A 109,058-nucleotide genomic window follows, 5' to 3' on the forward strand; every position below is an offset into this window, starting at 1 on the left:
GGTACCACAAAATCCATGAAGAAACAGATGTAGAGATCCCAGTATTGAGAATCACAATTTTGAATGTTCAAAATGATGTAGATATCTGCTTAGGTTTTTGTGGAAAGCAGAAGTTAAAAGGAACGATTGGGAATACACCATTAGAAATTTGCTTTGAGATGGAATTATTGCAACAAGAATTACAAAACAGACAAATTCTTTACAATTAGTTGTACATGGAACAGAGCTGTTGAGCAAGGAAGAAAGTTTGATTCATGGAAGAAACAAATTGGTTGCACAGTGAAAATCTCGTAAAGAATTGTGGCAGACTTTTACATGTTGAAATAAGTAACAAACAGAAAATATACAGTGGTTGATGCTCTGGCAGGTTATGAGAAAAGGTGTTGTTTAAATTTGGACTTACCATACTGAACAGACATTTTCTAAATTTAAGGACAACTTCTTGAAGTATTGGTCTGTACAAAAAAAAGATAATTTGTGGAATGGATTTGTAATCATATGAATGTCAGCAATTCACGGGAGAAACTCCATGAAAGTGTGTTGTGAGAATTGATTTAGGAAGTTAGAATATCAAAGAGGAAGATTATCTGAGTCAGAAATAGTGCAGGAATTATGGAGAAAACTGCATGATGATTTTCACTCCACATGACCCACCCTCCTGTTGCTCAAAAACTCAATTCATTTCATATGCGAACATTGTATGGATGTCTTGCTGCTTGTCTCTTCAAAGTTTTGCCTTCTGTTGCCAATTTCTAGAATTATTTTCAAAGAAACATTAGCGAATGTAACAGCTGCTGTCACAAATGGCTGAGCCAATGTGTGATTGTGTCGACACAATTTCATGTTTCACAGTTTACTGTAAGTCTTCTACAGATATGTCGTGTTAGTTGAGTGAGCAAAAAATTTCAGAAGCTCAATTGGTATAAATTGATTAGTACCTCACCTTGAACTTCTTTTTTTAGAAATACATTTATAATTGCTGTCATCATGATTTTGGAAGCTATAACCTATTGAAGAACTAAAGTAAGTATGAAAAATAAATCTTGAAGCTTGGTCTTTTTTAGTATGTATTACTCTTTAAGATATATCAATTACATATGTACCAGGACCACTTTAAATAATGCCATAAATGGCTCATTTTCTAGGCCCAAAATTCCTCTAAGTGACTGGTCTTCAAATTGTTTAGTGAAAAGAGGGAATTTTATTGAGTGCTAAAAGAGAATGAGGAAGTGTTCTCAGATAAACCAAGGAGGGTTATTGAATATCAACATTGCTTACATTTAATTGAAAATGAATCATTTTTCATGCCATCTTGTTTGATTCCTATATGCAAGAAAGTTGAAGTACAAAAATAAATTTATAAAAATAGTTCCAGAAATAATTTTGCTGTCAAAAGCTAGGGTTACTGTAATTTATATGTCATTAAGACGAAGAATATTTTATTAAACATAATCTCTTGTTTTTTATTCTTGAAATCGTGTAGTGCCCCAGGAGGGTCTGTGTAATGGAATCCTAAGAGGATTTAAAAGTTGACTGTTGGTCCCACTGAGTATCTCAAGAAATTTATGGCTTTTGATAAAGAATGCTTTTGTGGTCATGGTGTGCTGTAATGCAATTCAGATGTGGTGGATTCTCTGAAAATGTTTATTTTACAGTCATTTGTGTTTTTTGTAACTGTCAGATGCAATACTATTTGATTACACAAATATTCCAGGCTGGTCTGTAAATACAAGCAGAGATTTGCGGCTCTATGTGCTGCCAGAGAATTTGACAGAAATTATTCCTCAAGCAGATATTTGTAGCAAAAAGCTGTTTCTCCTCATTGTTGTATGCTCAGCTGTTGGTAACTTTGAAGCTCGAGCAGCAATCAGGCAGACATGGGCATCTGCACCTATTGTTACTGAAAAAGCTAGTGCTATAAGAGTGGCTTTTCTACTTGGTGTATTAAAACACAATACTCTGCAGGTACGGTACCTACTCAAAACTATAGTTTATAGTTCTATAAATTGATCAGTATGGTAACCCAGTCTATTCAGCACTGGAATGATTTTGTTCTTCAAGTGGCCTAATGAATTTAGTAAAAAATTCTCCATTATGCTGTTATCTGATTGAGGACTGACAGAATGCGCATTTAGAGTATTAGGTGGAATTGGTGTCTGGTATACTTTATCATGACAATTAGTTTCTGTTTTAATAATTTCCCATGCGGCTTTGCATTTATTTACTGATTTCAGTTTTTATCTATCATTTGCTTTGCACTTAGCTGCCTTGATTTCAGACCTGTAAATCTTTTTCACGCTCATGTACATTTCCTTGTCAGCATTATTGTGCTTGGACCTATCATGATAGAGTAGCATTATGATTCTTATTCTACTTAGATGTGGGGTGTAACAATTTTGCTTTGATATTTTCTTGCAGTGTTTAGGACAACAGGCTTCAAAATTTTGAGTTAACAGTTCTAGAAATTTGTTGGTAGATTCATTTGCACCTGCAGTGGTTCTTATTTGATCGCATTTTATTAAATTCAGTTTATTTATCAACTTGTTTAGCTTTGATTAATTAATTGGTCTTATAATTTTTCTACAGTCTGTGGAAGTTTTAGTTGCCTTACTGTAAAGAGTTTGTCTGAGCCATAGTCCTTCATGATCCAAAATGCCTAGCTCAATTGTGTTGAATTCTGTTTTGTTTAGATGAAATACAAATCATGTCATCTAGACATACTTCCTGTCTTGTAGGTTTGTCATTTATACAACTGAAGGTAAGGGGTCTTAATGTATTTAGCAAGTGATCAACCTTTCTATTCATAAAGCTATTGTCTATATTGATATCACCAAATATTAGTATTCTGTAATTTTTGTATTTGAGCAGCAAGAGTATCTGTTTCTTCAGAAGCTCCAAAAACAGGTCTTCGTTGTGTTTTGGGAGGTGGTATACTGAAGCTATTACAATTTCCTCGTTTGGCTACATTATGGCTGCAGTTTCAAATTTTGCTTCTATGCACAGTCCACTTACATCTATAACTTCATAGATTAGGTTCTCACTATTTTTAACACATACAAATACACCACCATGTTTAATACTTGTTCTACAGTAGCTGGTTGCCAATTCATATCCAAATGGTACACTTAATTTTAGTTCCTCATTCCTAAGCCAGTGTTCATTTATTGAAATCATCGTGCAGTTTTAAGTTTTCCAGCCAATACTGAAGTTCATTAAGTTTGTTCTTAGGAGACCACACATTCATATTTAAGAATATTACACTTGTACTTATCTTACTGTGGGTTTCCTGTAGCCTTTCAGCAAAAAATCATTGAGATGGGATGGAACTGCTGCTTTCTTCTTCCTCAGTAAACGACCATTTGGTGAGTTTTCCAATGTTGCCTGCTCCTTTAGTTGGCATGATGGTGAACCTCTTGTTGTGTTAGGAGGATGAGTGGTTTCTATTACTTCTGCTATAGTCCGTGAGACGAGTGATTGGTACTGACAGTTCCGGCGGGCAGACAGCGCTGTTGCCGAACATGGCTCACAGCACGCGGCGCCCTGTCTGCTACACGCATTCTCTAGCAGCAGAAATAAAAGTGAGACAAAATACAAGTCGTATTGGTACGCGTGAATTTATTTGAAGTTGATGCTTGAAATAAAGGGCGATTCAAAAAGAATACCGCAACTTTAAAAATGTGTATTTAATGAAAGAAACATAATATAACCTTCTGTTATACATCATTACAAAGAGTATTTAAAAAGGATTTTTTTCACTCAAAAACAAGTTCAGAGATGTTCAATATGGCCCCCTCCAGACACACGAGCAATATCAACCCGATACTCCAACTCGTTCCACACTCTCTGTAGCATATCAGGCGTAACAGTTTAGATAGCTGCTGTTATTTCTCGTTTCAAATCATCAGTGGTGGCTGGAAGAGGTGGCCGAAACACCATATCCTTAACATACCCCCATAATAAAAAATCGCAGGGGGTAAGATCAGGGCTTCTTGGAGGTCAGTGATGACGCGCTCTGTCACGGGCTGCCTGGCGGCCGATCCATCGCCTCGGGTAGTTGACGTTCAGGTAGTTACGGACAGATAAGTGCCAATGTGGTGGCGCTCCATCCTGCTGAAATATGAATTGTTGTGCTTCTTGTTCGAGCTGAGGGAACAGCCAATTCTCTAAAATCTCCAGATACTGTAGTCCAGTTATAGTAGCGCCTTCGAAGAAACAGGGACCAAAAACTTTATTGGCTGAAATGGCGAACAAATGTACAACTAAATGAAACTTTATAGCTCCCTTAATTCGCTGACAGATAGTGCTTAGCTCTGCCTTTTGTCGTTGCAGAGTTTTAAATTCCTAAAGTTGTGGTATTCTTTTTGAATCACCCTGTGTATTAACTCGAAAACTGATAAGAGCTATTTAGTACAAGTATCTAAGATGCTGAAACATAATAAAGTTATTTGTTAAACTTCACAACTGAAATGAAAACTATTTTTGCAAGTTGTTGAACATTAGCAGTTTTGGTTTCCATTGTTAAGTATTAGCATTATTAATTTGTTCTACTACAAGCTACAGAATAATTGGTCAGTGTATTAAGAGTTATAATCTGAAGAAAGTACTCACAATATGATGATCTGGTTGTAGATCGATAGCAAACTCCCTCCTTACATTCCTGAATACGTTGTAATTACTTTGATGGAAAAACACCACTCACATCACCGTCAGAATCTGATTTGACATTGTCTTCCTCAGCACTACTTGAACTATCACTGCTCTCTCCCAGATGTATAATTAAATTTTCGATGCATTCTTCCACAACCCCTTCGGTTTTGGCCACCTCTCTGATGGCACTTGCAGTGCTGTTTACAATTTTAGCCCACGTCTCGCTTGTCACTTTATTGACAGCTGCTGGAAGGAGAGTTTCCACTTCAGAGATCGTGAATTTTTTATTGTTTGCAGCAATGTAATTTTTTATCTGCACCCACACTCCTTCAGTTGCATTGAAGTGACAGTGGTATGGAGGAAGCCGAACGATTTCATGCCCGTGCCTTTTAGCAATCTCGTCAATTACATATGTTGGAAATTGGGGTTTCTTTTGTGCCACAATTTTGAGCAGTTCCGCCTTCCTTAAATCTTCTCTGAAATCTACTTTTCGCCGTTTCAACCACTGAATGATATCGTCTTTTTTTGTTGCCAAGGTTGGTGCCTTATCGTGAACAACGGAATGATAAGGCGCATTGTCCATAACAATCGCTGATGAACTTGTCAGATTCGTCATAAGCGATGTCTCGAACCATTCTTGAAATACTACACTGTTCATTTCTTCATGGTAATCTCCTGTCTTTTTTGACCGAAACATTTACAAGCAGTTTGGCACAAAACCTTTCGATGTTCCTGCATGTAAGACAATAATACGCCCTCCTTTGCTAACAGGCACTGCCATTGTCCCCTCGGGCGTTCCATCATTCCAGCCTCTACGTAAAGAATGGCTGGCATTGACCCAAGTTTCATCTAACCACACCATACTTTCGAATTCCACACCCATGATCCTCCACAAAAATCTGCACCGCCATGCAACTATATCTGTCCTTTCCATTAATATTTTGCGTCCGTTAAACAGTGAATAGCTGAAGCCTATGTCTTTCAACACTGTACGCAATGGAAATTTGCTCCCTTTAAAAAGATCGTCTTTCTGAAGCGACACCTGTAATTTAGATAGAGTGGGATGTTCCCTTCTCTTATAATAGCTGTATATATGACAACGAATAGCGTCTTTCTGAAAATCGCCCAAAGCTGTCACCTGCTTATTTCTCGGTCGCTTCATTCCTGGTGTGTGCAGCTTTGTTGTGCCACTCTCGTCACAATCTACACTATACTGTTCTTTCCCTATCTTTACAACAGTGTTCTTACTTATTTTCATTGCTGCTGCAGTTCTCTTCACAACCTGAACAACAGGAATTAAGGGCCCACCTTTGTCCTTTTCTTTCTCAAAGTAATCTCTCACAGAGCACACGAATTCACGGGCCTGGGTGTGTAGCACACTTTTCTTCCTCCGTTTCACTTCTTGTGTTGGGCTGGTACTACCCGCCGCACTAGACATTGTTTACAACGAAACATAAACAAAGAAACACTAAAAACAACAAAAACGAAATAAACTGCGAATTCAACTTCAGACAAACGACGAACGACCGCACCACCTGCACGCGAGACACTGGTAAGTTTCATAAGCGCGCGCGACCGGGTTTCAGAGCGGCAACGTGGCCCTTGCTACCCGCTCAAAGTCAGGCCGTCATTGGCTGCCTGCCTGCAGTCGCTAGGCAACGGAAAGACACTACCGAGCTGTCAATACCAAAGACTCGTCTCCCAGACTATAGTGTTGATGTTGCATTTTCTGTTATTGATGTTGATTCTTTTCTTGTTGCCTGTGTTTCTGATGATAATGATTCTAGGGATGCTGCTGCCACTGGTGACTGTGGTTGTGCTGCTGTTGCCAATGGTGGTTGTGGTTCTGCTGTTGACTGGGATGACGATGATGTTGCTTGTTCCAGTACTGCTGTTAATGCTGCGTTTGCATCTATTTTTCTTGGTTCAGTGTGGTCAATCTCACTGTTGGAATTTGGAATGTGATGGTCCAGTTTTTCCATCTTCCTGGTTTTTTGATTCTATACAAGATTTTTCTACTTCTGGCATCATGGTTACTGCTATGTTGTTTCCCATGACTATGGTCTGCTTTTTGGTTGTAACTGCATACTTTAATTCTCTGCATAGTTTCTTTTTTCCTCTTTTGTTTGTATGCAATCCTTGCCATGTGAAATCTTGTCTTCTTAGGAATCTGTTTATGTTAAGTACTGTGACATGATTGTATTGTTCACAGGTTTTTATAGTGTACTTGTTCAGCTGATATATGACATAATTTTTCTGTACCCTTCCTTACTGGTACAGAATTGTACACAGTATCACCTTTGGGTGTAACATATTCCTGATTAACTCTTCTACAGCATTTTTGAAATTACAGGTCATCTTCCAGTTTCTGCTGTCATTTGATCCAGCACAGACTATTAGAGTGTCTTCTTTTCCTATGTGTTTGATTCTGCTATGAATGTCTCTAGTAATTTCATTAAATAACACACCTGGTTTAACAAAGGATGTTACAGAGAGTATTTCTTGTGATAATTCATTTAACAGGCTTGGATAGTTTCTGCCATTTTTGTCAGTCAACATAAGAACTTTAGTTTCTGGCATAGCTGTATTACATTGATTCCTGGTCCCATTCCCTGCTAATTGCATTTCTGTTTGTTCAGTACTTACTTTTACTGGGATGTGTGATGTAACACAATTATCAGAACATTCAGCAATGTTGCTGTTTTGTTTTTCCTTTTGTAAATTTGGTACACATTTTCAGTCATCTGAAAAAATTGATGCACTGTTTGTGGCACTCATACAGTTTAATTGTTCTTTTAGAGTCTTCAAACTATCAGTAAGATGTGCAATTAGAGCATCCTTTCATAAAATTTCATCGTTCATTCATTGTCGGGAAATTTCATACTGAGTATTTCCTTGTACCATTTTATGGTCTATTTGTTTATTTTCAAGCCTTGCGCTGACCAATTTACATACTGTGCATCGTGACGATAGTTGTTTACTTTTCTGTCCCATGCTTGGCAAAAAAAATTCGTATTAGAGTAAACATACCTGGAGTACTGGTACTGTTGTGTCTTCATTTCCATTTCATTTGTGCGCTTTAAACATATAGTTCAGAATTGTACTACACACTTATTTGAAAGTTTTTCACTAGTACATGCACTGATTTGTATTTAACCTGTGTCCACAGTTTATACAAATTTCACTAGCCTGATATCGTAACAAACTCTCTTGTAACAGCAAAAATTACATCCGTAGACTTGATTCTTTTCTCGTTTATTTTCACAAATTTGAGTGTATTCACAGTATTATTTCACTAAGCACTTGCTATCTTGGTTTGTTTCACTATGTTTAACTGTTTATTATGTTTAACTGTTTCTACTTCCTCTTTTCCTCTATTTTTGAAGATAATATGACTCACAATACACTTACGAGCACTTTTAATGTAATAAAAAGTGTTTTGTGTGCATTGTAAGTACCAATAATGTTAACAAGCTGTGTGTGTTTCTCTCACAGAAGAGCTGTTTAATTTTTATTATTACTGTCGTTATCATTACTTCGTTTTTGCTTGACCTACTAAGGACCACAGGAAACATCTTATATCTTCTTTCTTCTCTCTGTATGTCTTCTTTCTTTCCACCAGTTCTTCATTCTTTCCCTTTGCTTTTAGCTTCAGTCTCCTGTCTATATTACACCTGTCAATTTGTATATTTTCTCCAGGAAGCCCTTGAAACTTTTTAGTTTAGCTCTGATATTCTCTCTTTCTACTATTTCTTCCTCCATTATTTCCATTTTCCTCAGGTACTTCTTACTTTTCTGATACAAATAATTAATGTTTTTCTGTTTTTGACAAAAAAAGGTAAAAATCTTTACATTGTCATTTTTAACCAGCCTTTTCAGTGTCCATAGAATACAACTCTTCTCTTTCTCATTATGTCTAATATTCATTCTTTTTTTTTTTCATAAATTTCTGTATTACTTCTTAATTTCTACTTTCAACTATGATATTTTGGTCTCAAGTTTTTCCTGCTTATTTTCTTTTCCATCTTTTCTCTTTCATCTAATTGTTTGTATATCAATTAAAGTAATCATTTTTTGGAAATATAGTTATATTCCCCCCCCCCCCCCCCCCCCCCCCCATGAACCATGGACCTTGCTGTTGGTGGGGAGGCTTGCATGCCTCAATGATACAGATAGTCGTACCGCTTAGGTGCAACCACAATGGAGGGGTATATGTTGAGAGGACAGACAAACATGTGGTTCCTGAAGAGGGGCAGCAGCCTTTTCAGTAGTTGCAGGGGCAACAGTCTGGATGATTGACTGATCTAGCCCTGTAACACTAACCAAAACGACCTTGCTGTTTTGGTACTGCGAACGGCTGAAAGCAATGGGAAACTACAGCCGTAATTTTTCCTGAGGGCATGCAGCTTTACTGTATGATTAAATGATGATGGCGTCCTTTTGGGTAAATTATTCCGGCGGTAAAATAGTCCCCCATTCGAATCTCCGGGTGGGGACTACTCAAGAGGACATCGTTATCAGGAGAAAGAAAAAAGGCGTTCTACGGATCGGAGCATGGAATGTCAGATCCCTTAATCAGGCAGGTAGGTTAGAAAATTTACAAAGGGAAATGGATAGGTTAAAGTTAGATATAGTGGGAATTAATGAAGTTCAGTGGCAGGAGGCACAAGACTTTTGGTCAGGTGAATACAGGGTTATAAATACAAAATCAAATAGGGGTGATGCAGGAGTAAGTTTAATAATGAATAAAAAAAATAGGAGTGTGGGTAAGCTACTACAAACAGCATAGTGAACACATTATTGTGGCCAAGATAGACACGAAGCTCATGCCTACTACAGTAGTACAAGTTTATATGCCAAATAGCTCTGCAGATGATGAAGAAATTGATGAAATGTATGATGCGATAAAAGAAATTATTCAGGTGGTGAAGGGGGACGAAAATTTAATAGTCATGGGTGACTGGAATTCGAGAGTAGGAAAAGGGAGAGAAGGAAACATAGTAGGTGAATATGGATTGGGGCTAAGAAATGAAAGAGGAAGCCGCCTGGTAGAGATTTGCACAGAGCATAACTTAATCATAGATAACACTTGATTCAAGAATCATGAAAGAAGGTTGTATACATGGAAGAATCCTGGAGATAGTAGAAGGTATCAGATAGATTATATAATGGTAAGACAGAGATTTAGGAACCAGGTTTTAAATTGTAAGACATTTCCAGGGGGCAGATGTGGACTCTGACCACAATCTATTGGTTATGAACTGTAGATTAAAACTGAAGAAACTGCAAAAAGATGGGAATTTAAGGAGATGGGACCTGGATAAACTGAAAGAATCAGAGGTTGTACAGAGTTTCAGGTGGAGCATAAGGGAACAATTGACAGGAATGGGGGAAAGAAATACAGTAGAAGAAGAATGGGTAACTTTGAAAGATGGAACAGTAAAGGCAGCAGAGGATCAAGTAGGTAAAAAGACGAGGGCTCATAGAAATCCTTGGGTAACAGAAGAGATACTGGATTTAATTGACGAAAGGAGAAAATACAAAAATGCAGTAAGTGAAGGAGGCAAAAAGGAATACAAACGTCTCAAAAATGAGATCAACAGGAAATGCAAAATGGCTAAGGACGGATGGCTGGAGGACAAATGTAAGGATGTAGAGGCTTATCTCATGAGGGGTAAGATAGATACTGCCTACAGGAAAATTAAAGAGACTTCTGGAGAAAAGAGAACCACTTGCATGAAAATCAAGAGCTCAGATGGAAAACCAGTTCTAAGCAAAGAAGGGAAAGCAGAATGGTGGAAGGAGTATATAGAGGGTCTATACAGGGGCGATGTACTTGAGGACAATATTATGGAAATGGAAGAGGAGGTAGATGAAGATGAAATGGGAGATATGATAATGCGTGAAGAGTTTGACAGAGCACTGAAAGACTTAAGTCGGAACAAGGCCCCGGGAGTAGACAACATTCCATTAGAACTACTCACAGCCTTGGGAGAGCCAGTCCTGACAAAACTCTACCATCTGGTGAGCAAGATGTATGAGACAGGCGAAATTCCCTCAGACTTCAAGAAGAATATAATAATTTCAATCCCAAAGAAAGCTGGTGTTGACAGATGTGAAAATTGCGAAACTATCAGTTTAATAAGTCACAGCTGCAAAATACTAACTCGAATTCTGTACAGACGAATGGAAAAACTGGTAGAAGCTGATCTTGGGGAAGATCAGTTTGGATTCCGTAGAAATGTTGGAACACGTGAGATAATACTGACCCTACGACTTATCTTAGAGGAAAGATTAAGGAAAGGCAAACCTACGTTTCTAGCATTTGTAGACTTAGAGAAAGCTTTTGACAATGTTGACTGGAATACTTTCTTTCAAATTCTAAAGGTGGCAGGGGCAAAATACAGGGAGCGAAAGGCTATTTACAATTTCTACAGAAACCAGATGGCAGTTATAAGAGTCGAGGGACATGAAAGGGAAGCAGTGGTTGGGAAGGGAGTGAGACAGGATTGTAGCCTCTCCCCATTGCTATTCAATCTGTATATTGAGCAAGCAGTAAAGGAAATGAAAGGAAAGTTCGGAATAGGTATTAAAATCCATGGAGAAGAAAAAAAAACTTTGAGGTTCGCCAATGACATTGTAATTCTGTCAGAGACAGCAATGGACTTGGAAGAGCAGTTGAACGGAATGGACAGTGTCTTGAAAGGAGGGTATAAGATGAACATCAACAAAAGCAAAACGAAAATAATGGAATGTAGTCGAAAGAAAGGTTCGGAGTAGGTACTAAAATCCATGGAGAAGAAAAAAAAACTTTGAGGTTCGCCGATGACATTGTAATTCTGTCAGAGACAGCAATGGACTTGGAAGAGCAGTTGAACAGAATGGACAGTGTCTTGAAAGGAGGGTATAAGATGAACATCAACAAAAGCAAAACAAGGATAATGGAATGTAGTCGAATTAAGCCGGGTGATGCTGCGGGAATTAGATTAGGAAATGAGACACTTAAAGTAGTAAAGGAGTTTTGCTATTTGGGGAGCAAAATAACTGATGATGGTCGAAGTAGAGAGGATATAAAATGTAGACTGGCAATGACGAGGAGAGCATTTCTGAAGAAGAGAAATTTGTTAACATTAGGTATAGATTAGAGTGTCGGGAAGTAGTTTTTGAAAGTGTTTGTATGGAGTGTAGCCATGTATGGAAGTGAAACGTGGATGATAAATAGTTTAGACAAGAAGAGAATAGAAGCTTTCGAAATGTGGTGCTACAGAAAAATGCTGAAGATTAGATGGGTAGATCACAGAACTAATGAGGAGGTATTGAATAGAATTGGGGAGAAGAGGAGTTTGTGGCACAACTTGACTAGAAGAAGGGATCGGTTGGTAGGACATGTTCTGAGGCATCAAGGGATCACCAATTTAGTATTGGAGGGCAGTGTGGAGGGTAAAAACCGTAGAGGGAGACCAAGAGATGAATACACAAAGCAGATTCAGAAGGATGTAGGCTGCAATAGGTACTGGGAGATGAAGAGGCTTGCACAGGATAGAGTAGCATGGAGAGCTGCATCAAACCAGTCTCCGGACTGAAGACCACAACAACAACAACAACAACATAATTATATTGGATGGGTCAAAAATCTATTCACCAAGTAGCAAGAGCAGAAAACATATATAAAAGTTAAGTAAATGTGCAAGCTTTTAGAGCTAGTGGCTCCTTCTTCTGGCAGAAGTGTTGAAGGGCTAGGAAGAAGGATGAGGGAAAGGGATCGGCAAGTTTAATGAAATGGGAAGAGTTATGGAAAAGTCACCCAGAGCTCCAGGTTGAAGGAGATTTACCAGACAGGATGAGAAGGAAAGGCTGACTGTTGAAGACTGCAGCAGATGAGATTTGTAAACCTGAAAGCTTAAAAAATGGAAGATAGTATAAAAAGCAAGACAGAGATTACCTGCAAACCATTATGCAAGAGATAATAAGGGCTGAAAGCTTAGTGCAATATACGTGGTAGACAGGTGGAGGTGGTGGTGAGAAAAAATAGACCAGTGAGAAAATAAAAGGTGTAGAAACCTAAAAGGGAGGGAAGAAAGGTATAGTTACTGAAAAGAAAAACACTAAGACTGAAGAAGTTTACATAAATTAGGGCCAGGTGGGTGGCAAGGATCAAGATCATGTTGTAATGACAGTTACCACTTGCAGAGTTCTGAGAAACTGGTGCCACGGGGGAAGATCCAGAGTGCACATATGCCCATTTATCATAATTGATAACTTTGTGGTAGTCATACCAATACAGAAGGCTGCCGGTTGTAGGGATGGTATAGCTAGTGGTAGGAGGGTGGATAGGGCAAGTCTTACAATGGTAGTGGTCACAGGGGTATGAGCCATAATGCAAGGAAATGGGTGCAGAAGGAGCACAGGCTCTCATCAGGATACTGCCGAGATTGGGAAATGATGGGGGGAGCATAAAATCAGACAGAATGGACGTCTTTTCAGGGCATGATTTTTAGGAAGCCATTGCCTTGTCCAAGTAGTTCACTAATTCCTTCAAGACCAGGACAGTATTGAGTGACAAGAGATGTACTCTTAAGCTGTTTTTTGGAAGGATCAGTAGTACCAGTATCTGGTGGGATGGCCCAGGAATTCTGCTTTTGAACTAGCCTGATGGACTAATTATGACCAGTGAAGGCTGTGGTGAGAATGGTGGCAGACTGCTGTAAAGAGTCTGCATGTGAACAAACAAATTTGCCTTGAATGCCAAGCCTATATGGGAGGGCGTTTATCATGGAAAGGATGGAAAATGTCAGAGTGTAAGTACTGTTGTTTCTTCACAGGTTTAATGTGAGTAGAATTGTGTAGCAGTGAGGATGAGATAAAAAACAAGGAAGGTGACATGGGATTTGGAAAAACACTATACAAAATTTAATTGGGAGGATGTAGTATAGAGATTCCAAAAATTTTAATTGGTCAGCCTTACCATAAGTCCACATGGCAGGGACATCATCATTGTTTCTAAACCGAACCAAGGATCCCAGGAAAATCACTTCCTAACAACCTATGAAATAGTTGGCGTAGGAAGGAGACATCCGTGATCCCATTGCCCTGCCTGTGATCTGTTTGTATGTCTGCCTCTCAAAGGTAAATTAGTTGTTAGTAAGTACGTCATGGGTTTGGAATCAGGTGGGTGTTGGTTGAGGTATTGTTCAGTAGCAGACAGACACTATCCATGTGGAATAGTGGTGTAAGGGGAGGTGGCATCAATGATGACAAGAAAGGTGTATGGGGGGAGTGGTACGGACACAGATTTCAGATAATCTCAGAAATGGTTGGTGTCTTTAATATAGGAGGGGAGTCTTTGTAGACCAGAGAATCCTCTACAACATAACAGTTGTGACCTCAATGCCTGTAGCATTTGGACTTTTCCCACAGACACCAGTTTCTCAGAACTGCACAGTTGGTAACTGGCATTACTACATGTCTTGGGTTCTCACAACCCAATATGTGTTAGTTTGCATTAATTTTTGTTTTGTTTTTAGCATTCCTTTTCCATAACTATCAATTTCTTAATTCCATTTTAATTATCTGTATCATTTATTTTCTGATCTGTCAAATTTTTTCCCACCACCACCTCCACCTGTCTACTATGTATAATGCGCTTATCTGTCTGCTCTAATTAACTTTTGCACAATGGCCTGTCGGTAACCTTTGTTATAACCCTATCTACCACTTTTAAACTCTCAGGTTTTCAAATCTTGTCCACCACTCTATAATCTCCCTCTTACTTCCTTCTTCCATCTATTGTCCACATTAAACAATGTCCAGTCCAAGTAATTAATAAGCAAAGTCTTTTATGAAGATTTGAGAGGAGTGAAGATTACAATAAACTTTCAAGTTTACTTATCTTGAGATGGTTCCAGTTCTTCTTGTTTACGGTTCTGAGTCTTGAAGCTGAAAATCAAACATCAGGTCCTCATGGTCTGTTTGAACTAAATAAATTGGAAGATTGTTGTTGCAGAATTTTTTACGTAAATATATTTTTCTCTGATTTTCTCACATTTTAGTATATCACACAGTATTTATTTTTCAAATTAATAAAGCTGAAATTACATTGTTCACATCTATTATACAAAAATATGTCCAATCACATCAGAGGCAAACATATGACTCCCACACTCTTTGGAAATAACAGTATTCCTAAGGGTTAACAATTTTTCGTAACAAATGAATTCCTGCTAGTTTTTGTTACATTGTTAATTTCTGTTATTATTTCATAAATGAATCCAAAAATAAACATAGTGAACAGTACAGGATTGAGTTATTAATAATAGAAATTTTAAGTATGCAAATAATTCTTAATTTCAAATGTTTCTAAGAAAAATAATTTTAACTGTACATTCAGAATTAGTTCTTATAGATTATAACATCAAAACTAAAATATTTTATAAAGTAATTCCTTTCCGTAAATTTTAACTTGAAATATAATGTACTGTGTATAAAATTACATGAAAATTTTCAGAAAAGCAACTGAGATTATACTGACCTCTCTAAAATTTGAAAAATAATACTAGCATCGACACCTACTGTTGAGGAAAAGTAATGCTAGAGGAGGATGTCCCATTACAACTATCAACAACAATCAGTCATTCCTTATCAGCCTGTCCAGTTAAGTCTATACTGTGCTGGGGTTCTGGGTGACTTTGCATAACTCTTCCCATTTCCTATACCATGCCAGTGCATTTTCTTCAACCTCCTTTCAACCCTTTCAGTACCTCTGCTGGAAGTAGGTGCCACTGGCTTCAAAATCTCACAAATTTCCTTAACTTTCCCCAGTTTTTTCTCCTCTTGCTGCTTGTTGAGCATACTTTTTATCTAGACAGTTATATTATACTCATCTTGGGGTTGATGTTATTATTTATATTATACTTTCACCAAATTGTTTGGCTGTATTTAATAAAAGGTGGTCTGAAGCACAGTGGCATTCTGGTTTAGAGACAGAGCCACTTCCACTTTTCTTGCTCTTAGTAAGTTAGCTTCTTTGTACAAAGCATTAGGTTTCATTGTTTCACCTAGATATTTAAATTTATAGCATTTACATTCATCTATAATCAGTTTCCATGTATTTTAGTACCTCCTTCACATCTGTCATATACTCTGGTTTTTGAAAAGATACATAGGCCTACTTCTTAAAGCTACCTCTTGTAGGAAATTTATCTGCGTTATTGCATCTTCTATAGATTCAGCTAAGATGGCAAGATTATCTACCAAAGCCAAGCAATCATGACTCAGTTTATCCCCTTTTCTCCCAATTATGATATTTTAAATTTCTTCTTGTTCTATTTTTTTCTTCCATTCCCTGATAACTCTTTCTAGCACACAACTAAATACCAGTACAGACAGTCCATCTCCTTGTCTTACACTGTTTTTGATCTCAAATGCCTTGGAAGTTGCACCTAAAATTTTAATTTTACAGTTCATATTGATTGTGTGTCTTTTATGATTGCCACTGATTTTTTGTCAGCTCCAAACACACTTAAGATGATGAATAATGTTTCTCTATCGATCAAGTCATATGGTTTTTTTATGTCTACAGATGATTTGTAAATACTTTTGGTTCTCATTCTTTTATACCTAATTATAAGCTTCAGATTTAAAATTTGTTCCACAATGGATCATCCTGTTTTGAACCCCCCTTGGTACTCTCCTAATATTGTATTGTATTGTATTGTATTGTATTGTACTGTATTTATTGGTCCAGTAAATCTTACATGTACAGTACAGCACATCAGATATTGGACAGGTCAAAGTATATCTTATAATTAAAACACTTTAGAAACTAGAAAATTATATTCACAAAATTTTACAGCACTTCATATATTGGGCAAGTCAATGTGTAAGTTATAATTAAATCACATTAGAAACTTAACGTTTACAACTGAATACATGTATAAGACAATATTAACGATTACAATATTTGCATGATCCTCACTTAAGCTCTAAGGATTTTTGAGGAACTCTTCTACACTATGGATTGACATGTACACTAAAGAATTACATTCACAGAATTTTACTTCATATACTGTGCAAGTCAGTATACAACTTATACTTGAACCCCATTAGAAACTCGAGAATTACATCTGAATGTATTTGTAGGCCAGTGTTAATGGTTACAGTATTTGCATAATCATCACTTAGACTCTCGAGGATTTTGGAGGAACTCTTCCATGCTATAAAAGCAATGTGTCAACAGATATTCTTTTAATGCTGCTTTAAAATTTTTTACATCAGTCTTTACTTTAATTTCTCTTGGCAATTTATTGTAGATAATTTTTCCATGGTGTAATGTTCCTTTTTGGCACAAACTGGTTTTTGTATGGACTACATGAAAGTCAGTTTTTTGTCTTGTATTATGATGATGAACATTTTCATTTTTGGGGAGGATACTAGGATTTGTTATTGTATATTTCTTTATAAACATTGCACTTTCAAATAGGAAATACATGGAAGGGGAAGCTGATCCAGCTGGCTTTCCAGCCTTTTTTGTAATGCTTTGAAAGAATTATGTAAATTGCTGGAAGGAGGGAAATTCCTCTATAGGTTTTGGGGTTAGTTTTATCTCCTTTTCTGTGGATTGGGTGAATTAATGCTGTTTTCTAATCTTCTGGTAAAGCTCCTGTTTCCAAGACTTTTTGAAGGACTCCATATATCTTCTTGACTGTTCCACCACCTGCAGTTTTCCACATATCAGCAGTAATAGTAATAATAATTATTATTACTACTACTACTACTACTACTAGTAGTAGTAGTAGTAGTAGTAGTAGTAGTAGTAGTAGTCATATGCCAGTTACACATCACTTTAGATGTATGAAAAAAATGTATACTTAATTTAAACATTTAAAGAGATATTGTTTATATAACTGTAAATGGATAGATAAAAAATCTACTCACCAAGCAGTGGCAGGGGAACACACACACACACAAGGGTACAACTTTTACAAGCTTTCGAAGCCAGTGGCTCCTTCTTTGGGCAGAAGAGTTGAAGGGGGAGGAAGAGGGATGAAGGAAAATCACTACAGAGTTTTAGAGAAAGGGGTACAGTTCATAAAAGTCACCTAGAACGGTGGGTCAGGGGAGACATACTGGACGGGATGAAAAGGAAAGACTGATTGTTGGGGACTGACCCAGATAAGATTTGAAAACCTGAGAGCTTAAGGGTGGACTCTAATGTTCTAATGACTTAAAATGTGAGTGTGGATCTGGGTTGTATTGATTTATTCCCCCAAACCACCTTCCATTTCTTTACGAAGTGACTTACTTGAAACTTGCAGCTACTCTTCCTTACTGGCTAGCTGGCTGCTGGAAACCCTCTTCACTTCTTCTCCATAGAATAATGCTAGGTACTGGAATTTTTAGACTCTTTCTACTTATGAAATAAGTAGACATAACAACTTTACTTTTCGTCAATTAATGATGTATTTAACCTCCATACACAATAAAACTCTCACTTTCCATATATATTTAATTTCCTGTAAGTCTCTTGTACACCCGAATGTCAGAACCAAATTCAGTTACAGTTAAAAGAAAATTATCTTAGATACCATAACTTCTCTTAACGTGAATCAGAAAATAAGTCTTGCCTATAGCAAGGTTATGTCAAGAGGTTTCAAGAGTACGTTTTCAACTGTCCTAGTTTTAGTAACAATAGTCAATGATGCAATAAGCACAGAGACCATGTGAAATTTAATTGGGAGAAGGTATTTAGAGATTCCAGGAATTTTACCAGGTCAACCTGCTAAACCAAATCAGGGGCTGAAGGCTTATGGATCTCAGGAAAGCATCCTCCAAGCACCCTCTTACCACCACCTATTCCAGCCCTGTGACTGGCTAGACATATACTATCAAACAGGGAGCCACCTGTGGAACAACAGATGTCATATGCCAGCTGTTATGTAAACACTGTTCGACCTTTTACATCGGTGTTACTACAACCCAGTTATCAGTCAGGATGGGCATAAGCAGAGGATGTATACAGGCAACACACAATATCCTGTTGCAGAGCATGCTGTACAACATGGAAGTCATAACCTTGGTGCCTGTTTCACAAAATGCGCCATCTGGATTCTTCACCCAGACCTCAATTTCTCAGAACTCCGCAAGTGGGAACTAGCACTACAACATGTGTTGGGTTCTCACCACCCACCTGGCCTTAATTTATCTTAATTCCTTCTGTCTCAGCGTATCTTCACGGTAACTACTCCTTTCTTCTCTTTATTTTAGTTTTTACATCCTTTATTTTCTGGCCTGTCTATTTTTCACCATCCCCCCTCCCACCTCTGTTACATACAATGCACTTAGCTTTGCACTCTTCTTAACTCATGCATGGTGTTTTAGTAGTAATCTTTGTCTTGCATGTTTCCTGACTTCCACCTATAAACTCTCAGGTTTTCAAATCTTGTCTAGTGCAGTCCTCGACAATCAGTCTTTCCTTCTCATCCCATCCGGTAAGTCTCGCCTGACTCGGGGTTCAGGTTTACTTTTAGGAACTATACCCCTTTCGCTAAGCCTCTGCAGTCATATTCCTTCACCCCTCTTCCTTCCCCTTCAACTCTTATGCCAGAAGAAGGAGCCACTGGCTGTGAAAGCTTGTGAAAGTTGAACCCTTTTGTGTGTGTGCTTCCATGCCACTGCTTAGTGAGTAGATTTTTGCACTATCCATTTAAATTATATTGTCAATGATTGGCTATTTTAGTTGTTATGTTTACATAATTGATCACTTTTGCTGTAATACCCAAGAAGTCTGAGAGGTTTCCAAGACATAAATTTTTAGGGCACCTTTATGCATTACTTAGGACAGTCTTTCTTGTAAAGCTGCAAGTTATCTGTACAGTGGTAGCTTTTCCTCATCTCTATAATAGGTCAGCACATCTACAATCGTTGGTCTGGATCCTGTTGAGTGTACTCTATGTCCTACATGGTTATATCAAGTTCCCATGGTTTGCTTCTGATTTGTAGACTGCTGTGGAGATGTCGTGCAGTGTTCTTATAGCATTCTTGCATCCAAACTTCATGGAAATTGACGTTATGGTCCGGTAGGTTGTTAGCTGATCTAAGTAATGGATTTAAGGAGTGGATCCGTTGATTGAGATGGCAGGTATGCGCTCATAAATTGACAGCTGTTAACTGTTGCGTAATTTCTTGTATTCCCTTAGATAGAATTGATTTCTTCTCATGTTAGATGGTGGAAAGCAGCTCAAGGCTGGTACCCAGAATACTGGAGTGGACTTTATTGCACAAGTAACAGTCCACATCGTTTTCTTTAACTGCAAATCTGTCAGCTGTGTGTGGCTGTTGTTTCCAGGCAGGGCTGAAGTATTATGCCGCTGAGAAGACAAGCCCAATGGCAGATGATTCTATGGTCAAATCTGCAGAACCCCATGTCATACCACATAATTTTTGCAGAATATTGTTCCTTGAGCTAATTTTAGCTGCAGTCTGTTAAATTCTATTTAAATGTCAACTTTCTGTTAACTACAACTGCAGGGTACCCTGGGTATTTCTAATGGGCTGGCTAGGATATTACTCAGATGAAAGCATGTGGTTTCAGATTTTTTGGGTTTGGCAGAACTCCTCATAAACTAAAATGTCCAGTTATACTTACATATTTAATTAATACATCTTCAGTGACCTGGATTTGTTTGTACTGTGTCACTATCACTAAGTCATCAGCATGTGTCTGCAATACATAAGCTAAGTAGTATGGAGCTAGGACTGTGCATTGAGAGAGGCCATTATTAAGGATCTCCTAGTCAGTAATGGCATTATCTATAACTATTTAAAATGGTATGTCAGTCAGCATAGTGTTGAGAAGTTGTGCTGTTCTTCTTCAGGGTATTACTCAGAGCACCTGACAAACAACACAGAGTCTCCACATGGTATCATAAGTTGCAGACAGATCAATAAATACTGCAGAGGTCTTTTGTTGTGTCTGGAGGCCAGCTTCTATACAAGTTGTCAATAGAAGTACTTGATCTACATAGCTATGATTTGGTCAAAATCTGTCCTGTTCAACTGTAATCTTTCCAAATATCTCAACACACAGTCTGTTATACAGCAGTCTCTCAAAGAATTTGTACATCAAATTCAGAAGTGCAATAGGATAGTAACTTCGAGGTTTGTTGCTGGGTTTGCCTGGTTTTAAGATACCAGTGATCTTTGTCTGGTTGATAAGTCGTGGAATGGATACAGCTGTATTAAGTAAAAGTTTCTTAGTTTAAATTTTCATCTGCACTCTTTGTAAGCACAGTGAAGGCTTTTACTTTGTCCAGGTATTGTGACATTTATGTAGTTTTTTCACTTTCAGATCTTTGGCTTCTTTTGTGGAAGAACGCTCTTTGGGAAAATAATGAGCTTCTTATGGAATGTTCACAGAATGTCTCAAAAACAAAGCAAACAATAAAATAAACTTGAACAACACACAAAGCACAACATCCAATGCAGTTAGTGAGAACAGGTTTAATTCTAATGTTACCAGATAATTCAGTTCTCACACCACCAACAGTAACATTATAACTTCCTTCCTGAGAATTCTTGACACTGACATATCATTATATCCCAGTTCATTGCCAATCTGTGTGATTTTCAATATCTGAATTTCACAATGAAATGTTTTAATGTTTTGTTCCTTGAAATCAAACTTTGGGTAGTATAACTAATATTAAAAATTTCTGGATGCAAAAATGGATAAAACAGGGGAAAGGCAACCACTTACATATAGAGGACTTCTGTGTGGCATACAGAAACATGTAATGAAAACAGTTAGCACTAGCTTTCAAGCTCTTGCTGATTTTCTAGTAAGAGTACACACAACCACACATGCACCCAAATGGACAGGCTCACAGTGGCATTGAGACTTGTTGTATGTTTGGGTATCTGTGTGGTTGTGTCTGTGAATGTGAGTTCTTACTAGTAAAAGAGCAATATCTTGAAAGCTAGTGTTAACTGTTTTCTGTTACTCGTTTCTGTGTCGTGCACCAATCTTCTATAAGTATGTGGCTGCCTTTCTGTTATTTTATATATTTGATCAATAAAAGTCCTTCACCCACAGATTATTGTTCCCTGGAACAGTTCATTTCATTACTTTCAGTGGATGCCATATGTATGAATAATTCATTGTTCCAAATGACAGTCAAGTAAAATGGCACAGTGGTTCAGATTTTTTACTTTTTTTGTGAGGAGTGGAGTTCAAATCCCCATCCAGCTAGATTTTATGTTAGTCCCCTACATTGCTACAGACAAATTCTGGACAGATTCTTTCAACAGCCATAGCCTGTTGCCTTCATCTTTGGTTATCCAAACAATGCCCCATCTGTAATGAGCTTAAGTTGATGAGATGTTAGGCACTTTCATTCTTTTAAATGGTGAACATAAATATTTTTTAAGTTTAAAGGATTTATGTACCCTGAGTAATATTTTTCAGTGATCTGTGCAACTTGTTGACAAGTAATGGTGTACAAGCTTCTTTCAAAACAAATTGTTTTATTGTAAAATACAGTATTTCACAGAGAAAGTCTGATACATAATTATTTAATTCCAGGAGCAGGTTGAAAAAGAGAGTGTTCTGCACAAAGATATAATCCAAGAAGACTTTTTGGACACATATTATAACTTGACTTTAAAAACTGTCATGTTACTGAAATGGACTGTTAAAAACTGCCCATTTGTTCATTACATCATGAAAGCAGATGATAACACATTTATCAATATTGAAAGCCTTGTGCATTTGCTCCATTCTAAAGGTACAACTGGTTTATTGATGGGTGATCTTATTTGTGGTGCACACCCAGTTTCAGACTCGCACAGAAAAATGTATGTACATACTTTTTGTTTTTATTAATTTATCTTTGTGAAATGGTTTTATTTTAAGCTCAGCTTTCAACTAAATATTACTTATATGCATAAAAAAGTCTTATTGACATATATATCGTGTTGCCTTTCATATAAAATTAAATTGTGGGAGCCAAATTAAAAAAATAACACAGTAAACACCACACACAAAAATTCAAATGATCAGAGTCCATTAAAAAATAAATAATAGACATATAACAATATTTTGTCAGTCTTCAATGTTGTCACTGATACCATTTCCTTGAACTGAATCCATACAGAAAATGTCTGCCAACTTGATATCAAAAACACATATCATCTTCATTGTGCAGTTGTTTGAGCATCAGTATCTGTTTTATCTATTTTTTTCTAAAAATTTCGCCATAAATGATCTACTGGAAGTGTTTTTGAGGTGACAAATGGATGTCTTATCAGTCATAAATTGACACATTAGACTTGATGGCTTTTTTAATAGATATAAACTTTTGTAAAGAGTCCATGAAACTAAATAAATTACTTCTTTATGTACATCAGTCACTGCTTATTTGTATTGGACGAATCACCACCTACAACTAGAATACTATTTGTATGTAGTCAGCTATGAAGTAAATTATTCCACTTAAGTCAGGATTAAATTTACTGAAGAAATTCACTATGTCTATTTTGAAGTTTAGTTGCAGGCTATATTAAAGGAACTAACCAAATCACAAAATATATATACTGAGCTAAATGGAATAATCATGTTCTTTCATTTTAAGTTCATTGTTCCCTGGTTGAAACATCAGTTTGACAAAAACTTACGGTTATTTACATTTAGGTCACTGATCTGCCAGATACATGAAAATACTCTACTCAGATTTTATGGAGGACACAAATCACACGTTGCATATAAATGTAGATTTGAATGCAGACTTTGTCAGTATTGTAATAGTGTTAAATTCTGAATTTTTAACATGCACTGAAAAAATCATTACAATAATTTATCTTAGAAAAATATATAGGAAGTTAGAAGTCAATGTACAACTCACATTAAAATCTTTTAAGATAAATCACTTAATCACTAGGAAAATATCAGAAAGGTAACTGACATGGCACTGTTGTAGGACCCGCCCACCCATTCATACAAATATAGTTAGAGAAAGTGTAGGGAACCTACATAAAGTGGGAAGAATGAAGAATTAATATGTCAACATTATACATATAGGCCTATATATTAATACTGATTAACAACATGAAGGGTGTGACTCCCTTTCTCTTAATTTTACATGTATTCAACTTCAACAATTCTTTGTGTAGCAGCGTTTATCTTGAAATGTGCCAATATATGATCATTAGGATAAGTATGCCATGAAGTGTTGACCTCAGATGTCAGGCACATCTACAGGCTTACACAAATTTTACAACAACCATATTTCAATTATCTGATCACTTAGAATTCAATTTATTATACTAATTCATATTCTATCAATAATTTCATTCCACATTTATCAAGCTTACATATATATCTGTGTTGGTTCTGCTGTTACTAATCAATATTTGAACATAAAACATAAACAATTTTCATTTTGTAATTGTAACAGAGTTTTTGTAAGGACTGAAAGTAGCATTCATTTGTATTTGTTTACTAAACTCACAGATATTTAGGAACATTTTTCAACTTATAATCTTCATTATGTAAGCAGATTTATGTTAGACATTGTTAGCAAACATATTTTATGAATTTCAGTACTTAAAGCTTTAAGCATTGTAAAACTTTATGTTGTAATGTGAGATAAATGAATTAATGTGTAACTGAATGGCAACAGTCTGTGTACAGTAGGAAGATTTTGATTGTAATCCATAAATGTTCTATTTCTAATAATGGATGACTTAGGCAGTAATTGTTAGAAGTGTATATATACGGAGTGGCGAATCAGCCATGAGTCTGTCAGTTTTCTGACAGTTTTTGTGAACCAGTTTGGTTACAGTATTGCGCAATAAACATGTAAATTTGAAAGAGGACATTTGTCAACATGAATTTCTTGAAATTTCTTTTAGCATTACCAAATAAATAGCTACACTGTCAAGAACTCAGCAAGTTGCAGCAAATTTTGGTGGAGCAGATAATTCATGAATTCTTTTACAGTTACTGCAGTATCGGAGACTGCTTAGGAATGAAGAAGAGTATTTGCTAATTAATTGTTATGCCCTGAAATATTTCAGTTGAGATGAAGTATCCTGCCATTACAGCTACACTCCTAATGAGGCTTTGCTAACAAAATTGTGAGTTTTAGGTTGACTTATGAAATAATAGACTCTGATACAATGGACAATTTAAAAGAAAGCACTGGCATGGAGATTTGAGAGGCATCATACACTGAAGTGCCAAAGAAATTATAGGCATGCATATTCATATACAGAGATATGTAAACATGCAGAATATAGTGCTGCAGTCAGCAACACCTATATAAGACGACAAGTGTCTGGTGCAGTTGTTACATCAGTTACTGCTGCTAAAATGGCAGCTTATCATTGTTTAAATGAGTTTGAACAAAGTGTTGTAGTCAGCTCACAAACAATGGGACACAGCATCTCCAAGGTAGTAATGAAGTGGGAATTTTCCCATATGACCATTTCACAAGTGTATTGTGATTATCAGGAATCCAGTGAAACATCAAATCTCCAACATCACTGTGGCTGGAAAAAGATCCTGCAAGAAAAGGACCAACAAAGACTGGAGAGAATAATTCAGCATGACAGAAGTGCAAGCCTTCCACAAATGGCTGCAGATTTCATTGCTGGGTCATCAATAAGTGTCAGCGAGCATACATTCAGCGAAACATCATCTGTATGAGGTTTCAGCACTGAATACCCACTCGTGTACTCTTGATGATTGTGTGACACAAAACTTTATGCCTTGCCTCGGCTCATCAACACTGACACTGGACTGTTGATGACTGGTAACATGGTGCCTGGTCGGACAAGTCTCATTTCAAATTGTATCAAATGGATGTCAGTAGGAGACTTTTCAAGCTGGTGGAGGCTCTGTAATGGTGTGGGGCATGTGCAGTTTTAGTGATATGGGACCCCTGATATGTCTACATATGACCCTTACAGGTGACAGATACATAAGCTTAATGTCTGATTTGTGTAAGCATTCATGTACATTGTGCATTCCAATGGATTGGGCAATTCCAGCAGGACAATGTGACACCCCACATGTCCAGATTTGCTACAGAATGGCTCCAGGAACATGGCCACCAAACTCCCCATACATGAACATTATTGAATATATCTGGGATGTCTTGCAGCGAGCTGTTCAGATGAGATCTCCACCCATTCATACTCTTATGGATTTATGGACAGCCCTGTAGAATTCATGGTGCCAGTTCTCTCTAGCACTACTTCAAACATTAGTCGAGTCCATGCCATGTCATGTTGCGGCTCTTCTGCGTGATTCCGGGGGCCCTACATATACTAGGCAGGCAATTTCTTTGGCTCTTCAGAGTATACGTTAAGAAAAAAAATTAGATTAAAGAGACAATAACTAAAAACTGGACATAGGAAAAGAAATGATGTCTGTGATGTGAAACTAAATTGACATGGACAATTGAGATAACAACTTTGATTGTTTATTCTCTTTTGTGTGTGCTAGAAATTCTGTGTGAAGTCATACAATTTTATCGTGAGGACTGACATTTTCATTCAAAGTGTGAAGAAGGTGAGTAATAGTAAGCAAGCCAGTGTGCCATTAGAAACTCGGGACCAGGTAGCAGACAATTTTGTGAGTTTAAACATCACTGATAATGATAGTGAAATAGGAGTAAAGTGAGGTTGTACAGAACCAGATTCATGACAATGAGGCTGTAGGAAGTGTTAATTTGTGTAGTGATTCAAGAATTTCTGTGTAAATTCTAGAACCACTCAGCCTTCTACTGTCTCGAACACACAATATTCTAGATACAAGTGTGGGATGGTAAAATTCTACCTACTGTGCATCACATGTTTGTGTGTGCAGGTTTAAAGTCAGTCATGAGAAGAAGGTAGATGCGGCAGTTGTACAACACCAACAACTACTTGTTTGGCAATCCATAGATGTTTTAGAGGAAGAACGATGGAGTTTTTATGCAGCCCTGTGCCTACTGTGTCATTGACAATTGTTATGATGAATTCTACGGACCCCCTTGAAGATATCTCCCGCAGTTGGAGACGAAACGTTGGGAATCGACACAGAATTCATCAACTGACCGCGGCATAACAGCTCGGATAATTATAATGGACATGATATTTCAGGCCGTGGAAGTCTACATTTTAGTATCAGACACCTCTACGGGGAGGAGATGTCAAGAGAAGTGCGACGCCTGGAAGGACTCCAGAAGAAGAGAGTGCAGCTTTTGTGTTCCCTCACATTCCTGTCTCATTGCAGAGCCGTCGGCGTTATACCGAAGTTTCTGAAGATAAAGCGACTGTTCTATTCGGGAAAGGCACTATGCATTTTCAAACGGACTGAGGAGGCCTTACTACGAGAGCACATTCAGCAGACCTGACGAGACTTGGCAAGCACAAACTGTAAGTTAATGTCTCTCCATATTACGATCAGTAATAAACTGTGCAGTGGTGACTGGGATAAAATTGATAGATACTGCATGATACCATGGGGAAGCGTATGTTGACAACGTCTAGTAGCCAGAAGAAGAAGTTTGATAATTTGTTACCTAATCAGACTGTTCGGCATTTAGACGTTTCCCGGACCATTATCAATTTGTCCAAACATTCGTTATCTGACGATGAGACATCTGTACTTGCCAAGGGAGGAAATTTTGCTGTTAGTCCACGTTTTGTGCCCACAGAAGAAATTATAGCCAGTGTAGAAGCAGGAATTCGCAGTGTGGATTCTGTAACAGCTGAAGAAATCCGTATAGAAACAGTAAGAATATTAGCCAATGCAAAACCGCCGAAAAGTAATATAACTGTGGGTGAGAGAAGAGCTTTAAAACTCCTGAACGACGACGATAGTATTTTGGTTCTCCCAGCTGAAAAAGGAAGCGCAACGGTGGTTATGGATGTGGCCGACTATCGGAGTAAAATTACTGATCTACTGGATCCGCAAGCATATAGGAAGCTGAATAAGGACCCACTAACGGCGTTCTCAGAACTGTGTCGTAGTTAATAAAAAAGTCCTCCATTGAAGAGAGTGTACAGAAAGTTCTCTGCAATTCGGTTGCGCTACCACCGAGGCTTTATGGATTGCCCAAAATTCATAAAGAAAATGTGCCGTTAAGACCGATATTAAGGGCCATTGGTTCGCCCACCTACTCGTTAGCCAAGTTTTTGACTATGCTGCTAAAACCACATGTGGGCCGTTCGGACTCTTATGTAAAGAATTCGACACATTTCATCAGCAGATTGAATGGCATAGTGGTCCAGCCGGAGGACATACTGGTCAGCTTCAATGTGGTATCGCTGTTTACCATGGTTAGTCCACTTAATGATGTATTGGAACAGCTGGATCGAATTTTTCCTGCCGATATTTCCGAACTGTTTAAGTGTTGTTTGACAACCACATGCTTCAAGTGGAATGAACAGTTTTATGAGCAAATGGATGGCGTGGCTATGGGAAGCCCCCTAAGTCCTGTAATTGCAAACTTCTTTATGGAGAAATTCGAAGAACGGGCCTTAGGTACTGCCAGCAAAAAACCAAATGTATGGTTCCGATACGTGGATGACATGTTTGTGCTGTGGAGACATGGTAGGGAGGAACTAAGCCAGTTCTACGAACATCCGAACAGTATAAACCCGAGAATTCAGTTTACAATGGAGGAGGAGGTAGACGGCAAGTTACATTTCCTTGATGTGCTTGTTTTTAGAAACGAAAATGGTAGTTTGGGCCACTCAGTATACCGCAAACCCACGCACACGGACCGTTATTTGCACCAGGATTCAAACCACCACCCACAACAGAAGCGGGGTGTTATAAAGACATTAGCGGACAGAGCTAGAAATATTTGTGAACCTGAGTTGCTCAACGCTGAGATGGAACATCTCCACAATGCACTAATGAAGAATGGATATTCGTCTGCCGAAATAAAACGTGCGTTGAGGCAGCCATGCAGAAATCATACTGACGTACAGGCTACTGCAAAATCTAAGGATTTCGTGCCATTTGTTAAAAATGTAACAGAAAGAATAGGGAGGATCTTGACGAATCGGAATATTACCATAATTTACAAGCCCACCAGCAAGATACAGGAATACCTTAAGCCTGCCAAGGACGCTCGCAAACCACTGGAAAAAGCTGGAGTGTATAGGATCCCATGCAGCTGTGGTGATGTTTATGTGGGTACCACTAAAAGAACTGTTTCTGAACGTTTGGAGAGCATAAGGGAAATTGTAGAAGAGAAGAAACGGAACGATCAGAGCCAGGGAACCACAATATTCGTTTCGAGGAGATGCGAGTACTAGCGGCCACAAGCGGGTATTACGAAAGGCTCTACAGGGAGGCAATCGAAATCGCTAAACACCCAAATTATTTCAACCTGAAGGAGGAGAGTGTGAAATTAAACGGCATATGGATGCCGGTGTTAAAGAAGATGTGTACCTCCTGTCCACTACTGGGTGATGGCCACAGCGACCACCGGCGACGGACAGTGGCCAATTGCACTGACATTTTCAAAACACGTGACGTCACACCGCGGCGTGGGAGCGCGCGGACACGGAATTTAGCGGCAGTCAGTAGCGAGCCAGTGGGTGTGTTGGACCTTCCATTGAGCTACGGGCCCCCTTGAAGATGCCTCCCGCAGTCAGAGATGAAACGTTGGGAATCAACACAGAATTCATCAACTGACCACGGCATAACAGCCCGGTTAATTATAATGGACATCATTTCTTTTGTCAGCAGGTAAGATGACAAAGTCTTGGTCTTCTCTCAATTCTCGTACAGCATTTCTTTCAGCTGAGGTGATGTTAAAGTTGGACCTCTGAGATGAAGCTTGAGTCAAGATGCGGCTTGTGTCATGCCTAATCTCTTCAGCAGCATCCTTAGGAAGTTATAAGATCAATAATTGGTCACTGTTAATCAATTTCATTCTGTTGTTGGCAGCTCCAATAATGTGCTGTTTGCCCAAAAGCAATTGTTGAATTTATTTAGTTCTAGAGGATTCTTATTTCTTGTTAATTTTCTTCCTGAAACTTACATATCATTTCAGACATGTTGTTGTTGTTGTTGTCTTCAGTCCTGAGACTGGTTTGATGCAGCTCTCCATGCTACTCTATCCTGTGCAAGCTGCTTCATCTCCCAGTACTTACTGCAACCTACATCCTTCCGAATCTGCTTAATGTATTCATCTCTTGGTCTTCCTCTATGATTTTTACCCTCCACGCTGCCCTCCAATGCCAAATTTGTGATCCCTTGATGTCTCAGAACATGTCCTACCAACCGGTCCCTTCTTCTAGTCAAGTTGTGCCACAAACTCCTCTTCTCCCCAATTCTATTCAGTACCTCCTCATTAGTTATGTGATCTACCCATCTAATCTTCAGCATTCTTCTGTAGCACCACATTTCAAAAGCTTCTATTCTCTTCTTGTCCAAACTATTTATCGTCCATGTTTCACTTCCATACATGGCTACACTCCATACAAATACTTTCAGAAACAACTTCCTGACACTTAAATCTATACTCGATGTTAACAAATTTCTCTTCTTCAGAAACACTTTCCTTGCCATTGCCAGTCTACATTTTATATCCTCTCTACATCAACCATCATCAGTTATTTTGCTCCCCAAATATCAAAACTCCTTTACTACTTTAAGTTTCTCATTTCCTAATCTAATTCCCTCAGCATCAGCCAACTTAATTCGACTTCATTCCATTATCCTTGTTTTGCTTTTGTTGATGTTCATCTTATACCCTCCTTTCAAGACACTGTCCATTCAGTTCAACTGCTCTTCCAAGTCCTTTGCTGTCTCTGGCAGAATTACAATGTCACTGCCGAACCTCAATGTTTTTATTTCTTTTCCATGGACTTTAATACCTACTCTGAATTTTTCTTTTGTTTCCTTTATTGCTTGCTCAATATACAGATTGAATAACATCGGGGAGAGACTACAACCCTGTCTCACTCCCTTCCCAACCACTGCTTCCCTTTCATGCCCCTCGACTCTCATAACTGCCATCTGGTTTCTGTACAAATTGTAAATAGCCTTTCGCTCCCTGTATTTTACCCCTGCCACATTTAGAATTTGAAAGAGAGTATTCCAGTCAACATTGTCAAAAGCTTTCTCTAAGTCTACAAATGCTAGAAATGTAGGTTTGCCTTTCCTTAATCTATTTTCTAAGATAAGTCGTAGGGTCAGTATTGCCTCACGTGTTCCAACATTTCTGCGGAATCCAAACTGATTTTCGCCGAGGTCGGCTTCTACCAATTTTTCCATTCGTCTGTAAAGAATTTGCGTTAGTATTTTGCAGCTGTGACTTATTAAACTGATAGTTTGGTAATTTTCACATCTGTCAACACCTGCTTTCTTTGGGATTGGAATTATTATATTCTACTTGAAGTCTGAGGGTATTCATACATCTTGCTCACCAGATGGCAGAGTTTTGTCAGGACTGGCTCTCCCAACGCCGTCAGTAGTTCTATTGGAATGTTGTCTACTCCCGGGGCCTTGTTTCGACTCAGGTCTTTCAGTGCCCTGTCAAACTCTTCATGCAGTATCGTATCTCCCATTTCATCTTCATCTACATCCTCTTCCATTTCCATAATATTGTCCTCAAGTACATCGCCCATTTCAGACATATCTATACTTATTTCTGTCATGGCTGCAGATGTCAAGTTCTAATCTCACCTTGAAAACTACAGTTCATCTAAAAATTCATTATTATTGCAAATATTGTAGATTATATCTCTACTTGTATTTGTGTAATTAACTGCTTCACCTATAATTGGTTTCAAAGACAGGTTGAATATAAAATTTATTTAATAACACACTTATTGCAGCTGAATAGCCATACAAGTTCAAAACCCAATTATAATAATACATGAAATTATTAATTTTACATATTGTGATTTGCATAGTCACTCATTGATTGTGCCCACTTGATATAGGGTTCTACATGATAAGATTTACATATTTGATGACACAGTTTACTCTCTTATATTGTGTCTGGTTCAAGATGTAATGTTTTGTTGCAAATAAGGTAGTGGAAATCACGGACTGCGATTCTGATGATCAAGTGTCTCATCACAAAGTTTTCCTTCATCCGTGTTTGATCAGTGATGGTGCTTGTACTGTAAAATTCTTGAGGCATATCATCCCTTTGTTCCTTAAATATTTTTAATATACATTCTAAAGTGGTGGTGTTGTGCTGCATCAGATTTGTTCGTAGGTCTTCAGCAGTTATACAAGTCTGGATCATTTTGTTTTGGGCACTCCAATCATTTTCTTTATATAGATCAGCTTTACTCTTTCTAGTGTCACTGGATTTTTCTCTGTGAGATGTGGTTTGATGATTTCTAGGTATACGTCACTGTTGATGAGATATTGGCTCAGAATAGTGCCATTGCTGTCTCTAGGCTGGGGATCTAGTGTGTTCTATTTCATGGATAGTCATTATTGCTTGCACTGCTTTCTCTGTTACATTTTGTGAAACAATTTGCTCTTGTTTGTATAGTGACCTCTAGGTACTTGAAGTCTGGTACAATTTTCAGATTTTTTTTTCCTATATGAAGATCTCAGCCAATGAAGGTGCTCTTTTCCATTTCTGAGCACAAAATGTCATTCCCTAGAATTCAGTAAGACATACAACTGAGCTGTCCAGTGTCTGAAAATTTACTTCTAGTTGTTGAACATTGTTTCTTGTGGATTGTATATTCTGGTGGAAGACTGTAAAATATATAGTTGTGCTTATCGTGGCAGGCTACCTCCTGTTGTGCTTGAGATTAAAAAATCCTGCTGATAGGATGGAGTCACTGTTTTTCATCTGCTTGCTAGACTGAACACTTCACTTGCTGCTACCCTAAGTAGGAAAAAGCGTACACTCTTGAATTTTTATTAGGTTGTGCTCCATCAGGTTGTATAACTAAAGTCAGCTAAGCATTTAGTGGAAGAGCATCAGACTAAATTCATTACAGTAAGTTCAAATCTGAACAAATTATATGAATTCAATGATGCTCCAATGGTTGAAGATGAGCGTATGATAATTGGTGATGTGATTCAGTTTGTGTGTGCTTTGAAAAATCTTGGTGCCCTAATATTAGCTGCTGACAAGTTTCCACAGTAATCCTTTGTAATGCCATACTGAAAGAAATAAAGAAACAAGAGTATATGAATTGCTTGATTAATTATAGAGATTCTGTTGTTAGCTATGGTAGGACTTTACATGACAAAGTATATCCAAGTATTTCTCACAGAAAGAATCATTTCTTTGTACAGTACCCATATGAAGCCATGTTTGGCACACTGAACTTCCATATTATTTATTGTTTCTTGTTGCTTTGAAATGTGTTTTGAGCGTATTACAATATCGCCTGCATACACATATGAGATAACACACTCCCCCTGGGGTATTCTTACAATTTCTTCCCCTGAAAGGGTAACTAACAGAGAACTCAATAGGTCTCCCTGGAATACTACATTCTATTGGAGTATTGGCTCTGACAGGGAGAGGTTATCTGAGATCGTTATGTCCTTCCTTTGCAGTGTTGCACTTATGATCCGAGTCCATATGTTGTTTTCACTTAGGGTTTCCTTTAGTTTTTTGTCACTAGCTTCCTGTTTATAAAGTCAGAGGCTTTTGTGTAATCTATAAACACTACATAAAACTTTTCTCTCTCTTCAAGGGCTTCCCATAAACTCTTTAGCAGTACTTCTACTGTGTCAGAATTGATCTTCCATCCTGAATCCCATTTAGCTTTTGTTTAGGTGTTCATTGATTGTTTACCTTATTCTTTCTGTTATTATTTTTGTCAATATTTTGAAAGGTAAGTTTTCTATTGCCATATTCAGTATCTTCTAGAATCGTTGTGGTTTCCTGTCCCTTTATATAGCACTTTTGTTACTAATTGCCTTCACTTTTCTGGAATGGAGGCTGTTTCCATGCACTTATTGTAAAGTTTTGTCCACTTTGGTGGTAGTGGCTTCTTCCTTTGGTTTCTTTCCTGGAATGTTCTTTTCTTTTAGAATTTTTTTGTTGGAATAAATGTATTTTGTGATTAGAACATAATTTATTCTAATTAATTAACTTATGAATTTTGATTTCTTCTTTGTTGTTGGTTAGGGTCTATTAAGTTGATTCAATAAATGATGGAGGAAAGGGTCTCATCCTTAAGATATGCACTATGAAATGGCCGATACAGGTTTTCAGTCTTTGAGAAATACAAGCTTTAATCTTCCAACTTTTCAAAAGTAAATAATCTCAAATAAAACATGTCACACCATTAATATCACCGTATTTCTTCTCTCAGCAGCCCCAACTATTTCCATCATAACTCTACTCCTCACTGATACACCATAACTATAGTCAATTTAAAATTAATTGATGGTTGACATAGGTCACTCACCACTACTCTGTTGCCACATCAGCCACCAGCTACTGCTCACGTATAGGTGACACAAAAACATGGCACATCATTTCAGAAATATTATTAATGTGCAATGCAGAGCAATGTTGTAAGGTGCCACTGCGAGGTATGTTGGAAATGTGAGGTGCTCTGTCAGCTGTTGATTTTAAGTGACCAATGACTGAACTGCAGCAGATGATGCATGTTACAGTCCTGAGCATAAACACATGTCATGAGCTGCCCACAACCTCATGATTCGTAATGTATGTGAGAACACTGTGGTGAATGTTCTGCGTTAGAACTAAAATCACGATATTTTTTTTCATGTCTATTAAGGCTAACATCTATTAGCAAACTCAAGACAGAAAAGATTCAGTTTCAGTGCTAAAAGCAAACTGCAATTTCTTTTTATCATTGGTCACCTGAAGCCATCCATCCTCTCACTGGCTACACAAACTTCCACAATACAAACCAATGAGCAGTCCTCAATGTCAATTCATTGCAGATTATAGATGACACAGGAGATACCAATGGAAAAAGGAATGATATATGGAAAAATAAGAGCAAAGAAAAAAGTGAATAAGATGGTGAAAATTATGTGTCGAAGAATTAGAAATAAAAAATTACATTTAAACCAGTTAACTGAATAAAAATGATAATCTTTTTTTATTAGATTTGGCAATAAAAAAACTTTTATGGTACTTGACGAGAGTTGAACCCAAGACCTTCAGCATGGCAAGTTAATGCACTAACCATTGCACTAAAGAAAAATGCTGAATGACTTAGTTATATTTTTGACTATTATCACTCAGTTACAATGATGAATAGCAGCCCTCAAAACCTCAGTTTCATTCAATGTCATATGAAGCTTATCTAATGTAAGCCAATCTCTGTGATTATGACTACTGCATATGTGACTCTGAATTGCATCTTGTGTGCAAGTATCAAGTAGTGTTTAGTTGACCCTTTGTGTGAAACGTGTGTATTTCATTAGTGTCTTTAAGTGTGTGTGTGTGTGTGTGTGTGTGTGTGTGTGTGTGTGTGTGTGTTTTGCTTGGGATGTATTTATCATGTGTGCTGTGAAGTAAAAGTGCCAGACCCATGCCACAGGATCTAAGCACATCAAGAAAGAATGTGGAAAAGGAATTGAAAGTGAACTGACCAATTATTTTGGAACTTTAGCAATAGTAAATAGTTCAGGTGTGACACTGAGCACTCTGATTGGTGGAAACCAGCTCCAAAGCATGAACTGTCAACTATCAAGTAATTTTAATGAGACTATGACTAACTGATTTGTCATTCAAACAGATGACGCTAGTGCTCAGGTGGCTGTCATGCGAAACATGAACTCTGGAGCCAGTATGGTTAAGGAAGGCTGATGTTTCTTGTATTCCATGTGATGTCCATTTAAGTCTTAGTAATTTCTTAGTTAAAAAGCATAATTTAAGGAGTGTAATGGCACTCTTCCTCAAGCTGAAGCACATATTGCATGCTCAGTAGTGTTTCCTTCATCCTTTGCAACTAGGAAGACTTGCTGTGAATATATTATGAACAAGTTGCCATGGAGATTATTACCACACTTTGCTGATGTGGTCCTGTTTGAGTGTGCTTTATAGAATCTTGATGCCCTAATATTAGCTGCTGACAAGTTTCTTTATGACCTGAACTGAAAGAAATAAAGAAACAGGACTATATGATTTGCTTTTTTTATTGAGATTTTGTTGTAAGCTATGGCAGGGATAAAAAGGATGTGACAAAGTCTATTGAGATTTTTCTCGCAGAAACAATCATTTCTTAGTACAGCCTCTATATGAATAGATCAGGCTTAGGTTCAAGATCATTTTAGCGTCAAGTGGACCAGGACAATAAATTGTGAAATCAGAAGCTGGTAGGTTCAGTAAAATCACACCTAGCCTAACTTGTTCATAATGCCTATATTTTTGTTTTAACTTTTCATCCTTATCAATGTAAGGTAAACAATTGCAAATACCTGAATCATTTATTTTCCTGCACACTACAGGCGTTCTTGTTACTTACAACATTATCTTTAGATATGACAGTATCAGCACTGAAACCCAGCCATGGAAATTGTGGCTTGATTACAATATCTAATTGCACTGATTCAGCTCAAGACTGTTTTTTATCTTCTTCTCAAATATATTTTCTCAAAGCTTGAGGCTCAGAAAACTTGCCTGGAAATTAGTGCTATTTTGGAAGTCTGTATTATAAACAGCCATCAAGCTGTTCACCCAGTCATTGTTCTTATTAATGTAATAGGTGTAAGTTAATTATATACACTACCATTTCCCCTTCCAAACTGACGCCCATCCCAAATATCCATATCTTACCCTTTGCTGTCCAAGAATAAGTGGGCCACACTCACACACACCATGCTGTTTTTGCAAAAATACTCTCTCTTGGCAGGAGTGCCCTTACCCAGGACCTCCTGGCGTAGCTGGTGACTTTTAGTAATGAGATGATGATCATTATAAAATCTAATATTTCTATGACTTAGCCTGGTATGTAACACTTCAACAAACAGTCTTTGGCTCTGTCATACCAGTCGAAAATATTGCTGTCTCTCACTGTGACTGATCCTGGTGGGAAAGTATCTTAAATCTTTGAGCCATTTTGTTACTAACATCATTGATGTACATCCAGTAAACAGCAGTGGTTCTTGGGAAGTGGCAAAATTCAATTAGCCCCATGTTAGAATCCTTCATGTTATCCTACACTTTAGTGTCAGCACATGTGAGCATTTTTATCTCCGACTGATCCTTCCTGCAACACAATTAAAGACACATCACTTACACTTATCGTGAATCCACATTGAGGGGACAAATTTTAATTCATTTACTCAGTTTCCATCATTGTCATAGATGAAGATGAAACCCAAATGTCTCAAGGAAAATTAATTGTAAGGACTATAATTATGGTCATCAGTGAGGAGTAGAGTGATAATGGAATTAGTTGGAAGAGGGTGTTGAGAGAAGAAATATGGTGATGTCAAAGGTGTGACATGGTTTATTTGAGGTTATTCACTTTTGAAAAATTGTAAGAATAAAAGTTTATATTTTTCTAAGACTGACTACCTGTACTGGTCCCTTCATAGAGCATATCTTAAGAATGAAACCCTTACCTCCAGCGTTTATTGAATCAAACTTAATACACTGAGCAACAACAAAGAAGAAATCAAAATTCATAAGTTCAGTATTTAGAATAAATTTACATTCTAATCACAAAATACATTTACACCAACAAAAAAATTCTAAAAGAAAAGAACATTCTAGCAAAGAGAGGGAAAGAAATTAGTGGAAGAAGCCACAAGAGACCCATATGCTGCACTACACCCTAGAAAATGAGCCAAAACACATTAAATAAGTATGAAAGGTTGGGAGACTCACTTCAAAAATTTACTGAACAAGAAGGGACTGCAAGGCAGACAAAGAGAGCAAACGTAAGGTATTGTCACAAACAACCACAGAAGGGATCCCATTGGCCACAGAAGAGGTCAAAGATGCCATTAACAGCACCAGAACATAAAAAAATCTACAGGCTCTGACAAACTGTATAGTGAATTTTTAAAAGATGCAGCCAAATATTAACACAAAAGTGGACAAAACCTTACAATATGTGTATAGAAACAGCCTTCATTCCAGAAAAGTGGAAACGGTCAATAACAAAAGTGCCATATAAGAATAGGAAACCACAAGGAACTTAGAAGATACTAAGGCATGCCAATTCAAAATACTCACAAAAATGGAAACAGATAGAATAAAGTAAACAATCAATGAACACCTCCCCAAAAGCCAAATGGGATTCAGGAAAGGAAGATCAATTCTGACACAAATAGAAGTACTGCTAAAGAGTTTATGGGAATCCCTTGAAGAGAGAGAAAAGTTTTATGTAATATTTATAGAGCCTTTGACTTTATAAACAGGAAGCTAGTGACAAAAAAATGAAGGAAACCCCAAGTGAAAACAACGTATGGACTCGAATAATAAGTGCAACACTGCAAAGGAAGGACATATTTTATGCTTAATTTTATGTTTTATGTACAGTGCTACAATGCAGCTATACCAGTAATTAGTCTGTTTGAAGCAACTTATGTAAAGTCTTAGTCTGCTGTTGTATTCTGCACTCAATAACAAATTTGTGAAAATGCTAGGAATATTGTGCTTTCAATAATTACCAAGTAATTGATTTAAACTTACTACACAGATGGGTACAAAGTGTATTTTGCAACTTAAAAATTTAGTCTTTGCAAATTGGCTAGCTATTTCTGATAAACATATTATTTGGAATTGATATACATGGTAGGAATACCTTTCAGTCGTTCTTTTGACAGTATGTATTGTTATATTCTGAAAACTTGTAACTTACTTTGGAATTCTTAATGAAATAATGTCTGCATCCACACAATATTTTAAAGCATTAACTTCATTATTTTTCTATGTCTCTGAATTAATTTAGTTTAACAATGGAAAATCCAGGATGGAATGTAATAATATTATGAAAAGGAAAGTTGCTAACCACCATGTAGCTGAGATGCTGAGTCGCAGATAGGCACAACAAAAAGACTCTCACAGTTAAAGCTAACGGTGATTAAAGCCTTCGTCAACAATAGACACACATACACACGCACACCAACACACACACACACACACACACACACACACACACACACACACACACACACACACACACACACACAAAAACAACTCACACACACAACTGCAGTCTCAGGCAACTGAACTTTGTTACACATTTTTAATGGTCGTTTCTTAAAATTTGTAAATTCTGATTGTCAATGATTATTGTAAATCACATGTACATACCAGCAGTTTTCGTACAGCAAGAAAGGTAGTGTGTTAGAAACCATCAACAGCACGGCTTGTAGAACTTCGTTTATATATTTTTTTCGGCTGGACATCTTGGCTGCAAATACAGCAACTTTGTGGAAAATCTGTACCTGGAATTTATTTCGTACATTACACAATGAATTCTTACAGCAACTCAGCAGAAGAGACCAGAAGTATTTGCAATGAAGCTACATCTAAGGAATGAATATCTTCAGGGTTATGTAATTTCACAAACATTTTTGGTAACAACATTTCATCTGTAAATTAATTAACAGTTCTGCATTTTTCAGTTCAATCAATTTGTTGAAATAGTTGCATCTTAGCATGTGGTGGCCCATTTTTAAAAATTCTTGCAGTTCACATAGTTTTTGTGGCTGCAAAACTTTTGGCACAAACTTTTAACTTTTGTAAGTCTGTAAATATTTTAATTACCAGCAATCCATATTATACACATCCCACACCACACTGACTTCTTTGCCATCAGCAGTTTCATTTTATTCTATAGTAGACTCTCCATGAAAGGTAGGGATTCATGTATTTATTTGGAAAGAGGTAGTTCACTTAAAGTAAGAAATGACCTTATTGCATTAAATGCTGATAAATATTTCAGTCTTTCAGCTGTGGAAGCAAGAGAACATAGAATGTTGAAAATTAATTGTATTCTCTGTATACCAGTCCCCCAGTTGTGATATGGACACTTTTTTCTCAAAACTAAATCAGATACTATCTAAAGTACCTTATTCAAAAACCAACATAATCATCTGTGTGGATCCAAGTATCAATACAATGAAGTCAGTATTCCATACTTCAGTATTCTGTACAGTTACGTCATGTCTTCACTTGTAAATTGTCCCACTAGTGTAACCAAACGATCTTCTACATTATTAGACCATGCAGCAGCAGTATAGATAGGAAAGAATGCCATACACATGTTCAAAACCTAGGCATATCAGATCATTTGTATCAAATATTAAAAATATGGATATAATAGAGGGAAACATTCCACTTGGGAAAAATATATCTAAAAACAAAGATTCTGTAACTTACCAAACGAAAGCGATGGTACATTGATAGAGACAATAACAAACACAAACACACACACAAATTTGAAGCTTTCGCAACCCACGGTTGCTTCATCAGGAAAGAGGGAAGGAGAGGGAAAGACGAAAGGATGTGGGTTTTAAGGGAGAGGATAAGGAGTCATTCCAATCCCGGGAGTGGAAAGACATACCTTGGGGGGAAAAAGGGACAGGTATACACTTGCACACACACACACACACACACACACATATCCATCCGCACCTATACAGACACAAGCAGACATATGTAAAGGCAAAGAGTTTGGGCAGAGATGTCAGTCGAGGCAGAAGTGCAGAGGCAAACATGTTATTGAATGACAGGTGAGGTATGAGCGGCGGCAACTTGAAATTAGTGGAGATTGAGGCCTGGTGGGCAACGGGAAGAGAGGATATATTGAAGGGCAAGTTCCCATCTCCGGAGTTCTGATAGGTTGGTGTCAGTGGGAAGTATCCAGATAACCCGGACGGTGTAACACTGTGGCAAGATGTGTTGCATTTCTTGAAGAAATATGACACAGCCTAACAATTCAGAATATTTTAACTTTGTTAAAGTTTACTCCACCAACATAGTTAAGAAATTACAGCAGAAAATTCCAGGCCCATATGTCTTGCCTGCCTAGGTCTAATCACCAAACTCAAAGGTGCTCCATCCAGCAACAAAGAGAGGGGTGGCACAAGCTATACCCCATATAAGAAATGTCAACTGGTCTAGACAAAATCCCAGCTTGTGTTCTTAAAGAATGTGCAAATATCTTAAAAGCTACATTAGCAAAAATAATCACTGAATCATTAAGAGCTGGCTGTTTTCCAGAGTATCTAAACCAAACAAAATTAATATCTGTACTTAAAAATGATGATGTGGATAATGTAGAAAACTACAACCAATCTCCTTACTGTCTATCATTTTCCAAATTATGAAAAACTAATGAAAAATGGGTTAATGAAGTAGTACCTAAATAAATTTAACTTTCTCTGCAATGAACAACATGATTTCAGGCCCAGAAGGGGTACAGAATATGTTATTGCACAATTTACAAAAGTCTTTGTTGAGTCACTGGACAATGGTCATCATGTGAATGGAATTTTCTTGAACTTCTCAAAGTTTTTCAACACAGCTGACTAGAGAATATTATAACATAAATTAGTGTTACTAGGGTGAAGATTTGTGGCCAAGAAGTGGTTTAAGTTGAGGTGGATGCTCGGGTCAGTTACACCAAACAACACCTTATAATCAGGAGTTCATTTATTCACCTCTTTACACAAGTAAGGCTTACAAAGAACTGGATGGCAGAACTGAACAAAGATAATGTTTAGCTTAGTTCAAACATGATACTCAGATCATCAAAACTGGTGTCGACCTCACTGGTGACAAAAGCTTGAGCAACAGAAAGGGATCGAAAAGGCGGGGAGGGGGGGGGAAGTGTGCTTGGATACTTAGCAGCGTTGGCACGCGACGCAGGAGTGTGCCCATTTCTGGCAGTCCTTGTTGACATTTCTCCACACAAAGTGCTCCGCTATGAGGCGGTTGGCCGCACGAACACCAAGGTGGGCTAAATTATGCAGTGCGTTGAAGACAGCTCGACGGAGTGTGGTTGGGTTGAGGGGGCGTAACGTGCCCATACTGTCGTCGCTACAGATCTCACCAGAAATGCCAGGGAAGGTGGTGCAGATGAAGTGTAGTGAGGAGGTAGAGTCTGAAATCAGGTTTTGCGTGTCCTCATCGGTGGGTTGGAGGTTAGGCAGTTCAGAGAGGTCTAACAGCAAGTGAACGGTGTCGACTAGTGAAAGGAAATCAGCAACTATATTGTCAGCACCCTTTATGTGTCTGGCCTCGGTGGTGAACTGAGATATGAAGTCCATGTATCTGAAGCGGCGAGGAGGCGGGTCAGCTGGCAGGTTTGAAATGGCCGCAACCAGGGGTTTGTGGTCTGTTAAAACATAGAAAGGGCATCCCTCAACGCCAGTCTTAAAATGCTTGATCACTTCGTAGACCGCGAGCAACTCCCTGTCAAACGCGAAATATTTCCGTTGTGCATTGGTGAGCTTGCGCGAGACGAACTGCAGAGGCGAAGTTTGGCCGCCAACTGTCTGGCTAAGGACAGTGCCGATGGCAGTATCGCTCACGTCTGTAGTGATGAAAAGCCGGGATGAGGATGGGCGATGGTGCAGGCCTTGGCAAGAAGATTTTTGAGGGCAGTGAAAGAGGCAGTCATAGCAGGGGTCCATGGTACGGGCCGAGATCCAGAAGTCTTGGTGCCTGCCAAGGCATCCGTCAGTGGAGCCTGAATCCCCGCAGCCCGGGTAGATGACAGCCATTATAATTAACTGTCCCCAGAAAGCGCTGGAGCTCTTTGAATTACGAAAGTCTGGGTAGGTTTAGTATTGTTTGTACTTTGTCAGGGGGTGGTGAAATGCTGTCGGCAGAGATCCAAAAGCCAAGAAAAGTGAGAGCGGGTTGATGTAGCTGCAATTTGCCCTGGTTGGTCTCGATGCCTGCTGCCGTAAGAGTGTTCATAACAGTTTGCACATGTAGAATATTGTCCTCAACGGAGGAGCTGAACACAAGAATGTCATCAAGATATGCAAAGCAGAATTTTAGGTGGAATAGCACTTTGTTGATTATGCGTTGCCAGCTCTGGGTTGCATTTTTCAGACTGAAGGGCGTGAATCGAAACTGAAATAACCTGATTGGGGTGGTGATTGCTTTCTTCTTGATGTCTTCAGGAGCCATGGGGATCTGGTGGTAGGCCCGTTTGCAATCAATTGACAGAGAACATGGTCGCACCTGTGAGGGAACTGGTAAAGTTGGCAATGTTGGGTATGGGGTAGGTGTCCATAATTGTTCGTGTATTTAGTCAACGGTAGTCTCCGCACATGCGCCAGGACCCGTCTTTCTTGGGTGTCATATGAATGGGTGTAGACCAGCTGCTGGCAGAGGGTTCAATGACGCCTTAGCTTAGAAGTTCAGAAATCTGCTTTTTAAGGTTGGAAAAGCGCTCGGGACAAAGTTGATGTGGTTTACTGGAGATCAGGGGCCTGGCATGAGGCGAAGCTTGTGAACCGTGCCGTTGGTGACGACGGAAATGTTGCTGGCGGCACGGGAGGTGGTTTGTTTACAATGTGAGATAGGCGAGGCGAGGTCGTGGTGTTCGGAGCCACTCGGCGAATCCAACGGGAGCCGAGGTGGCGAAGTGTCCCAGGAGTCAATGTGACAAGATGGTCACCGGCCCGAAGCAGTGGCACCGTGGTCGGGTGAGCTCGGTAGAGCTCGTGAAGCATTTGTAAGCCAATTGTTCGAGGGCGCAGCCTGTGGCAGCACAGTCACGGGCGAAGTGCTAGGCATGAGTGCACTGTTTGTATTGTCAGTGGCAGTCGCACAGTGGCGTGCAGGAACCAAAGTTGCATAGTTTGAGGTGTTGTCCAGGAGGGGAGGGGTAGGAGCTGTCTGTTCGGGAACATGTGATACTCGTCGCGCATGCACACTCGTGTCCAGCTGAGTGTCAAATGCTGTGGGGGGGGCGTGGTCCTGTGGAACTGTCAGTACACGTTATGGTAGACTTGATGGCACTGTTGCGAAGGGTAGCGGGAGGTAAGCACACGGAGGCTCCATTGCTGGGACTACAAGCAGATTCGGCACACTTACTGACCTTGCATTGTCCTTGCTGCAGTATCTGTAATTCCTTTGCTGCATTGGAGAGCTGGAGCTGAGTTTCGTGGAGCCGAAGGGAGAGCTTGAAGTTTTCCTTGCGTAGGCGTAGGCGTAGGCGAGCGATGTTTTCAAGCTCAACAAGGCACCTGTGTGTTGTTTCTTGTAACGTCATTGACAGAGACGAGCATGTACAGATGAAATGAGCCCGGACCGACGTGTCACGGGGGGGTTTGCTCAACGGAGCACAGGGGAAGTGAGTTTTGGATGGGTGATGATACACGGTGTTTTGCACTGGGTCCAGTGAAAGTTTGTGGTGTCGCAAGAAGTCAATGTCAAGTACAGGTTCCTCAATATTGCACACTAAAAAAGTCCACTTGAGTTTGCAGCTTGCAGAAAGTGAGACGACGTGGGAGGTTGAACCCGAGCATTGTAGTGTAGTTGAATTCACAGCTTGCAGTGAAGTATGATGAGGGCAAATGTTCAACGACACTAAGGACGTATGCAGCAGTGAAACATTGGCACCTGTGTCCACTAGAAAAAGTATCCTGATGAAATGTCTTTAATATAAAGTCATCTGTAATTATCCGATTGTTCCCGGACAGACTGGAGCACTGGGAGGTGCCTTTCATGTTGTGCGCAGGAGGCGGCACCCGGACCTACCTGCAATTGGCGTTTGGGAAGCAGCAGGGTGGTCTGCAGTTCCCTGCCTCCTCACCAAACCGTGTGTGGAAGTAACAGTATGGATAGTGCGGTTGCATTTCCTGCGGAAATTTTGTTGCCAGGGGTGGTGGTTGAGGTTCGGTGGCCACAGCCAGTTCAGTTGCAGGAGGGGGCGTGACAGAGGGCGGAGTCGTTGACGTCCCAGCTGCTTGTTTACTGTGTCCTGGAGCGAGCGGAACAGGTAGTACGGTGCAGCCACAGCTGTGTCCGGCCAAGGGACAAGGAGCCTGAATCTGAGACTTGCCAGGTAGGCAGTAGCTGGCAAAATAGAGCGGTGATTCATCATATAGTTTGTCAGCAATTGTCATTCATTGCTCGACAGGTTGGGGAGACCTCTGAGCCAGAGCAAAGCGGATATGAGGAGGTAGTTTATCTGACCAGATGGCGAGGAGAGCTGTGTCAGAGAGTAGATTGTCGCTGAGCAAGGCCCATAGCCGTCTCAAGAATTGTGAAGGTTTGTCATTGCCTAGTTGCTCAACATGGAGCACTTGCCGTATTGCTGTCTCAGTTGAGTGCGCAATCCACCGTAAAACTGTCTTTTTGGCTAGAGTGTACCGGGTAGCTGAGTCCGGGGCATCGACCAGGTCAGCCATCAAGTCGTCCTGGTCATGGAGGTGGGTGATAAGGCACAGAAATCTGGTTGATTCGTCGAGTTTGAAATGGTCGAACACTTTGTCCACAATTTTGAACCAGATTGTTGCCCTGCCGGGATTGAATGGCGGCAGTGTCGGTAAGCGTTGTAGAACGTTCGGAAGAACAGGTTGAGTTGAATTCGTTGGGGCACTGCCTGAGACGAGCTGCTGTTGCTGCAGAATTCCAGGAGAGTGTGTCTCCAGGGTGTGTGGCAATGACAGCTGGTCGGGTGGCAGCGTGAAGGTCACGCATTGTGGTAGAGAGTGATCCGTAACGGCGCAGAAGGCTGACGTGGGTGAGACACCGTAATGTGTCGATTGCGGTTGCAGAAGTTTGACATGTTGCAGGTGTGTTCGGACTGACATGTCGCGAAAGACCGGCACAGATGAAGCACCGAGATGTGCTGAGAACGGTAGCGGAAGCTCGACTGGAGCCGGTGCGGGGGCGACAGGTTAGAAAAAGTTCAAAGTTTGAAAACGCGTGTCATTTCATGGAAAACTCGATGTACAATCAGTGTCAGAGCCACCTGTGTTGCAGGGAGGCTGCGGAGGTGCCGGCTGTGCAGAAGCACAGTGAGGAAAATGATGTCGAACGTCAGGCAGAATGTGTGAATGTTCACTCAAAACAGTGTGCAGATAAGGTGAATGTTGTGGCACAAAACACTGAGGCATAGCAGTAGGACAGAGCTGGAGGTCAGGCACATATAACAAGCTATTGTTCCTGTTGCAGGCCGAGGTATTGAAGCAGGAAGGCATGTGCTGATGCTGAACCGAGGCAGGTGCGGGCATAGTCGGATGCTGAGGAGGTAGACCTGTGAACAAATCAGTTCCGGTTACATGGCAGGAATCCACATGGTACTGCACAGATTGTGGCGTGGCAAACCATTATCCTGGCAGTGGTAGGTTATCCAATTAAGTAGTTTCTTTCTCTGATTTAGATTTGTGCTTACCCTTCTTTATAATGCTACATTTGGTCACTGTGTTCACCTTAGGAGTCTTGACTGTGGTCCCATTGAACTTATCGGGTCTCCATAATTTAACAGAGTACATAGGTGGGCTTCAGTTCTTGTAATTATCGTACTATTTGAAATAACAACTCACACGACCTTTCTGTTAATAAAACAATACTGCACTTTTCTAAATGGTGCACATATGAAATACATACTCCTCACTTATTCATAGCGACCCGAAAATGGTGATCTACAATCACTTGCATAAAAAATGGTGTGCTTATCACTCGTTCACTAGCTGAGTGCGAATCCTTCCTTCCTACTCTGATGCAAGAAAAACTCCTCTGTTATTTAACAACTGAAAATCAAAACTACATAATGGTAGGCATAGGCTCTATCCTTGGCTACCGCTTCATCTTTTCTCTTTGCCTTTAAAGAAGACGAAAACATAAAAGAAATGCAAAAGGTTTATCACACCCTTTCTTCACACTTATCCACCCACAGACATGCAACCCACATTTATCCACCACCATAGGTCCTTGCTCCTTCCATGTGCATTAATACAGAAAAGTTACCTTATCCTTAGCCAGAACCCAGTCCCATGTACTGTTCCTGTGGCTTTTCTTGGCTCGTGGAATGTCCCCAAATGTCCTTACCATCCAATTACCCATGTCTGTCTGCCACCCTTCCTTCCACAATGACATCTGTCTGTTCAGACTGCGCCAATCCTTAACCCTCGCCAACATAGTCTTGCAAAAGCATATCAATCAGGCTCCTTGTAGCACTTTCTCTCCATCTATAAAGTTCTCCTGCTACACAATCCCAAATTCCTGAATGTGAGCTGCATTTACATGAGTGTGTATGTGTGTTTTGTCTATTTTCGGCAAAGCTCGCTTTCTGTAACTCCGTTTGTTGTGCTTTCTGTGACTTAGCATCTCCACTCTATGGTGAGCAAAAACTGATCTATACTCCACCTGAACAGACCGGGAAGGCCCACTGGTACTGACTGGCCACCATGTCATCCTCAGCCCATAGGCATCGCTGGATCTGGATATGGAGGGGCATGTGGTCAGCACATCGCTCTCCTGGCCGTATATCGGTTTATGAGACCTGAGTCACTGCCTCTCAGTCAAGTAACTCCTCAATTTGCCTCACCAGGGCTGGGTGCACCTTGCTTGCCAATAGCATTTGGCAGACAGGATGGTCACCCATTCAAGTACTACCCAGCCCACCAGCACTTAACTTCAGTGATCTTGGTGTTACCACTATGGCAAGGCCACTGGCTATATGGTGGGTAGCAACAATCCTTTTCATAATACTGTTATATTCCATCTTGGATTTTCCATTGTATAATTCAGAAGAATGTAGGTTGCAGTAGGTACTGGGAGATGAAGCAGCTTGCACAGGATAGAGTAGCATGGAGAGCTGCATCAAACCAGTCTCAGGACTGAAGACCACAACAACAACAATTCTAGTTTCTTTTATACCACTGTCCAATAGTCATGTCACCAGTGTACACAAATAGATCACTGTTATGCTTCATTAACCTCGAAAGTCCTAATTCCGCTAGGCTGGAACAATTCCCCACCCTTAGCACCTAGCATTGCCCTATGGTAATCTATTACAGAAGGATTACATTTCAACATTTCGCTTAATCCAGACCATAATGAGGGTCATCATGTCCAACAATCATTATTTCTGATCACAATAACACTCCACATTCTTGTTAATCACAGCACAGTTCTGTTCATATGTGCCTTAATTTAGGTTACAAAAATCATTCAAAAGTTCTCGAGTTTTGTGGTTTTCAGTGCTCATGTTTTTGTTTATCGTAGGTGCATAGTAGTGGTATAGTGTGATGGGATGGTCATAAGACTAAAATGTTATTTTATAAATTACATTATGCTTGGAAAATGGACTAGGATGAACCAAAAGAACTATTGTGATTTTGGGTTATAGAAAATGTTGCTGGTCAGAGATCTAGAAAAACGCATGGATAACATTCTCCTTATGCAGTATGAATCCTCCTTGTTTTCATGTGTGAGTGACATACTGCAAATCAAGATATATTTCATGAAATTATTGATAAGCAAATTAATTAATCAGTCTCATTTTTCACAGAAAAAATAATGTAGCAGAAGTATGTAGTAAAAGGTCAGAATCTAACAATGATTACAAAATAATCTGTGATAGAAACCAGCTGGTGGCTCTGAACTTCAAGTTTAATTATTTCAGAAGTTAATTGGTTCTGGGTAGTTTAAAGCGCTTTACAGAAAAGTTGGAATGCTTAACTCTCTGTTCACATTGGTTATTATATCGAATTATGCTGATCAGCTCACAAAGTTTTACATATATTAAACTATGATGCTGATTTTAATTATTAATTAACATACTCCAAAGCCACACTAATAGTACAAAGGAATGAGGAGAATTAAAATATGAATCTGAATAATAAATTCAAGTGAAATTTGGTGTAAATAAAAACTTGAGAATTTTATGTAAGTGTTACATGCAAGTAGGTAAATGCAGGGAAAATAAGATAAAAATTAGTAAAACAAAAAAAAAAAAAACTTAATAATGGGCATAGAAAAATGTAACAAATGGGAAGAATCCACCTTGCTGTGGTTTGAGGTACATGATAGTGAACTCATGTTGATGGCCAGTTTCAGCATTATTGTTCATAGATTGTAGTGCTGTTGTCTCCTTTCCAAATTCTGGTGCTATTTCTAAAACCATATCTTCTGTTATTCTTTTATATTTTTGTTTATATTTATTAGACACTAAAGATCACTATTTACATTGCTTAACAGAGAAAAGTTAAACCTGTTAACCTAAATAATAAAAGAAAGTTATAGGAATTCAAGGCTAATAGCTCTTCAACCAAACAAGGACTGCAGCAGCTACACCTGTAAGAGTTAATTTAAGATCAAGGCGGAATATACCCAAGAAGGATTTTTTCTATCCCCCTCTGAGAAAAGAAAAAACTTAGCATCACCAAACAAGTTAAAGATAGCGTCATCAAACAAGTTAAAGATACACAATAAAACTTGCAAAGGACTCCATCAGCAAACTGTAGTAAATAAGGTAAAGTCTGAACCTCCGCACCAATGTGTAAAAAAATTAAAAAAAAAATTTCTTGATTTCAAAGTATACATCCATAATGTACAAGGGCTCAAAACCAAACTTAATGAATTACAAATTTTGTTATCAAGTGCAAGTGAACTGTCAGATACACAGATATTGTGTATTAATGAATATTTCATGAGGTCTTTTGAAATAGAAAGTGTTGTGATACCAAATTTTAAACTCGTAGGTCACTTCTCAAGAACATCTTACAAAGGTGGAGGTAGGTGCATATTTGTAAAAGACAACATTACTGCTACACCTCTTGATATTTACAATTCGTATAGTATTGAAAAAGATATAGAACTGTCAGGTGTAGAGCTTACAGATCTAAATGTTTATATAATAGCACTTTACAGGTCACCCTCTGGTAACATAGGGACTTTCTACAAAAATCTAGCACCAGTAATAGAAAATCTAAGTAAAAGAAAATCATATAGTGTTCTAATATGTGGTGATTATAATATAGATTTCCTCTCAGAAAACTCTAGCCATCTAAGCATAAAAAATTTTATGAACAGCTACAACCTAGACCTAATAGTTAACACTCCAACCAGGATAACAAATCACAGTACAACTTGTCTGGATCAAGTACCAAGCAATATAAATTGTACTGTATCCTCCATCAGACTAGGATTTTCAGACGACAATGCATTAATTATGCAGGTCTGGTTGCAAAATAACAGTCACGAACACAATAAAATCACTCTACAGAGGAGAAACTTCAATAAAACCCACATGCATACTTTCCTCTTTGATATACAAAATGAAAACTGGCAAAATGTATATGAGGCTCAAACAGTAGACAGCAAATATGAAGCATTCTTGGATATTTTCTGTTATTATTTTAATTGCCACATTCCCTTACAAACAAAATGTATCAACAAAGATAGAAAACTCTCCAGCCGGATCACCCCAGGAATCATTAGATCATCACAAAGAAAAAGAGAACTTTTTTATATTAGCAAATCCAAACTATGCAGTAGTGAAGCATTTAAGTCATACTTTACTCTATATAAAAAGATATTAAGGAATGTAGTAAATGCTGCCAAAAAGCTACAGAATGATAACTACCTCAAATTGTCATCAAATAAGAGCAAAAGCATGTGGCAACTTATTAATATGAATACTAATAGAGGAAAACAACTACAAAGTGATATTAGCTTAAAAATAAATGGAAAATTAGTCTCCAGTGGGAAAGAAACAGCAGAGGAATTCAATAACTACTTTACAGAAACAGTAGAAAACCTGGCTCACCATCTTAAAAATAGCTGTCCCTTACAACTAGAACCAAACTTATGCTATGAGACTCTATTTTTAAGGCCTACATCTGAAACTAAAATAGAAAAGACACTTCATAGCAAAATTTTAAAAAAATCATCTGCTGGACAAGATCAAATTCCATGCTTCCTCTTTCATAATTGCAGTAACTTTATCAGTAAACCCCTAGCCCACATAATAAACTTCTCATTCCTGAATGGTGCATTTCCTGGTATGCTCAAAATTGCAAAAATTATACCTGTCTACAAAAAAGGAAGCAAAGAGGATCCCAGTAATTATTGACCCATTGCACTGCTTTCAACTTTTAGTAAAGTATTTTAATATATAATGGCCACCAGAATCATGTCCTTTCTAGACAAAGAAAATATCCTGTCACCTGCTCAGTTTGGCTTCCAAAGTAAGAAAGCTACAACTGATGCAATACAAGAATTTCTAGATCATGCACTGGAGCTTGTGGACAAAAACCTCCCAGCCATAGGTATCTTCCTAGATCTAACGAAGGCCTTCGACATGGTTAATCATAGTATACTTTTGCAAAAGATGCATTCCTATGGAATAAGAGGAAATGCCTATGACTGGTTTAAAAGCTATCTGGAAGATCGACATCAGTATGTTGAATTAAATAAAACTAAGCTCTCAGGTACTGCTAGCACTGTACATTCCTCCATACATACCATAAAGCAAGGCGTTCCCCAAGGCTCTGTCCTGGGCCCCTTGCTGTTCTTATTTTACATAAATGACCTTCCTCACAGCCTACCGGACACAAAAACCCTTTTGTTTGCTGATGACACCTCTGTACTCATATCTGCGCCCGAACAAATTCTCCAATCTAATATAGGTAGGACCACAGATCAAATAAGTTGATGACTTAAAGTAACAGGCTGCTTCTTAATGCAAAAAAGACAATTGGAATAACCTTCCACACTGCCCAAAACAGAAATCCATTACTACCAACTATATCACTGGAAAAAAATAATGTTAAACTTGAAAATGAAATAAAATTTTTGTGGGTCACTACTACTGATACGCTCACATGGAAAAGGCACATTGACGTTACCAGCACAAAAGATAGCAAAGAATGCTTCATGATTAGATCAATAAGGAACATCACTAACACAAGTACCCTAATCACAATGTACCATGCACTCTTTCACTCTGTACTTAACTATGGAATCATCTTCTGGGGCCAGAATTCTGAATCAATTAAGATATTCAAACTGCAAAAGAAGATAGTCAGAACAATTATGTTCAAAAAACAAAGAGACACTTTTAAACCATTATTTAAGAAACTAAATATTTTGCCCCTCCCATGCCAATACATACTAGAATTATTATTCTTTACTAAAAAAAGTATCAACAAAATTAGCAAAAATATGGATTACCACGATTATGACACAAGATCAAAAACCTCTCTAAGAATACATCCCCACTCAACAAAACTGTACAGTGATGGTGTCAAGTACCTGGGAATAAAATTATATAACCATCTTCCAACTTTTATACAAGAAACCCAAGAAATAAATAAATTCAAACAGACAGTGAAATAATAAAAGACTGCTTTTATACCATCCAGGAATATTTGGAATCAAAATTGTCTTAGTGCATGATAATGTATCAAAGCTGAATGTCGTTAAGTCAATTTTGTCACATCATGTAACAATTCTCTGTAAAGCTGTAACTTTAAGTAACATAATTTGTAGGTAATGTAGAATAATCATTCTTCTGTGTTCTTGTTTACTGTTTTAGACTCCTGTAAACTGTATATTTGTATTGACTTATCCCATATCAGTTGTACAAGCCATTGTACTGATTTGATCTACGGGACAAATAATAAATAAGTAAATAAATAAATGGCTGAAAGTCATTCCATGTCATCACTTCAGTGATTGTGCTGCCAGCCCATCAGCACTATACTATAGTCAGAAAACAGCCACTCACTGCATATCTGAACATGAAAGCCAAACCAGTTTCAGTGACATGAAAGCAAATGGTTGTTTTATTTATGTGGGCTGCAGACTTTTGATGCTAAAATAAGCTTATTGGATGAGAAGTTGAATTTCCAGTAAAGACATCAGAACCCTTCAGAAGTTGCCTGCATTACAGGTACACATCCTTGGATCATATTCTTTGACCTATGACCCTAAGAGCTGTCAGTGTAGTCTTAAAGTTAACACATTGTGTCTAATATTTCCTTTGACTGTGCCTGAAGACTTCTCTCCACAACTTCAAGTAGCTAAATAAAGCTAACTTCTTTTTTCAGCAGAAATTTTTGATGCATTTGGATACAAAAACCACCAGAAATTATTGTATTTGAGTGTGATTGTGAGAGGTTAGAAACACAGAAAAGAAGTAATGTACTGCTACATTTTGCATGCAAGGAAATAAAATGTTTAAATCATATTAAAGAATTATGCATCAAACCAACTTTATATTATAGTTTATTAGTAGATTTCACTTTCTGAGATAATAAAAGTGGAAGTGCAGGAAAAAGTTTGAAGATTGTGATTGATTTAAAAGTAAACGAATAAAGCTAGTTTGGAATGATTTAAAAGTATAGTAATATAGCTATTTGAACTTTCAGTGACTCATAAATAATGGTCATTTCCATGCAGGAAAAACATTATAATTTTCTGCTTCTTCACTTTTTTCTTTTTTAAAGTATTATTATTGCTGCCAGATATGTAATCTTCATTTATATTGAAAGAAGTAAAACTGTCCACATCCTGAAAGCTGACTTAAGCAATCCAGTGCTTTAACTAGGCATGGTCCTGTTGCCTTGGGTACTTACTTGGTTGCTTTTGACATCAAGCTGACTTACCTACTTTAATGTGCACTCCATGCCACAGTGCAACTATGCAGTTTCCACATTAACAAATCATTGTCACTAAAATAGAAAGAGTGGTTATAACAGTTTACAGTTTAGCCAACTGTACGGAACTGCCAATTAGTTCATTTAAACATCATCACTTTCTGTATAATGAAGTTGAAATATACTTATCTTCAGTTGAACAATACTGTGAAAACGAAAGTTGCTACCCACCATAGAGCGAAGATGCTGAGTCGCAGATAGGCACAACAAAGTTTGAGTTTGTTTGTGTATGTATGTGTGTGTTTGCCATCTAATTCTGATGAAGGCCTTACTGGCCAAAAGCTAATTTGTGACGGTCTTTTTGGCATGCCTATCTGTGACTCATCATCTCTGCTATATGATGAGTAGAAACTTTTCCTTTCACAGTATTATTACATTCCATCCTGGATTTTCCATTGTTTGATTATCTTCAGTTAAATCCACACAATTAATAACTTCCTGGTCAGTTAAATACTTCTTCCTTTCTTTCACTTCATATAAAATTATTATTTCCACATGAATGATCATTTCTAAACCAAGTAGTCAGTTGAGAACCGAAGCTTGGTACAGATATGAATACAGGTTATGGAAGCTGAAATCCAACAACCAAACCTGTATTTGCAGAATCAGTGTTGGAGTTTATACATATACAACTGGAAAATCAGTTAACAGAAAACTGGATCTGTATGTCTGTATAAATATAGTAAATCTGCTTGTGTCTGTGTATGTGCGGATGGATATGTGTATGTGTGCGAGTGTATACCTGTCCTTTTTTCCCCCTAAGGTAAGTCTTTCCGCTCCCGGGATTGGAATGACTCCTTACCCTCTCCCTTAAAACCCACATCCTTTAGTCTTTCCCTCTCCTTCCCTCTTTCCTGACGAAGCAACCATTGGTTGCGAAAGCTAGAATTTTGTGTGCATGTATGTGTCTGTTTGTGTTTCTATCGACCTGCCAGCGCTTTCGTATGGTAAGTCACATCATCTTTGTTTTTAAATATAAATATAGTAAATAGTACATTTAATAGGAATTTGCTGTTAATTTCTAAGTGACTGTGAGAACTGACAAGAAACGTCTCTCTGTAAGTGATTGGTTCTATCATATTTGGGTTGCGTAAATTATTCTTTACTTTTAGTATTTTGTTGATTCCAAAATCATCTTGTTGAACCAGGTCCTATAGCATTTGGTATCCCTATTCTAAAGTTGCTTTACCTGATCCAGTGGATCTTTTGTTCTTTTGTCTCCTTTGTCAATTATTGTGCTTACCATTCATTTTTTAGTTTTAAAAAAAATTTCACTTTTCTTTTGCCCAGTCACTGACTCTCTCTTGTCATTTCCTTGTTCTTCCTCTTTTCTGACTCTAGCAATTTTCTGTTTGTAAGCATAATTATTCCTGGTGTTGATGCACTCACCTTCCTGCTTCTGCTCTTTACCTTCTTCCTTCTGCTCCTCACCTCTCCTCATGTTTTTTATAATCTTGCTCCAGCCTTTATATCATTTCAGCCTACTCCTATTTCTTTTGATGTTCCTGTTGCCTTAAAGTCTCCGTAGCAACCCTAAACTCCTAGTAGCAAGTGAGATTATCTCACTGGACTCCCCTTTGGGAGGGCAACAGTTCAAATTTCTGTCCAGCCATCCAGATTCAGTTTTTCCATGATTTCCCTACATTGTAAAAGAAAATGTCAGTATGATTCCTTTGACAAGGGCATGGCCCCTTTCCTCTCCCATCCTTTTGTAATACAATTTTTTGCTCCATCTCTAATGGCCTCACTTCCTTCCCTCTTCGTTCCTGCATAGATTCCCTTCAGACTCCTTTTTATTGTCAAATGTGTGTTGGTATGTGCAGTTGAAGGCATTATTTCCCCATGTATCTTCTACGAATTCATATTCCTGGGACTTTTAATCTCTCTTACCTATTTTTACCACTGTCTGTATGCTCGGTTCATGGAATGCGGATTCTAGTTGCTGTTTGCCAGTGGCAACCATATTTTGGGTTTTGATACCTCATAAAATTATTGACTGAATTTAAAAATTTAAAATTCTGTAATAATCTACTTATTAACAAGTAAAATCTTATGTCAAAGGTGTGGTACAGTAGGAAAAGTATTACAATTGAAACTGTGTATATGTCTTGAGGCAGTGCAACTCATCACATGTAAATACTCCGTCTAAATTTAATCCATTATTTGGGAATGAGAGCATTTAGATACTTGCAACAAACATTACACATAATTTCAAACCTTTACAACACTTTTTGTTTCTGACACCCCCCACAAAATGATGTAAGAAAAAAAATTTATTGCTTACTAACTTTAGCTGTTCATGCAGTAAAACTGTTGCATCAGGCAGGGAGTTTTGATATATTTTTCTTTATTACTAACTCTATTTACAGGACGTTTTGCAGATAGTATCCTTATATACCTCTCAATTTGCCTGCAAAATTATACCATTGTCTGACACATAGTGCATGAGATACGATGTAATAAACATTGAAATGCATAAAAAACTAGTTTTTCTTAAATTATGGAGCCAATTCCAGAAACTATACTCAACCACTGTATGGTAATGAGAACACTAGCAACTTCCAACAGACTTTAAACACAATTTCATACTTTTCATAAACTTTTCCTGGCTTAAATACTTAATGCAAAATGTATAAAATGTTAACACATTTGTAAAGCAAACAAAAGTCTGAAGCTGGTAAACACAAGTGAGTTTGATTGATTAAGGAATTTAAGGTTGACTAAGCCAAAGGTTGTGGCTTTTCAATTGTCAACACTACTATAATTTTACCATGTTCAGGGTAAAGGTTTGACATGGAATGACATGAAGCTGATCAAATGAGGACAGTGGGATTACTCAGTTGTTTCCTTTACTTTTTTATTTTGTCCTTTTTGCTGTTCAAGTAATTTCACTTGCTTTGTTGACTTAGAACCCTTCAACAGCATTAACAAAATTCTATCAGTGGATGTGCCAAAACCGTCTTTTATTTCATGATCAGACATTAACGCTAGAGATGTACAGAAGCCATCTCAGGTAAACAATATGAACTTCTTGAGTCGTAAAGAGCAATAAGTTTCTAGAATTTTCTGTGAATACACATTTTTCATATTTTTTTAAAATATGATAACAATATAATGGAAGGAAACATTCCACGTGGGAAAAATTATATATAAAAAACAAAGATGAGGTGACTTACCGAACAAAAGCGCTGGCAGGTCGATAAACACACAAACAAACACAAACATACACACAAAATTCAAGCTTTCGCAACAAACTGTTGCCTCGTCAGGAAAGAGGGAAGGAGAGGGGAAGACGAAAGGAAGTGGGTTTTAAGGGAGAGGGTAAGGAGTCATTCCAATCCCGGGAGCGGAAAGACTTACCTTAGGGGGAATCTCCTTCCCTCTTTCCTGACGAGGCAACAGTTTGTTGCGAAAGCTTGAATTTTGTGTGTATGTTTGTGTTTGTTTGTGTGTCTATCGACCTGCCAGCGCTTTTGTTCGGTAAGTCACCTCATCTTTGTTTTTTATGTATAATTTTAAAATATGATAAACTATTTTCCCCCTGGAAATCAATCAGGTAGTATAATTATAAAATGCTCAGTCATTTTATATATATATAAATTGTGTGAGGATAGAGAAAGAGTTGAGCACATAAATTAGTATGCACATAAATTTGTATTCATCAAAAAATGTCAGTGCAGGAAACACACACACTATCTGTGGCTTGCGATGATCACAGCAAAACATTTGTTAAATTCATCACTTGTGCCATCAATCACAGAATGAATAACGAAGTCAGATAGGAGAAGGAAATTGGCTATTTTCTGTCCAAAGGAACAAGTTCAGAGTTTGCTTTATGTGATTTAGGGAACAAAGAAAAAACTTCCACCTCTGTTTTGCTGTATTTACTTCAACACTAGTCATAGTTTGAGACATCATAAATGACTTTTTACAGCAAAGTACATGTTATACTTCCATTAGACATATTTAATATTAATTTTAGTTTTTGTTGATTGGTTTTTGTACAAAACATCTGTCTGGGCCTACTCATTGTAATATATTCTGTCCAGCTGGATTTCTTAAACTGTGTGATTCATTATTTAAGATCACACTCAAGTAACATATAACTGACAGTTATTATATGCACACTGTCATTAAATAACGTTCATTAGTAATCTTTCAACATTTATTTCTTCAGATTGTTCACATGAGTAAAAAACACAAATGCCAAGTATGATTTCTTTTGTTCCTATTCTTTTTAGCCCAGTTTCATTGGTTTCACTGATCATTCTGATTTTGCTGAAAATATTATCAAGGTATGAATAACTGTATTATGCATTTCCAGTTTCAGTATCAAATGAGATGGTTCATTGGTTAGACACTGTAGTTTTCTCTAGAAAGACAGCAGCTCAATTCCCAGTTTGACCATACATACACTCCTGGAAATTGAAATAAGAACACCGTGAATTCATTGTCCCAGGAAGGGGAAACTTTATTGACACATTCCTGGGGTCAGATACATCACATGATCACACTGACAGAACCACAGGCACATAGACACAGGCAACAGAGCATGCACAATGTCAGCACTAGTACAGTGTATATCCACCTTTCGCGGCAATGCAGGCTGCTATTCTCCCATGGAGACGATCGTAGAGATGCTGGATGTAGTCCTGTGGAACGGCTTGCCATGCCATTTCCACCTGGCGCCTCAGTTGGACCAGCGTTCGTGCTGGACGTGCAGACCGTGTGAGACGACGCTTCATCCAGTCCCAAACATGCTCAATGGGGGACAGATCCGGAGATCTTGCTGGCCAGGGTAGTTGACTTACACCTTCTAGAGCACGTTGGGTGGCACGGGATACATGCGGACGTGCATTGTCCTGTTGGAACAGCAAGTTCCCTTGCCGGTCTAGGAATGGTAGAACGATGGGTTTGATGACGGTTTGGATGTACCGTGCACTATTCTGTGTCCCCTCGATGATCACCAGTGGTGTACGGCCAGTGTAGGAGATCGCTCCCCACACCATGATGCCGGGTGTTGGCCCTGTGTGCCTCGGTCGTATGCAGTCCGGATTGTGGCGCTCACCTGCACGGCGCCAAACACGCATACGACCATCATTGGCACCAAGGCAGAAGCGACTCTCATCGCTGAAGACGACACGTCTCCATTCGTCCCTCCATTCACACCTGTCGCGACACCACTGGAGGCGGGCTGCACGATGTTGGGGCGTGAGCGGAAGATGGCCTAACGGTGTGCGGGACCGTAGCCCAGCTTGATGGAGACGGTTGCAAATGGTCCTCGCTGATACCCCAGGAGCAACAGTGTCCCTAATTTGCTGGGAACTGGCGGTGCAGTCCCCTACGGCACTGCGTAGGATCCTACGGTCTTGGCGTGCATCCGTGCGTCGCTGCGGTCCGGTCCCAGGTCGACGGGCACGTGCACCTTCCGCTGACCACTGGCGACAACATCGATGTACTATGGAGACCTCACGCCCCACGTGTTGAGCAATTCGGCGGTACGTCCACCCGGCCTCCCGCATGCCCACTATACGCCCTCGCTCAAAGTCCGTCAACTGCAAATACGGTTCACGTCCACGCTGTCGCGGCATGCTACCAGTGTTAAAGACTGCGATGGAGCTCCGTATGCCACGGCAAACTGGCTGACACTGACTGCGGCGGTGCACAAATGCTGCGCAGCTAGCGCCATTCGACGGCCAACACCGCGGTTCCTGGTGTGTCCGCTGTGCCGTGCGTGTGATCATTGCTTGTACAGCCCTCTCGCAGTGTCCGGAGCAAGTATGGTGGGTCTGACACACCGGTGTCAATGTGTTCTTTTTTCCATTTCCAGGAGTGTATATAGATTTTCCCTCATTCTTTTAAAACATTTAAGACAAATGCCGAGGTGGTTCCTTTCAACAGAACGTGACCATTTTCCTTTCTCATCCACCCAAATCTGAGTTTGTCTAATTACCTGTTCATCATTAAGCTCTAATCTACTATTCTTCCTTTTTAGATACAGTAACATTCAACTTTCCTTTTTACTCTAATAGCCACCAGAACACTCTCTTTACACTTGAAAACATTCTACAGTTTCAGTATGTCAAGGAAACCTCTCCTTATTTGTTGAATAAACATGGATAACTTATGATAAGCAGTTTATAACAGTACAGAATAATTTCACTGCTACTTAATTCTAGGGGTAATTAGAGTATGTGTATAGTATGTATTCATACCAAAATAAATTTACATACCTTCTTTCTGCATAGGTATGCTCCAAGTTATATGTATCCTAGAAGAGTCTACCCAAATTACCTATCTGGTGCAGGATATGTAATGTCAAATGATGTTGTGAAACAATTGTACACAGCAGCTCTACAGACTCAGCTCTTCCATCTGGAGGATGTATATGTGACAGGACTGTGTTCCAAAGCAGCTGGTATTCATCCACGTGATCATCCTGCTTTCACATATAGACGTCGTAAAATTATTCCTTGTTTGTTGCGTGATCATTCAGTTGTCACCAGCCACCACATGGAAAGTGCTCACCTTCTGGAGATTTGGCCTCGCATTCAGGACCCAAATCTTGATTGCTCAAATTTCAATGCATCACAGTATGTGAAGTACAAGAACAAGAAGTGCAACGTTCAACTTTGAAAAATATGTTCAGATTGGGTTTGTTATTATCTTAAATTTTGCATCTGTAATTGAATATTCTGTATAGACTGTGGAGGGGCTGCTCAGATGACTCTGTCGCCCCTGCAGATGTACCTGTAATGGAAACTTAGAAATTTCTTGTAATATGCCATACTTCTTCTTCTGATAAATATTTATATTGTATTCCAACATATAACAACAACAGTTAATAACAGGAAACATTGCTTGATCATTCAGTCTGACATCAAACAAAAGACTTTGATGTTACATGAATGAATGAAAGATTTGACAATTTTCTGCACTTTTTTTCTGTGATGTCATCAGCATAGTTACCATGCACAACACAACTCATCACTCTAAGCTGAGACACCAGATCATGGAACAAAATCAAAGCCCTTCAGATACCATAACTCTTGATAAGAATGTGAATGCTGTCTGATCTTGTAGATGTGTGACATCCTTACATATCATGTCATATGCAAAAACAAATTACAAAAACCTCCAGACAGTTTTCTGCTCTTAACTATTTAAATAACAAATAGTTCCAATCACTGTGGTCAACATTCATTCACTAGGTATAGGTAGGGTAACACGTCACTCCATTGCAATGATAAGTTACATCGCATTTCCTCCACTTAGATGAATGATGTGATAACATATGTAAAAAAAAGTGAATTATTATGCACTAATACCAATATTTTTAAACTCATCACTCTTGGATTACTAAATTCACTTTATATCTTTCATCTTTTATAGATTATTGCACTGTTTGTTTATTCCAAAATGGAATCAAGAAAACATCAGTTCTTTTTACAATATTAATGTTAGACAACCTGATCCTGAAACTAACTGAGTATTTCTACACCTCAGGCAATGCTACAAAAACTGGCTGATTTATATGGACAAGAGAAAGATATTCACAATGAAACTAATGATTTTGGAAAGAGGGGGATAGAATGGTGCCCCTAGTAGAGAAGTAAGAAAAGAAAATAAGACTTGTAATGCTAGAACCGAAGAAAGAAAGAAGACAGCCGTCAAATACGGGTACCTCTCCAACCACCATCAAAGAACCCCTCCCTAGGGGGGAGGGAGGGGTTTGTAATGAACATACTTGCAGACTGTAACCTCACATTAATTTAATGTATCATCAGAACACATTATCAAATTGCTTTTTTCTCTTTATTATATCATTTCCTTTATTTGCATCATAGTACATGCAAATGAATATGTACAGAACAGTATTGTATGAATTTGTAATATCAGTCTTTACTTTTATGTATCTTTGGAAGCTTTGGCCCAGTAGGAAATGTTAGCTATGCTAAAACATTGTTTGTGCAAAAGTGAAAGTTGATGAGATGTTTGGATGGTTGGGCACATGTGTGGTGTAAATTTGTGGAAAATTAATTAGTTTATGGAAAGAAGAACAATTTTAATAGCAGAGGAAGGGGTAGAAAATTGAAAATGCCACAGACAGCGTATTGAGACAGAGAACATAGTAATTTACAAAGTGAATGAGTAGAACTCAGAACCTTGCTCCACCATTTTGCAATAATTTACTAATATTTCAAGAAGAAGACTTTAGTTTGTAGATTGACACAGAAAGCGAGAGTGCAAGTGAGAAAACCCTAAGAATAAAACAAGAATTTCATGCAAAAATATTTATTTCAGAACCATCACAGAAGGCACCAGGAAGAAGAAGCCAAAGGTAAATCAAACAGTCTAGAACAATAAGCAGAAAATTCAATTTTTTTATATTATTTAAGACAGAAAAGAAACTGTTAATTTTCTTGTTCTGTGGTCTGTAACGTTACTGGAGACTGACAGACTTTTTCCTGTGCATTGAAATAACAGTTACTTTCAAAGGTCAAACTAAACAGTGTGAGACCCTAAATTTCTTATCATTTTGTGTGAGTGAAGTTAATAAAAGAACAGATTGGCATTTCAAATGTCCTCATATAGTTGTCACTGTCAAAAGAGCAAAATCCATATGTGCTAAATTGAGCAATCTATTTGGAAATGGTTTAAAGTTTTTACATGCTGGAACAGCCTCTGTAAGTTTATTTGAAATTTTGTAATTAATTTTGAAATTGACAAGATGGCCTCTGCTGTTTTGCTGTGGTCCATGGCTCAAAGAACAGAAGCATCATGACAGCAGCAAAAAGTTTACCTCACTGTCACAAGGCAAGCCATATGATTGATTCAGAGTTTATCACCCAGCTGCCAACTTTGTTGTTATATTTATGCAAACAGAAGTTTGATAAACTATTAAATCAAATACATGAAATGTATTTGCAGTTGCAAATGTGGGCATCCATCAGCTGTATAATGGAATGGGGATAGTGAAAATTTGTGTGAGATCAGGACTCAAGCCCATATTTCCCACTTAGCGTGAGTGGACACCTTACCATTAGGCTATCTAGCATGCCTCTGAGTCAAACCCAAACTTCCACATGTCATCACTATGTGTCTAGAACCAACACAAATACATCCATTTCATTTTAAATGAAAGATGCTCACCTGGTGTCAGCGGATAAATATGATATCATTCTGTGTTGTTCAGAAGTACAATGCAGTGTTCCTTCAGACATACACAAGCAGTCTCCTTACCATTAAGCAATCTGAGCACATCTTTTGGCCAGACTCAAACTTCCATACGTGATCAACCATGTGTCTACAACTTGCACTTATATATCCATTATGTACACTACCATACAGGTGAGACATTTTAATTGACTGTCACTTACCCTGTGTTGATGGATAAATATGATATTGCAGTGCCTGTTTCCTTCAGAATTATGATGCAGTGTTTCTTCAGATACGCATCCATGCATGCATTTATCTCGATCAGGCACAAATTTTCAGTGTCATTATTCCATTGTGCAGCTGATACTTGTCCATATTCCAAATGCAAATATGTTTCATACACCTCATAATGGCTGTAGTTGCCACAGTGCCACTTCCTTTGGACATACATATATGTCTGAAGGAACACTGTATCGCAATTCTGAACAACACAGGCACTGCACTATAGTATCCACCAACATTGAGCAAGCAACTTTCAATTAAAATGTCTCCCATGTATGGGAATATACATAATTGATGTACAAGTACAAGGTGTAGACACATGATGGACAACATATTGAAGTTTGTTTCTGGCCAAAAGGTTTGCCTAGATAGCCTTATGACGAGGTGACTGCTAGATATAAGTGGGCAATTGAAGTTTGAATCCCATTGTTGTGCTTCCATTATACAGCTCATTGTTGAACCTATTCACATCTCCAAACACATTTAACATATTTCATAATGGCTGTAGTTGGGAGGAACATTGCCACATACTTCTGAACAATACAGGCACTACAAAATTGTATTAAATTGAAGTGAGCAAAGACTGAGTAGCATTTCCTTAAAAACTAGTTAACAGTATTCCACAGAATATCCATCACATTAATAACAATAGAATCCTCTCCTGCAGTTAGAATCTGGTGTCCAGATGATGAGATATTCCGCTGGAGACCTGATATGAGTACAACGAATTATTACACCAGGAAAGTTTATGGAGTCACTTAATTGGGCTGTATAAACATTACAGCCTGTATATGATTTGACATAGCATAGTCCTAATCTTGGACTGTATTCACAAGTCTTTGTCATTAAATGTATTAATGGCTATTTTATACAACTATATTAAACTCTTGTTAAGCTTCGCGCATCCATATCCAATCAGTATTTATTATGGTCAACATTTTTGTATTATGTTTGATTTCAATATCTTACACAACACCAAACAACTAATACAAGTCAGTAGAGTATTTCTTTTAACTGCCCCCTCCCCCCTTGCATAACAATTGCATCAAACATAATTCAGGTACCTATCCACATATCCATTTGCCACAGAAACAGTTAACTCCTCATTAATCATCATTAGAAAGACCTTCTGGTACATGTATATTTATATCTAAATATGTATATATTTGTATCTCTTGTTTCTGTGAGTGAGTGCAAGTGAGTGAGTGTGTTGCCTTGCTCATCTCAGTCAAGTGTAAAAGGAAAGCTAGCCATAAGACAGTTTCAAGGATTTATTTATTAGAATTACAATATGAAGCATTCTGGCATAAACTGATACAGTTAAACACATGTGGTACTTTTAATGGAACTAATCAATGACTTATCTTTCACTATGTATTGTAGTTGTCAGTACCTGTAAAGGAATAGATCATTCTCCATAAATTACTGTATGACAAAGACAAGTTCAAAAATTGTTATCTTGCTTTTCATATAGTTTTCATGACAACAATAAAATAGTTTTGTTTGTTTATATACATAATAGGTTTTTGAACATGAATCTAACAGAAATAACATTAATTTTATTGTTTTTCAAAAAAATTTATGATTTTTTTCATTTACTGGATTTATTTCAAAATTTGATTATTCATCTTGTAATTTCGTTTGAAGTCATTGACTTTCTCTGCACAAGCTGTACAGACTGTCTCATCACTATCAGAATCTGCATATACTTAAAATGATGTGACCAGACTACATAGAAACTGCCCCTCTAGTGTGTAGTGTGAAATGTTTGATGATATGGTGTTTACACATGTGACATGTGCAACATAACACTACATAACTGTCCAATTTCATCACATCAGCCCTCAAGGTGGAAGCAGAGTGTAATTACAAATAGCATGCTGGAAGTGGATGCAGCAACTGAATGTTGAGGAATGTTGGCAGGGCCATTGATACTGTAATCTGTGCCAGTGGCTGTGAATGCAGTGGTGAGGAAGTTGTTGGGTGAGGCCATAGTCTTGGAAACTCTGGCATTGTTACTTCTTGGAAGATGTAAGCTGGTTTATTTCCGTCTATGGAAACAGTGCCCACCTTTTTGTAAGTTGAAATGTCAGTTTGTCTTGTCTCCTGAGTGTAGTGGCTACAATGACAGTTTGATGCATCCTTGCATAACATGAGTTGTGAACAGGTTTTCAAGTCTTGATGCCTAGAGGTGGTAGCTGTACTGTGTTTGTGAGGCTGGTCTGGGCAGATTCAGGCCATGTGCTCTTGCAGTCAGTGTAGTAACCATGGTTGATTCTCTCTTGGTTGTGACAAAGCATTTGTTTCCAAGAATTCTGATGAAAGCTTCAACGTCTGACCATACACTAGTTTCACTGAAGAAGCATCTTGATCTGGTTTGAAATTGTTTCTAAGACTGAGTAGTATGATGCAAAGAGCCTTGGTGTGCTCAGTGTCATGACACAATAGTGCTGTCTTAAGTGAGCAGTGTGATCCCTCAATCATCCCGTTACTGACTAGGTGACAGTTCGATGTTTTGTGATGAGTTGTGTCACAAAACTTCATAAGTTGGCTGAACAAGTTGGATTAAAATTGTTTTCCTGTGTCTGTCACGACACTTAATGTACAGCCATAGCACAGCACCCAATACGATACAAAAGCAAAAGCCGGAGTTTCTACATTAATGTTGTCCACTGGTGCAGCTTCCGGCCAGCAATCTATCATTGTTAAGTTTGTAATGTTGACTGTCAGATGGTGGCAACAGGTCAACAATGTCAGTGTGAACATGACTGAAACAGACTGTCATGATCGTAGAGTTCCCTTTCCGTGCTTGCACTTGGCTGAGTATTTGCTACCCTGTCATTTAAGACATCATCTCACCCATTCATGACAGTTTTTCTGTATTCGTGGCCATGTGTAATGATTTGTCACTAGGCAAGCTATCAATCAATTATTGCAGTGACACAAGTCATGTAGCATATTGAAGATATCCCTTCTGAAGGCAGCAGGAAGGAATAGCTGCTGTTTTGACTACAGCTTGACATCATTCCTTGAAATGTGGATAAGATGGAAATACAATGCTGATGTTCCTATTGATAAAGTCCTTGTAGGTCTTGATATGATTGTTGAACAGCAGCAAGATTGGTGTAATTGATTGTACTTATTATGCTTCTGACCCAAGGGGCAAACAATTGGCTGCCACAGTGTCGATGCCAGAGATTGCTGAACGTCTGTGCTGAATTTCGAGTTGAACACTAGCTGATTGTGTTGCATAAGTGAATACTGGTCTGACAAACTGCCTGTTGGCTTCTGTCTTGGGTTCTTCAGCTGTCTTCGGCTGAAGTTGTTCTGATGATCTTACAGATATTTCGCCAGCATGAGTGGCTGGCTTTGTCAAAGCTTCCCCCTCCATTTCTGGCAGTGAACTAGAGCTGAGCTTGCGGCCACAGGCTATATGTACCTGGTACACCAATGTCCAAGGGCTTAACTGCAGTCATTTCCGATGTGGTTCTCCTCTTGCCACCTGTGACGGTCATTTGCTGCAGCATTGGAGGGCCAGGATCCGTTTACCGTAAGGCTTTCTTCTTTCTTGTTGAAGCTTCTCTGAACAAGCGGGTGAGATAGTGCTTCTCTACAGCCGGAACTTCTGTGTTGGCAGATTATACTACGTGGTCTGTCTCACACAGTGTGTTCACTGCCACGGCCAATTTCTCCACCTGCCCCAACCTGCAATGTTGCTTATGTTCTTTGATCCTGGTGTTGATTGATCATCCAGTCATTCTGACACAAACTTTTCCAATTGTGCATGGTAGGCGGTATATACCCGACATTGAAAGTGGGTCCCTTTTCTCCTTTGCTGATCTAAGACACTCTTTGATCTACTTTGTCAGTTTGAAAATCGTCTTTACATCATGTATGCCCAATACACGGCCAATTCTGTCCATCACTCTGAGAATGTATGACAGAAAGGCCATACCCAACATTTCTTTTTCTGATTTGTCACTTTGCCAAGTGTTTGGCTCTGTTACACTCCTAATATAACTTGTGGAGTACCCATTGTTCCTCAGAACACTTTCCAGGTGTCTGAGGTGATGCAGCTCACATATTCATTCCGCTCGCATTACGAGCATATTAATCATGCCTCTTTTCTGGCTCAGATGATGGTTTGATAGTTTGTGCAGGTATTGGTCCATGTGTGCTGGTTTTCCATTCATGCTGTGTCCCAGGTTTTTGCCATCCCTTGTAAGCAGCACATCTAGGAATAGTAGTTTTTTGTCTTTTTCTACTTTCATGGTAAATTTTATGTTGGCATAGAGGCTATTCAAGTGTCTTAGGAAATCACAAAGCCGTTCTTCACCATGGCTCCACACAACAAAAGTATCATTGATGTATCTGTGCCACACCTTAGGTTTACAAGTCACCAAGTTCAATTTCCTGTGCATCAAAATGCTCCATGAAGAAGTTTGCCACCACTGGACTAAGAGGACTACCCATGACGATGCCTTCCAGCTGTTCGTAGAAATTGCCATTCCACATAAAACAGCTGATGGTGGGACATGCATGAAAGAGCAGTGTGATTTCTTGTAGGAAAACAGAACTGATGTGCTCCAGAGAGTCACTGAGTGAGTGGCACTTTTGTAAACAAAGAAACAATATCAGAGCTAACCAGGATATCGTTTGGTGTAATTTTTAGTTTCTCCAGCTTCTCAATAAAATATCCTGAGTCCTTTATGTCAGTCTTCCCCATGTGCAACTGGAGCAGAGAGGCCAAATGTTTTGCCAGTTTATATGTTGGTGAGCCAGGAGCGTTAACAATTGGTCTTAGTGAAATGTTATTCTTATGGATCTTAGGTAATCCATACAGCCAGTCTGCTTCTGGCATCTTTCAAACTTTTTCTTCTGTCACTCAGTGAAGCTATTGAGTTCATTCTGCCTGCTCCTGTGAGTGATGCTGTTGATCTTGTCCCTGTCATCTCAATGCATTTTACTACTTAGTTGATAGAAAATGGCCAAAAGTTCCTAATCCGTTCTTGCCAAGTCCCTCTATGTTTTATAAATTCACTCACCAAGAAAAGCTCGTTCCATTCTGTTGTAGATATTATGTGCTTGAGCGATGGGAGCAGTGGGTACTCCACAAGTTATATTAGAAGTGTAACAGAGCTAAACAATTGGTGAAATGACAAATCAGAAAAAGAAAATAAATGTCAGGTATGGCCTTTCTGCCATACATTCCCAGAGTGATGGACAGAATCAGCCACATATTGTGCAAACATGGTGTAAAGATAGTTTTCAAACAGACAAAGAAGATCAAAGAGTGTCTTAGATTGGCAAAGGAGAAAAGGGACCCACTTGCAATGTCGCATGTATACCACATACCATGCACAGACCTTCTTGGGTTAATTTACATCTATCTTCAAGAGTCTTCCAGTTCTTCAGTATCCCACACACTTGACCAATATTCTAAAACCAATTGCACAAGTGATTTGTAAGCAGTCTCCTATGCATACTGATTGCACTTCCTCATTATTCTACCAATAAACTGAAGGCTAGTGTTACACTCAGGTATTTGTATGAGTTGGCCGATTCCAGCAGTGACTCATTGATATTATAGTTATAGGACAGTACATTTTTTGCATTTTGTGAAGTGCACAATGTTACTTTTCTCAATGTTTAGAACAAATTTCTAATCTCTGCACCATGTTGAAATCTTATCAAGATCTGACTGAATGTTAATGCATCTTCTTTCAGGTAATATTTCATTGTAAATAACTGCATCATCTGCAAAAAGCTTGATTTTACTATTAATATTGTCAGCAAAGGTAATTAATATACAGTATGAACAGCAAGGGTCCCAACCACTTCCTTGGGACACACATGAAGTTATTTGTACATCTGACAATGAATCTCCATCAAAGATAACACTCTGTGTCTCCCTTACCAAAAAGTCCTCAATCCAGTCACAAATTTCACTTGATATTCCGCATGACCGTACTTTTGATGATAAGTATTGGTGCAGTACTGAGTCAAATACTTTTCAGAAATCAAAAAATCCTGTGTCTACCTGAATTCCTTGATCAAAAGCTTTATGTATATCATGTGAGAAAAGTGCAAGTTGGATTTAACATGATTGATTTTTTCAGAATCCACACTGTGTGACTTTGAGGAGATCATTCTGTTCAAGATACCTCGTTATGTTTGAGCTCAGAACATGGTCTAAGATTCTACAAAAAATTGATGTCAAGGATACTGGATGGCTGTTTTTTCCATCACTTTTACTACCCCTCTTGTAGATGGTGTGGTCTGTGCTTTCTTCCAACTACTGGGCATGGTTTTTTGTTTGAGGGATGCACAATAGTTTATAGTCAGAAGAAAGGCTAACTCAGCCCCAAACCCAGTACAGAAGCTGATAGGGATTCCATCAACCCCTTGAGCTTCAATCAGTTATAATGATTTCAACACCACTGACACTATTACTTTCATTCATATTTTCAGTGGTACGAGAATTAAACTGGGGAAATTCCCCTGGGTTTTCATTTGTAAAGAAACATTTGAAAACAGAGTTAAGTATTTCAGTTTCTGCTTTGCTACACTCAGTTTAAGATCCTGTCTCATTCACTTTGGTGCCGCTAACAGCCCTTACATATGACCAGACTTTCTTTGGGTTCTGTGAAAGATCACTTGACTGTATTCTGCTACAGTAGTCACTAAAGGCATCATGCATTGCTCTCTTGGCAGCAAAATAGTATTTCATTCTCTCTATCTATAGACTTATGCTTTATTTTACACCTATTACACGGTAATCTCTGTTTCTTTAGAAGTTTCTTTACTGTGAATGTGTACCATGGAAATTCCTTCCCATTATGAACTGTTCTACTGGGTACATATCTATCCAATGCATGGTCAACTACGTGTTCCTGCTCTCTGGTGAAAGTTTCAAGCTCCTATTAAGCTATGATGCCACCAATTATTTATCTAGTTTACTGAACAAATATATCTTTCTCGTTGTTTTAGTTGTCTTTTGTATTTTGGTAATCATTGTTGCTGCATCATAGTCACTGATTTCAGGTTTGATGTGGACATCCTCAAAGAGGCCAGTTCTGTTTGTTGACATTAGATCCAATATATTTTCATTTTGAGTAGGATTTCTAACTATCTGTTCTAGGTAGTTTTCAAAGAAGGCATTTAGTAAAGTTACACAGGATGTCTTACCATGCCCACCACTAACAAAACTGTAATTATTCCAATTAATTGTTGGGTCATTAAAGTTCCACTGGTGGTTACTGTATGTTTGGGGAACTTTCATACAAACTTTCAATTACATCAGGACATGAGTCTGATGGGCAATAGAAGGATTTTTTTTTTTTTTTTTACTCCCGAGTGTGTTGGCTATCCTTGGAATGCAATGGTCGGTATTCTTTTGTGTCTGCTGTTTTTAAACAACATGAAACACACAGTTAGTTTTGTTCAAGTGTGATTGTGAGTTGTTGTTATACTTACATTTGCAGTGCTTGTTACGTGTGTTTTGTTGTGTTTATTGAAGATGACGAAGCGTAAATGCATTTTCAAGAAACGACAATTTAGAGGAGACAAGTTTAGAAAGCTTTCTGTACAAGAGGTTATGTCACCTGGCAATGATGTTTCTAATTGTAATTCTTCAACAAGTGTGTCATCAAAGAAGCTCTCACCATTTCAAGAGAGTTATAATGAATTTACTGTAAGTGACAAGTGGTGCAGTAACATTATTATAAATTTGAGAATATTATCAGATGTAATTTCTAAATTTGTACAATGTAGAAAGTGTGGTGAGTCACAGAGTATGAAAATTTGTGAGAGTGCCAGTGGGAGAAAAGGTCTAGCAATTTCTTTGCATTTAATTTGCACTAAATGCTCAGCTGTGATTTCATTTATGAGTTCACCAGATGCAAGTGGCCCTTATGAAATCGATACTAGATTAGTTTATGCCTTACAATCCATTGGCAGGGGCATGGCTGCTGGGAGAACATTTTGTTCAGTGATGAACTTACGTCAACTACCAAATAAATTTGAAAAACTGACTGTAATATTAGAGAAAGCTGTATGTGAGGTCAGTGAAGAAAGCATGAAACTGTCTGCTAGGGAAGCAGTGGAAGAAAATGATGGATGTTCGGATATTGCAGTTGCACTTGATGGAAGTTGGCAGAAAAGAGGACATACCTCTCTGAATTTAGTAGTGACTGCAACGGGTGTAGACACCGGTAAAGTGTTAGATGTGGAAATAATGCCTAAATATTGCAAATATTGTAAAGTCAGTGAACATAAAGAACACAACTGTGTGACTTATTTTAGAGGAAAAAGTAGTGGTATGGAACTTCATGGAGTACAACAAATATTTCATCGCTCTGTAGAAACAAGAGGTGTACAGTACACCAAATATTTGGGCGATGGCGACAGTAAGTCATACAACAATGTGGTGAACTCTAAGCCATATGGAGATGCCATTAATAGCAAAATAGAATGTGTAGGCCACGTTCAAAAACGTTTGGGAACAAGGCTGAGAAAACTAACTGTTGATATGAGAGGAAAAAAATTAGACGATGGAAAATTGTTGACCAGACAGGGTCGGTTAAGTAAAACTGAAATAGAAAACTTGCAGGTATACTATGGGCAGGCAATTAGGAGAAATAAAGAAAATCTGGAGGCATTGAGGAGATACATTTGAGCCATATTCTTCCATAAGTCCTCTACTGATGATAAGCCATGTCATGGATTGTGTCCATCAGGGGAAAATTCGTGGTGCAAATACAACAGGACTCAGGCAACTGGAGAATCTTATTCTCACCAGCATTCTCTTTCTGCTGCTGTTATTACAGCAATTAAACCTATTTTCAGGGACTTGGCTCATCCTGACCTTCTATGGAAATATCTGCATGGGCAGACACACAATTCAAATGAATGTTTCAACAGCATAATTTGGAACTACCTTCCTAAAACTGTATTTGTAGGCATGCATACAAAGAAACTAGGAGTTCATGATCCTCTTATTACATTCAATTGTGGTAATATTGGAAAGTATTGGGTACTGAAAAAGCTGGGAATTAATCGTGGAGAAAACATAATCACTGGGCTGCAACATTGTGATAAAATGAGGATAGCCGATGCAAACAGGTCTGCATCTAATATGGCCAAGAAAGCAAGACAAACATCCAGGAAGCTAAAAAAGAAGCTGGAAGACCTGCTAGAGGCCAAAGAAGGGCCACCACATGCAACGGGACAGTTTTAATTAACTGTAAGTCACAAACTTCAAAAGTTTTTTCTTTAAAGTCAATTTCCGGCAAACTAAAATTTTCAGTACATATGCCCCATTGTATCAGAAACTATCATAGATAAATGAATGAAATTTTCAGAGACTCTGCATACCATAAAAAGCCACCTCTGGTACTACATTCATTAATATTCCCCCATTAGGAAGTTCACAAAAAATATTTTCTGCAGAAAAAACTTAATATTTTTTGTTAATAAATTTAAAAAAGTATTTCTTAAACGCTATACAATGCATAAAGTAGATTTTAGTACAGTTGACTGTATTAGCCTCATGTAACATACAGTAAAAATGTTAAGGTCCTACATCAAATAGTTTTTTTCAGAAATGGGTCAAATAATTAACATGGGTTAGATAGGCAGGGTGTGGTCCCCTTAAAGTAAGCGCAAATAGTTGACATGTATATCAGACAATGCTAAGTGGGAGTGATACTGTTGCTGTGATGCAGTAACCGTCGTTTGGGATGATTAACATGGGGAGCAGGGGTTTACAGAAATATAAAACCCAGTGGCAGGGGTCGCTGAAGCTCCATGTAAAACTTTATTTGCTTTGCTTTGTCTGGATCAAATGACTGTTCAAAATATACAGGGAACATTTCATGTTACTAACTTGCACTGCAGAGGACAACAAGCAGTTGTAGCACTGTCTCTGTCTGTTTTCTGTTACATCTTTTTCTTTCTATAAATCTATGTTATTTCTTTTTATCCACGCTACCCCTTTAATACTTGAAAAATAGTATTAATATTTCATTATTTTTTGTGCAAATCATTTTGTTGTTTCTAGTTGTACCAATAATTGTAATATGTTATCAGCGTGTTGCCCTTTGAACCAACCTTCAGTGTCATCACATTTCTCTATATCTTTTTCTGTGTATGCATACTGATTTAGACATTGAAAATTTAACTGCTGGCATTCCAATTTTTTGGTGATATGGTTCTGCAAAGGGATGGTCGCAGGTGTGTGTTTTGACAGTCTGTGTTGTAAATCTGTGTTTGTGGGTGGATTTTACATGCCACTTCACTATACGTTTTTGAGTTCCTTCATATATGAGGGTGGTTTGAAATGTTCTCAGAACAGAATAGAAAAAAGGTATTTACATCATTGAAACTTTTTTTTATTTTTCAATGTAGGCTCTTTGTAGATTCTTACACTTGGTCCAACGATGTTCCAGTGCCTTGATGCCATCTCAAAAATGAGTTTCCTCCAGAACTGCAAAATAGTTGTCAACTCCAGCAAATAATTCTTCATTTGAAGTTAATCTTCGTCCATTAAGAAAAATTTTCAGTTTAGGGAAGAGATGGAAGTCTGACAGAGCCATATCAGGTGAATAAGGCGAGTGTGGCAACAATTCGTATCTTAGCTCGTGTACTTTTTCCATAGCGATGGCATGCGTTTTTGACCCAGCTCCGAGAGCCGCGGCACTCATCTTGCAGATAATTTTTTCATTTCTAAATTTTCAGTTAAAATATGATATACCCTTTCAGATGAAATCTGGCAAGCGTGAACAATTTCATGTACTTTCAATCGGCAATCCTCCATGATTATTTTGTGCACTTTTGCAATGATTTCTGGAGTAGTGAGAGATCTTGGCCGACCACTGCGTGGATCATCTAAGCTCTCCCAACCAAATTTAAATTCATTTGTCCTCTTGGCAACAATTGAATATAAAGGAGCAGAGTCCTCCAGTGTATTCTGGAAATCAGCATGAATGTCCTTTGCCTTTATACCTTGCTTTACGAAGAACTTGATCACTGCTCGAATTTCGATTTTTTCCATCTTCGCAAATCACTAAGCGAGAACAACAGAGCCACTTCACCGCCACAACTTTCTTCCACGAGCACTGATGTGGCATGTGTTTACAGGAACAGTCCAATGAATATCACGTGAACAACTCGTTGCGCTAGTGCTGATCTCTCGTGGTGATTCCAAGAACTTTTCAAACCACCCTCGTATATTACTACCCTCTTGCCAAATCATTGAGGCTATTTTTTCTTTCTTTTTCTTTCGAATTGGGGTAGTTTTGGCTCAACTCCTCCAACAATATCAAAGCTTCTATCTACCTTTGCTTCCAAAAATTTTGAAGCATTGGTCTTCCTTTATTGAAGAGCGTAGTCAGTGTGCTTTTTTTTAGTGGTTGTCCTTTGTTATCATGTCCATATTTTTTAAATAATTTGATGAAAAGTCTAAAATATGATGTCACATACCTAACTGAGTGACATTTATATTGATAATGGCAATTTACAAATTTTTATATGTGATCAAATTATTTTAACTTTGTTGCCTTCATAAACTGAATAATTATTTCAGATATATGGGTGATGAATACCATCACTGATGTAAGGTGAAGAAACAAGAAGTAATATTTTTATAGCTTTACGCTACTTTCCAAAACTCACACTGCCTAATTTCCAGTTTCTTATTTACATACTATGATGATTTTCTAAAATGCCCACTCTGAAATTTTGTAGTACGTTTTTGTATGTGTCTAGATAATAGTAATTATTTGCATTTTTAATTATATTTGGCCTCTTCAGTGTTCTTGAATATATGTCTGTGAACTACTCATTTAACTTGAAAGAGGTTTGTTCAGAAACCTTCAGAGGTCCTAGATACTGCTTCTTCGTACTGGCAGGATAACACAAGGTCCATAAACCTTTCCTATCTACTTTTGTATAACAATTGATATTGGCACAAGACACTCATTTACTGACATTTTTTTAGCTTGTTTAATGGGAGACATTGTAAAATTAACAGAAGCAACATTGAAAGTACCAAGTAAAATGAGAGAAAAACAAATATACTGCAAGAAATATCATTACCTACCAAGTGAAAAGTATGAACTTACTACGAATGATATTGAAATAACTAAGTTAAAATAAGATGACAATATCAGAGCATGCAAAACAGACACTTATACAAGAAACAGTGACTTTGAATTACAATGTGGAAGTATGCATCTTTTTGCAAAAGGGTGGCCTACAGTTATCATTTGGTGGTAGATCAAATAGGAAAAATCAACAGTGAAATACAACAGCATTATGTATGTGCAGAGAGACATTTTTGATTTTACTATGGTGTATTCTATGAATGATATGCCACTGAAATTAAAACAGTTAATAATGATTTAGTATTTCAACTTATTCCATACAACAAGTAATATTCTGTTACATTTCTGCCATTGTTATGCTTAATATTATTGACTTGACTAATGTAACTGTTTTGTATACTACTCAGATTTTTATCTCTAACTAATAATCATTTTGCCATCGAGTATGAATTATATTGGCCTGAAGCAGCTGATAATTTGTGATGTTTTAAGATGAATTAATCAGAAACAAATTTTCATTTAGCTACCTTTTGTTATCATTGTATTGTTATTGTTTGTTAATGAATTTAATTACTCGATTATTGATAATACTTTCGAAAATGTGATTATTTACAATTTTACTTCAATTTTCTAATAATGAAAATCTTGTTATTTTCTTACAGAAATTTGCTAATTATGTTATTTTCGTCTTTTAACAACATGCTAACTATGTTTCTTTTGCAACAACAAAAGATCAGTGTCTTGTTTCAGTTTAGTTTAGGTAACCTTTTTTAACTAAATACTATTGTAGTCATAACACTCAGATGCTGATAATACTTCACTTTGAGCTAATTATTTCCCAGAAATTCATTTTTTATTTTTGTCGAGATAAAAAGTTCAGCAGTCATATTATAGTGGTATTAGACAAGTTCAAAAATTCTAAACTTGCATTTTGTATAGATTTCATGAATTTAATGAAAAAGTTCTGCCCACTTTTATACAGAATATATTTTCAAACATGAACCTAACATAAATGATAATAAATTTGTAATTTTCGAAAAACCTGATTACTTTTTGAGATATTGGATTTACATGTATGTAAAAAAGTTACTATTTATCTACTAACTTTATTTGAAGTCATCAACTTTAAAACTGTTAAATACAAACTTTCGAAATAACATCAGAAAAATTATCAGTAAATAACTCATATGTTACATAAAACAATTTTTTGCAAATGTATTTAATATTGTCGTCTACATCTTGGCTAGAAGCTGGAAATCATGTTGTCGGGACGTGAATTGTGAAAGTTGGCTTTGTACTATGCACATGTTTTATTGTGTCTGTAGTTATTATCCTCCACATAAATAACTTGCAAAAATTGAGTTAAATGTGTCAAATGTGCATGAATATGAATACCTGTGGCATTTATTATTATTGATATTAATAGTCAACTGTATTTCCCTGCATCAGTCAGGGAGCTTACGTACCTTAATAGTGCCATGGCAATGTACCTTAATAGTGCCATGCCATTTAGGAAGAGTCGAATCCTCCAATCTAAAAGTGTATAGCTGCTGAGGAACTTATTTTTATTTATTTATTTATATCCCATAAATCCAATACTGTGAGGCACTTCAATGGATGTAGGACGTGTCAGAATTATTACAAATAATACAAAAGGAATACATAAAAGTACTTCTTGCAAGAGGATATCTGGTATAAGACAAAATACACATTAATAGGTGTAGAAAAAATTACATTAAAAATATGGTAGATCTTAATAGCTAAATGAAAGACACAGTAATGTTAACAGTGATTGTGAGTATCTTAATGCACAATAGCATATCAAATTAGTAAATAAAAAATCAATTACAGTTAACTCTACTGAAATATTCTTCTACCGAATAGAAGGAATTATCTAATAAATACTGTTTGAGCTGTTGTTTAAATTTGGGAAGCTCATGGATAACTACTTTCAGTGATGGTGGGAGAGCACTGAACACCTTGCAGCTCATGTAATGGACTCCTTTTTGTACAATAGTAAGGTTTCTTGATTCATAATGGTGGTCCATCTTCCTCCTGGTATTGTGGGTATGGTATGAATCATTGGTTTTGCACGATTGTCCATTTTTACCAATGAAACGTAACAGGGAGTAGATATATTGGAATGCAGTTGTCAGTATCCCTAATTTTCTGAAGAAGTTCCTACAAGAATGTCATGGCTGGACTCTGCTCATTATCCTAATAACTATCTTTTGGGCAATGAATATTTTTTTGGATAGTGGCTGATTACCCCAGAAAACTATGCCATACAGCAATAATGCATGGAAATACCTAAAATAATCAGTTTTTGTGGTGTCTCGGTCACATACAGTGGAAATGATACGAACAGCAAATGTTGCTGAGTTGAGTTTTTTGTGGAGGTGCAAAATATGTTCAGGCCATTTTAGACTGTTGTCAATGTGTACACCCAGAAACTTGGTTGACTCCACTTGTAGTAACTCACTACCATTCAATGTAATACTTAATTGATCCTCAACTTTTTTCCTTGCTTGGAAATGCACAAACTGGGTGTTATCAACATTTAGTGATAACCCATTATTTACAACCAATTACATACTTCACTAAATACAATATTGGCCGATTCCTCAAGATTGACATTGGAAGTTTTGTTGATGAGGATAGAGGTGTCATCAGCAAAAAGAGTAAAGTGAGTTTTAAAGTTAGTATGCAAGGGAAGGTCAGGGGGCCAAGTACAGAGCCCTGAGGAACACCACAGCCAATAGAGCCCCAGCTAGATGACACAGAGTACCCCTCAGAGTCGTTCAACATGACCTTCTGCTTTCTTACAGCTAGGTAGGATTTAATCCATGAGCCAACTGAGCCACTTATACCATAATATTCACCCTTTGCTAAGAGGATTTCATGATTAACACTATCAAAGGCCTTAGAAAGGTCACAGAAGATACCAACAGCAGATAATTTATTATTAAAATACTGTAAGATTTGATGGGTGAAGCAAAAAATAGCTCGTTCTGTTGATACACCCTGTTGAAATCCGAACTGGTTTCTGTTTAATACCTTATAATGGTTGAGGTGTTCAATAAGTCTGTTCGGAACCAGTTTCTTAAGAATTTAAGAAAAGGTTGTTAAAAAGGAGATAGGCCGATAGTTGGTAATGTCGGATTTATCGCCTTTTTAAAGAGAGGTTTGACAATATCATACGTTAGTCTCTCAGAAACAACCCCGTGCTGGATGGATTCATTGAATATGTGGCACAGTATTTTGTGTATTGGCTTACAGCACTCCTTTAGTAATCTTGAAAAGATACCATCAATGCCAACAGAATTCTTGCTTTTCATGTGCCCACTGGCTCCACACATTAGTTTACTTTCAAAAACTACTTACAAACACTCTGTTGCTCAGTAAAGTCAATCATTTCGATTTTCTGTTCCTATATGGGTGTCAGTAATACTCAGTATGAGGCCATCATGCAGAAAAAAATTATGTGTGATAAGGATAAAAACGTCCACAGCTCGTGGTCTCGCGGTAGCATTCTCACTTCCCGAGCACGGGGTCCCTGGTTCGATTCCCGGTGGGGTCAGGGATTTTTCCTGCCTCGAGATGACTGGGTGCTGTTGTGTCGTCTTCATCATCATCATTCATCCCCATTACAGTCGGAGGAAGGCAATGGCAAACCACCTCCACTAGGACCTTGCCTAGTAAGGCGGCGCGGGTCTACCGCGTCGCCCCCCCACGCTCTGAAAAGAAGTATGGGGCTAATCATCATCATTAAGGATAAAAACAGTCAAAAGTAATCCTTGGTTGTACTCCACATTATTATCCTACGGGATAATAATCTGTATGCTTATCCTTTAATATTTATTAATTTTATGTGTAATTCACCGCTACGTCTATGCTACATTAAGGTCCCTCACAATAGATCCATGCTTCTGCAAGGATTTAAGGCAACAGTGCATGACTGAAACTCGTTTTCAAATGAACCATATCAAGTCTAAGATCGTCTATTTGCGCTCTAAAGGTTAGGAAAAGATTAACTGATCCCGACTGCCGATTACTTTTTCATCATAAATTGTTACCAACCCCCAGTAGTTTTGCAAAATTTACCCGCCAGCGTAGCCAAGAGCACTAACGCGCTGCTTCCTGGACACGGGTAGGCGCGCCGGCCACGGATCGAATCCGCCCAGCGGATTAATGACGAAGGCTGGTGTGCCGGCCAGCCTGGATGTGGTTTTTAGGCGGTTTTCCACATCCCACTAGGTGTCCGCCTCAGATCCACATGTCGCAGACATTTGAAACACGTTTGCACTATTTCACAATTTACACTATTGCAGACAGCTGGGGTACACTGACTCCATCCCTGGGGGTTCGGGGTGGCGGTAGGAGGGCATCCGGCCATCCCTAAAACTAACCTTACCAAATCTGTTCTAACTACGCCGACCCTGCAATCGCTGCGGGACTATGGTGTAAGCGAAAGAAAGAAAGAAGTAGTTTTGCAAAATTTGTCCTCCATTCCTTTGTTCTTTCGCCAAGTTCCTTATTATTTTTAAGAACTTCTATGAATGAAGCCTTGATATTTTTTTCCTAAGTCACAATTAAATCTCTTAATTCGTTTCACTTTGGATCAACTGCGATGACAATTTTCAAATTTATGGTTCAATTCGCAGGTTCTGTCTTTAATAGTCCACAGAACTTGCTCTATTATCTATTGTTGCTTCACGATGACTCATGGGTGTCGAGGTTTGCATTGTCGACTGCTCACTCCTACTTGATCACTTCCAAAATTCAGAATTTATTAAAATGTTTTCAGTTACTTGTGGTTCCCCATTGTCTTCCATCATGCTAACCATTGCATCTTCACAGATTTGACTTCATCATGCCTTTACACTGTCTTTATTATTCACAGACATACTGTCCTAGAACACTCCTACTGAACACAATCCTACTTCCTATAACAGGCACAGATATGATACCATTCGTTGATTTTGCAAATCAGTCGTATCCAAACATTGCTTGTTGTGAGGACCCAGGCTTATATCGCCACATGTTTCCAAATAAGTTAACCACTTTCGGAGGATGCCACAGCAAGATTATTTCTAGCATGTAACACTTGATTTTTGAGGACTCGTCGGTTGATTAATACCTCACTACAGAAAGCGATTCAGAAGTCAAAACAAGGGCATCCGAGGCCAAAACAACAGTCGGCGAAAACTCACACAAGGCAACTCGAATCACAGTAGCTCTGGCGCCCAGCATCATCGGAGTCGTGGACTTTCCGACCGTGGATTTTACAACCCGCGACGTCAAAATGGTGTTTCCGACCACATTTAAACATGGCTATTCCAATGATCAAAGGAAGCCGCAGCAGTGAAGTTTGCTGTTTGGAAATATCAGAGTGCAAACCTTCTTAGTGTTAGTCGTGCCTTCTCCGACCGGTTTGGAACAGGAACATCACCTCACATTATATACAGGTTTAGGACTGGATATGAACGTAGTACGTAAGTATGTTCAAACGATATTTCTATTTTTTGTTCTTTGTCTGGTTATAAAATGAAAGATTAAGCTGCAGCGAGTGATATGAGAAACACTGGCGGTACACCTCTCTGTTGCACATCAAAGAAACCTGCAACAGAGGGGAAGGCTCTGGCGGCAACTACCACAGTGGAACACTGGCTTGTCGGAAGTGCCCCTGCAGCACCTACAAAAGGGTCCGGAAACGCCACAGTCGGTCGAAGGGTCCGTGAAGCCTTGTCAGCAACCAACTTTATACAGTAGCATAGCGAACATTGTTGGCGCCCGCGGCACGGCACTTTATTGTCGGCCCCTCCCCCGCGCCCGGGGTGCGACACTATGCTTTATTGGCGGCCCCCAACTAAAAACGTGTACCCAGACACTACGCTTTCCTACACACAGCGGAATCCACAGTTGTGATACATATTATGCAAATCAGTTATAGGAATGTGTGTTGTATCTTCTTTCGAACATGTCTGAAAGAACAGACACGTATTCATACAATTGATTCGCCACGATGGGCAATTAATCCGTCACCTTCAGCAAGAATACACACTTACGTTTGAGCTGCTATGGGAATCTCAAAGAAGAAAGCATGAAGGACGTGGACGAGGACTACAGACAGGTGGCGCTACGTGGGAGAGTGGGTCAGTTGTGAGCCGTGTGAAGATAGTCGGCGCAAGTGCGATAATCACAGTGTCCGGGTAGTGCAGTGGTTATCGTAACTGCCTAGTAAGCAGAAGATCCTGGGCTAGAATCCTGGTACAGCGCACACTTTCTTTCATAGCCGCTGATTATGCATAAAGTCCCGATGCAGCTGACATCAACAATTCCTTCACTTTGCTTTCATTTCTCCCCCATCCACCTTCATTTACATAATTAAATTTTGCAATTGTTAGCGAGTTCAGACCGTAGCAGCCTAAACTTTTTACTTAAATTACCGTGACCTAATGGAGTTTGACTGCTAAAGGACTCATTTCAATCGGGTTTTTGCTGCTCAGTAGTGCTACTTGCAAGAAATAGAGGTTTTTGCATTAACCAAGGCCACAAAAATTTTCCCTAAAATAAAGCTATACATTCACTTTAAATAGAACTGGAGACATTCACTACCATTGTTTGTCGTTGTTGTGGTCTTCAGTCCTGAGACTGGTTTGATGCAGCTCTCCATGCTACCCTATCCTGTGCAAGCTTCTTCATCTCCCAGTACTTACTGCAACCTACATCCTTCTGAATCTGCTTAGTGTATCCATCTCTTGGTCTCCCTCTACGATTTTTACCATCCACGCCGCCCTCCAATACTAAATTGGTGATCCCTTGATGCCTCAGAATATGCCCTACCAACTGATCCCCTCTTCTAGTCAATTTGTGCCACAAATTTCCCTTCTCTCCAATCCTGTTCAATACCTCCTCATTAGTTATGTGATCTACCCATCTAATCTTCAGCATTCTTCTGTAGCACCACATTTCGAAAGCTTCTATTCTCTTCTTGTCCAAACTATTTATCGTCCATGTTTCACTTCCATACAAATGCTTTCAGAAACGACTTCCTGACACTTAAGTCTATACTCAATGTTAACAAATTTCTCTTCTTCAGAAACTCTTTCCTTGCCATCGCCAGTCTACATTTTATATCTTCTCTACTTCGACCATCATCAGTTATTTTGATCCCCAAATAGCAAAACTCATTTACTACTTTAAGTGTCTCATTTCCTAATCTAATTCCCTCAGCATCACCCGACTTAATTCGACTACATTCCATTATCCTCGTTTTGCTTTTGTTGGTGTTCATCTTATATCCTCCTTTCAAGACACTGTCCATTCCATTCAACTGCTCTTCCAAGTCCTTTGCTGTCTCTGACAGAATTACAATGTCATCGGCGAACCTCAAAGTTTTTATTTCTTCTCCATGGATTTTAATACCTACTCCGAATTTTTCTTTTGTTTCCTTTATACTTGCTCAATATACAGATTGAACAACATCGGGGAGAGGCTACAACCCTGTCTCACTCCCTTCCCAACCACTGCTTCCCTTTCATGCTCCCCGACTCTTATAACTGCCATCTGCTTTCTGTACAAATTGTAAATAGCCTTTCACTCCCTGTATTTTACCCCTGCTACCTTTAGAATTTGAAAGAGAGTATTCCAGTCAACATTGTCAAAAGCTTTCTCTAAGTCTACAAATGCTAGAAACGTAGGTTTGCCTTTCCTTAATCTTTCTTCTACGATAAGTCGTAAGGTCAGTATTGCCTCAAGTGTTCCAGTATTTCTACGGAATCCAAACTGATCTTCCCCGATGTCGGCTTCCACCAATTTTTCCATTCGCCTGTAAAGAATTCGTGTTAGTATTTTGCAGCTGTGACTGTGACTGTGTACTACCATTGTAGTTCATTTATATTCACGTTTAAGATCGACACTGGTCAAATATTAGGTTGGTGCATAAAATTGATAAACACAATAGATGCACATAAAAGACACTTTAGTCATCGATAATATATTCTCCTTCACTATTTACAACAATCTGTCATCGCTGGGCTAACTTTTCGATTCTGCGTCTGTAGAAATAACGTGTTTTTGCACATTTCCACCCAGAAAGGAAGTTCCTTGAAGGTTGTTCAATAGAGAGTGGAACAGGTGAAAATCTGGGTGCGCACTAGTAGGTGAATAAGGTCGATGCAGAATGACTTCCCACCCCAACTGCTGTGTAGTGTGTTTGTCAGTCTAGCAGAATGTAGGCGGGCAGTCTTCCGGGTAGATACTGTTGGCCTGCGTCTGCAAGACGTCTTTGTTAGTTGCTGATAAAAAATCGCAGCACTGATCCGTTACACACGCCACAATGTCGCTGTTGCATCACATGCATAACATAATCTTTTGTGGATGCACCTATAACGTCACAAACTTTTACACAAAATTTATCCAAAGTAATGTAACTATGCCAAACACCTCTGGATAACACATCGGTAAACATAGGAAGATCACAATGTGTAATTAGTATAAAAAGTAGTGAGACAAGGGCACCGCTCTTTTTTGCTCTACTCGTTTGATCTTTTCTTTCTGTTCTTTACTCTCTTTGCCAGTGTGCTCGTCTCTCTTGGTTACCTTGATTCATGTTACGCAATAAATTCTGCGGATTTGATGAAATGGTCATAGGAGATCTTTCTTGGACTGTTACTCAGTTGTTTACAACTGGAATTGTTGTTAAAAATCAGGATATCAAGTGCATGCCTTTGAATATCGCGCGTTTCATGGAGAGGATCTTTTAAATATTAGGCATCAAATGTTTGTTGTGTGGAATGGTGTAAGGGGGCTATTATTTCTTTAAAATATACTGTTAAAGAGTAATTATATTTGATTTACAAACCTGGCCTTCCTTTACAGATTCATAGTCTTGTGCGTTTTCTTAAATACGGAAGCATTTCTTTTGGTTATTATAGTTTGCGTGTGCCATTTCATTCGCCGTAGTCTTTTGTTTGTGTAATACGATCGAACCTGCAATCATTTTAATATTACGAAGTCCGATAATCAATTTAATAATAATTTCTTCAACGAAACATTTACCAGAAGATTTGCTCACCGAGGCAAAACTGTGAGCCGTTGCTACTTTCAGAAGAAATTGCATTAACTTTCGTAGACGTTTAGAATTAAGTCAGTCATTTAGTGAAAGAGGCCCCATCTTATTTTAACGTTGCTGCTTTTCATTTTAATATCAAAATAGTTCACAACCGAAACTGTCATCCATGTGAGGCACAGTTTTAATCTGCCAGAAAGTTTCATATCAGCGCACACTCCGGTGCAGAGTGAAAATCTCGTTCTGGAAACAGGTGGTGATGTTAAATTGGCAACCACGACAGGACAGCCAAGAAATGAATAATAAATGAAATTTTATTGTGTGTAAAATTTGTTTCAATTACATGTTTGTAATTATATGTATTTTCTGTCCCATGTATGAAACACATAACTAATGTCTGCAATTGAGAAATCTCAAGGGAGTGAACCAAGAAAAGGAATAAACAAACAATAACGCGATAAGAAATCGCAGTGTAGATTTATAAAATCGTTTCGTGTGACTTTTACACATTTAAGTATGAAAGTTACGCGCCACAAAATGGCGGAATTCATTAGTAGATTCGCGTAATGACTACGCGTGGTTAGGTTGTTTAGCTTTGTTGGTAATTATTACATCTGAATGTGATCTCGGGTGTAGGATAATCGGCAAATTACGGACGCTAAACCAGGGGCTACTCTAACACATTGCGCGAGAGAATACTGTACAAATTTATACACATATTCGGTGCAAAGTGAACGAAAATTTTAAGCAATTTGCAAATCTACAGAAGGAACAGATTAGTGGCGAAATTCAACACCGGATGAATGTTAATTTCTAACGCTTCGCTAACGAGCAGGCTATGCGAATTAGCGAACGGTTAGAGGAAAAGCTAAGTGAAGATTTTCGGTGGCTAGCTGAAAGCAGTCTGCTGAAATAAAATTAAATTCTAAGATAGAAACTGTTACTAATAACTTTGTTGAATTACAACTTGTATGTAAAGACCTACCCGAGTCGGTAAGGTAGATAAACTCTGAAGTGAACGATCTAAACGAAACGCAATCTGAACAGCAATGTTCTGCACAACAGATCGCGTTCCAAACTGAGCAGCGGAATGAATTCCTAATTCTAGTGCTGAAGTGTTATCTCAACTCAACAAGGAGAATATTGACGCAAAACCAGAATTAGAACAAACTAAAACGAAGCTAAAAGGTGATCTTCATAAACGGAAGCTTGACGGGGAAATACACGCAGGCAAATTGCACCATGAGTTGTCAGCTGCGCGCAATAATGCAGGGAAACCCCAGCTGGCAGCGGCAACAAACAATTCGCATACGCATTTACCGCCTCCACAGTCGCACGTGTTGTACAGAGAAACACCATACAACACGTACACGAATGAGGGGGTATTCATTGTGTGATACGGGGGCGGCAAATGCTTTGACGAAAATCTTGTTGCAAGAGAGTTGGCTCAAGCTTCGTCAATTTCAGACGTACGTCCTACACAAGAAAGGGGTTCAGTACCCCGTTGTTTTCATAAAAAGTTTCAAAGGGATCCTTCCCACATCCTGGACAGACACCCAAGGAATACAATTTGCCGCCTCACATGTACAAGACGAAGGCACGCTGTGAGCATTAGAAATTTTACAGAAATGCGAAACATATGCACAATTCGAAAGAGCATTTTCATCAGAGTACTGGTCTACAGGCCAGCAAGGAGGTGTACTGACCTGAGGTTGACAACAGTAAACAAGGTACTCTACGCAAGTTCTTTGAGAAATATATCAATAAGACAAGATACTAGGATGATCCCACATCAGTAAAAGATGTTATACGCATTTTAAAGTCAAAATTGCCTTTAAATTTAACCCTTAACTCACGAGGTGTGGTCTCTCAGACCGCGCGAAAATTTTCGAACTCGCTCTCCGAGGCCACTTGAGGTGAAATGCTTCTATGCTCCCCCCACCCTCCTTAAATTACCAAGCCTACGATTTTTTGTTGTCGGTTGCGTTATCGTCTTCTGTGTTTATTGTTGACATGTGTTACTGATAGGTGCTGAAGTCTTCTAGACCGCGCCTCGTGAACTACGTACCTGTTTTCTTCAGTACGGTACCGTATAGTTCAAAATGTGTTCACACGAATTTGTCCGTTTTAACTTTCCCTTGTTTGGTGAAATTGTTGGTCGGTCTAGGGAGGAAGGTGTCAGTGATACAGATCAAGAAATAAACGAAAAAGACGAAGATTTTACATTATCCAGTGATCACAGTTCTGCTATAGAACAAGAGTATCATTCAGAGAAAGAACTTAAGGAAAATTGTGATAGGAATCATTCTGTTTTTCAATGAAATACTTAAAATGACTGTTAAAATCAAATGTGTTCTGCTTTGTGTTAATAAAAATGAAGTTCCCAGCAATCCATGTGAATTTGACAATTTCTTTTTGTAGCTTTCGCGTGATTCGCAAATTTAAACCCTGGAATTTAGTTCTACATGGAAATTTATTTGCTACATAGGTTGTATAATTTTTCAGAATGCAAAATTCAGTATTCTAACAGTCTATTTATGTGTACTATTTCAGATAACCACACAAAATTATGTGCTTTTTTGTGATAAATAGTAAAGTGCTGCAGGCTTTGTTTAGTACAATAAAATAAACTAGAAGCATTTAAGGAACACTTACATAATTGTGAAAACAAATGTTATATAGCATACATTAAAAATTTCATATGATTTTTGTCTTAAATCTCGGTTTAAACTTAGGGGTCCCAGAGACTCCACCTCGTTGTACACGTTACAAAAAAGTCACCTCGCGAGTTAAGGGTTAAGAGAAAAGCTATTTCATGCTCCTGAAAATGGCACTGAGCAGTTCATGTCTGCTGTTGACTCGATAGACTTGTTACATGAGAACGCAAAGCCGTGGACTCAAGACAATGGGCATGCTAAGAGTAAGGACAATGCGTAACAGTGGTAATGGGAAACAGAACCAAAACAGTTACGGTAACGGCAATGGGAATGGAAATAACCGAAATGCACCCCAGCAAGGTTATATAAATAACCATGCACAGGAAGGTAACAACCGACAGCACTTCGGAAAGAAAAGAAGGTATGAGAATCGGTGTAATTCCGGTTATCGGAATGACAATCACACTAATAATCTGGGTAACAACATAATGCCACAAACATGACCAAACAACGGATAAGCTTATTGGCTCGAATACTGCACCACAAAACAGTGGGCAACAGCATTCGATACATAATAACAACCCAAACCAAAGTAATCAGAATGACAGTAATAATACTGTGAACTGGCGGATACAAAACCTAACTGAAGTGACTGAAAGTAATCAACCTTCCAATAGACTGTCAACCAATTTCGATTAAATCGAGCCATGGAATTGTGTTCGGGAATAGTGTGGGGACTACATGCAAAAACAGATCAATCTGATCCGTTATAATAACGTGCTGATATACGTGACGTCTGTCCTCTGCGGAAAATTACTCCACAGAGGGAAACAATACAGTGGAACAGGCTTCTTTTAAATCTGAAGTAAGTAAAGTACCTACAGCAGTAATAATCAACATTAGCGCATCGGCGAACGTTATTTTTTATAATGTGTTCAAACAAATGTGAGAGAAAGGTACATCTCCCATATTACCAGTCCAGACTTTTAGAATTATTGGTGCGATAGGCACCAGGTCGAAGAACATTAGCTGGCAGACTCAGTTGGCAATCGAGCATTTTTTTGCATGTTCCTAGTGGTTGAGAATTTGTCAGCCAACTGTATTATTGGTGTAGGATTTCTGCAAGAGAAGGACGCGAAAATCGACTTGTAGGTAGGCAAACGCTATATGACAGTTGATGGAAAAAATATTATTCTGGATTCTCTCAAAACAGAAGCTCGCCATGGCAAACTCTGCCAGCGAGTGAATATCGAGTTTATAGATACTGAGCCTCCACTGACAGGTAGTAGTTCCATTGCCGATGTAACCAGGTGTGCTAATGTTTCCAGGTCCACAGTTCGACTCTCGGTGCAGCACACCGTTTCAATCTGCCAGGAAGTTTGTGCTAATGTTGGTAACAACAGGCAATATCACCAGGCCGGATTTTAGAATCAGAATACTTAAGTGAGAAGAAGAGAAATCGAAACTTACTGTCACACAACCTACTCGATTCCCTGGACAAAGAAAGAGGCCGTAAACAAAGAAGTTAAGAATGTAGTCCACTATTACCTGCAGCCAATCAGGAGGTAGTTTCCGCTTAGTGTTGGAAAGAAATTTATTTCATAAATATGGCATTTGTATATATCTGTGTAAATATTTCATTTTTGTTTTCAGGTATGTAGTAGGGTTTGTTGTCAAAAGAAAAGTCTCAAAGCAATTAAACGCATACTGTAAAGAGAAGCTGAAATACATTTACAGGACACTAAAAATGACCTTTCTGAAACTCCATTTTACCTGTAAAGCCAAAACCTGTCTTACAAAGACATCCCACGTGATAAATTTTAAACATTAGTATCGTTTTCTAAACAAAGTTGTAGATAGTCTGTTAGTTTTAAGATTATTTATTTATATTGTAGCTCCAAAATGTGTGATTAGCTGTAAATAACTGTGCACTGTTCGTGTCAGGAGACCATCTCCCACAAGCTCAAGATAAAAGTTTTGAATAATATTATATGTACTCATGTACATAAATACTAAAGGACGTATTTTCTATGAGATTATGTGTATCCTGCATTGGCCAGCAAGCAAGAGGCTCAGGTCCTCATCTTGCAATTAAACTATCTGCTTATTTTAGCACTTACCGATGTCCTTGGACGTTAGTTCTGAATTTTGAGTTATTTTTTTGCGCGATTTGTTACCGGTATGATACAAGATTGGGAATGGCCCATGAACTGGCTTTCCTTTGGTGTAAACAAATAAACATCTACATCTACATTTATACTCCGCAAGCAACCCAACGGTGTGTGGCGGAGGGCACGTTTCGTGCGACTGTAAACCGGGGGCCATACACGAACGAAACACATACATGGTAAGCACGGCCGCACAACACACAAAATGATGCCCAAACACAGTTCGCATCACGCATTTTCAAAGATATTGCAAAAACTGTTCTAATTAATGTTCGTGTACAGCCATGTCTCAATGTAAATACTACACTAGTAGTATAAAGTGGTGTCGTAACGAACGGTTCTCCACACAGCGAACAAACAAGCTATTTTGGACGTTAGATGAAACGCATAGCTTCACTACGAGCATAATTTGATTCAAAGGATGGTTGAAATGCTCTGAGCACTATGGGACTTAACATATGAGGTCATCAGTCCCCTAGACTTAGAAATACTTAAACCTAACTGACCTAAGGACATCACACACATTCATGCCCGAGGCAGGATTCGAACCTGCAACCGCAGCAGCAGCGCGGCTCCGTACTGAAGCGCCTAGAACCGTTCGGCTACGGAGGTCAGCTGATTCAAAGGACTCTACGTAATTGCACTCAGTAACAAAGCGAATTTTGAAGTCAGTACTATTTAAGAGTTTCAGTGAAAGTCGTAGTACGTGCACTTTGTGTGCAAATAAACAAAACTGTGGAGTGGAACTAGTCTGTGAGAACAGTCAACATAGTGTTGCAAAGTGCACAATAATGCTGGCGCTTACCTTCAGTGAAGTGTTTAATCACGCGTACAGGTGCAGCATCCTGTGTAGAAACTCTCTGGTAAAGCACAAGTAGCAGTTCTATGTAACTCCCGCTGCTACAAACAGAGTGTACACAGTGTGCAACGTAAACCGCACCTCGCCAACGTTTCGCGCGAAGCTCAGGATTGTCGCGTTGGAATGTGAGCCACGCGATCACCCAGTACTCGCAGTATTTCAAAACTTAAGACTTCTCACTGTTAAGCTATGGACGCTCTTTTAGAGAAAATAGTGATTGCGTAATATGCCACTAAATAAACTGCAATGCTCATTGCAAACAAATAACAATCATGTGCATTAGGAAAGAAACGCTAACGAGGACAACAGTACAGGAGGTAAACTTCACTGCGGGAAAAAAAAAAAAAAAAAATTAAAAAAAAAATGGACATAACGAACTGTAAACTATCGCCACGAACAAAATATACAATCATTATATGCATCCGTAGGACAATATATAGACTAATACACCCACCTTCTTTCAGCCAAACCGCTTAATTGTATGGTTGTATATTAATGCTTAATACCAGAGATGTCTGCCCTACGGAAGAGCAAGATTGAAAACACTATATGAGAAACGACTTTTACACGAAAGAACTATTTGAAAAATAAGCACTTTATGAAACAATTCTGTTTGATATTTGTTAACATGAATATTTTATGGACTTCAAAATTTAATGTTTTCAAAATCACACGTCAAAATGCGCTCGAATTTCTGCAATATATGTACTGTCTTGTAACACGTAAAATATCATTGTGCTTTGCCATCCAAACATTCAAATAATTTTTATATAGAAGTAGAGTGAGGATTGTACGTGAATCCCTTGGTTTTTTTACCCCGTTTACCTTGGGACCACGCCTGAATACACTGACGAGTAATTACAGTCGGGGTAAAAGTCAGAACACAGTCCTCAGACAAAAAACGGAACCAACAGTAAAATGTAAATGTACTCAAATAATCACCTTTTTTCTGAAATGAAAGAGAAACTATTCATGTAACATGCAAAATTATGAACTTATGCCCATGAACTATGTAAACAACAAATAAAGTGACCTTAGTTAAATTTTGATCTGTAGCAGTCAAAACAGTGTGATCTCAACATGTGGGGGGGGGGGGGGCATTTTATAACGTCACAAACTTTTGCACTTATTTACCCCAAGTAATGTAACTATGCCAGACATCTCTGTATAATATATCGATAATCATACAAAGATAATAATGTTTAATTAGTATGAACAGCAGCGAAACAAGGGAATCCAGGTGTTTCTACCCGGAGTTGATGCTCTGTTTGAGCTCAACCATTCGTATCTTTCTTTGAGTTAGCATAAAGACAATTTCGCTTTACCCGTAACGATACAGTATACGAACGGTCGATTTTGATTACGAGCCAACTGATAGGAAAGTAGACATACAAGTATTGCCCCGGGTCTACGATATTTTCGAACAAGGGCAAAAACTTGATAGAGGCGCCCCCGCTCCTCATGCGTTTGAAACAGGACTTCAACAATTTAAAAAAAAATCAATTTTTCAAAATGTATTTATTTTGTACCGTACATCTTTCTGAAGACTTGGATATACAAAACATGTATGTTCAAGGAAATGTAAGAAATTATTTGGTCTTAAGTGTGAAAAAGTGCAGTGCCACACCTGCTCAAACAGCATTCTTCTATCACACGTCACCGTGTTTCGCTCTGTTGAATTCAAAAAAATTGGTTCAAATGGCTCTGAGCACTATGCGACTTAACTTCTGAGGTCATCAGTCGCCTAGAACTTAGAACTAATTAAACCTAACTAACCTAAGGACGTCACACACATCCATGCCCGAGGCAGGATTCGAACCTGCGACCGTAGCGGTCACTCGGTTCCAGACTGTAGCGCCTAGAACCGCAAGGCCACTCCGGCCGGCTGTTGAATTCAAACGCGTATATTTTGTAATGGAAACCATCAAATCTATATTCAGGACAGTGGAAATTAAAATGTGCTGTGCTGCCTCTCCCGCTCCCAGTTCGATATCCTACCCTCTAATAAAAAGCTCACAATTAATTTTGGGTGGAATTATTTGTGACCGGAAGAACAACAGCTCTTCAGAAAATTTGCACTCTTTATTGCCTATCAGCTAATAACTTTTTCTTTTGTGTGACATAAAATTAAATACAGGTAATTTAAAAGCAGTAAAGACAAGAATCAAACAAGACAGTACACATTTCTTCAACAGTTAGGTCCCAGCATTTTTTTTTTCTCTCTCTCTTATCTTGCTACAGTTTTACACGGCGTGCTTTCCTTTCTGCGAACGAATCTATTACTTCATCAAAGTTTGTCTCAAAGGCAGGTCAATGGCTAGACTCTCGAAGTCAGAAGTTCCTCACTCATTGTTGAACACTTATAGCTTTTAATTATTTCCATTACGCTGAATCTTCGCGCACTGCTTGCAAATGTCGTCGGTAATGTGCATCATATCGTTAAAGCTGTACTAACAGAGAAAGCTTCTTGCAAGTCATGCTTATACAGATGTTGCAACTGGTTGAACGCACTCGATTTTTCATTAATTTCGGTTACTAACTATATGAGTACGGCGAGTTCCAGGAAAAAAATCAACTGCATTCAGGTCTTTAAAAATTTCGTTCTAGATTGGCTCAACTTTTTTTTGCAGGTCCTCAGTCGAAATATTTAAAAATACATATTCACCGAGGAAGGAGAAATTGTTTTTGTAGACTCTTGCGCTCTCTGCCGTTGTTTCAATCTGTGTTAAGAATTCGTCAAATACTACTTTTATATCTTTAGCAAACAGCTTAGTCGGGATCTAGTGGTACTGATTCATCTTCACAGGTTTCGTCCTCTTGCCTTCTCTTTCTGGAAGTTTGTTTGCCTTTAGGGACAGGCTCGATTTCCAACTTTTCTGGAACAGGTATTCCTTCTTCAATTCGCTGTTCCATTGGTTTCTCTCTCATTTCTTGTAATATCTTAACAAGGCCTTGCACCTTGTATTAACAACATAGCGGACAAAATGATAAAGGCCTCTTTCTGTGTTTCGACTTTTACTCTGTTACTCTCTCGAAGAATACCAGTCCAATTCGGTGAGAAGAAATTTAAAATCCATCACCGCACGTAGTGGATGGCTAGCTTCATACTTGGATTCTGCGGCAAGAGAGAATTCTTCAATTTCTTCCAGAACTTTGACAACTTCTCGTCGCTGTAACAGCTAGGTGTTTAGCCGACCATCTTGTTTGGCTGCTTCCTTTTAAGTTGGTTTTTATATACTTTTGCATTATTTCCCATCGCGTGGTGGATCCAACAAAAAAGCAATAAAGTTTCTGTACAACCCTAAACAGGCTTACTGCTTCTGGACACCACGACACAGAATGCATACCAACAAGATTTAAAGAGTGTGCTAGACATGGTACAAACACTTCTAGCTCGTTCATTTCCATAATTCTAGATTGAACTCCTTTATACATGCCGGCCGTAATAGACCCGTTATCGTAAGATCGTCCAAGACATTTTTGCTCATCCAAACCATCAGCTTCTAGTTTTTCTACTATTCACTGTATGCTATATTCTCCAGTCTTTCCGTCTACTTCTATAAAATCAATAAAGTTTTCTTTCTTTCACATCCAGTTTCTGTTATTTTTATACAACGATTCACTTGACTCACTTTTTCTGTGTGAGATACATCTGGAGTGCAGTCAAACATGATGGTGAAGTAGTTGGTCTCCTTGATTTCACTGATAATGGTATTTCGAACTATGTTTGCCATTACAGCGACGATTTGATTTTGTATTTTCTTCGACAAATGAATACCTGTTCCTTTTTTAGGTGATCTAACTGGTACTTGAGAATAGAATTATACTTGACGAACAGAATTATCAGACTAAGAAAATTTCTTTGACCAGGTTGAGGAAAATTTCAGTGAGATCACTCGGTGTTTCTTCAGAACCTCTGAAAGCAAGATAGCGTGTGGAAAGATATATGACAGTGTTCATCACTACATGCAGAATATGTCTCCATTTTTCTTTCTCAGAGTGACTTAATCTCTCAATCTCGCGATCGATGTCCTGATACGGTTTCATTTGCTGCAGATGCGTTTTTAATTTGATAAAACATTAGGTACATGTTTGTGATACTTCATGCTCAGATAATATTTCTGAAGCATTTTTTTCCAATTAATGAGACCCTCCCTATATCTGCATCTACACAGATACCCCTCACGCCACCGTAAGGTGCATGGCGGAGGGTACCCTGAACCACTCCTTGTCATTTCCTCTCCTGTGCCACTTGCTAATAGAGCGAGGGAAAAACGACTGTCTGTACGCCTGTGTATGAGACCTAATTTATCGTATCTTATCTTCGTGTTCCTTACGCGCGATGTATGTTGGTGTGTACAGATCGTTCGGCAGAAGCATCTCCGTAACACTTAAGTTTTCTTCCAACCCACCGGTAACAAATCTAGCAGCCCTCCTCTGAATTGCTTCGATGTCTTCCTTCAGTCCGACATGGTACAGATATCCCAAACACTTGCAGTATTCACGAATAGGTCGCACCAGTGTCCTACATGCGTTCTCCTTTATAGGTGAACCACTCTTTCCTAAAATTCTCCCAATAAACCATAGTTGACCGTTTGCCTTCCCTATCACAGTTTTCACATGCTCGTTCCCCCTCACATCGCTTTGCAACATTACGCTCAGATATTTACATGGCTTTACTGTGTCAAGTTGGACACAAATAATACACAAGTCTGATACAGAAGAGCTGATTATAGCTTGCAGACAGTATAGTAAATTACATTTTATGCTTTCGAATACATAAGCCAGAATCTTTTAATATTTTCTTGATTTGCCATGGTTCAGAACCACATTTGATACGTCAAATGCCTACCGTTGCGTTCAGTGGACCTAAACTCTATGTTATCTGGATGTTTATCATTTAGTAATATAGCTTGTTTGTGGAAGAAAAATCTTTGTTGATCTGTTATTTTTCCGTAGTCCGCCCATGTGCCTGGTTCCATTAGACCTATAATTTTGCCTTTCCCTCCCGTCTGCAATAAGTCAGCAAATGCTAGCTCAACGTCATCTTCCTAATGAGAGGATACTGACGATGAAGACTGTTTTCCATCGTCTGAGACTGTTCAGTTGAATTATCTTGAAGATCCAAATTACAAGAATTGTTCAAAATACCTGAAATCATAGTACGAGAGGTATCAGTGGAGCTTAATGACGCGCCTGATTCGTGAAGCCGTCTTCTCATCTTATTGTTAGAATCCGATTTATTTATTTCTTCAATTTTATCCTTCGTTATTTTTCTGTTATGAACCCCAGAAAGCTTACTTCTCGGTCAGCTCATCATTTGCTCTTTACTACCTCAAATGTAAATGTATATCATTTAACACCGATATACCGTTGTTATATACAAAATCATGATCATATTTGTGAGTTTGTATAGATAATATATGTCTTTCATATTGATATGAAAGACACACTCTTTATTTTGCCCTATTTAGAGCAGTTACAAAATCTTCTGATAAAACCAGGGATAGCAATCGTTGCAATAGACTAACCACGGTGTAACTTGGGATGCACATTGTAAGACATAATTTTATTCTCCGGGTATTTATACGTGGAATAGCATACCCGCCCAGTTAACAACAACAACAACAACAGTAGAGCACACTGCTTTATTTCGCGTACGTCATTCGTATTTAAAGTCCCTATCTCACGGAACATCTATGGAACACAAATCTGCAGCAACGCACCTAGCGTACATGTCTGGAACTGCAGACTGGTTCACGTCTACCGATTACACGATACACGCGGGATATTCAAGGCGTGAATCCGCGCATGGGCACTAGATGGAATAACGTGCGAAACCAGAAATGGAATGAATGATTTCTTATAAAGCCATAATAACGGCCACAGAAATAACACGGCTGTGGTTACACGAATGCTTTCCGCAGTAAGAACCTGCTGGGATGAGTGCATTTTCTTGTATGGTAAGGTGCCTCAAGGAAAGCAAGAGGGTTACTCCACATCCTCATCTTCCTGACCTTACACCCGGCAGCATCCACAGGTTAGCCAGCACGGTCATGGACGCCTGTTGGTTTTACAACACGGATGTCCAATGAAAGGACACAGATATCCTGTTGGAAACTGCACTTTGCGTAATGTGTTCGCTTTCGAAACCCTGAAACATGGGGAGAGAAAACAAAGAAAGAAAAAAGCTCCTTGTGCCTACGAACAGGGCTCTGCACACAAAACCTACAGCGATCGTATAGCAGATCTACTGTGCAGTGCTGTGACCTGACTTGTGTGACATTCGTGTGATTATTTCTTTCTGTTTACGTAGTTTCAATGTCAGAAGGAAGAAGTGGGGAGGGTGTCTGTGGACGCGTGCTGTGCGAGAGAAGTCTTATCTGCGGTCTGGGCATTGCAATGACGGGGCAGGCTCGTGGATGTTGCAATAATGTCAGGAAATACTTCCAACAAGAGAAAGACAATGGTGGACTCTTGCTATCTCTCACTAAGGTAATTGGCAGAACCGCGGAGGCACTCAAAATTCACAGAAACACTGTCGTGAGAATAGGAAAGGAAAAGTACGCAGGAGTAGAAAGTAAAGTCGGACCATTACACCTTAGCACTCCAAGAAAAAAAGAGGCACTTTGTGAAGCGTGTGTCGAATACCGACGACTTTCAGCACGATACAATTCGTCGCCATATTTACAGTTACTATTCAAGAAAGGAACATCCGACCCTCGATAAACCAAAGGCTTCCTTAGAAGAAGCGGAACTTTTCAGAGGCAGCAAATCGTCACTGCGAAATGTAGTGCGTGGCTTGGGCTTCAAATCTAAAAAAAAAAGACTAAAGATAGGTCACAATGAAGAGAGATGAGATTGTCGGATGACGATGTCAATTGCTGAGAGCATTATCAAAGGAAAATTTTGATGACGTTGTTTGGCTAGATGAAACATGGGAGAATGCAAGCCAGTCAATGAGTACAGGCTGGACACGTGATTCAGTGTGTGGCACCATGCCACAACACATTGAAAAAGGTAGCAGACTGATTCTTCTCCATTCAGGTAAATCTGCAGGATTTACAGAAAACTGTATGTTGTTATTTACAACGAAAAAATGCAGATTACCAGGAAGAAATGAACGGAGACACATTTCAGCGGTGGTTTAAGGACTCGCTCCTGAAAAACTTGAGCAGGCCCTCAGTAATAGTTATGAACAACGCTTCATATCATTCAACTATCCTTGATAGGTTACCTACAGTTGCTTCCAAGAAGCAAGACATTATCGACAGGATACAATAAAGAAATATTCCCTCACCAGACGACTTTAGAAAGGATGTATTGTTGGATCTCGTGGCTCAGGATAAACCACCTTTAGCTCTGTAGGTTGTAAAAAAACTGGAAAAAAAGTATGGCCATAGGGTCCTCAGATTGCCACCGTACTACTCTCACTTCAATCTGATTCAACTCATATGGGCTCAAGTAAAAGGTTGTGTGACAAGGGCAACAAAAAATGTACTTTAGCGGAAGTGGAAAAAGTGACAAAGGATGCTGTAAACCAAACTTGGTCGTCAGATTGGCACAATGTTGTGTGACACACGAAAGAATTAGTTATAACACCATAGGAGAATGAATGTGTAGTGGAAAATGATAGCCGGCCGCTGTGGCCGAGGGGTTCTAGGCACTTCAGTCTGAAACCGCGCTGCTGCTGCGGTCGCAGGTTCGAATCCTGCCACGGGCATGGATGTGTGTGATGTCCTTAGGTTTAAGTAGTTCTAAGTCTAGGTGACTGATGACCTCAGATGTTAAATCCCATACTGCTTAGAGCCATTTCATCCATTTGACTTGGAAAATATTATTGAAGAACTTATCATTTCATTACACTATGACAGCAGTTCGAGTGACACTGAGGAAAGTGAGAGTGATTCAGATGATCCCTTGAAAATACTTTGAGGCTGATCGATACTGTAAACAAGCGTAGCAGGAAGTATGAAAACTGTTATAGCCTCATATAATGAAAACAATAGTGTAATACTTTTAACTAAACTTGTGTGGTACATCTATGAAAATAGCAACAATCTATCTTGAAATTAATAAAAAATCAGGTATCTGTTGACTGACGGGTAAGAGAGCGTCCTAAGTTTCCGAATAAAGGACGGAAAATTATATGCAACAGTTTTACCTTACAAACAACTTCACGTAAATTGATAGAGCAGCAAAAAGCTTGCAGTCCTTCAAAGAAAGCAACACATAAGTATTATGCTCAGAAAAAGGATACAGACTGACAGTGGTGGAATGTAGGTTCTAAGGTGTGTACATTAAAATATACAATTTGATGGAGTTATTAACATAAGGGCGTCACAGTATGATCGATTCGGATTAACATTTCTAAATAAGATGATATTCCATCAATCGTATTTGTATTGTGGATGATGATGCGTAACTAGGAACATAATATATTAGAAACTTTTACGTGCAATATGGTTTGTGAAAAAGCGATCCTTTTCAGAGTCTCAATGAAACTGTGAGAACACAGACATTATACAAATTCATTTGACTGACTGTTACTCATTGGCTACCTAGCTGCTGTATTTATGTCTTGTGTTGGCTCAAATCGCTCTGAGCACTATGGGACTCAACTTCTGAGGTCATTAGTCCCCTAGAACTTAGAACTAGTTAAACCTAACCAACCTAAGGACATCACACACATCCATGCCCGAGGCAGGATTCGAACCTGCGACCGTAGCGGTCTCGCGGTTCCAGACTGCAGCGCCTAGAACCGCATGGCCACTTCGGCCGGCTGTCTTGTGTTAGATTCATTAATTCATCACAGCAATAACTGGTTTTCTACAGGAAGTACATGTGCTCAATTACTGAGCATTATTTGTGTATCTACTTTTAAAACACCTGAGCATATACAAAACCAATTCCTATTATGTGATCGAATTAATTATTACTTTAGTGATATATATAAAGAATAAATTACCACAGTTTCAATGACAAATCATAATTCTTTTAGAAGTGCACCTATGCTAATATCCAAACTGTATGCTTTTGTTATAGTTGGATGAACAGTAACAATTGCTTGTGCAATCATCTGTAGCTGCTATATGTAGTGTGTGTGTGGGTGGGGGGGGGGGGGGAGGAAGTAACTGGCGACATAACACGTTCACTGCGCTCTTCCCTTTTTTGTACAATTCTCTCCTTAAACCAGTCTACACTCCTGGAAATGGAAAAAAGAACACATTGACACCGGTGTGTCAGACCCACCATACTTGCTCCGGACACTGCGAGAGGGCTGTACAAGCAATGATCACACGCACGGCACAGCGGACACACCAGGAACCGCGGTGTTGGCCGTCGAATGGCGCTAGCTGCGCAGCATTTGTGCACCGCCGCCGTCAGTGTCAGCCAGTTTGCCGTGGCATACGGAGCTCCATCGCAGTCTTTAACACTGGTAGCATGCCGCGACAGCGTGGACGTGAACGGAATGTGCAGTTGACGGACTTTGAGCGAGGGCGTATAGTGGGCATGCGGGAGGCCGGGTGGACGTACCGCCGAATTGCTCAACACGTGGGGCGTGAGGTCTCCACAGTACATCGATGTTGTCGCCAGTGGTCGGCGGAAGGTGCACGTGCCCGTCGACCTGGGACCGGACCGCAGCGACGCACGGATGCACGCCAAGACCGTAGGATCCTACGCAGTGCCGTAGGGGACCGCACCGCCACTTCCCGGCAAATTAGGGACACTGTTGCTCCTGGGGTATCGGCGAGGACCATTCGCAACCGTCTCCATGAAGCTGGGCTACGGTCCCGCACACCGTTAGGCCGTCTTCCGCTCACGCCCCAACATCGTGCAGCCCGCCTCCAGTGGTGTCGCGACAGGCGTGAATGGAGGGACGAATGGAGACGTGTCGTCTTCAGCGATGAGAGTCGCTTCTGCCTTGGTGCCAATGATGGTCGTATGCGTGTTTGGCGCCGTGCAGGTGAGCGCCACAATCAGGACTGCATACGACCGAGGCACACAGGGCCAACACCCGGCATCATGGTGTGGGGAGCGATCTCCTACACTGGCCGTACACCACTGGTGATCGTCGAGGGGACACTGAATAGTGCACGGTACATCCAAACCGTCATCGAACCCATCGTTCTACCATTCCTAGACCGGCAAGGGAACTTGCTGTTCCAACAGGACAATGCACGTCCGCATGTATCCCGTGCCACCCAACGTGCTCTAGAAGGTGTAAGTCAACTACCCTGGCCAGCAAGATCTTCGGATCTGTCCCCCAATGAGCATGTTTGGGACTGGATGAAGCGTCGTCTCACGCGGTCTGCACGTCCAGCACGAACGCTGGTCCAACTGAGGCGCCAGGTGGAAATGGCATGGCAAGCCGTTCCACAGGACTACATCCAGCATCTCTACGATCGTCTCCATGGGAGAATAGCAGCCTGCATTGCTGCGATAGGTGGATATACACTGTACTAGTGCCGACATTGTGCATGCTCTGTTGCCTGTGTCTATGTGCCTGTCGTTCTGTCAGTGTGACCATGTGATGTATCTGACCCCAGGAATGTGTCAATAAAGTTTCCCCTTCCTGGGACAATGAATTCACGGTGTTCTTATTTCAATTTCCAGGAGTGTATTTTATTTTCAGAATAAAAATAGCTATTCTCGTATGTGAAAGAACTAGCAGAGTTGCGGTTGGTGCTGCTTCAAAAGTAACATGACGAGAACCAGAGAAAGCAGGAAGAACCGTATCTGTTAAAAAATGGAATTATGTTCAAAATAAGATTTATAAAAGAGAAATTAAAGAATTCCAGCAAAGAATTAGTACATACATTCGTTTATTTTATTTTCAGATTAATACTGTGTACCGCACCGAGACTCGACCTCGCGTCTTTTGCCTTTGGCAGGCAAGTGCTCTACCATCTGAGCTACCCTAGCATATCTCAGGACTTGTCCTCACAGCTCTAGTTTCGCCAGTACCTCGGCTCCTAACTTCCACACAGTTTTAGTCTGCCACGAAGTTTCATATCAGCGCACACTCCGCTGCTGCAGAGTGAAAATTTCATTCTGGAAGCATCTCCGGGGCTCTGGCTGAGCAATGTCTCCATATAGCCCATCTTCCAGGAGTGCTAGTTCTGCAAGGTCTGCAGGAGAGATTCTGTGAAGCTTAGAAGATAGGAGACGAGGTACTGGCGGAATTACAGCCGTCAGGACATGTGAGTCGTGCTTGGGTAGCTGAGATGGCCAGTCGGTTATCAGCCGTGTTGCGAAGCGAACGTGCAAGGGGCTCTGTGCGGCGCTCCGCAAGCGGGCCGTTTTTGACTCGCGCTGGTAGTGGTATTGTGGTGTAAAAAGATCACCGCGAACGACGATGGCGCTTTCTTATAGAAAGGCCACGATTAAATTAACGTTTTAGGCCCAGTACGCATGACTTAAGGCATACGAAGTAGAGCGTTTCCTGCCTGAAGTAAAGCACGTCGATCCACAGGAACTTCTCGGTATACATCTTTCGATCGTCTCCAGCATAGTTTACCTGAAACTTGTCGATGAAGCAGCGTGCAAACGGTTTATTCGCCGTTGCACCGATGGATATCGTTTCCACCTCTCGGACGGCAACTTCCGTGTAGTGACTGTCGACCATGGAGGAATCGGTGCTCGGAACATACAAATCTTCAAGCTGCCATTTAATGTTCCGGCCACGCTTTTCGTGGGCTCGCTGCGGCCTTACGGGGAAGTACTAAGTTACGTGGAAGAAAAGTGGCATACGTCCGAGACGTGTCCTGCACTGGATCGAGTGCGTCGGGTGCGGGTCGAACTGAGAAAACATATCCTATAGTGCGTGCCCGTTGGTGGCTGTCGAGCGGTCGTCATTTATGACGGTCAACCGCGGACTTGTTCAGGGTGCAGGCAGGAAGTGCATGTACGCTCTGAATGCCTGCAGCGACGCCTAGTCCAGATACCACGTGCAGACACGACGCCTACATCGCAACCGACAACGCTGCCCATTACATACGTTGAGGGAGCGAGGAACATGACGGACGCGACCGTTGTTCCGTTCCAGTTACCGACCCCCGCGGGTCCGGTTTCCGCGACCACGACGACAAAGCCTCCATCTGAACCGTCGCCGTGCTCGACGGCATCGGCCACGCCTGCACTACAGCTGCGTAAGGAAGGAGAGCACCAGAAGATCGATTCGAGCTCGGACACGGAGATGCGGGAGGTGCCTACTGTTTGTAATGATCCACAGGACGCAGACACGCTTTCCCGCAAGCAGAAGTCGCCCAAGCGACAAAAGAAGAGGCTGTCTGCAGGAAATGATTCGCGAGATGGCGACACGTTGCAGGAGGATGAGGAAAGTCCATCTGCGGGCCGGGCTGTGAACCTCACACCAACGGTTCCAGGTTCGCTGCTGGCAACGACTACCCAAGGACAAAGCCAAGTTGACGATGCTCAACTCACCGACGAGCCCCCTGGCGATTTTGCGGCTATCACATCAGATGAACGTCATGCTTCGCCTAACGTACCACGCCTCCAGCTTGGTGATTGGGCGTTCGAGATGGAGATGGAAAGACTGATATCAGACTCGAGCGACAACCCGATGCCCGCGGCCGGTGGATCGTCGGACGGACATCTTGTCTCAGCCGATCAATAATATATACGGTGTGAGTGACAGGGGCGGTCGGACGGACGACGGGGCGCATACTGGCTTAAACGACTGCAGGATACGTCATCGTACTATCAAATGACCCAGGTGTGTCGGATAGGTGCAGTCAATGTCAACGGCATTAGTTCCACGATCAAAACTCAACTGTTAAAGGACATGATGCAGGCAGCGAACATTGATATCGTGTTTCTTCAAGAGGTACAGCCTGATCTGCAACTGGATGTTTATGGATACGCGTCTTACATCAACCCAACTTCTGACGGTGGTGGTGGTACGGCCATGCTACTACGCTATGGCATTGAACCAACGGATATTCAGTATTTGCCATCAGCAAGAGGCATTGCGCTCACCATCGGCACAGTCCGCCTTGTGAATCTGTATAATATAAATAAATAAATAACACATCTCTTTTTCCAACTAACTGCTTAGTATACAGTATCAATACTAGGAATAAGAACAATATACATAAAGATTTAAAATCACTTACTCTTGCCCAGAAAGGAGTCCAGTATTCAGCAACGCATATTTTCAATAAGTTACCAGCAACCATTATGAGTTTAGTTCCAGACAAGGCACAATTTAAACATAATTTAAAAGAATTTTTGGTGGCCAACTCCTTCTATTCCATCCATGAGTTTCTCAACAAGTGCAGTAGACCATTTTAATGAAAATTATATGAGACGTCCCCTTAGAACAATTATACAAGACTGTGCTTAACCTGTCACACAATATTTTTAGCGCAACGCAATCTGACTTTCAATAATCCCTTCAAAAGAATGGCCCTGACTAACATTAACCTATACCTTTCACAAATCACTTACCTCACAAAAATCTTCGTTACTCGAACTACTGCAATACAGCGAGCGCCACTACTGCCAGCTAAATAAAAGATTCAAACTACGGAAGGCACTAACTACTGATAGGCATAGTTAGCAAATGAAAGATTTTAATAGAGAACAAACAATGTATTTACCTTAATAGTGTTGAAAAATCATAATATACGTAGCAGTTCATGACATCCAGTCTTACAAATTTCAAAACTCCGCCATTTCTCTCCCCACATCCACCACTGCTGGCGGCTCACCTCCAACTGCGCAATGCTATGCGCTGTTCACATCCAGCTGCCCAACACTACAATGGCCAACAACAATGCAAACTAGCCACAGACTGCACACAGCACAGTCAGTGATTTTCATACAGAGCGCTACGTAACGTTGCCAATAAGAAAACCTAAACAGCCTACTTACAATTATTATACTTTAATTTTTGACAATATTTGGTTGTAACAACCAAGTAACTACCTTCTGTGTGAATGATGGCTGTATGGAAAGCAGATGTAAGTCTTAAGTCTGTAAATAGTGGAAGTTTGATTTTAAATCTTGTATATAATCTGACTGTTCTTAACTGAGGATCACTGAAATGAATAATTTACTTTAATTTTTGACAATAATTGGTTGTAATAGCCAAGAAACTAGCAAATGTCAGAATGATGGATTTAATGAAAGTAGATGTAAGTATTAAACCTGTAAATATTAGAAGTTTAAATTCGATTCATGTGCATAATTTTAGTGTTTATTGACCGAGGATCATTAAAATTAATGAAACTCGAGTTTTTTTAATTACATTTTTGTAATGTGTTTATCTGACATGTTCCGTCCCTCTTTTATGGGTCTATGGAATGTAAATTAATCTAATCTAATCTAATGCCCCGTCTGGTACTGCGAACCGTCGAAAGTGAACACACTACTACTCTTGAGGTAGCTCAATTGTTTCAAGGCGCTACAGAGCACTTGGTGGTGCGGTGGCTTTCATAGCGTCTTACGTCCTGAGAATCAGTTCCCTCACCATGTCCCACGTCCAGACCTTCATGCTATGGGCAGGGATCTTCTTTGCATCACACATGGATACTAATCCACGGTGAATGTCGCGGATATACACAATTCACCAGACACTCGGCCAGCAGGATGGACAGGATTTATGTCTCACGAGGTCTTCGGGCAGCAACTGTCGGTGCTGAGCTGTGGCCCACTGCATTCACCGACCTCAGGCCTTGATGTGCGCCGTCACTCTGCCACAACAGACCATGCACTCTTCACGACAACGTTTTCCGGGAAGAGGCTTGCTGTATAGCTGTCACTGTAAAACGTCCCCTTAGAAAATTTTATACAGGACTGTGCTTAAACTGACACACAATATTTTTAGCGCAACGCAATCTGACTTTCAATAATCCCTACAAAAGAATGGCCCTGACTAACATTAACCTATACCTTTCACAAATCACTTACCTCACAAAAATCTTCGTTACTCAAGCTACAGCAATACAGCGAGCGCCACTACTGCCAGCTAAATTAATGAAACTCGAGTTTTTTTAATTACATTTTTGTAATGTGTTTATCTGACATGTTCCGCACCCAGGAGGATTCCCTCTTTTATGGGTCTATGGAATGTAAATTAGTCTAATCTAATCTAATGCCCCGTCTGGTACTGCGAACCGTCGAAAGTGAACACACTACTACTCTTGAGGTAGCTCAATTGTTTCAAGGCGCTACAGAGCACTTGGTGGTGCGGTGGCTTTCATAGTGTCTTACGTCCTGAGAATCAGTTCCCTCACCATGTCCCACGTCCAGACCTTCATGCTATGGTCAGGGATCTTCTTTGCATCACACATGGATACTAATCCACGGTGAATGTCGCGGATATACACAATTCACCAGACACTCGGCCAGCAGGCTGGACAGGATTTATGTCTCATGAGGTTTTCGGGCAGCAACTGTCGGTGCTGAGCTGTGGCCCACTGCATTCACCGACCTCAGGCCTTGATGTGCGCCGTCACTCTGCCACAACAGACCATGCACTCTTCACGACAACGTTTTCCGGGAAGAGGCTTGCCGTATAGCTGTCACTGTAAAACGTCCCCTTAGAAAAATTTATACGGGACTGTGCTTAAACTGACACACAATATTTTTAGCGCAACGCAATCTGACTTTCAATAATCCCTACAAAAGAATGGCCCTGACTAACATTAACCTATACCTTTCACAAATCACTTACCTCACAAAAATCTTCGTTACTCAAGCTACAGCAATACAGCGAGCGCCACTACTGCCAGCTAAATAAAAGATTCAAACTACTGAAGGCACTAACTACTGATAGGCATAGTTAGCAAATGAAAGATTTTGATAGAGAACAAACAATGTATTTACCTTAATAGTCATCAAATGTCATAATATATATAGCAGTTCATGACATCCAGTCTTACAAATTTCAAAACTCCGCCATTTCTCTCCCCACATCCACCACTGCTGGCGGCTCGCCTCCAACTGCGCAACGCTACGCGCTGTTAACAACCAACTGCCCAACACTACAATGGCAGACAACAATGCAAACCAGCCACAGACTGCACACAGCACAGCCAGTGATTTTTCATACAGAGCGCTACGTGGCGTTACCAATAAGAAAACCTAAACAGCCAACAGCCAGTGATTTTTCATACAGAGCGCTACGTGGCATTACCAATAAGAAAACCTAAACAGCCTACTTACATTGCCCCCATGCCACCTACCAAAAAATTTTACAAATTGTTTTGGGCAGTGGCCAATACAGATTTGAAAAAAATTTTCATAATCATAATTACAATAACAAAGAAATCAAATCCACACACTTATTGATACAATGCTGGTCAAAAGCTAAAATTTTCTCATAGTCCATAAAGACAGTCCCGATCATTCATCACAGTAAAATTGCAGTGTTTTTCTCAAAGGCTCAGCAGTAAAAGAAAATGCACACGGAAGTAGTGGATTTCCATACAGTCTTGAAGAAGTATTGTTGTCCTTCCAACGGAAAGACAGTGCTGACTCTCGACATGCAGACAGGTAATGGGCCACAACAGAGCAAACCAACAGCAGAGTCATTCGACGTTTTGAAGAATATTGGTAGGTAGGTCATCACAGAGTAGACCCACTGTAGTCCTGGTAGAGATTACGGTATTGGTGGGCCACCAAAGGTGCAGACCCACTGCAGTCCTTGTAGAGATGGCCATCAGCCATCTGCTGCGACTGTGCAGGTGCACAATCACCATCGAAGAGTCTTGCGGACAATATAGCAAGTCCATAACCAACACTTGTGCACTCACAAAGTTTTTGGAATTGTCCTTAGAACCAGCAATGCTGTTATCCAGTCCCTTGCTGAATTATTAACACACGTGCAAACACTAACAGTCCCTACTTCTCACATATTGTCCATATACTCCATATACTATGACCAACAGAAACATGTGCAGTGAAATGGAACTTACAAGTTAATAATATGATGAACTGGTGTCAATTACAATTTTATAACATAAGAATACAATTACAAAGGTACAAAATACATCATTAAAGAACATAACAACACAGATAACATTTGTAGTACAGGCTTTACAAAAGAATCGAAATAACGTATACATCAGTGTTACAGGAATTATGACATGAGTACATACATTAAAGATCAGAATAACTTTCGAAACATCAACTTCACACATGAGCATTAAAACAGAACAGAATAAATAATGTCTAAACATCTTTACAAAGAAAATAACATATTATCAGAAAAACTCTACAACATAACTCTTATTAGCTAAACACATACAGACAGAAAAAACACAAATTCACATAGTGTAATAACACAAAAATACAGGACAGGGTTTGTTTTCAGTGTAACATTTGGTACTGCAGCCCAACCCAAAATTTCATTCCATAGATTTTTCGTCTTATTTCAACATTTGTTTCCACCAAAAAAATCCTATCCAAGCATGCTTTCTGTATTTATATGTTCACATTTCTCTTACGTCAATATTTATTTTCCATTATCTTACATCATCATTTATTTCCAAGAAAATCCTACCTATACCTGCTTTCTGTACCTTTTTCGTATAACTTCTCAATGCATTACTTCCAATTCATCGCAACTCATTCTCTTATGTAGTCTACCTCTTCTTAAGCTAACTTAAATCTACTGAGGTCAGATGCTAAACTAATGGACAAGGCAATGCAGCAGCACAAAACAATTAACACAAACAGCAATGACAAAAAAATGGAAATTGGCAAAGCAAGCAGCATAAATTAGCAAAGCAAATGCAATATTACAACTAATATACGGCAATGCGCAGTAAACAAGAAAAATAAATCCGTAGTAAAACTGGCTTAACAGAGTAATACGAAGTCAAATTCAGTAACATTATGCCTGGCAAACAGCAGCAGCAAATGCAATAACTTATATCTAAACATGACAAAGCTCAAGCAGAAAAAATATTACAGTAAAAATGGCCATGTTTAATACCTATGTCACATCTTAACACTAGGGTGATGCATCACCTTAACTTACACTACTAAATAAGTTACCCAGTCATTGACAAAAATTATGTACACAATTCCTGTGAAGGGAAATGTGTTTTTGTGCTCCTTCATTTTTTTGGGATAGATTATACAGTTATTATTGACTGGATCTGCAGGCATAAAATAACTATATTAGTACATCTATTAAATTTTAGTTTAACCAATGCTGCAGTGCAGCTAGAAACTAGATATTAAACAAAATGAGTAAATAAATACGTAAAGCAAGCCATGTGGCATTTCTCTCAACTAGCAAGACATGCCGTGCAAGACAAGCTGTGAAATGTTTTTCATCGTTTCATTAGCCATTTTAGTAAATATCATAAATTAAGAGCTCCACAGTATAATCATATGTTTTCAAGTTTGAGCGTGTCGTATTTGCAATGCTTTCTACAAAGGAATGTCAATAGCGAGGAAAATGGCCTCCTTTTTTTTTCTCCACCTGTGCCTCTGAAAGGCACACACTAATGGCTTTTTTTCCAGGCGACTGTCGCGCAGCTGGGTGCCCATGACGCATTACGTGCAGGTGGTCACTTAACTTTCTTACCGAAATATTTACGACACCAGTTTGCACTACAGTGACAGTCTCATATAAAAATTTCACAGGTCGAGAATTTGCGTTTCAAATCTGTAGAAACAAAATCCTGTAAATATAACAGTGTCCAAAAAAATTTCGCCAGCATAGTGATACATTCACGCATATACACACATTTCATAACTCTTAAAGTACGATACTCGGTTTCCAACATCCTTTTTCACAAACCAGAGTCCCTAACTTCTATTCATTATTCATATGCATATAAGCACGTAATCACATTCCTCATATAGTGTCAGCTTATTGAACATAAACATACCTCAACAGCATAATACACATTGTCATCGTAATAATAACATCATAAAAACTCAGTCAAATCTTAAAATCGTCGTAGCTTTCTGCAATAATTTCAAACCGTAAAAAATATTCTCTGCTCATTTCAATAGTGTCATCTACCTCGAACGTACTTTAAAAATTTTGATCGCATACCAAATACATCATTCAAAGCCCTCATAGTGTCACAATGGTTCGGAAAAGCTATGAAGAGTTCACAAAGTACAGACAAAATACAGTTTCATAAGTGTGAAGTTATCCAACTGTGTAATTGCGCAAACATGTCACTGATGTAGTAAAAAATATGTTTGTCTCTCTCAGTTAAATGATCAGATAGCTGTGTAATTTATTTGTTGGAGAAATATGGTACCGATGTGTAAAGTTGTATAAGCAAATACCATATTAGCTAGGGCTCCTTGTGCTTGCCAAACACATGGTACACAAAGTAAGCATGTACCCCCCTGAGCATTAATGTAACTATACCCTGAGGTGTTACAGATTACAGCAATGGAATGAAATGTATCACGGAAAGCCTTTGTATCATTGTATTCAAATATCTTTAAAAATAATTGTTATAAGTACAAAATTAATCAAACAAATACATGTACTGTAGCGCTAAACTGTGCGTCTTGCTGTAAGATAATCTCTGTGG

The 109,058-nt window shown here is 39.1% G+C and overlaps 1 protein-coding gene across 1 annotated transcript; it reads left to right on the top strand.

Moving 5' to 3' along the window:
- The first annotated feature begins 254 nt into the window (after positions 1–254).
- LOC124616409 (beta-1,3-galactosyltransferase 1-like) lies at positions 255–59,982 on the top strand. Its single transcript, XM_047144713.1, has 5 exons — positions 255–327; positions 1,682–1,965; positions 22,226–22,497; positions 59,464–59,808; positions 59,919–59,982. The coding sequence occupies exons 1-5, from the start codon at positions 255–257 to the stop codon at positions 59,980–59,982; spliced, it is 1,038 nt and encodes a 345-aa protein (XP_047000669.1).
- The last annotated feature ends 49,076 nt before the right edge of the window (positions 59,983–109,058 follow it).

Source organism: Schistocerca americana, chromosome 5, assembly GCF_021461395.2.
Source record: "Schistocerca americana isolate TAMUIC-IGC-003095 chromosome 5, iqSchAmer2.1, whole genome shotgun sequence".
In the NCBI taxonomy this organism is placed as follows: domain Eukaryota; kingdom Metazoa; phylum Arthropoda; class Insecta; order Orthoptera; family Acrididae; genus Schistocerca; species Schistocerca americana.

What these genes read in the sequence shown, in the direction of transcription:
- LOC124616409 (XM_047144713.1), top strand. Translation starts at nt 255, where the DNA reads ATGGAAGAAACAAATTGGTTGCACAGTGAAAATCTCGTAAAGAATTGT. An exon ending in ACTTTTACATGTTGAAATAA is followed by an intron (nt 328 to 1,681) that starts GTAACAAACAGA and finishes TGTAACTGTCAG; the next exon opens with ATGCAATACTATTTGATTAC. An exon ending in TAAAACACAATACTCTGCAG is followed by an intron (nt 1,966 to 22,225) that starts GTACGGTACCTA and finishes ATTTAATTCCAG; the next exon opens with GAGCAGGTTGAAAAAGAGAG.